This window comes from Hypanus sabinus, chromosome 4 (genome assembly GCF_030144855.1).
Source record: "Hypanus sabinus isolate sHypSab1 chromosome 4, sHypSab1.hap1, whole genome shotgun sequence".
NCBI lineage: Eukaryota > Metazoa > Chordata > Chondrichthyes > Myliobatiformes > Dasyatidae > Hypanus > Hypanus sabinus.
Window position 1 is genome coordinate 145,748,825 of NC_082709.1, and position 144,179 is coordinate 145,893,003.

Genomic DNA, 144,179 nt, shown 5'->3' on the forward strand with positions numbered 1-144,179 from the left:
TTAAATTTTTAACATTAAATTTCTGTTTATGACTTTCAAATAATGATCTATTGAGGAAAGATCTGATACAGACACACACAATGTCAGGTTACGATTTTTTCAGATCAGACCAGAAACTCCAGTGACCTATTTGGAATAAGGCATCATAAAAAGAGAAAAGGAAAATAGTTATCATCTGATAACTTTTTCTAGTATTTTCCTTGTACATCAGCTAATATTACCCTTTAAAATTGGTATCAAAGTATGGGTAGAATCTAGTAGTAACTATTAAGCAAATAGGGTATGATAATGAGGCACTTCAGTCTGTCACTCCCATATTCCAAGGGTATTCCACATTGCTTTTAAAGTTTTTTTTGAACTATACAATTCAAATGGAATGTTCAGATTGTGACAATGAATTTAAAAATGCCAAACAGGCTGCATCGCTGTGAAAAAAAGAGGTCAACTTGCAGGTAACCGTTTCAGTGTATTCCTATGCCCAGAGTAGCTACTACTAAACCCACACTCAAAACTAAAATGACAGTGCAAAACTTTTCTTTTTCAGTATGGAAACAAATCAGAAAGATCAAGATTTGGATTACTTGATTTAAAAATTGCTTTTGAATATATTCGGCTCCTTACACCTGATAGAGTTTACAGACTATCATAAATGGACCTTCTGAAACAGTTATGAACACAAATCCCACCTGATTTTTTCTCTGAAGAATTTTTTGCACGACGATGTTCCGATACAAGCATCACACTTATCCAAACCCAGAAACTTCCTGCCGAAGTTGTAGACTGGTTTCAGCTTTGTTACGTTAGTAATGTCTTCAGCTCTTGTGTTTAAACTTATTTCCCAGGGTGCCAGAAACAATAAGGGCCAAATGGTACAAGTCCACATATTTACCAAGTCCTCCACACAGCTCTTTTAACTGTAACTGATTTATAAGTATTCATCAACTGTGAAGCAACGTATCTCCAGAAAGTCAAATGTAAATTGCTAATGGAATATTTTTTGCACGTAGTTATGAGAACTGAATTGGACTACGGTGTGAGTCCAGCTACTTCCATTTCTGTGTAGATTGTTCTGAGAGGAAATATGGAGCATGCTGATAATCTGGTTGCTATGGTCATACTTCCTCCACACTCTCCAGTCCAGGAATCTGATAGGATACAATATCTGTTTGCTTCCTATCTGTGTAGCATAATAACATTATTGTGCTCACATACTATGTAATACAAACCCCATTTCCAGAAAAGTTGGGGTATTTTCCAAAATGCAATAAAAACAAAAATCTGTGATATGTTAACTCACGTGAACCTTTATTTAGCTGACAAAAGTACAAAGAAAAGATTTTCAATAGTTTTACTGACCAACTTAATTGTATTTTGTAAATATACACAAATTTAGAATTTGATGGCTGCAACACACTCAACAAAAGTTGGGACAGAGGCATGTTTACCATTGTGTTACATCACCTTTCCTTTTAATAACACTTTTTAATCGCTTTGGTACTGAGGACGCTAATTGTAGTAGATTTGCAATTGGAAATTTTGTCCATTCTTGCTTGATATAAGACTTCAGCTGCTCAACAGTCTGTGGTCTCCGTTGTCTGATTCTCCTCTTCATGATGCGCCATACATTTTCAATAGGACATAGATCTGGACTGGCAGCAGGCCAGTCAAGCACACGCACTGTGTGTGTACAAAGCCATGCTGTTGTAGCCCTTGCAGAATGTGGTCTGTCATTGTCCTGCTGAAATAAGCATGGACGTCCCGGGAAGAGACGTCGCCTTGATGACAACATATGTCTCTCTAAAATCCTAATATACGCCTCAGAGTCAATGGTACCTTCACATACATGCAACTCACCCATGCCATGGGCACTGATGCACCCCCATACCATCACAGATGCTGGCTTTTGCACCTTTCGCTGATAACAATCAGGATGGTCGTTTTCATCTTTGGCACGGAGAACTCAATGCCCGTTTTTTCCGAAAACTAGCTGAAATGTGGACTCATCTGACCACAGCACACGGTTCCACAGTCTTTCGGTCCATCTGAGATGAGCTCGGGCCCAGAGAACTCGCCGGAGTTTCTGCATAGAGTTGATGTATGGCTTCCTCCTTGCGTAATACAGTTTCAAGTTGCATTTCTGGATGGAGCAACGGACTGTGTTAAGTGACAATGGTTTTCCGAAGTACTCCCGAGCCCAGGTGGCTATAATTGTCACAGTAGCATGACGGTTTCTTAGGCAGTGCCGCTTGAGGGCTCGAAGATCACGCGCATTCAACAGTGGTTTCCGACCTTGCCCTTTATGCACTGAGATGTCTCTGAATTCTCTGAATCTTTTCACAATATTATGTACTGTAGATGTTGAAAGACCTAAATTCTCTGCAATCTTGCATTGGGAAATGTTCCTTTTGAACTGACTAATAATTCTCTGACGAATTTTGGCACAAAGAGGTGAGCCACGACCCATCCTTGCTTGCAAAGACTGAGCCTTTGATGGATGCTACTTTTATACCCAGTCATGAGACCTCACCTGCTACCAATTAGCCTGCTTAATGTGGAGTCTTCCAAACCGGTGTTACTTGAATATTCTGTGCACTTTTCAACCTTATTTTAATTCCGTCCCAACTTTTGTTGAGTGTGTTTGATGCACCATCAAATTCTAAATTTGTGTATATTTACAAAATACAATTAAGTTGGTCAGTAAAACTATTGAAAATCTTTTCTTTGTATTTTTGTCAGTTAAATAAGGGTTCACGTGAATTAACATATAACAGATTTTTGTTTTTATTGCATTTTGGAAAATATCCCAACTTTTCTGGAAATGGGGTTTGTAGATAATGGTTGGATAACCTGTACTTTTTTAATCCACAAGTTATTTGAAGCTTTGTCAGAATCAGGTTTGATATCACTGGCATATGTTGTGAAATTTGTTGTTGTACAGCAGCAGTATGTTGCAATACATAAAAGCTCTGAATTACAGTAAATATATATATTTAATAAGTGCAAAAAACAGTGAGGTAGTGTTCTTTGGTTCAATGCCCTCGGAAATCAGATGGCAGAGGGGAAGAAGCTTTTCCTGAATTGTTGAGTATCTGCCTTCAGATGCCTGTAGCCCCTCTCTGATGGTAGCAGTGAGAAAAGGGTCATCCTAGGTGATGAGAGTCCTTAATGATGGATGTCGCCATTTTGAGGCCTAGGTCTTGAAGATGTCCTAGATGCTACGGAGGCTAGTGTCCATATTGGAGCTGATGGAGTTCACAACTTACTGTAGCCTCTTTTGACCCTGTGTGGTAGCTCCTCCATACCAGTTAGAATGCTCTCCACAGTACATCTGTAGAAATTTGTGAATGTTTTTGGTGACATACAAAATCTCCTCAAATGTACAAATGAAGTATAGCCACTGTTATGCCTCTTTGTAACTGCATCTATATGTTGGGCCCAGGTTTGACATCCAGTAACTTGAAATTGCTCACTCTTTCCTTTTCTCATCCCTCTGAGTACTGGGGTGTGTTCCCTCAACTTACCCTTGATGAGCCACAATCAATTCTTTGGTCTTACTGATGGGAGTGTAAGGTTGTTTCTGCAGCACTGAGAATGTGAAAAGGGTAAATGTAGCAAAATATGTAGACAGGACAAGAGAGAGGTACGTCATTGGGGAAGTAAGGAGAGGTAACTAAAATATGATGCTAGGCCAGACATGGAGACCACAAGGAAAAGGGAACCTGTGACCACAAGACAATGTGTTTGGCAAAGTATTTTGAGGATACCTATTTCAAGTGGTTTGAAGTACGTCAGTATTAATTCTAGGTATTACACTTTAACCTTTGCTAATTCTGAGTAATTTGCATGCTTAGCTATGCAATAGCCAATCAATTGATGAATTCGAATCGGTAACCATATTTGCGAATGTAGTACCCTGCTTTTGGGTATAAGAATAACCTTTGTAAACCGACAAATTGGGAGTTGGCTACCGTATGCCTGAAGTGCGTAAGGGCTGCAAACTCTTCTCTGAATAAAAGCTGCTTCAGAGGTAATTTTGTGTCCCTGGTGTTTTTCCTCAACTGAGCAGGTAACAGTTACAGGATGACAGCACCACTCAACTAGCTGGTATATTTCACTTCTATATGCCTTCTCGTCACCATCTAAAATTCTGCCAACAATAGCTCTGCTGTCAGCAAATTTATAGATGGCATTCGAGCTATGCTTAGCCACAAAGTCATGGGTGTAGAGAGAGTAGAGCAGTGGACTAAGCATACATCCTTGAGGTGATTCACTGTTGATTGTCAGTGAGGAGGAGACGTTATTTTTGATCTGCACAGATTGTGGTCTTTCGGTGAGGAAGTTATGGATCCAGTTGCAGAGGGAGGTATAGAGGCCCAGGATTTAGAGCTTTTTGATCAGACCTGCAGGAATAATTGTGTTAAACGCTGAGCTGTAGTCAATAAATAGCAGTTCGCCATCAGTATTAGTATTGCAGAGTGAGCCAAGGCCGCCTGAAAAGCCAATGAGATTGGCATCCCCTGTAGACCATCCCTCTGTGGTGATAGGCAAATTGCAGTGGGTCCAGGTCCTTCCTGAGAGAGGACTTTATTTTAGTCCAACCTCTCAAAGCATTTCATTGCTGCAGATGTTAGTTCTACTGGACGATAGTAGTTAAGGCAGCTCAACCTGCTCTTCTTGGGCACTGATATGATTGTTGTCCTTTTTGAAACAGGTGGGAACTTCTGGCTGTAGCAATGAGAGAATGAAAATGTCTTTAAACACACCCACCAGTTGGGCTGGCACAGGTTTTCAGAGCCCTACTAGGTTCTCTTTCACAGCCTGTCACCTTGTGAGATTTCACCCTCCTGAAAGACCAGAGTTTGCCTCCAAGACAGAGATGACAGGGCCACTGGCGCTGCCGGGATCCTCATAGCGGTAGTTTTATTCTCCCTTTCAAAGTGAGCACAAAAGGTGTTGAGCTCATCTGGGAGTGAAGCATCACTGCCATTCATGATGTTCTGTTTCGCTTTGGAGGAAATAATGGCCTGCAAACCCTGCCAGAGCTGACGTGCATCTGATTCCATCTCCAACCTTGTTTGGAATTCTACCTGTGCTCTTGAGATAGCCCACTTGGATAGTCGGACAGTGTATCCATCTTTTGTAAACTCTTCAGTAGCTGCATAGATACCTGAAGAGTAGACTATCTGTTGGATGGAAGTGACCAACAACTCAGATAGAGGCAGATGCCAAGTTGTTAAGCTCATCAGTGGAAGGTGGTGCTTTAGCACTGCTGGCCCATCACCTCGAGGGAGTCTTGATCATAAGCGGGCGGAAACTCCTGAGGACAGGTGGCAGATCAACTGATGATAGCACAGGACAGTTAACATCTTAGTCCGCGGGTATTTTCAATTCTGAATCCATCAGACTTGATAGATAGTGCTATCAAAGAGTCAAAGAGCCAATGGCATAACTATTTCAAGGGCCAATTTGTTTTCTCATTTAATCTGGTTAGAGCTTTAGTATTTTGTTTGTAAAATTGTTACTAGAGATATCATTTGTGCTTTCTGTTGCTGTGGATTTGAATGAGACCAAATTTATTTATTCAGTTCTGAAGGGTCTCAGCCTGAAACGTCGACTACTCCACTCATTTCCATTGATGCTTTCTGTCTTGCTGAGTTCCTCCAGCAGTTTGTGTGTGTTGCTAGGTATATTAGTGTTACCGACTATGTGCCCATAAAAAGTATTCACCCCCCTTTAGAAATTTTCATGTTTTATTGTTTTACAACGTTGAATCACAATGGATTTATTTTGGCTTTTTTGATACTGACAACAGAAAATACTTTATCATGTCAGTGTAAACAAATTTCTACAAAGTGGTCTAAATTTATTACAATTATGAAACAAAAATATTGAATGCATAGTTATTCACCCCCTTCAAGTCAGTATTTAGTAGATGCACCTTTGGCGGCAATTACAGCCTTGAGTCTGTGTGGAGAGGTTCTACCAGCTTTGCACATCTGGACACTGCAAGTTTTCCCCATTCTTCTTTACAAAACTGCTCAAGCTCTGTCAGATTGCATGGGGATTGTGGGTGAACAGCTGTTTTCAAATCCAGCCACAAATTCTCAATTGATTTGAGGTCTGGATTCTGACTTGGCCACTCCAGAACATTAACTTTGTTTTTAAGCCATTCCCGTGTAGCTTTGGCTTTATGCTCATGGGCATTGTCTTGCTGGAAAACAAATCTTCGTAGTTTAGGGAGCCATTCATGAGGAGGGAGGAAAGAAGAGAAATGTAATTGGGGATAGTAGAGTAAGGGTATAAACAGAGTTCTCTGCCGTGAGGATAGAGGGTCCCGAAGGCTGTGTTGCCTCCCTAGTGCCCAGGTTCGGGACATCTTATCTGACCTGCAGAGAAATTTGCAATGGGAGGGGAAAGATCCAGTTGTCATGGTCCATATGGGACCAACGACATAGGTAGAATGAGGAAATTTGAGCAGTTTAGGACTAAATTAAAGAGCAGAACTAAAAAAGGTAGTAATGTCTGAATTATTACCTAAGCCACATATAAATTCACCTCGGGTCAAGAAGATTAAAGAGTTAAATATGTGGTTCAAGGATTGGTGTGGAAGAAGTGGGTTTGAATTCATGGGAAATTGGCTCCAGTATTGGGGAAGGAGGGAACTGTACCAATGGGACACATTCCACCTGAACCATGATGGGACCTGGATTCTTGTGAATCACATAACTAGGGCTGTGGTTAGGGCTTTAAACTAATTAGTGCAAAGGAGTAAAAGATTGTATTATTTTAAAAGCACAATGAGCATATGGGCGTTTTATTTGAATGCCCGTAGTATTCAAAACAATGTCAGTGAACTTGTGGCTCAAATCGGTGCAAAGAAATATGATTTATGGGTCATTACAGAGACGTGGTTGCAGGGTGGAGAGGATTGGGACTTAAATATCCAAGGATATCGGGTAACACAATGTTGGAAAGTGTTGGAAATAAATGGACAGAGTATTATATTAGATGGGGAGAGAATTCAAAATGCAGAGATGCAAAAGGACTTGGGAGTCCTTGTGCAAGATACCCTAAAGGTTAACCTCCAGGTTGAATCAGTGGTGCAGAAGGTGAATGCAATGTTGGCATTCATTTCTAGAGGTATAGAATATAAGAGCAGGGATGTGACGCTGAGACTCTATAAGGCACTCATGAGACCACACTTGGAGTATTGTGTGCAATTTTGGGCTCCTTATTTTAGAAAGGATATACTGACATTGGAGACGGTTCAGAGGAGATTCACGAAAATGATTTCTGGAATGAAAGGGTTACTATATGAGGAATGTCTGGCAGCTCCTGGGCTGTATTCCCTGTAGTCCAGGAGAATGAGGGGATCTCATAGAAACATTCTGAATGTTAAAAGACCTTAACAGATTCGGTATGGTAAAGTTATTCCCCATGGTAGTGGAGTCTAAGGCAAGAGAGGCATGACTTCTAAATGGACATCCTTCACTCCAGAACAGAAATGCAGAGAAATTACTTTAGTCAGAAGTTGATATCTGTAGAATTTGTGCCACAAGTGGCTGTGGAGGCCAAGTCACTGGGTGTATTTAAAGCAGAGGTGGATAGGTTCTTGATTAGCCAGAGCATCAAAGGGTATGGGAAGAAGTCAGGGATGTGGGGATGACTGGAAGAATTAGATTAGCTCATGATTGAATGGTGGAGCAGACTCAATGGGCTGAATGGCCTACTTCTGCTCCTATATCTTATGGTCTTATGATCTTCATACGGAAGCATAGGTGGGAAGGTAAGGGCAGTGGGGTACCATTCTTAATTAAAGATGAGATCAAGGCAATAGTGAGAGACAGTATAAGATCTAAAGAGCAGAATGTTGAAGCCGTCTGGGTAAAGATGAGGAATAGGAAAGGGAAAAAAATTACTGATGGGAGTTGTCTATCAGCCACTGAATAATAACATTACTGTATAATGACACAGGCAAAAAACAAATATCTGAGGTATGTAAGAATGAAACAGCAGTTGTTATGGGGACCTTGCACAGAGATTGGGTGAATCAAGTTGGTTGAACAGTCTTGAGGAGGACTCTATAGAATGCATCCGTGATGACTTTCTTGAACAGCATGTTACTGAACTACAAGGGAATGTGTTATCTTAGATCTGGTCCTGTGCAATGAGACAGGTAAAATTAGTGATCTTCTAGTTAGGGATCCTCTTGGAAAGAGTGATCACAGTATGATTGAATTTCTCATACAAATTGAGGCTGCAGTAGTTCAATCAAAACCAGTGTATCATGCCTAAACAATGGAGACTACAATGGGATGAGGGAGGATTTGGCTAGCATAGACTGGGAACACTGGCTATATGGTGGGACAGTTTAGAAACAGTGGCAGACTTTCAAAGAGATTTTTCATGGTGCTCAACAAAAGTATAGTCCAGTTAAAAGCAAGGCCAGTAAGGTGGGGAGAGCCGGCCATGGATAACTAAGGAAATAAAACAAGGCATCAAACTAAAAGCTCATGCATACAAAGTCTCCAAGAGTAATGGGAAACTGGAAGATTGGGAAAACTTTAAAAAGCAACAAAGTACCACTAAATAAGCAACAAAAAAAGGGAAGCTACATAATGAAAATAAACTAGCACAAAATATAAAAATGGGTAGTAAAAGTTTTTGTAAGTATATGAAGCGGCAAAGTGTGGCTAAAGTGAATGTAGATCCCTTGGAGGATGAAAAGTGGGAATTGATATTGGGTAATAAGGAAATGACCGAGGCTTTGAATGACTATTTTGTGTCAGTCTTCATGGTGGAGGGCGCATCTAACATGCTAAAGAGGGATGTTATGGATGTAATGTGAGGTGAGGACCTCGACAGAGTGACTACCACTAATGAGGTAGTGCTGAGAAAACTTGTGGACCTGAAGATAGACAAGTCCTCTGGTCCTGATGGAATGTGTCCCAGGGCAATTCTGGTCTCCTTTCTTAAAGGATTTACTGGCTCTGGAGGCGGTGCAGAAGAGGTCCACCGGGTTGATTACAGAGATGAGGGAGTTAGACTATGAGGAGAGATTGAGTTGCGCTAGACTGTACTTGCTGGAATTCAGAAGGATGAGAGGAGATCTTATCGAAACATAAAATTATGAAAGGAAAGATAGGATAGAGTCAGAAAAGTTGCTTCCGCTGGTAGGTGAGACTAGAACTGGGGGACATAGCCTCAAGATTTGGGGGAGTAAATACAGGATGTATATGTGGGGGAACTGCTTGTCCCAGAGAGTGGTAAATCTGTGGAATTCTCTGCCCAATAAAGCAGTGGAGGCTACCTCAGTAAATATGTTTAAGGCAAAGTTGGATAGATTTTTGATATTGGGGGAATTAAGGGTTATGGGGAATAGGCAGGTAGGTGGAGACGAGTCCATGGCCAGATAGGCCATGATCATATTGAATGGTGGAGCAGGCTCAATGGGCCAGATGGTAAGGATAGTGTGTTTTTGATGATGTGCTGTGTTTGGCTTACTCCAATCATAGTGTTTGGCCTGATGGCCAAAAAGCTCAATTTTGGTTTCATCAGACCATAGAACCTTCTTCCAGCTGACTTCAGAGTCTCCCACATGCCTTCTGGCAAACTCTAGTCAAGGTTTCATGTGAGTTTTTTCCAACAATGGCTTTCCCTTTGCCACTTTCCCATAAAGCTGCAGCTAGTGAAGCACCCAGGCATCAGTTGTTGTATGTGCAGTCTCTCCCATCTCAGCTACTGAAGCTTGTAACTCCTCCAGAGTTGTTATGGGTCTCTTGGTGGCCTCTCTCAATAGCCCCTTTCTTGCACAGTCACTCAGTTTTTGAGGACAGCCTGCTCTAGGAAGATATACAGCTGTGCCATATTCTTTCCATTTCTTGATGACTGACACAGCTGTACTCCAAGGGATATTCAGTGACTTGGAAATTTCTTGTATCCATCTCCAGACTTGTGCTTTTTGAATAATTTTTTCATGGAGTTGCTTGGAGTGTTTTCTTTTATCTTCATGGTGTAGTTTTTGCCAGGATACTGACTCACCAACAGTTGGACCTTCCAAACGCAGGTGTATTTTTACTACAGTCAGTTGAGACACCTTGACTGCGCACAGGTAATCTCCATTTACAGTAACTAATTATGTGACTTTTGAAACCAGTTGTCTGCACCAGTGATGACTTGGTGTGTCTTATTAAGTGGGGAGGGGGATACTTATGTAAACAATTTTTGTGCTTTATATTTGTAATTAAATTAGATGACTTTGTAGAGATCTGTTTTTACTTGCATGTAGAGTCTCTTCCTGTTGATCAGAGTGATAGAGCCAAATTAAATCCACTGTGATTCAATGTCTTAAAACAATAAAACATGAAAACTTCAAGGTGTGGGGGGGGGGGGGTGAATACTGGTTGTAAGTTGCTATAGATCCCAATTGAATTTGATGACTTATTGGTACAATGCACCCCCATTTACAGAGCACTAGTTTTTAAAGGGCACTCTCCAATGTGCCTCAGGACTTGTTCATTTATTGTATCCTGATGAATTTTCTTGCAAAATGGGCAGAGAGAGGGCCAATGGAAAGAAAGGAAAATTTTCCCCATTTCTCAGCCTAGAGCCTTAATTCTGAATGCTGGTCGGGCTTATAATGAAGAATATAATTCAGCTGGCTACTTAAGGAGCTACTCACCCAGAAAACAAAGAATTCCACAGGACACTGAGCTTGCACATACGAGTCATTCAGCTCAGAAATAGGCCCTTTGACCCGCTGAGTCACTGCCAACATAAAGCACTCGTCTACCTTAATCACATTTATTTATTGCCACATTCCCATTAACTCTCCCCACATTCTAACACCTACCAACACACTGTGGGCAATTTCCGGTCTCCAATTAAACTACCGCCTGACTTTTTTCACTTGGAACTGCACCTCCCACGCTGCCTTCAGCTGTGTCACTCAAAAGCGACTTGGAAGGTTCACTGACAGCCAGTCTTACATCAGTTGCTGGAGTTTGTATCTGCTCGCCTGTAGCCAAAGGCAGGCATCATTGAAACTCTTTGTGTCTGTGAGCTCTCTACTTAGAACCCTGCTTCCTCTGATCAGGAACAGATTGCCATTCTCAGAAACACAAAGATGTCACCTGCTCATGGTTAGGCTCAGATTGCTGGATGGTCGGGGGGGGAGAAAAGGAGCTTACAACTTGGAAATTACTGAGGAGTCAGCTGCACTGTGAGATTTAGTGCAGGACTAAATGCTGTTTGTTTGCATTCTGGGTCACAATCCATTGTTTGCATTTCCTTGGATATTCCACTGCCACTGAGCAACGTGGAAGTGCTGTCATCCTTTCAGTGTTTTTCCTTCTGTCATTGACACCCTGATATTATACCTGTCTGTGCTCCACATCCAGTTACCCAAGACTGTAGCCTCTGTAGCCAGCAATAGACCTTGGTGTGGTTGACTATCATTGACTCTGTCAAGTAGCAGCCTTCCACTATTATGGAAACAAGAATCCTGGAATGAGAAGGATAGCAGTTCTGTAAGAGCAGTCTGTTCTGCTTTCAACCTGTTTGGCTTATTGTTGAAGATAAGGGATGCTGAGGAATGTGTGTCATCCAATTAGGATGGTGGAACTGGGAGAAGGTTCGAGAGAGCACTGCGGGGAGAGGTTTTGTGAGGGACACTAAGGTTAGTCTTAGTTTTTTTTTGTTTGGCAGGAGATGAAGAGAGAGAACACTGGAGAGAACCAATCGTAGGATTCGGTCTGATGGGGGTCAGTGATTCAGTGGAGCCCGGTGCCAAGATCGACTGAGGATGGGTGAATATGAATACAAGTTGAGCTCTAACTTGTGCACATTTGACTGTTTAATTATAATGGGCCCTTATTGTTTTTTTTTTCTTTACTAACCCTTAAGTTGAGATTCATAAATACATTTCCTTCAATTGTATGTAGTGTGCTGTCTGTTGTTTCTTGGCACTGAGTTGTAACAGGGTTGCAAACTACACAGCTGTCTCAATCTCACCGGTTTGGCGGGAGCGGACGATGTATTCTCTAGACTTGCACAGTCAAGGAAGCAAGTGGGATTTCATACATGATGTACATGAAGGATTCACAGTAAAAGTGGCCAGTTTGATTTCCTGTCTACCGTAATTGTCACTGAGAAGTCACAGTATTTGGCTGCAATGCCAAAAAAACTTTTCCCATGGGCTTATAATTGAAAAAGTAGTACTGCACACAATTGCTGCCCTTTTAGCACAAAGCTGATGAGGTGTTTGCCAGTTGACAGTATCATGTTAGAGAAAGGCTTGTATTTCTGGAGTTCTGTTTCTCTCAGTAGAAGAGTCTGAAGGTCCTCACATTCTTTGTGGGCAGTTTAAAGCACTCAAGGAGCTTCAGTGCCCTGCAGTGGTGGACATATGGCGCTGCATCTGATGCGAAGTTTATGCTATGCAGTGCGGTAATTAGTCCATAATATGACCCAGATACTTACAGATGTTTTCAGTATTTTGAGTAACTTCATCTGATACTTTTGCAGCTGAATATAACTGTTTGGTTTGCAAATTACTGTAATAATTCCTTTTTAAAAGTAATTTTTTGGTAGATGTTCTGAGTCTTGGAAGAAAAACTGTTACCTGTTCACACTTCAAAATGCTGGTGGAACACCGCAGGCCAGGCAGCATCTATAGGGAGAAATGCTGACGAAGGGTCTCAGCCCGAAACGTCGACAGCACTTCTCCCTAGAGATGCTGCCTGACCCGCTGTGTTCCACCAGCAATTTGTGTGTGTTGCTTGAATTTCCAGCATCTGCAGATTTCCTCGTGTTTACCTGTCCACACTTCTGGTGTTTGCACTGCCTCATCAATATTGATGCATTCTATGATGACTGTTACACAGCTTGTAACAATTGGCAAGGAACAAGTGCAGGAAAAACTCAACATATTTTGTAAAGACAAAGAAGCAACATCATTCCTTATATCAATTTTTATTAGAGTTAATTTCAACCTATAGAATTTTAATGCAGAATGTGTTGAGAATTCCAATTTATAAGTGTAGTTGCCTTTGCAACATCCTGATATTACCCTGAGCCTGTTGCTCAGCAGCATCAGTCAGCTGTGAGCAAGTGCTTCATTCTTTCAAAGTATAGAGAAATAAATCAAACAAATAACAAAACTGCAGTTCCAATAAGAATACGAACGTGTTCTGAACCGTGCGCATTCTGCAACGCACACAAAGATAGAGGAACTCAGCAGGTCAGGCAGCATCCATGGGGAAAAAAGTACTGTTGACGCTCTGGGTCGAAACCCCTTTGGTGGGACTGGAGGAAGAAAAGGGAGTGGGAAATGCCACCCTTACTGTGATACCGCACATGCATCCTGGCAAAGCTTCCAGTGGATTTTGTGCATGAGAAAGCAGGATGCAGCTTGTATGTTGTAAGAAAATCTGTGTACCAGATTGTCTTAATTATGTTTAATATCATGCATGAAGAATTTTTTGTTGTTGTTTAAGGCTTGTTCATTACTAACTTGCTTCAGCTGTTTGTGTTAAATCACAGATACTCACACAAGAACATATAGAACCAGCAGTTCACCCATTCTATCCAACACAATTGTGATACTTAATGTATCACTCCACCCAAAACATAATCTTCCTGGAGCAGCTAGACTGACATGGGAAATGAATGAAAAACACGCTGTTGAAGGAACTCAGCAAGCCAGGCTGTATCAATGGAGGCAAAGGGATGGTCAACATTTTGTGTTGCAGCCCTGCTCCAGGACTGAGAGTGTAGAAGGGAGATGATCAATATAATGAGGTGAGGGTAGCGCTAGGTGACAGGTTGGTGGGCTGATGAAGCCTGGTAGGGGAGAGGGTGGATGGAGATGCCCAGAGAGGCAGGGAGGTGGAAACAAAAATGGGCTGCAGATTCTGTAAGGAAGATGATTGAGCTCAACAAGATAAGGAAGGGAATGGTGAGCAGGCTGGACCCTGGAGGGAGAGAGGAAAATTTAAAATTTTATTTTTAATTTTAAGTCTCAAAAAATATTTTTATCTAATTTGCTGAACTAAAAGATATAACAAGGCCACTGTTTCTAACTGACTTGGTTCCAATTGGATGTCGTGCAATTGAATAGTTCTTGGTATCCTTCAGGCAGTTTTTAAAGATTTGAATAAATTAATTTCAACTCCTACATATCACAGTTCTTTCATTTTCATTTAAATTACATTGATGTTTCTGTATGTAAATCAATCTTTCTCCTAAAAAAAAATCATCTGGTTACTGAAGAAGGGTCTCAGCCCGAAACATCAGCTGCATACTCTTTTCCATAGTTGCTGGCTGGCCTGCTGAGTTCCTCCAGCAATTTGTATGTGTTGCTTTAGTGGTGTCAGCAACCTTTCAGATTGGAACATGGTCAGAAATGTCTTGTTTTTTTACTGACTGCCAATAACATATCTTCACCTGTCTTTGTTAGGGGTTTGGTGTTTTCCTGGAAGGTGTATTGCTCTTGACTAAGGAGTTTCAAAATATTTTCTGTCATACACAGCAAATGAAAGCAGTTCAGGCACGGTGCATATGGTCTGTGGAGGGAGCTTAACTGGCTTATGAGCTTGAAAGTTGCAGATCCTGGTCCTATTTTTGAAATCTGATAGCCAAACATAGGCAGATAAGTCAGTGAATTGAGGACTTCATGAAAGATGGATACAGGTTTTAGATGAGATGTTGAACTTGGACTCAAGCTGTCTTGTCAAGTGAATGTTAAAAAAATGTCATGGCAGTCTCTAATGCATAGGGCAGTTCCTTCTTTTTACTTCAAAAACCACAATTAAAAAAGAAGCCTCATTATCCAGTCCACCTAATTATCTACTTAGTTTCTGTTTGTGTGATCTTATTTAGTAACTTGCCACATACTTTTGAGTATAGAGGTAGAAAGATCAGGCAGATGTATATATGGCTATCATTGGATTACTGGGATCTCTTCTGGGTTAAGGTACAAGAAGGGTGAATTGTGCTTGAACTGGAGTGGGACCAATGTGCTTTGAGGGAGGTTTGTTAGTGTTACTTGGGAGGTTTTAAGTAGTGAAGGGGTGTTGCACTGCTGATCAGGGATCTTTACAACAGTACTCAGAGAGGACAACCTGAAGGGACAGCCAGTGAGACTGTGTGGGTAGAACTTAGAAATCAGAAAGGGATAATATCTTTGGGGGGCAGCCAATAATTATTGGAAATTAGAAGAACAGATATTTAGACAGATTACAGAAAGATGTAAATACAATAGAGTGATGGGAGGTTGGGATCATGAAGCTGGGATTGCTTCAATGCAGAGGAATTTGATAGGGAAGAATAGGTCAAATGTATTTGAGGTTTGTAACAAGCCCCAGCAAGGAAGGAGCTGGACTTAACATTTTGGAACATGATGGGCAAGTGATTGAAGTGTCTGTGGAAGAACCCTTGGAGCTTCAAGGTAGGCTTGGAGAAATGTAAAGCAGGCCCTCAAGCCAGTGTCCTAGATGAGGATGAGTCTTGCATATTTACAGATTTTGATACACGACCTGATCTGTGAAAGATAGATTAGGAATAGTGTCTTGATGGGTGGGGGATCAACATCTGATAACCGCAATGTATTTGAAAGTGCGATAGTGAGAGTCCAGAGTTCAGTATTTCCTGTTAGGGTAAGAGGCAAAGATGGGAACCTTGGTTAACAAAGGATATTGAAAACTTGATCAGGGAGACATCAGGTATAGGGAATTAGTTTGAAGTGAATGGGTATATGGGAGAAAATTTGAGAAAGAAATTGGGTGGGAGGGGAACCATGAAATGCCTTGACAATTAAGGAGAATCCTAAAACCTTTAAGTACATCAGAAACAAGAATATAGGTAAGAATGTCTCCCTAGGGACCAGAGAGGTAGGGGGTTATAGCGGATGGAAGTCTGTTAAAAAGTGATATACTGCAGTGATTGGTACTGGGGCCATTGTTATTTGTCATATGAAACTTTGAAAATGTACACTGTTAGTAAGTTTGCAAATGGCACTTAAATTTATACTTAATGTAGTGAACAAGATTGTCTCAGGATACAATGGGACATAGATCAGTTGGAAAGTTAGGCAGAAAAGTAGCAGATAGAATTTAATTCAGTCAAGTGTGCGATAGTGGTAGGATCTAGTGTAAAAAGAAATAAGGTTGTCAGGGGCATTGACGTATAGAGAAGCGTTGGAGTGCAAGTCCATCACTCCTTGAAAGTGATGACAGGTGTGGTGGTGAAAAAGGCCAAGGTGGTTATTGTAAGATTTTGAATGCATTTGTACAAACCATTTGTTACATCACACTTGGAGCATTGTATACAGTTCTGTTTGCCACACTTTAGCAAAGTTGTGTTAATAATGATGATGGTAGAGAAGAAATTCATCAGGATATTGCCTGGAATGGAAGATTGTAGATATAAGCACAGACTAGATAGACAATGTTTATTCTTACTGGGTTGAAGGAGGCTGAGAGGTAACCTTATAGAGGGATGTACTTCAGATTGTCATAATCTATATCCCAAGGCAGGGGAGAATATACAGTAACTGGAGAAAACAAGGCCAAAAGAGCCTATTTCTGTGCTGTACATTTTTATGTCTCTATAATTCACAAATTAGCTTTTGTATTTTCTACATCTGCAACAGTAAATTTCAAAAGTGTTCTATAGTGCTTTGGGATATCCTGATGAAAGATGAGGGTTTACTCCAGATAGTCATAATCTGTATTCCAAGGTAGGGAGTATATAACTAGAGGGAACAGATTAAAGGTGAGGGGGGAGAAATTGGGAAGAAATCTTAGGGACAGGTTTTTCCACATGGAGGCTAATGAGTATCTGCAAAGAGCTATGAGGGAAGATGGTGGAGGAAGATTCAATTGCAATATTTAAAAGGTATTTTGATAGGAAAGGCACATTGCTAGTGCAATTAAAATGCGCATTCAAGGTGTTTCAATTGATTGTAGTAAAAATACACCTGTATCTGGAAGGTCCAACTGCTGGTGAGTCAGTATCCTGGCAAAAACTACACCATGAAGATAAAAGAACATTCCAAGCAACTTGGCGAAAAGGTTATTGAAAAGCACAAGTCAGGAGAAGAATACAAGAATATTTCCAAGTCACTGAATATCCCTTGGAGTACAGTTAAGTCAATCATCAGAAAATGGAAAGAATATGGCGCAGCTGTAAACCTGCCTAGAGCAGGCTGTCCTCAAAAACTGAGTGACTGTGCAAGAAGGGGACTAGTGAGAGAGGCCGCCAAGAGACCCATAACAACTCTGGAGGAGTGATAAGCTTCAGTGGCTGAGATGGGAGAAACTGCATATGCAACAACTGTTGTCCGGGTGCTTTCCCAGCCACTGCTTTATGGAAGTGTGGCAAAGAGGGGGAAAAAAACTCTCATGAAATCTCAGCTAGAGTTTGCCAGAAGGCATGTGGGATACTCTGACGTCAGCTGGAAGAAGATTCTATGGTTTCATGAAACCAAAATTAAGCTTTTAGACCATCAGACTAAATGCTATGTTTGGCGTAAATCAGACACGGCACATCATCCCTACCGTGAAGTGTGGTGGTTGCGTCATGCTGTGGGGATGCTTCACTGCTGCAGGCCCTGGAAGGCTTGTGAAGGTAGAGGGTAAAATGAATGCAGCAAAATACAGGGAAATCCTGGAGGAAAACCTGATGCAGTCTGCAAAAGAAGTGTGACTTGGGAGAAGATTTGTTTTCCAGCAGGACAATGACTCCAAGCATAAAGCCAAAGCTACACAGGAATGCTTAAAAGAACAAAGTTAATGTCCTGGAAAAGCCCAGTCAGAGTCCAGACCTCAATCCAATTGAGAATTTGTGGCTGGACCTGAAAAGAACTGTTCATTCACGATCCCTATGCAACCTGACAGAGCTTGAGCAGTTTTGTAAAGAAGATTGGAGGAAAAATTGCACTGTCCAGATGTGCAAAGCTGATAGAGACCTATCCACACAGACTCAAGGCTGCAATTGCTGCCAAAGGAGCAACCAGTAAATACTGACTTGAAGGGGATGAGTAATTATGCAATCAATTATTTTGTGTTTAATAATGGTAACAAATTTAGACCAATTTGTAGAAATTTGTTTTCACTTTGACACGAGTCTTTTCTGTTGACCAGTGTTTAAAAAAAAGGCCAAATTAAACCCATTGTTATTCCAACGTTATAATTTTTCCAAAGAAGGTGAACACTTTCTATAGACACTGTAAGTAATGTTAGTATGGGCAAAAAAAAATTGTTAGCAATGTTTTGATTATTTACAAATGACATAGGATCACGGTCCAGTATACTGTATAACTTACAAACATGTGAATGACATGAAATAAAAGAAGTACATCCAGTGAAGCCCCTATAATTGTGATGCCTCTTTCATTATAATTTAAACATTCTGCACACCATGCAAAACCAGATTTAGGTTTATTATTGACTTATTATATGATGTGAGAATTGTTGTTTTGCAGCAGCAGTACATACAAAGGTGTAAAATAGTGCAAGAGGAAGGAACAATAAGGTAATGTTCATGGATTGTTGAGAAATCTCTTGTCTGTGGGGAAAGATGCTGTTCCTGAATTGTTGAGTGTTGTTCTTCCAGGCTCCTGTACCTCTTCTCCGATGGTGGTAATGAGACATGTCCTGAATGGTGAAGGCCTTTAATGAAAGATGCCACCTTCTTGAGGCAAAGCATCTTGGTATCCTCAGTTGTGGGGAGTATTGAGCCCATATTGTAGTTGACCGAGTCTATAATTTTCTGCACACTCTTGTGACCCTGTGTGTTGGGGTTTCCATACCACACGGTTTGCAACCAGTCAGTATGCTCTGTACTGTACAGCTATAGAAATTTGCAAGTTTTTGGTGATGTACCTGAGAAGCAGAAAAGCTCAGAGTCGTGTTTTTAAAAAATTCAAGGAAATACTTACTAGCGTTACGTATCACATAACTGGATAACTTACCAGCAAAGATAGAGAGGTCCATTGAAGTCTGATGTCACTATTTTCAAATGTTTTTATTTATAAAGGGGCACAAAAGTAAGGTTAATACAAACATTCAGATAATGCACATCGTCAATACTCAATCTAAAGCGCGGGTATAGTATTAATCATCATTAAGAAGTGAGCTCTACTGTTGTCTAGGGGTTAATAGATTGTCCGTTGGAAATATAAAAGTCACTCAGAAGTCTGCAGGCTTCAGCCTTTTGGGAATCGCTGGGTTTCACGTGGAGCGACCGAGAGAGAGAGATTGGGGAGAAGAGAAAAAACTTGCCGGGTCTTTATAAAACTTCCGTGAAATCGGGGGAGCATTGGTTCCCTTTCCCCGATGTTAGTTAAAAGTGGTTCTCTGTGATTTCAGCCACAAATTCCAATCCCGGAATCTAACGCACGTGGCTTCCTTCAGAATGGCTTCCCGCTGCTGTGGGGTCACTCTCTCGTGTCTTCTTGGTGCGCCTGAGGGGCTGTCCCACTGAGACTCTCCTTTATACTTCCTCACGGGGTCGCAGGTGTCAATCAGGTTGGGGTGATGCAATCTCTCTCTCAACCAGCCCACCTTGCCCGAGGGCTTTTCACGTGGTCTCCATGAGACAATAGTCACTGTCGCCTTATTTTGCACCCCGGGTGGAACGTGCTCTTTGGCACATTTCTCTCTCTCCCACTTCCTGAGTCTATTCAGCACGTCTCCCTCTCTCTCTCTTCCTGGGTCTACTGACCCCCTCCTCAACGGGTGCTCTTGCGATTCTCACAAAGGAGGGGGCTGGGATCATAACACTAGTCCTCGCAATTCAATGCTTTTCAAGGAGCACTCTCTGGTCTTGAATATTTTCTAGCATACAGATTTTGAATAAAATGATCTCTGCCCCAAGCAAATTTTGAGATTAAAAAAATACATATTCTCAGTTCTGTACTGTTGGAACTGATAGTGCTACAGGAAAAATACGATTCTAGATGCTTATTAAGGCAAAGGTTTGTCTGTGTAGTGCTCTTCATTTTGAAGAGGTAGGATATGCTTTTAGGTGGCCCTCATTACAAAGTTGTGAAGTAACAGCTAATTTTTTTAGTCACTTTTTGATCATGATCTGTAAAAGAAGTGGGTGTCATTAATCATGGAATTGCCAAACTGATGCAATGAGTTTTTTTTTGAAAGTATAACTTAGCCAAATGATGAGACAGAATATAGGAGTTATTGGCTCCATCTGACTGGTGCTCTCTGTAACATAGTCCTTCCTTTGTTTACTCATTTAAAGAAACAATGGACATGTACAAACAATGGGTCAATGGGGACTGGCAGCTCCAACAGATTATTTGTCTGCCTGTGGTAGTGCTCTGAAAATAGTCCTTACTCAGCACGTCTCAAGAACAATGAACGTTATTGAGTGAATGAAGTCACCCAGGAAAAGTACAAAGCAGCTTCTTTATTTGACAAAACAAGATACAGCAGGCATCATATTGAGGCCTTTTTGGGCAAAAGATCTGGCTGGCCCAATGTGGAGCTCAATATTTAATGTGCTAAACATAAAAGGACAATTCTATATTTACAATATATCCCCAATGTCTTCTTTGAAACTACAGACAAACTTTACACTTGATTTGCACCCACACCACAGACATCTAAATGAATTTTAATCAGGATTGTCTGGTCCGTGATTCCAAGCTTTTAGGAACCTATTGTTCAGAGATGCATTTTAAATTGAATCTACAATGTATATTCAGATTTGAGATTGGTGGCTGAAGTCATTCACTAAATGTAAATGTCCTAAACCACAAAATCACTCTAACAATGAGGAAAGGTGAAAAAATATGGAGGAAGGAAATGTGGGTTTTCAAAAAGTGAATATCTATGACAATTAATGCTGACATCAGAATAATAACAGCTTGCTCAGGCATCCATTTGGCCTGAATTCTTCCACTGAATCTTTGAAACCACAGTATCCTTGATTCCACATCCTTGCTGTTGGTCCATTTTCTCTGCTAGCTACTTTATAAAACTATTAAAGAAATTGACTTCAATCCTCTGCAGCTTTTTTTCTGGTAGAGCATCTCCTATCCCAACAAACCTGAGTGAAAAATGTATTTTCATCTGTCTAGTGTCTAGACCTATGGGCAATGATTTGAAATCTATGTCCTCTGATTCCCCAGAAAATAAAGGGCTATCTAACATCTCATAGAAAAGATGAGAACATTTAGAGTCATAGAGAAGTACAGCACCGAAACAGGCCCTTTGGCCCATCTAGTCCATGCCAAAACCACTTAAGTTGCCTTATCTCAACAACCTGCACCTGCTCTCCATATTCCTACTATTTATGTACCTATCCAAACTTCTCTTATCCGTTGAAATCAATCTCACATAGACCACTTGTGCTGGCAGCTCATTCCATATTCTTACAACCCTCTGAGTGAAGAAGTTTCCCCTTAAACTTTTCACCTTTCACCCTTAACCTCTGTTGTAGTCCCACCCAACTCAGTGGAAAAAGCCTGCTTGCATTCACCCTATCTATACCCCTCAATTTTGTATACCTCTATCAAATAGCCTTTCAATCTTCTATGTTCTAAAGAATGCAGTCCTAATTTATTCAATCCTTCCTTATAACTCAGGTCCTCCAGACCTGGCAACTTCCTTGTAAATTTTCTTTGTACCCGTTCAACCATGTTCATATCTTTCCTGTGGCCAAAACTACACACAATACACCAAATTAGCCCTCTAGAGCATCCTAAGCAACTTCAACATAACATTTCATTTTCTGTACTCAGTACATTGATATATGACACATTATAGTTGCTACAAATTCAGGGTAGAATGACCTAGCCTTGAATCCAAAGTGCACAGGCACTTGATGTGGGAACCTGTTGTGAAATAAGGTGCAGAAAAATGGTCATGCTGTAAGGAGAACAGGCTCTGAGATCAGTTGGTTTGTAGAGTACCATACAAGTGCCAGTAATTACTTCACATTTGTAGCACAGGTTGTTAATCAAAGTACTTGATGTTTTTAGGAAGGGGAAATTCAGCTAGAAGAGAAGGATATATATACAAATATGTGAATTGCATGCGTCATCATGCTACCACGTGATATGTCCACGCCTCGCTTCAGGTAATCTCAAAGTCAGACCTGCATTTCAGACTCCTGTGACTTGTGAATTAATTTATTGATTTGGTTACAAAACATAACATTGCCGACAAGGTATTTTTAAAACGAACCTGAGACAGCTGCCAACTCATTCAAGCGCAGCAAGATATTCAAATTTGTTTTCAAAAGCGCAACAAGGAATGTCAAGTTAAAAAAAAAACACCTTTTTGTTCTTTAGATAATTCACTACGGGTTATATGTACAAATATGTAAACTGCATGTGACATCACACTAGCCCTTGATACACATGCAAACTCGAACTTAGACCTGCATTACAGATTCCCATGTCTTCCTTTGAATTAGTTTAATGATCCAAAGTTACAGAACATAGTTAATATACTATATATTTTCATTTTTACATTGCAATATTTGATTTGGGACTTCCTCACTTAGTTGAAATGTAACATCTACACAGTAAATTCATCTTCAGATTTCATAGAACTTGCAGAACCAGCCATTAAGCAAGAAATTCAGTGAGTTGACAACACTGGAGATTGTCTTTGGTGTATGACTGAAAGGTTAATTGAGGGTTAAAAGAAAACTGCTCAATGTGTGATTTTATTATATGAACTGAACTCCTATGAAACATGATGTAATAATTATTGTAATTAACTTTGAAGTGCAATTAGGATTCACTTCAGATGCTGAAATAGCATGAGGAAAAGCAGCTATTAATGCCAAAAATTAGGACATTGGAGGGAAGGAGAAGGTAAGTCTATTGACAGGTGCTGGGGGTTGTAAGATTTCAGAATTCAAGCAAAATGGTAGTTTACAGGAACTTTGTGTCAAGCTGCTTTAGTTTTCAGTTAATAATCAGAAGACGGGCATGGAGATCAGTAGAATTGTTAGTCCTACTGACTCCATTAGTACAACATACTGCTTACAGACGATCTCACAGATCACCAATTAAAACCATAGAGCTAACAGTTAAAATTTAATGAAACTTGTGTGTTCACTGACTTTGATAGAAACAAAATTTGATTTGACGCATCATGGTCCAATATCACTGACTTGACATCATGTCCCAAACAAGTTTAGCATCATAGAAGCAGGTTCTTCAGCCCATCGAGTCCATACTGATCATCCCACACCAGTTCCATTTTATTCTCATCTTCCCATTAACCCATTCAGATGCTATTACTTCATACTAGGGCAAGCTACAGTGCCTAGTTAACCTAACAATCTTAGATGGGGGAGTGAACTGTGACACAGACGGCAGCAGTGCCTGGATTGAACATGGTTAGCTGGGGCTATGAGATAGCAGTTTTACTAGCACACTGCTACACCATTGAAACATTTAAGGAAGGTTTTGTCTGCAGACCCCTTAAGGAAATAATGCAAAATTCCAGCAGTCAAATTATTATTTGAGAGCTCTGGAGCCAGCGCCTTCAATAATTGTATGTCTTGATAGCAAGTCTCTTTAAACAGTTGCTACAAATGCAGTATACCATTGACTCCAAATTTCCAAGCTGCATAGGGTACGCATGATACTAATATGGGTGGCAATTAATGAATTTTGATTTCTTTGTAGTAAGATTGGAGGAAGATGAGGAGGTCTTCACAATAGTGACAATGAAGAACTAGAAGTAAATCATGAGACAGGTGAGATGAACGTTGAAACTTTCTCAATTTTCTCATAACTTGACACCAATATTAAAGTCTGAAGTGATCTGCGAACATTTGCAATGTCATACCAGAAAGTTTTTTGTCTTCTAATCTTACCTATGGGTTTTAAAGCAATGTAGGAGGTGGATGCTGTTCCTGATCTCTGAAACAAGGGTTAAGGCACAGAGGAAGGAGAGGGAAGTGGAGTGAAATGTGTTACCTTATAGAAGGGGAGCTGTAAGTCATTAGGCTGCAGTGATTAATGTGTTAGCAGAGAGCAAATGAGACAAGGTTCTTATTGAGGTAACTATATTGAGGCAACTCTGTTGAGGCGATTGAGCGCTTTGCAGTCACATCAGGGGGGATAAGTTCCTTCCATTTAACTCATTAAGGAACAACTTTTTCTCCTGTAGGGTTGCCTGTCTCGCCAGTGCCATACTGAGCCATAGCACTTGTCTCCTTTAACATGTGCTGGCTGCATTTAAGATGCCAAATTTCAACACACACCACAAATGACCAAGTAATCGTTTCGAAGCACAGATCATGCTGACTGCTTTCGCCATCATTTTATTGAAATTCCAACATCAGTTTCCAGGTGTCCCTGTAGCCAAATTATTTCAGTATATGGTACCTGTCACCAACAGCCCTTGTGATTATTTTTAACAATTAAATTATTAAATTACAGTTTCTAGTGGCTGGGCAGAATACAAAATATACTACAGGACACCATGAGCAAAGTCTTGCATCCCACCTGGGTGCACTTCAGGTGACTATACTCTGCTGGATGTGAAAATATCTTCTATTGTAGTGATGTGTCTCAGATTATTCACCCCAAGTTATCGGGCAAATGAAACTGACAATGAAAATCGTCTTGGCTGCATCCAAAGTAATCTGAACAATGAAATATTTCGTTCAGCACACCTATGATTTCCTTGGTTGCTCTTAACTAGCATTTTTTCTGTTTTTGTTGCATTATAGGACATAAATAGTCTAAGAGTTTGGGATTGTTGGTGCTCTCTGGATAATGTACAAAACCCCATTTCTACGGGCATAAATCATTTAATCAGTTTTACCCTTGTTAATGGTAAAAGCTCACCTGCAAACTGCTGTGCCATTGGTAACTATGGACAAGTAAAAATTCTGTGGCCTCTCACGTGTCTCCTTTATCTGCAAATGAGATATATATTTCCTCTAGAAAATATGGTGTTTATTTACTTCATACGGTTACAAACTGCTGTCTCATCTAACTAATTCCCTTGCCCTAGAAATACCACATGATGCAGCTTAATGGTATTATGTCTTGCATAGCCATGAGAAGAGCTACCCCATTTTAAGCTCTTACAGCTATTATACCAAATAAATGGCCATAATTGTTGCAGCAATGCAGAGAAACAGAAAGCATGGACTCTCTAAAATATTGCCGAAGGAATAGAACAAGTGTAAATTTCCAACTATCCTTTCTCAGTCCAATCATATTGCAGACTTTGGACAACAATAAGAGCAATCATCAGTTTCGTAATTTGTTTACATTCCAATACATGCAGCACTGGGATTGTCAGAATGAACTGCCATTTTTTTTGGTTGGTTACAACTTGAAATGCTCAAGCAGTCTCCTAGGTGGCAGGAGAGTGCTTAGAACTGAAGTCTTTTACAGAATTTCATAAATGGAAATGGGACAGAAGTGTAGGCTATACTTAAGTGAAGCAGATGCATACCGAGCAAAATAAACTTGCCTCTTATTTGAAATGCAGCTGTGCATCCATTCAGTATTTTGGAGCTCCCTGGGTTCGCAATAGTCAGCCTATCATCTCACTTCGGTAACTTGCGTAACTCAGCAAGGGGCTGACTATTCTGCTTTCTCCCCACTCACTCCATTTAACAGGGTACAAGCAGTTTGGCCCCAAAATGTAGAATTACCGAAGACAGGTGAGTCACATCACTGTATATTACATTGGCCTTTGTTCATCTCCCTAGCTTCAACCTGATTTGCAAACATTCATAAATGATTATGTAACTGGACTTCAATCGGCAAATCACTTTCTATATTTACTTGATAGTTCACTGAGACTTGAAGATGTAAATAATCTCCAGTTATTAACCCCTGCCCCATATAATGTTCATATAATTGGAATGTGAAATACTGAACATGACCAGCACTTAGTGTGTAGGAGCCATTGAAATGAAGTAACTGGTAAAAGTCCATCACTTTGACATAGGGGCAGAATTAGACCATTTGGCCTGTCGTGTCTACTTCGCCATTTCCTCGTGGCTGATTTATTATTTCTGTAAACCCCATTCTGCTACTTCATGTAATTTTTGATGTACTGAATAATCAAGAACCTATCATCCTTTGCTTTAAATATATTCAATGACCGAGCCTCCACAGAAATCTCTCCTCATCTCTTCTAAATGGATATCCCTCTATTCTGAGGTCATCCTCTCAGGTCTAGACTCACCCGCTACAGGAAACAACCTCTCCATATCCATTCTATTTTTCAATATTCGATAACTTTCAATTAGCTCTTAACCACCCCAACCCCCCAAAACCCATTCTTCTAAACTCTAGTGAGTGCAGGCCCAGAGCCATCAAATGGAACTCGCATGTTAACCCTTTCATTCAGGCAGATGTTCCCAACCTTTTCTATGCCTTAGACCAATACCATTAAGCAAGGAGTTTGTGGACCTCGGGTTGGGAACTGCTGATTCCCGGAAACATTCTCGTAAACCTACAATGGATCCTTTCTAATGTCAGCACATTCTTTCTTAGATAAGGGGCCCTAAGCTGCTCACTATAGTCCAACTGCAGTCTGACTAATGCCTTATAAAGCCTCAGCATTATATCCTTGCTCTTTTATTCTACTGCTCTCGAAATAAATGGTAACATTGGATATCCTTTCCTTACCACTGACTCAACCTGCAAGGAATCCTGCATGAGGACTCCCAAGTCCCTTTGTACCTCTGATTTTTTTAATCTCCCCATTTAGAATATAGTCTATATTATTCCTTCTACCAAAGAGCATGACCATACACTTCCCTACACCAATTCCATCTGTCACTTCTTAGCCCATTCTCCCAATCTGTCTAAGTCCTTCTGCAGACTCCCAGCTTCCTCAACATTAACTGTCCCTCCACCTATTTTTGTATCATCTGCAGAATTGGCCACAAAGCCATCAATTTCATCATCCAAATCATTGACGTATAATGTGAGGAGAAACTGTCCCAATACTGACCCTTGCGGAACACCACTGGTCACCAGCAGCCAACCAAAATAGGGCTCTCTGTTCCTACTGTTAGCCTACTGTCAGTCAGAATCTTCTAGTAATACCCTGTAGTACCATGGGCAAGCTGCTTAGTCTCAAGTAACTTGGATCATAGACAACTTTGGTGGCACTGAGGTAGCCTCTTTTAACCAGAGTCTGCTAGTCTCTGGATTTCCAGGGCTTCCTCAGTCCACCAAGAATTTTTAAGTTCCTCACCGTGTGCTGGACATTTGCCTTGGCTCTGGAGTAAGCTTCTCTTTAGCCCTTGTTGCCAATGTTATTCTGTCAGGCTATAAAGGGCTTTCCTTTTTTTTTGTGATAAGTTGTTTTATCTCCACATCGTTAACATCAAACCAATCCTGATGACTTTTGGACTTGTACCCAATGATGTTTTTGCAGATATCAAAGACGATGGATTTAAGCAGACCCCAGTGTTCTTCAATATCTTCCAGATATTCCTGCTGGAGGTTTTTCCCAGAAGAGGTCTGTAGGTGCTGTTGGGTGGTGGCATCAAGCAGGCTCTCGTAGACCTTGGCCTGGTCTGCTGCTCATGAACCTTTACCTTCTTCGTGAGTCTGATGGACAGATTGGTTCGTGAGCAGATTGGTCAATGTTCTATGCCAATCGTGGCCCTTGTGGTATTCACAACAAAGTTGCTCTAGGTTGGATAATGATGTAGTTAATGCGATTCCACTGTTTAGATTGGGGGTGTTGCCAAGATGCCTTGAATTTGTTTTTCTGGCAGAAGAAGGTGCTTCTGATGATTAGATTAGGCTCAGCACATATGGTGAGAAGTAATACTCCACTTGAGATGATGTAGCAAATGCCTTTCTTTTTTATGGTACTTTTCCAAAGATTGAAGTCCTGACTGACCCTGGCATTGTAGTCTCCCAAGAGAATTAGAAGACTTGTCCTTCAATCTTATCCTCCTTGGGGATGGAAAGAACCTGCTGAAGGATATCAGTGACAGATGGAGCGGTCATTTTCAGGAACCCGATAAGATGGCGACTTGTTTCATCAGGGTCAATCAAAGGTGTGTTTTTTCTAATGTGTTTTTTTTTAAATCATCACAAGACCCTGCTGGACATTAGGAACTTAAAGTACTGTAGGCCTGCCCCATCAGCAAGTTGCTTGTTGGCAGAGAAACTGAAGGAGCTGAACTAGGTGTAGATCATCCTGTGGCCTGTGTCAGAGAGGTGCCGGAAGAGTCAGTATGCAAAGGTGGTGTGTAGTCTATCAGCGAATGGCTGCTTTTCTTGTGATTCCAAGACCCTGTTGGACATTGTTAAGGTGGAATGCTGCAAGTCTAATTCATGGATGGTGGGGGTGCTACATAGTGAGGACTAAGCCATATCAGAGTATCGCATGTTTACAGCTGCCCAGGAGAGAGGCATTGGAGTCGGTGTGCTCTACTGGAAGCAGCGCAGCGTGGCATCCAAGCTGGAGTCAGTGCTACCCTCCTTCCCCAAGTCTTTTTTTGTCTGTAACTGATATCTTATCTGTGCCTTTAATTGTGTATGACTGTTGGTACTGTGTTTTGCACCTTGGTCCCGGAGTGACCCTGTTACGTTTGGCTGTATTCTTGGGTATTCATGTATGTTTGAATGGCAATTAAACTTGAACTTGAACCTCTAACCACAACCATGTTGCTGAACCAGACGTTACTAACCAAATCCCCTCGAGCAGGGGTTCCCAACCTTTTATTATGCCATGGACCAATACCATTAAGCTAGGGGTCTGTGGTCTTCGTTGGGAACCCTGCTCCAGATACTTGTTAAAGAAGACATCGGGGAGTCTCCCAGAATGGAAGAGATCCATGAAGGCATCAAGAGCCTGAGAAGCAACAAATCCACTAGTCCTGACAGGATCTCACTGGAGATCCTCAAGAAAGGTGGACCGGCACTCCTGCACCACATACACGCCCTGCTTCTGGGAGAAAGAACTGCCCTCAGAGCTCAGGGCTGCTCTTATAGTGACCATTTTCAAGAAGGGAGTCAAGGCAAATTGTGGTAATTACCTCCTGTCATCAATAGGCAAAGTGATTGCACATATCCTTGTCAACTGACTCCTTCTGCTACCTGAAGAATTACTTCCTGAATCACTGTGTGGTTTCCAGCCATAAAGAGATACCACAGACATGATCTTCACAGCATGTCAATTACAGGAAAAATGCCATGAAGAAAGGCTATCCTTGTACTTGGCTTTCATAGATTTGACAAATGCATTTTATGGTGCCATCAAACAACTTTTCCCTAAGCAACATCTTCCAGATAGCAAATCACTCCAATTATTTCACTTTTTCTATGCTATGCCTTCTGCTTGTTCTTTTTGTCTTGTATGTGTTACAAAAACTGGTGGAGCCTGTGATGTGAACATGAACGACTCCATCTTGAAGCAGCAAGGAAGATTGAAGCACTGAGGTGAATGTGGAGAGGGCCAGCGATGACACAGATCGGCAGTGTTTGGACCCAGGTTGACGGTCAGCATTGAGGTGAATTTGGAGAGGGCCAGCAATGACACAGATCGGCAGTGTTTGGACCCAGGTTGACGGTCAGTAATGAAGTGAATATGGCGGGGGCCAGTGATGACTCAGATCAGTGGTGTTTGAACCCAGGTCAGTGGTCAGCATTGAGGTGAATGTGGAGGGGGTCAGCGATAGCAGGGCTCGCAGTGGAGATGCTCAGCAGCCGAAATGGCGCATCCAGCCCTGGATCGGTGATGTTTGGAGTCAGACCCAGGTTGGTGGTCTCTCTTTACAGCAGGACTGAAGTCATATGGCCGCTTTCCTTGTGTAAAAAAAAAGTTTCTGATATTCTGAGATTTATGTGATCTTTGTATTGGTTTCCTTCAGTTTTTCAGCAGTTTCTTTCTTGTGGGGGTTGGTGGCTTTGATGCTACAGTGGCTGTTCAATTCTGCAAGTAAGGGGGTTGGGATTGTTATCGTCGCTGTTCTCTTCAGTGTGTGTGTGTGGTCAGGAATTGTTATTGTTACTGTCACTTTTTCTCTGCACGGGAAGGGGATGTTTTGATGCTACTGTGTCTGTATTTTTCAGTGGGGGATGGATTTTGGGGTCTGAGTTTTGTTTCTTTTTCATTCTGGGGGGGTTGGAGTTGATGTCTTCTTTCATCAGCTCCATTGTCTCTCTGTTTCATGGCTACCTGGAGAAGACAGATAGCGGAGTTGTATTGTACAGGCATACTTTGACAATAAAATGAACCTTTGATACAGTAGACTGCCAAGCTCTGGTGTATCTTATCAAGGAATGGCTGCTCATACGAGTACTTACAACTACTGAGGCTTCTGCGTGATGGTACAGTATGTTCACCACTGTGCTCAGCAAAGTATCACTGAATCAGAACTCTTCACTGTGAAGGCAGGAGTCAAACAGGACTGTAGCATTATTCCCACCTTGAATGCCAACTTTATTGCTGCCATTCTTCACCTCATTGGCCAAGACCTGCCACAGGGAATCCCAATCATTTGCAGAACAGACAACAGGCTTTTCAGCCTCAATCAGTTCAAGGCTGAGAACAAGTTCAGCAGCACTACTATCACGGCACTTCAGTAGATGACAACACATTTGTAGCACTCTCTATATGTCTTTGTCAAGGCATATAGAGCCCTAGGTTTTATTTTGAATATTAAAAAGACACAGGTCCTATGTCAGCCACTGCCTAACCAGCCATCTATCCAGACCTCCATAAAATTTGATGATATTTCCCTTGAAAATGTCAACCACTTTTCCTACTTTGGCAGCATTCTCTCTTCAAAAGCAGGCATAGACTTAGGGATCAACCATTGGCTGAGTAGTGCTAGTAGAACCCTTCAAGATTAAGGGAAAAGATTCTTTGAAACCAAACAAAGCTTTTGGTTTATAGAGCAGTTGTCCTTCCAACATTATTGTATGGAGCTGAATCAAGAACCATCTACAGTAGGTACCTGACAGCTCTGGAGCAATAACACTGAAGAATCCTACAAAAGATTTTGAGGATCAGCTGAAAGGACAGACACACTCACACCAGTGTACTGGAGGAAGCCAACACAAACAGCAGCTCCGCCACGATAAAGCAACACCAAATCCGAAGGACAGATCATGTCATTCAGATTCCTAGCTTGCGTCTTCCCAACCAGATCTTTTTCTCCCAGTTGAAGGGAAGGTCAGCAAGCCCCTGGTGGGCAAAGGAAACATCAAACTCAGCCTGAGGAAGTTCAACATCGCATCTAAAATGGGGAAGACATTGCGCTCAGTAGATAGACCTGGAGGGGAGGGGGGGGTAGCACTGCAGGAGAATGGCCTTCCCCAGGCCACAGAAAACAAGTGGCAGCTGTGAAAGGAGAGAATAACAACCAAAAGAAACTACTAACTACAACTACCACTTACTTGTGTCTACACTGTACCAGAATATATGGACCAGAGGAGAGGTCCCAGATCAGCCTTGAGGACCCACCAATAGACAGCCTCTTGGGAGAACATCTTACTCAACTCACATGATTGCACTACCTATTACTAATACGGCAGGCTGTCTCATTGTTAAGCTGCCTCATGTACAGCACCTTGTCATAGGCTTTCTGAAAATCCAAGTAAACAACATCCACTGACTCTCCTTTGTCTATCCGGCCTATTATTTCCTCAAAGATTTCCAACAGATTTGTCAGGCAAGCTTACCCCTGAAGGAAACCATGCTGACTTTGGCCTACTTTATCTTCTGTCTCCAAGTACCCCAAAACCTCATCCTTAATAATGGACTCCAACAAGTCCTTCTGGCCCCAGGATGTACCTTCAGACCTTTCAGTTTCCCAACCATCTTCTCCTTAGTAATAGCATCTCCACTCACTTCTGCTCCCTGACACGCTCAAATTTTTAGTGCCTTTCACAGTGAAGATGGATACAATTACTTGTACTTAATAATTTTATCTGCTATTTCTTTGTCCCCCATATTACTACCTCTCCAGCATCATTTTCCAGCAGCCCAATATCCACTCTCCTTTACTCTTTATATATCTGAAAATATCTTGGAATCCTCTTTTATATTACTGGCTCCTTTACCTTTATATTTCATCTTTTTCTCCCTTATGGCCTTTTTAGTTGCCTTCTGTTGGTTTTTAACAGCTTCCCAAACCTCTAACTTTCACTAATTTTTGCTATATTATGTACCCTCTCTTTTGCTTTTATGCTGTCTTGACATCCCTTGTCAGCTACGGTTGCCTCATCTTCCCTTTAGACTTCTGCTTCATCTTTGGGATGCATCTATCCTGCACCTCTTGATTTGCCCCAGAAACTCCAGCCATTGCTGTTCTGCTGTCATCCCTGATAGGGTTCCCTTCTAATCAGCTTTGGTCAGCTCCTCTCTCATACCTCTGTAAGTCCCTTTACTCCACTTTAATACTGATACATCTAAATATTTCTTTATCTGATGCAGTTTGGGATTCAATTCTTAAGTCAGTTAACTCAACCTCGTTCTGTGCTCGCCACTGTCTTTTGCAGTTTAAGGTTGTACATGGGGCTCATATGTCTAAAACTAAATTATCATAGTTTTATCCTGACATTAGTCCCATTTGTGACAAGTGTAAAGGGAGCGAGGCTTCTCTTATTTTTATGTACTGGGCTTGTTTTTTTAAGTTTTTTTAACTTTATCTCATATTCTTAATTGCCACTTAGAACCTAACCCCGTGATTGCTCTTTTTGGCACCTTGGGGCGAAGTAGACATGTATTTGAGTCTGACTAAACATCGAACATTATCTTCTGCCTCTCTTTTGGCTAGACGGTTAGTTCTTAGGTCAGGGGTCGGCAACCCGCGGCTCTTTCATCTCTATGCTGCGGCTCCCCGTGGTTTGTTAGTTTTTGAAATGTAATTCGAAATTTGAAGATTATGGTGATCTTGTACAATCTAAAAACGTTGTGGAGACCCCATTTCCTGGCATATCCGAACCGGCTCACAATTAGCCACTGTTCCAGCTAAGGGAGATAGCCTACGGGGGTTTGTGAGTATGTGTCTTTTGGAGCATCCGCGCCCACGGGGACGGGTTGAGGGAGGCTTTAAAGCAAGGCTGTTTAGTTCGAATAAAGTTACCTTTGACTGCAGAGTCTTTATTTTAGCGCTGCGTGTAGCACACCGCTACAACGTGTTTTTTATCGCTATTAATATGCATCACCACTGCCAATGCCTGACACCTGCCAGTGCGCGCTTTCTTTTAATTCTTCGATCCAAGGTAGGCTAACCATTGAGTAACCTTCAACCCAACGTCTTTTTTTCGGAGTTCAAAATGTTTTTGTTGCATGCAGAAATGTAATTTCGTTTTCTCTGCAGGAGTTCATTAAGTTCATAAATGCAACACATTATAGTTTGTTTATACATAGCATAAAGGCAAAAAAAAACCATTGTATGCAGTGTTATTTCATTTTAAATGTCAAATGGGTTTTGTGGCTCCCAGTGTTTTCTTTTCTGTGGGAAATGGGTCCATACTGGCTCTTTCAGTGGTAAATGTTGCCGACCCCTGTCTTAGGTGGAGAGAAGTTGCCCCACCCACTCACGCTCAATGGCTTAGTGATATTATGTCCTACTTAGACTTTGAAAAAATTCATTATTCACTTCTCAATTTGGACATAAAGGTTCATAAGGTGTGGGGACTTTTTCTTGAATACTTTCATAACTCCTCTTTAGATTAAATTTAAATTTCTTTGTACTATAATCCCTTACTTTCAGCTTTTTTCTGTAAGTTTTATGTTTTTTTATGTGAATTACATTATAGTTTTGGTAGTAGGCATTATATTTTCTTTATATATAAATAAATATATATTTACAGATCTGTGGGGTTGAATGCTCCGATTAATTTTTCTTTTACACATTGAAATGGTTGGCCTGGAGTTTTGTAGTGGGAGGGTGGGGAGGACCCTAACTTTATATCGTTCTATTTTGAGTGCTTTTCCCTTATTGTTGTGAATTATATGTTTGACAAGTTTGTTTTGCACTGTATAAATCTCCATTTTGTTGATGAGTTTTATTTTGTTGTAGAAACTCATAAAAAATAATTTAAAAAACTGATACATCTGACTTCATCTCTCTCTCAAACTGTAATATTTCTTTTACCTTAAGCTCCCTCATTAAATCTAGTTCATTGCACAACACCCAATGCAGAATTGCCTTTCCCTAGTGGGTTCAACCATAAACTGCTCTAAAAAGTCATCTTGTAGGCATTAAAAAAAGTATGCAAAATAATAAATATGTAAATAAGCTGTCTCTTCTCAATCATTGTTTTCGCTCCTGTATTTCCATAATGACCTATTCATAAAATAAAAATGTCAACTGAGAATCCTTTATATTGTCATTCTCTCAAGTTGATAGTTATCCATAGAGACGTAGCTTGCTGCAGTAATAAAAGCACAGATATCCTGTGTTTCTTCCTCCTTGCCTTTTGAATTAGCAGAAAAGGCACAAACATCAGTGGACCTGAATTTATCAGTTATGCCATTGATGTACCTATTAATACTTTCCAGCATTTGTAGAGTGGGAGGAGACCAAATTTGCCTGTGACTAATAGGAGTGTCTCGATGCCTCACTGACTAGCACAATCAGGAAATATGGCAACTTTAAGTGAATGCTTTCCTATTCATACTTTAACTTCCACATTGTGGATGAGACTTGTGCATATTTGCATGTTTCCTTTCAAGATGAGTCATTACAATGTTTATCTTCAATGAATATGACAAAATTGAATTATCCTGTCATTTTATTTATTACTATTTGTGGAGAGACACTGGAGAAAAATTGGCTGCTGTTCTTCCCATATTGTTCCAGTGATTACTCTTTTAAAGTTCTTCACTAACCTGAGCCTGCGAAATGCTAAATAGTTCTTGCTAGATTTCTACAAGAAAAACAATTTTATTAGGTATATGATGAACTGTCTTTAGATTGAAAGCATACATGAAAATGTAATGCGTCTTCTGCAGGGAGCACAGTTTAGACCTCATGAGGTGGGTAGTATCAATTTTGGGTACAAATCTTTGGGAAGAAAATATTTGCATATGGAATATGTGAATCAAACAAGTCTTAAACCATGAATGGTTGTGTAAACATCAAGTGTATTCACTATATTCTAGATGAGGAATCTGATCGAAAATAAGAGAAAATCTGCAGATGCTGGAAATCTGAGCAACACACACAAAATTCTGGAGGAACTCAGCAGGCCAGGCAGCATCTATAGAAAAGAATACAATCAATGTTTTGGATCGAAACCCTTCAGGAGAACTGGAGAAAAAAAGCTGAGGAGTAGATTTTAAAAGGTGGGGAGGGGGAGGGGAGAGAGAAACACAAGGTGATAGGTGAAATCCATGGGGGAGGGGGGAGATGAAGTAAAGAGTTGGGATGTTGATTGGCGAAAGAGACAGAAGGCAATGGAAGAAAGAAAAACTGGGGGGGGGAGCACCAGAGGAAGGTGATAAGGTGAGAGAGGGAAACGGTGAAGGGGGTGGGGGCATTGCCAGAAGTTTGAGAAATCAGTGTTCATTCCATCAGGTTTATAGGCATCTGTTAGTCTCGTGAAGGTTTTTTCCAGTGCGCAGGCCTGGGCAGAGTTGTATAGGAGACTGGCAGTTAGTTGCCCAAGCTGCAAGCCGTCCCCTGTCCACGCCACCGATGTTGTCCAAGGGAAGGGCACTAGGACCCAAGCAGCTTGGCACTGGTATCATCACAGAGCAATGTGTTGTTAAGTACCTTGCTCAAGGACACAAACATGCTGCCTCAGCTGAGACCTGAACCAGTGACCTTCAGGTTACTAGTTCGATGCCTTATCCACGAGGCCACACACCAACACTGGCCATGTGCTATCATGGTTAGAGGCTTCCCAAATAGAATATTAGGGGTTGTTCCTCCAACCTATCTAATTGGAGGAGTGATGCAAAGAAAACCATTTTCCTGGTGGGAGAATGAGGTATAATATTAAAGTACTTAAGAGAAATTTTAAAACATTTATTATTGTTAGGAAATGAGGAACTCTTTTCCCCAAATAGCTGTACATAATTCAAATTTTCAAGACTATAATTTAGTAAGATCATATTATGAGCAGTAAATACTAATAACACATATTAAAAAGGCATGTAATCAATACAGACCATTGCTCAGTAATATCCCAAACTATCTTTGACCCATTAAAATAACTGAAGTCTTGCCATTTTTCTACTTGGTGAACTATTACTATTAGCTAACCATTGGGGTTGTCTCCATGAAACTAAATAGCAATCATGTTGTAAATTCTCAATATGTGATGAGAATCTGACACCAAGAATCTTCAAAGCAATTATAGTGAGGTATTTGAATGCACTTTATCAATTTATTCCCATTTCAAAATGACTATTTCAAGACAGCTTGTGTTATGATGTGTTGCTGTTTCGATCTGATAGTACAGTTCTGCCCTTCGATTTACTCTAATTGAATAATGAAGATTTATAGTAACTCGAGGCATCTATGGCAAATAGTATTTAGAAATTAAGTTGCATAATGCTGCATTTTCATTGTCATTGTGATTGAAAATATTTTCCGCAAGTAATTTACATTACTACTACTCCAATTTAACCACAAGTTTCTACTTTTGTTGTCCAAGGGGAAGATTGCATTTCCCAGACGGTGCTCTTATTGGAGCATTCTGGGTAAATTGCAAAGTATTTTTCCAGGAGCAGCTGTCATTCAGCATTCTCAGAAGTCATAGAATTAATTCTGCAGCACAGAAACGGACCATTTTGATTCGCTTTGTCCATGCTGAGCATGATGTGTATCCATGATAACCTGATTTGTCTGCATTAGGTCTGTATCTCTGTATGCCTTTCCTGCATAAGCCTCTATCAAAATTCCCTTTAAACTTTCTAATGGTGTTTATCTCTACCACCACCTCTGGCAATGCCCATGCAGGAAAATTGAAAAGTCCCTCACCTTTGTTATTTGTGTCCTTCCTTTCTTCCCACCTCTACCCTCGCTCACCCCAACTATCTCATCACCGCTTCTGACTCTCCGAATGCAGCAAGATCCATGGCCCAAAGCTGTGTGCCTCCAATTCTCCTTTTGCTCTGACCACCCCCCCCCCCCACCCACACTGGCTTTTCTAATCCTGCCAAGACAACTCTGATTTTCCACCACTTCCGATGAAACTCCTCCAATCCTCTGAATCCCTCAAGACCCTTTGATTTGATTTCCTTACCTTCCAGTAAAGTCTTCATCACTTTCCCTTTGTTATTGTGACCTCTCACACACCAAGCCTTACTATTCTACCATCCCAAATACAGACCCTGATCATACCAGCGAATCACTTCCCCACACCCCCTGAGGCACAGCTGAAACTTACAAAGTTCTCCGTAGAATTTGGTTGCACAAGAATTTTGGGCAGATGGGGCTCATCATGGCTGACAGCTCATCTACAAGGAGGAAAACTTGAATGTCACTTGCGGTTCTAGCCACTCACAAGGAAGTCTTCAGGAGCAAACCCTGCGGAATTATCTAGAGCTAGATTCCCTAAGGCATTTCTGCATCAAATTCAATGCTGACTGGCAACTCCTGCAATACCTCTAATACCAAATTGTATCGGTCTCAGCTGTTCCTTTTGATTCTTCAGCCGCGTGGAGAGGGGAGCCTGCTACTTGTGCGCCAACTTTCTCTGTGTATCGTACTACCCTGGCTTGCCTAATATATAGACAGCTAGGGCGCAATGTCCATGGTCAACCTCAACCAATGGAGGGTCTCAAAAATTTCAGGTTGAATTTTCCTTTGAGTGAAAATCTGACAGTTATCAGGGACTGATGCTCAAAGTTGTTCTCTGTTTGGATCCAGGATCTGACCTATGGTAGTTGATACTCACATTTTGGTTTCTAATGTGATTTTATGATGACTTTGGCACAGGATCCAGAAAGAATGATTTTACTGTGTAACACCGTGGAGAAGGTTTCGCTGCTAGCAGAATGGCCTTTCTGTAGAAACAGTGTTTGGGTGATGGTTAGAGATAACGGGTGCTTTGGAATGTGAGTCATCCAATCAGGGGAGCGGGTTTTTTTTTTGCTGTGTGCCTGACACCAGTGTGAGCTTGGAGTCTTTGTTCAGTGGAAGATGAAGAGCGAGGACGCTGGTGAGAAACGGTCATGAGCTTTGACCTGGTGGGAGACCGTGATTCGATGGAGCAAGGTGCAGAGGTCTACTGAGGGTTAGTGAATATGACTTTTGGAAGAGTTGAGCTCCAACTAGTGTACATTTGTCTGTTTAATTATAATGGGCCCTTTAATTCCTCTAATCGTATGTAGTGTGCTGTCTGTTATTTGTTGGCACTGAGTTGTAACAGGGCAGCAACTTACACAGCATCCACACAAACTGGGCTTTGGGGTGGGAGAGTCATCTCAATCTCACGGATTTGGCCAGACCAGAGTGTTTATTCCCTAGACTTATACAGCCCAAGGAAACTGGGGGTTTCAAGTGTAATGCAAAGGCATGTCCTGTTGCAGAGACACGAGTGATGTGTCAGATTGTGGTTAAAGAGAATTTTTACCAGATGAAAGCAGCACTCATTTTTCTGAAATGTTTTGCTGTTGATTGTTTAAAGTTGGCATTCCTCTTGAATGAATAGGAATGAATCACGTAGAAATTGGGGGAAAGGTCAGCAATAAAGTGAAACATATAATCTGGCTTTTTCGTTATTTCCATCTTCATAAAGCTATGTAAAATACTGAAAATTATGGTGGAAATATAGCTGTTCAAGTAGTTCAAAAAAAGCCATTAGGTCAATATATTAGTTCATTATCTGAGCCACATATAATACACCTGTATGTGCACATCCTCAGAACTACTGGATTCACAGGTGAAAAGGTTGGTGAAAGCTTGCAGTCAAACCTAAAGTGTACTGGAATTGATCTATAATGACAGCTAAGAATTTTGGGTTCCTGAACTTGATAACTCTAGAACAGACAGATTCTTACAGTTCCCTAGATAGATTGATGCCTTTTTCAGAGCTTGTATAATTTTATCACTGGCCACTGAAACTAGGATGACAAAGTCTCAGTAGATGTTTGGGCTGGAAGGAGACTGGACTTTATCTTTTAAAAAGTCTCAGGAGGCCAAGGAAATGGTTCCATAACAAATGAACTCTTCAGGGGGTCTTATTTTTTTCTACTTTTATTGTGAGATTTTAGTACTAGCTTTAGTTGTTAATCCTTGTTTGATATTCAGTGTATATTTTGCATGTTTTTTTAATATAATGTTTTTTCTTACATTTTATTTTAATTTTAGAGATACAGCATAGAGGTACAGCCCTTCTGGCTCAACAAGTCTGTGCTGCCCATTTACACCCCTGTGACCAATGAACCTACTGACCCATGATCTTTGGAATGTGGGGGGAAACTGGGGCACCCTGTGGAAACCCATGCTGTCACGGGGAGAACGAACGAACTCCTTACAGCGGCAGAACTTGAACCTTGGTCACTGGTGCTGTAAAGCATTGTGCTAACTACTACAGTACTATGCAGCATAATGTTACTGCAGAACTTAATTTAGTTATTAGTTCATCAGAAAGCTGAATTTACTTAAATAGCTTCTAAGACTAGATACAAATTAATACATTCCATTTACAATTTACAGTAACTGCTGCGGTCTTTACTGCTCCTAGCAAGCATGTTAATGCTATTTGCCTGCTGTGGTGGGTGGTAACCTGCATCCTGTAAATTAATAATAAAAGGGTCAATTACCAATTCTCCTTCTGCCTTCTTTCTTCTTCTTTCTATGTCTGCCCTAACCTCCAAATTGTTTTCCTATGTTGGAGTTTTTTCTAAATGCACAGGACCATATGACATTAATCTTCCCACCAGTTAGAGGCAGGAAATTCCAAGCTTAGTACAAACTGGTGATTGACCTAAGACAGAAAGGGGACAATTCTGAAATCTTCAATAGTTAATTCTGAAGCTACAGGGGTGGAGAGAGACCACTCTCACTTGTCACAGGTGCCACTATTTTCTGAAGTTTATCGCCCCCAGAGAAAGGACATACGGTATTGTGCAAAAGTCTTAAGCACATATATAGCTAGGGTACCCAAGACTTTTGTATAGTATTGCATGTCAAGAGACCCATCAGACCCTTGGGTTGGGACTATTTCATTTATGTATACTGAGGAAGAAAAGATGGGCAGTGAGGGCGATAGGCAATGGTTAGTCTATCATCTTTATTCAAGGTTTCCTGCTGCAATCTGAATTAATTCAGTGGAGTATCAATGAGAATTTCTCCAGCTGCCTTCAATAGTTCCTCGTGACTACATGAAGCCCAAATCATTCAAAACTCTAATCTGGAGGGGCACAGATTGAGGATGAGGGGAAAGATTTTAAAAGAACCGGGGGGAGGTGGGGGTGTAACTTTGTCATTCTGATGATGGTGATTTTATGGAACGAGCTGCCAGGGGAAGTTGTTGAGGCTAATATAATCGCGTCATTTTGGAAGCAATTGGATAGGTTCATGGAGAGGTAGGGCTTAGAAGGATGTGGGCTGCACGCAGGAAATTGGGACTAACTGGGTGTTGAGGCACCATGATCAGAATGGTCATTGGGCTGAAGGGCCTGTGTCTGTGCTGCATTTCTCTCTGATTCTGCTAATGATCTTGCTTCTCTATTTCCTTTGTCCCACCAGTTTCTAATTACTCCCAACTCTTAATGAATAGATATTTAAATTCCATCTTTTGCCTACAAATCTCCTCAACCTCTTTGTTGTTCTTAGTTCTGTGACTTGTACTCACAAGTACAAGCCCTGGGTCAGCATGTAAGTGCCATTGCAAAGAAAGCTCTGCAGTGCCTCTACTTTCTTAGAAGTTTGCAAAAACTTTGACAAACTTCTATTGAGTTGTGAAAGAGTGTATTAACTGGTTGCATAATGGCCTAGTATGGGAACACCAATTCCCTTGAGTGAAAAAGCCTGTGAAAAGTAGTGGATATGACCCAGTCTATCATGGGTAAAAGTCTTCTCACCATTGAGCACATCTACACGGAAGAAAATGAATCTTAGGTGTGTATATGATGTCATATATGTACTTTGATAAGAAATTTACTTTTAAATAAACCAATGTCCTAAGGCTTCCTAACTCATCTTCTTTGTATACCTCTAACTTCAGCTCCTACTTTGGGAATGAAGCATTCTGCAACCTCTGCATCGTTCAAGGTTCAAAGTAAATCTATTAACCAAGTAGCTATAGATCATCATGTACCACCTTGAGATTCATTTTTTGTGCAGGCATCTACAACATGCAAAAGAAGACAAATTGTGCAAATACTTAAAAAATAATTAATACTGAGAACACGAGTTATAGAGATCTTGAAAATGAATCTGCAGCTTTCCAAACTGCTTGATTTTGAAGACCCTTTCCACCTCTCCAAAAGCTTGCTGTTTTACAGCTTCCAACCCCAGTTCTTCCCTTGGTACTTTAGAAAACCTGTGATTGTACCTTTGTAGATGCAATGGAAGGAACTGTTTAAATACTAGCTGATATAATATTCTATAACATCCTTCACTCTATTCAAAACTTCTCATAACTCCTTGATTAATCTTGAGCTTTAAAGTTCAAGAATACAAGTTTTACTGCACTGTGTGGAGACTGGAACATGGTTTTAAATATTGAACATTAACTGCTCATCCATCGTTTAGCTGGGTGAATGCAAAGAAACAAACTAACACTTCAGGTGATGGTGATTTATGGAAATAAAACCAAGCAGTGAGCAGATTTCAAGGGTGTGAACTGTGTTGACTGTGAGCAGTGGCTCATTTACTGAAAACTTTTTTTATCTGAATCTAACCAGTTTAAATATGGCATATAATTTTATTCATTCAGATCTACTTCTCAATAAGTTATAATTACATAAATATATATAATCTTTTTTACGGCCTTTAGGTGAAGTCCATAGTTGTTGCATTCTGAACAAATCTGTGGAGTATTAGATTCTGTATGAATTTATTCGTTTGTTCTGTTTCTAGGTTTTGGCAGACAAAATAGACATAGAAACCCCACAAGATAGGTGTACAAGTGGTGAGTGAAAGAAATGTTGGGATTAATCATAAACCCCAGTATTAAGTGTGAAAGGACAAACTATCAGCAGGGCTGGGATACCATGATGCTCACACCACAAAGGGCTTCCTTCATCCAGTTGTTTATATCTTGCTGGAAATGAGCAAGGGTTTGATTACTCAGTAAAATTTAGGTTTTCATATCCACAAGTTGAAAAAGAATCTTAGTGATTTTAGGTAGATCTTTGCTGCTTGAAAAAAGATCCATTTATTCATGGTCAGATCCTTAATGACTCCTTCAAACATTTTTTACATTAATCATTATGGACTAAATATTAGTCTTTGGTATTCATAAAAGTAAACTAACAGTTAATATTGCTTCCTAGAAAGTTAAAATCTGCTGTCCATTCCAGTGGCTTTTTTATTCTATTTAAGTAGACCAAGCAAAATAAAGGAAGTCTCACTTCCTGGAACATTAAAATCTGATGATGTGACTCTGACTCACTATTCCTTTAATAAGATTTATTTTTTCCCATAAAAAGGGCATAACAAAAACAGTAGCATTTTGACTGTATTTTACTTTTCTTTGTTATCTCAATGATGTGCTAGAAGATTATACAGCCGTTCAGTTAACAGATAAATGTCTCCCCTGTCCTCCCCCTCCCCCCAGTTAAGCCCTTCAGCTGAAGAAGGTTCTGGATTTGATTCCCAGCTCTCGGCTGGGGTACTCTTTAAAATCCTACATTGCTCAAGACCTCTGGTTCTGGAAGAGGCAAAGCTGGACAGAGTTCCTTTCTGTTCCTGGCAAACCTGTCCTGTCCGTTTATGAGGCAGCTTAAAAAAAATGCTTTTTTTCCAGGTTCGCAGGATGTCCACCTATATAGAAACATAGAAAATAGATGCAGGAGTAGACCATTCGGGCCTACTCAGCCCTTCATCCAGCCCTTTGAGCCTGCACTTTCTAAAATGTAATCACTATTATAATGATGAAAATATAGCAGTCAATTTGCTGAATTGAAATTCCACAAACAATAAATAGTTAATCAGTATCCTGGTGAGGAATAGGGGAAGTGTGAGAGTGGTTTAGATTTTGATTAAGGACTAATGTCGGGTAGATTACCTCCCAAGCTGTTCTTCAAGTAATCTTTTGCATTAGAGTGGAACACTACTGCACAGTACAGGCCCTTTGGTCCACGATGTTATACCAACCTTTTAACCTTCTCTAAGGTTAATCTAACCCTTCCCTTTCATGTAGACCACCATTTTTCTATTATCCATGTGCCTATCAAAGAATTTTTTTAATGTCCCTAATGTATCTGCCTCTATCGCCACCCAAGGTGTTCCACACAACCAGCACTCTGTGTAATAAAATCAAAGAACCTGCCTCTGAAATCTTCCCTATACTGTAAGCCCCCTCGTATTAGCTATTTCTGCCCTGGGGAAAAGTCTCTGGATATCTCCTTGATCTATGTCCTTTATTAGCTTGTACACCTCTGTCAGTCACTTCTCACCCTCCTTTGCTCAACAGAGGAAAGCCCCAGCTTGTTCAACCTATCCTCATGAGACATGCTCTCTAATCCAGGCAGCGTCCTGGTGAATCTCCTCTGCACCCTCACTGGAGCTTCCACACCCTTTCTATAAAGAGGTGATCAGAACTGAACACGGTACTTCCCTCTCTCATCTTTTCTCCTTACCTGTCCATCACCTCCCTCCTTTCCTTTCTTCCACAGTCGTTTACCCTCTTCTATCAGATTCCCCCTTCTCCAGCCCTGTATCTCTTTCACCTATCAACTTCCCAGCTCTTTACTTCACCCCTCCCCCTCTCCCAGCTTCACCTACCACCTTGTACTTCTGCCTCCCCTCCCCCAACTTCTAACTCTGAATTCATAACCTCTCTTTCCAGTCCTGCTGAAGGGTCTCGGCCCGAAGCACTGACTCTTTACTCTTTTCCACAGATGCTGCCTGGCCTGCCGAGTTCCTCCAGCATTTTGTGTGTGTTGCTCAGATTCCAGCATCAGCAGATTTTCGCATATTTGTGACAATAATCGAAGTGTCATCTAACCAGGGCTTTATAGGAGTACTCCTCTGTGAAAGGGCAGATGGGGCTAAGTTTAACACATCATCTGAAAGGCACCACCTCTGAGAGAAAACATTCTCTCAGCCGTTCAATGGACTGAGAGCTTGGATTTCATGTACCATTCTGACTTGGGCAGAGTGATAACTCTGAGACACGGCTGACATTGATAATGCATTGTTTCTTCATGTTTGAGGGACTGAATGAATAAAGCCCATCAGTAGTACAATAAACACCCCCAGTTGGGTATGGTGCAGGGGAAGCAAGTGAATTGGGGTGATGCAAAACATGGATTTGAAGTACAAGAACTAAATGAGATTTCTTTTGGCTTAAAGTGGCAATTTTTTTCTTTTAGCCTGTGTCAAGCAATGCACAAGTTGTTCCAAATGATAACTTCACACCATAAAACTGAAGATAGTCCTGGTGCCTCACAACATGGACACAGACCCTCCAACCTACCATGTTGGTTGCCCTTCCATCCATCTACACTAATTTGAATTAGCTCTCTACTTCACCCTGCCATATTTGTACCCACATCACATAGCCAATCATGCCACTCCCTCTGCATCACACCACAGCTGATTTGCTGTATGTTTGTAAAATTCTTCCAGTGTTTTACTCTTTATCTAAAAGAACTGCTCTCAAAGTTTTGACCAAGATAGATTGAAAGAAGTTGCTTCCAATAATTAAGTGATCTGAAACACAACATCAAAGGTCCAATCTAATGTCAGAGTAATGGATACAATATGCATCCTGAAATGGTTTTTCTCCGTAAATATCCACAAAAACAGAGAAGGGCCCCAAAGAATGAGCGACGGTGAAATGTGAGAACCCCAAAGTCCTCCTGCGTGTAAGTGGCAGCAAGCAACAATCCCCCTTCCACCCCCCCCCCCCCCAGAGCACAAGCGTGAGTTCAGGGATAGCAAAGACACAGACTTGCAGTTACCCCAAAGACTATCGCATTTCATTCAGCATTCGACAAACCACTGGTTCTCTCTCTCCCTAATAAGGGAGAGGGAGCTGCCTCCCATTTGCACAGCGAGTGGGAGATATAACAACAACCTGCTGTTTAAAAAGTCTGTTTCATCGCTTTTTACCAGCTCTATGCCTGATGATTGCAAAGGTCTGGGGTCTTCGGGCCCATAGTGAAAGATTTTCGATTAAATGCAAGACTTTATTGGGGGGCAAGAAGGGGAAAGCCTTTTCATACAGAAGATTGTGGAATGCCATTGGAAGCCTAATAATTCAAGCAGAGGTTGTTGTCATATATAACCATATAACAATTACAGCATGGAAACAGGCCATTACGCCACTTCTAATCCGTGCCGACGCTTACACTCACCTAGTCCCACTGTCCCGCACTCAGCCCATAACCCTCCATTCCTTTCCTGTCCATATACCTATCCAATTTTACTTCATATGACAATACCGAACCTGCCTCTACCACTTCTACTGGAAGCTCATTCCACACAGCTACCACTCTCTGAGTAAAGAAATTCCCCCTCATGTTACCCCTAAACTTTTGCCCCCTAACTCTCAACTCATGTCCTCTTGTTTGAATCTCCCCTACTCTCAATGGAAAAAGCCTATCCATGTTAACTCGATCTATCCCCCTAATTATTTTAAATACCTCTATCAAGTCCCCCCTCAACCTTCTACGCTCCAAAGAATAAAGACCTAACTTGTTCAGCCTTTCCCTGTAACTTAGGTGCTGAAACCCAGTTAACATTCTAGTAAATCTTCTCTGTAGTCTCTCTATTTTATTGATATCTTTCCTATAATTCCGTGACCAGAACTGTACACAATACTCCAAATTCAGCCTTACCAATGCCTTGTACAATTTTAACATTACATCCCAACTCCTATACTCAATGCTCTGATTTATAAAGACCTGCATACCAAAAGCTTTCTTCACCATCCTATCCACATGAGATTCCACCTTCAGGGAACTATGCACCATTATTCCTAGATCACTCTGTTCTACTGCATTTTTCAATGCCCTACCATTTACCATGTATGTCCTATTTGGATTATTCCAACCAAAATGTAGCACCTCACACTTTTCAGCATTAAACTCCATCTGCCATCGTTCAGCCCACTCTTCTAACTGGCCTAAATCTCTCTGCAAGCTTTGAAAACCTACTTTATTATCCACAATGCCACCTACCTTAGTATCATCTGCATACTTACTAATCCAATTTACCACCCCATCATCCAGATTATTAATGTATATGACAAACAACACTGGACCCAATACAGATCCCTGAGGCACACCACTAGTCACTGGCCTCCAACCTGACAAATAGTTATACACCACTACTGTCTGGCATCTCTCATCCAGCCACTGTAGAATCCATTTTACTACTTCAATATTAATATCTAATGATTGAACCTTCCTAACTAACCTTCTGTGCGGAACCTTGTCAAAGGCCTTAATGAAGTCCATATAGACAACATCCACCGCTTTACCCTCATCAACTTTCCTCGTAACCTCTTCAAAAAATTCAATAAGATTTGTCAAACATGACCTTCCATGCACAAATCCATGTTGACTGTTCCTAATCAGACCCTGTCTATCCAGATATTTATATATACCATCTCTAAGAATACCTTCCATTAATTTACCCACCACTGACGTCAAACTGACAGGCCTATAATTGCTAGGTTTACTCTTAGAACCCTTTTTAAACAATGGAACCACATGAACAATACGCCAATCCTCCGGCACCATCCCCGTTTTTAATGACATTTGAAATATTTCTGTCTGAGCCCCTGCTATTTCTACAGTAACTTCCCTCAAGATCCTAGGGAAAATCCTGTCAGGATCCGGAGATTTATCCACTTTTATATTCCTTAAAAGTGCCAGTACTTCCTCCTCTTTCATTGTCATATTTTCCATAACTTCCTGCTTTAACTGGAGGTGGATGGCCACCTGATCATTAACAGTCAGAGATGGTCCCAAGAGATTTTAACGTGGGTCAAGTGAGAGGGAAAGCTTTAGCCATGGAAGCCTTAAGAGTTGCTTATGAGGATTGGAGAAGTTATCCTGTTTTCTTTATAACAAAGTAAGTAAACAGGAAAAGTTTACCTTTGCAGGCATCACTAGCGACAGCAGTTCCATGAGCTTATGACCACTACTCACTTGCAAACATATTCTCAGTTTGGGCATGAGCAATTTGTTCCAATATTATTCTATCTTCAGGTATCATGTTTGAGTTTGAACATGACCTCTAGTTTCCTGTTTCTACATTTGTATCTTTATCATGCTGATGCACAATGATACATAGTGTGCATTCCCTCAAGGGTTTATTTAACACATTTAAGGAGGCTGGAATGGTGAAGAAAATGGCAAAAAAAGGATGCAACTAGTGAGAAATGGAAACGATATTTTAGGTGAAATATAAAATAAAAGAAAGATTCATTAACCCTGGCAAGAGTATATTGTAAGACATGAGACATAGCAGCAGAACTAGGCCATTGGGCCCTTTGAGTGTGTGCCACTATCGAGGATGGCTGATTTATTATCCTTCTCAATCAATTTTTCCTAACTGCTCCCTGTTACCGTTGATGCTCCTGACTAATCAGGAACCTATCAACCTTTACTTTAAATTTACACAATGACTTGGCCTCCACAACCATCAGTGGCAATGAATTCCACAGATTCACCACCCTCTGGCTGAAGAAGTCCTTCCTCATCTGTGTTCTAAATGGATGTCCCTGTATTCTGAGGCTGTGCCCTCTGGTCCTAGACTCACCCACTATGGGAAACTTCCCTCTGCATCTACTCTATCTAGGCCTTGTTGGTTTTTATCTACACAATGTGAAGCTGGTCCTGCATACTCTGTAAAAGCTTGATCATCTTATTCTTGAAATAGTTATTATAGAAAACCAAATTATGGAGGAGAATCGTTGGAAGGAATGTGCAGGAAAATCAATGGGCAAGTAGAAGCTATAGGATGGTCAAAAGAGACTTATCTTAAATTAAACCAGCAGGAAGAAGCAGGAAAGATGATCAGGTTTTTACAGAATATACAAAACCGGCTTCACACTGTGTAGGTAAAAACCAACAAGAGCAAAGCATTGGGAATAGGATTAGGTCATCTGCTCCACTGATCAGCGGAGCAGAATGGAAAACTAAGAGATCTTAGGAGAGGTCACGGCATTGTGAGGTTCATGATTGAGATGGGAAGTCAAGCAAGTGGGAAGGAATATAAAGTAATGATTTGGGAAAAGAATGTGCAAAGAAGGAAAACTGGGTGACAACTTGAAAAGCAAGAGACAGAAAACTTTGAATTATTTATTCATTTTAGAGAGATATATTTCACTAGAACTAAAAAGAGGGCAGCCAATAATGGAGTAACATGGATGAGCCAAGCTAAAAATAAAATGTAAGGAAAAGGATATAATGCTTGGGGCTGAGAGTGTGTCAGATTTTAGATTTTTGAATAGCTTGAGATTGCCATCGTTCCCAACTCTGAATTTATGTGTACCAGTAAGCAGTTGTTTTCTTACACTTGTTCATCACACATCTGTACTTAACAGTAGAAGTTACTACATATCATTAATAGAATGTGTGCGGGGTAACAAAAGCAGGACAGCAGCATCGGGAGAATCAGCTGTGAACAACAGCAGGCTTTCCATCTCCTACGATGCCATGTTTTAATTAAAAGGTTACAGTAAACTGTTTCTATTTTACTTTACTTAGGTTTATGTAATGTATAAAAACAAACAGCATTTCAGATTTGTTCTGGTGGTAGATTTTCATCAGTGACAATCTTGGCAAACTCATGAATGAATTTCTTTGTTGCTTCGTGATCCGCAAATGCTTAAAAAATTTAATGCCATGACTTTTCTTAAATGTCTGCAACCAGCCTACTGATTATTTATAATTACCTTCAATTTTCAGTTCGTGTTAGATCTTTGCTCATTTCATGATCTGCATACTATTAAGTGGCATATGTTCACTCTGATGCTGATTCTCTTTCAATACATGATCGAGATATTCGTTTTCACTATGCAGTGTTTCTTTATTTTTCAACAACTTCTGATCACTATGTATGGGAGATGACTTCTTAGAACTGTGTGATGCACAGAGACCTGTACATCGTCTGGGAACCTTTCCAGCGCCTTGTGGAACTTTCCATTTATGATTTTGGCTGTTTTTGGATTTTCAGACAAAGGGTACTCAACCTGTACTAAGATGATAGAGGACGGGGACAAAAAGAAATTAAGAAAACAATTTCAGTAAAATCATTGGGAAGATGAATGGAAAATTATCAACTAATCCAAAAAGGAATGATATGTTTTGAAGCAAAGTGAGTACAGGAATAGCATTTCTAAAGATTGAGTACAATGCACTCATCTGATGACAGAAATGACACAAGTAATGAACAAGTGTTTTGTCTTTATACATAATATTTTTATAACAAAATAAATTAATAAAATAGGCTAGATTCCAAAAGGCTGAGCAACACACAAAATGCTGGTGGAACACAGCAGGCCAGACAGCGTCTATAGGGAGAAGCACTGTCGGCGTTTTGGGCCAAGTCCTGATGAAGGGTCTCGGCCCAAAACGTCAACAGTGCTTCTCCCTATAGATGCTGTCTGGCCTGCTGCGTTCCACCAGCATTTTGTGTGTGTTGCTTGATTTTTCAGCATCTGCAGATTTCCTCATGTTTGCATTTTTTAATTCACTATGGTGAAGCTTCTTCCAGTGATGCCTACATTGAAGAAGTTTAAATCTTCTCTTCGACGAGAGTTTAGTGAAACCCTCTCTCACTGCTCCGCATCTGTAATTTCTTCAGCCCTTCAACTTTTTGACCACACGATCACCCAGACCCGCTATTACAGCCATATACTCTTCCTTGGAACGTGTCTCTGCCACCAACTTACTCCAGTTAGTTTCAGGGATTCGTTTTTGAGCCTCTCAATTTGGAAGGGTCTCAGCTCAAAACGTTGACTGTATTTCTTCCTATATATGCTTCTTGGCCTGCTGTGTCCCACCAGCATTTTGTGTGTGTTGCTTGAATTTCCAACATCTGCAGATTTCCTCGTGTTTGCTCCAAAAGGCTGAGATGTGTTATGTAACTTCATAGTATTTTTTTTGAAATTAGGGAGAAAGGTATACAAGGGTAAAGCCAGTAGTTGCTGGTTGGATGTTGAATTAATAAAACATTGAGTGGATGAGGGAGAAAAGAATTTTCACTGAGATTGGAAGTGAATGAACTAGCATTTCTGAAGGATCAGTACTGTCATTTATGGCTTCCATTGATGAACTGGACCCAAGAACAAGTAACTCCATGAAAGTTGGCGATTAAGTCAAAATAGGTGCAATGACTAATACTGAAGAGGAATACTGCTTAAGCCACTGCTACAAAAAGGCAGCATAAGACCTGCTATCTAAGGAGATGGAGACAAATTAATTTGTCTTTAGTTCATGTGAAGTGTTACATTTTGGTAGGAAAAAGTCAAAGCACCAACCACGCATTGAACAGTGAGAAAATACATTTTGGAGGAAAGTAAAAAGATCCAGCGATAAGGAAGGCAAGTTATTGAAAGTATTATAATAGGCCATCAACTGAATTAAATTGGAAACAAATCATTGTGATTGAGTTCAAAGCTAGTGTGCTTATGTGAAAGTTATTCAGGGCCCAGGTCAGACTGCAATTAGGAATGCCCCTTGCTGTTCTGTCCTCTGTACAAAACAGAGGACCTACAAGCAGTTGAGAGTAAGAAAAACTGATTTACAAGAATGTTCCAGAACTGACAGGCAACAGCTAATGGTGGCAATTGAAAAGGTTGAATCTTATATTTATTGGCCTAACCTTTAATGGAGGTCTTTAAAATTCTGAATGCATTGGAGAGGGTGCATGTAGAGAAAATTCTTATAATCCAGGACTGGGCTACTAATTTCAGATTCTCTCCAAAAAAACTATATGGAAGTAGACATTATATTTATTCTTTGTATTGTTCTTTCAACAATACAAAGAATAAATGAAGGAGTCACTAGTTTGGTTCACTACATCAGAGGTGAGAAAGGTAAATTAATTTAGAAAAATAAATTTAGAATATGAAAGCAAAAATCACTTTCAGGCACCAAGAAATGATTGCGTGATGTAATACCCATCAGACTCAGACATCAGTCCATTAGAGAAGAAAGTCTGCTCTCCTCTTTCTGGCTGCCTCCAGACCCACAGCAATGTGGCTGATGATGCCCATGTCCAATGTATGTGGATTATAATGTTACCCATACATAGCTCCTTTAAACTATTCAGTTGCTGCTTGTTATGAGAAGGAGCCACTTTAGTTATTGCTCCTGGAACAACCATGCTGTTTTGAGACCATTTGATCTACAGTTGGACCATCATGAACAATGACCAGCCCAGCACTGAAGATCTAATCCAGCTAAATTCTCCAGTCCTGGTAACATTTTTGTGAATCCTATAGTTCAGGATATTAGTACTGCGATCTTTGAAATTTATGAATATTAGATTCCGTTATATCAAGGATCTCCACAGGGTAATTGGAGTGATGAGTTACCACATCTTATTGCAATCATCAAAGTACTGCCTTTTGGGCTTTAGTCTTATCATTACTAAGGCAAATGGTTTACTGAATGCAGGATCTGGAGCAACAATATATCAAAAGTCATATGCTCAGTTCTTTAGGAGTATTTTATGCTCCCATAACCTACACAACCTTACAAAATTACCTCAATAATATTGTGTCTGCTCTTTCAGTATAATTGTAAGTGTACCTTTATGAACTGAATACATCATGTCATGTGCCTGTTAATATACTGTGGCACCAGACACTGCCAATAGTTGAGAGTTTGCTGCATCAATATGCATGTTCTATTATTTGCTTTGGTAAGCAGGGATACCAGAGAGCCATCAGACATTGGCAACAAGGAAACGGTTTGGTCTTTGAGAGAAAGATGGGTGGTTAGTGTGAAATACAAAGAAGACAGTTCTCATGGTAGACCATTTAGAAGTGGAAATGGCAGACGTCAGTGCACTTGGCTTTTTGTCCTTACAATGGAACAAGTGGAATTGTTCTTTGGAAAAAGCTATATTGAAAAGCTAACTGAAAAGTGCAACATAGCTATGTGTAATCAGAATCAAGTTTATTCTCACTGACACAAGCCATGAAATTTGTTGTCCTGCGGCAGTAGTACAGTGTAACACATAAAATTGCTGTCAATATATTGTGTTGTGCAAAGAGAAGTAAAATAGTGAGGTAGTATTCATGAGTTGTGGACCTGAAAGACCCTTACAAAGAGAAGGGGGATGTGAATGCCAGCTACAGACTGGAGAAGGATGAGGAATTAATGCAACCCAGCTATGGAGTCCTTTTCAAGGACGTTCTATTCTGGCACAATCAGAGATTTTAAGAGCACGTGCAACCAAGGACCAGTGGAATTGGTTGCTGAGGCTGAAGATGGCAAAATAGGTGCAATTTCTAGATCCTTTCAGATGAAGGATATCATGGGTGTTTGGTGTGTGGATTGACAAATGAAACAATTATGGCAGAATCTTATGGACTGGACTTATGAAAACTAGCTGCTTCGTATGGTGAAACTTGTCTAAAGCCACAGGGCAGATTCTTCTGGGGCACAATTTTAAGGTGTAACCAGGGAACAGGATGAGAGAATGTTAGCGACACTATGGTTGTCTAGTGACTGAGTCATGTAGCATGCTACAAGAGGAACCCAGTAGGTTACCTCAGTGCAAAAGGTAGTCTGTTATGGGAGCCACCTGTCCTTGGAATTTCTGTTCAAGATGGCACCATACTCAGGGTTTAGTATATCGCTTGGGCTACAAGTCTCCGAAGAAAGTAACTGACTGTTAAAATTGTAGTCTCTATTTTCTCAGGATGTAAAGGGGCATAGAGTCATCCTGCTGGATACCATATGTACTGATGGGATCAGGTAGAGAAGCTGGGAATGCTGAGTGGTACCTACTGCACACCCAACACTGCATTTGTATTGTAGCCAGTTGTTCTGTTGTAGATCAGTTTGGGCATTTAAGGTTGATCACTTTTCCACTTTGACTAGCTTTCATTCATTTAGAGTAAAACAAAGTTTGAGCGTGTAGATATTAAGGAAGAGAATGTGCTGGAGCTTTTGGAAAGCATCAAGTTGGATAAGTCTCCGAGACCGGATGCAATGTACCCCAGGCTACTGTGGGAAGTGCTGAGCCTCTGGCAAAGATCTTTGCATCACCAATGAGGATGGGAGAGGTTCCAGAGGATTGGAGGGTTGTGGACGTGGTTCCCTTATTCAAGAAAGGGAGTAGGGTTAGCCCAGGAAATTATAGACCAGTGAGTCTTACTTCAGTGGTTGGCAAGTTGATGGAGAAAATACTGAGAGGCAGGATTTATGAACATTTGGAGAGGCATAATATGATTAAGAATAGTCAGCATGGCTTTGTCAAAGGCAGGTCGTGCCTTATGAGCCTGATTGAATTTTTTGAGGATGTGACTAAACACATCGATGAAGGTAGAGCCGTAGATGTTGTGTATATGGATTTTAGCAAGGCATTTGATAAGATACCCCATGCAAAGCTTACTGAGAAAGTAAGGAGGCAGGGGATCCAAGGGGACATTGCTTTGTGGATCCAGAACTAGCTTCCACACAGAAGGCAAAGAGTGGTTGTAGACGGGTCATATTCTGCATGGAGGCCAGTGACCAGTGGTGTGGCTCAGGGATCTGTTCTGGGACCCTTACTCTTCCTGATTTTTATTAATGGCCTGGATGAGGAAGTGGAGGGATGGGTTAGTAAATTTGCTGGTGGCACAAAAGTTGGCGGTTTTGTGGATAGTGTGGAGGGCTGTCAGGGGTTACAGTGGGACATAGGATGCAAAACTGGGCTGAGAAGTGGCAGATGGAGTTCAATCCAGATAAGTGTGAAGTGGTTAATTTTGGTAGGTCAAATATGATGGCAGAATATAGCATTAATGGCAAGACTGTTGGCAGTGTGGAGGATCAGAGGGATCTTGTGTTCTGAGTCCATAGAACACTCAAAGTTGCTACACAGGTTGACTCTGTGGTTAAGAAGGCATACTGAGCATTGGTCTTCATCAATCATCGGATTGAGTTTAAGAGCTTTAAGAGGTAATGTTGCAGCTTTATAGGACCCTGGTCAGACCCCACTTGGAGTACGGTGCTCAATTTTGGTCACCTCACTACAGGAAGGATGTGGAAGCCATAGAAAGGGTGCAGGGGAGATTTACAAGGATGTTGCCTGGATTGGAAACCATGCCTTATGAGTGAATTCGGCCTTTTCTCCTCGGAGCAACGGAGGATGAGAGGTGACCTGATGGAGGTGTACAAGATGATGAGAGGCATTGATCGTGTAGATAGTCAGAGGCTTCTTCCCAGGGCTGAAATGGCTAGCACAAGAGGGCATAGTTTTAAGGTGCTTGGAAGTAGGTACAGAGGAGATGTTGGGGTAAGTTTTTTACTCAGAGTGGTGAGTGTGTGGAATGGGCTGCCAGCGGCGGTGGTGGAGGCGGATACGATAGGGTCTTTTAAGAGACTCCTGGATGGATATGTGGAGCTTAGAAAAATAGAGAGCTATGGGTAAAGCCTTGGTAGTTCTAAAGTAAGGACATGTTTGGCACACCTTTGTGGGCTGAAGGACCTGTATTGTGCTGTAGGTTTTCTATGTTTCTACATCAAGGAAGAAGAGGAGATCTTGTGGAAGCGAAACTCTGGGCAGCCAATGGAGACAGGTGTATCTATTGTGTTTCATAGGTATGGGTCATCGATGTGCATGAACAATTGTGGGCATGCACTAGATTTTGTTCCTTTGACTAATGAAGTGCAAATCATAACATCAGGTACTGAAAAATCTGGGGCCAGTCATGTATTGGTGTACACTGGCCTGACTGAAACTGACAGTGAACAGATGGGTGTGATAGGTAAGTACCTAGAGGACTCCACTCACAAATACTAACAGACCAGGTATAGTGAGTGAAATGCTAATTCAACAACTGTTAGGTCTCTAGAGAGGGCAGTGAGGGAAAGTATAACGCAAGGTGCAATTAACAGAGGAATTCAGAAAAGCTGCAGGTGCAGGAAATCTAAAATAATAAAAAAGAGCAAAAACTGCTGGAAGCTCTAGTTTCTCTTTCTCATTTCTGATGAAGGGTCTTGGATCTGAAACTTTAACTGTTTTATTCTCTGCAGATGTTGTTTGACCAGTTAAGTTTTTATCAGCACTCTCAGTTTCTTGTTTAATGTAGGCAGCTCCTTTGGTGATGAGGATAGAAGCAACAATGTACCAGCATCTTTGCAAACAGAGTTTATCGATAGTTCATTAGAGAGTGAAATCCGTACTAAGAAGGAGAGAGAACTGGTTAAAAGTAAGTCCTTTCTGGGGGACTGCAAGTGATGAAACTGTTAAAGCATATGAACGTTTATGCACTGAAGAGACTATGAAATTAGAGAGTTGAGGACTATGCTGAAGCTGATGACAGTGAATGGGAACTTATCTCCAGACTGGGTTTGCAATGAGTGGGGAATCTCAAAACAAAACATACTTTTCATGACCGAAAGAGAAATTGAGTTCATTTTTCAAAAGACATGATTTTCAGTGCTGGTGCCAGTAATATAGAGTGTTTGCCTCTGATACACTGTCAGTCAACAAGTGAATCACAATGGGAACAATAGTCTGGGGCAGCAGGTATTAATGCAAATGCATCTGCAAAGCCCACAGTGAACCTGAGGAACAGAACTTTCAAACCAAAGTACTATGAAAGGCAGAGAATTAGATTGAGATAAGCTGTCTTGGAGTGAAAAATATTTTGACTGTAGGATGGGCAAAGGACTGTGCAATGTGTGTGACCCAAATCAAAACTTTCACAGAGGCTGTGAAACTATAAGACTATTCAGCGTCCAGAGGAAGAGGCCATAAGCTACTCGACAGAGCTACACACAGGTGTTTCAAGACAAGAGCTGAGCCATTAAGTGAGTGTACAAAAAAGGTCAGAAGCAAAATGGTGGTGTACCAAGGTAAAAGCAACTGAATTTATTACAGATTATTACTACCTGCTCTGTACTGACTGGGACACTGCTGGTGCTCTGCAGACACTGTTGCGCCATTCCTTGTCTGTATTAGGCAGCGCAAACAGTTCCATCCATCATTCATTGCTGGGACTACTGTTGCACGACTCACTGGGGCTTTTACTGTCAGGGTATACTTGTCTACAAGAGTGGGAATGGGTAGTGGGTGGCCTTTAGATGAAGGGTTGTTGTTGTGTGCAATATAATGATGGCTCCAGGAAGCAGGGCACAGGCATATATGATTCACCTAGGGTGATGACTCATTAATGGAGTGAAAGTCTTCTGTTTCTAAAGGCAACTGGCTCATTGGGAGGTGCCTCACTGGCTACATGTCAGTTAAAGCATAAACTTGTTGGAAGTATATTGTGGTAGCAAACCTCTAGCTCTTCCCGCTGCCTGCAACAATTGGGCTTATTCTGGTGGAAAAGTTGTAGGTAGTTGGTTTCGCCTATCTGGCTGTCGGTATCGCCAATGCCTGCTGCAGTTGGCTTGGAGAACAAGAGATCAAAAGGGCTGTTGGTGATTGGGTGCACAGATGCTGGAAATTGTAGGCTGGTTCTCAAAGTGAGAGTCTGCATTTGTCAAAGTGATGACATTTATTCCCTCCGAACTGGGTGAGTTCAGGCAGGGTCAGTGGTTATAACTCCAATAATCTTCACCTTTACCATCCAATAGTGGGTTTGAGCAGTAATCAGCCAAACTGCTCTCAGGCTGGCAATTTAAATATTTTAATGGGTTTTGCTTTATTGATTTGAGGTTTAATACTGTTGGGGCAGATGCCTGGATTTCAGACCATTGGCAGCAAGAGAGGCAAAGTTTGGAAGTGCCGAACAAGAGAAAATCTGCAATGCTGGAAATCCTCCAGCATTTTGTGTGTGTTGCTCGGAACTCAGCAGCACAGGCAGCATCTATGGAAAAGAGTACAGTCGACATGTCAGGCCAAAACAGGAAGAATTTTGGGCAGGGTCAGGAGCATTTCTGCAACCTCCCCAATACACAATACAAAAATTCTAAGATCAGGTACTCCCCCGCACACCCAGCAACCCCCATTAGTTCCAAATTTGAACCCTTTCCTTTGACATGGAATGACTTTCACCTCCCAATTATGCCATCCTCTCCTGAAGTCTCAGATCAAGCTTACCAGGCACTGCAGAATGTTCCCATCTGAAATTACACTCTCATCATTAGTGCATTCCACCCTTGTACACGACCACACTCCCAGACTGTGCCACGCTTTGGAAACTGGAGGTCAGTGACTAGAGTTGCTTTGGAGCACCTGCATTCAGTCAGCAGGAGCAACCCTGGATTTCCTGCCACCTTAATTTCCATCCTATGCCTAACAAAAACACTCTCCTTACTCCTGCAATGCATTCTTGAGGAACCACATTGCGTCTTCCAGCTGGGCATGTGACGGCCTGCAGAGGTGAACCTCAGCCTCTCCAATTTCCAGTGGCTTGCTTTTTTTTCGTCTGTATTAGAACCAGGTAGCATTGCAAGAAGTCGTTCATGGTGAAGCACCTCTCGGATCTTTTTTGGCAGGCTGCGATCGTAACAATCTCATAGACACCCGGCAGGGGGCAATAAAAAGAAGCTAGGAGTAAGCAGAGTGGCCAATGTTGGGGTGGGCCAGGGCTAGTTTTAGAGTGGCCCGGCTTTGGCTCACCAGGTTTGGGTGAGAACAGGTGCAGTCTAGAACTTAAACTTGAAAGTAGGAAGTATAACAACTATAGGTAGTATGATAGTTAAAGCACCTCAGCTCCTGACCGACAAGGTAAAGGAACTGCCTATACTGTTGCACCATTGAGCCCACTAGGGAAGGCAATTATTAGGGAGCTTGGGAGGCAGTGATCATAATTTGATAGAATTCACCCTGCAGTTTGGCAGTTTGATTGGGAGAAGATAAAGTCTGATGTGCCAGTATTACAGTGGGGAATTACAGAGGGAAATTACAAAGGGAATTACAGAGGAATGAGAGAGGAGCTGGCCAAAGTTGATTGGAAGGTGGACCTCTCGGATGACAGCAGAACAGCAATTTGGAAGGGGTAGGATAGATGAAGAAGTATTCTAAAGGGAGGCCGAGGCCACCGTGGCTGACAAGGGAAGTCAAAGACAGCATAAAAGCAACAGAGAGGGCATATTATATAGCAAAAATGGGTGGGAAGTTAGAGAACTGGAGACTTCTAGAAACTAACAGCAGCCAGATGGAAAAGCCATCAGGAGAGGAAGGTGAAGTATGAAGGTGTTAGCCAATAATATAAAAGAGGATACCATAAGTATTTTCAGATTTATAAAGATCAAAAAGAGGTGAGTGTGGATATCAGACCTCTGAAAAATGACTCAAGAGGTAGTAATGGGGAATGAAGAAATGGCAGACAAATTTAAGTATTTTTACATCAGTTCACTATGGAAGACACTAGCGGTATGCCAGAAATTCGTGAGTGTCAAAGGGCAGAAGTGAATGTAGGTGCTCGGTAAGCTGAAAGTCTGAAGGAGGGTAAGTCACCTAGACCAGTTGGACTATACCCCAATATTCTGAAAGAAGTTGCTGAAGAGATTATGGATTATTAGTAATGATCTTTCAGGAGTCACTAGATTCTGGAATGGTTCTGAAGGACTGGAGCATTGCAAATGTCGGTCCACTCTTTCAGAAGGGAGAGAGGCAGAAGAAAGGAAATTGCAGACCAGCCAGCCAGTCTTGAGTGGTTGGGAAGACGCTTGAGCCCATTATTGAGTTCAAGTTCAGTTGTCGTTCAACTATACATAACATTCATTCATACAGACAGACCAAACAGTGTTACTCCAGGGCCAAGGTGCAAAAAATCAGTCATACATAGCACAAGACACATATAAAATAGCAGCAAAATGCAGTCGCGCAAAAAGTCTATCATCCACATCCCGGAGTCCATGAGGGTTTGGGCAGTCTGCAGTTGAACACAATACAGCTTGCCTCCTGCTGAGCAAGCACTTTGGGCGGCAACAGCTCCAGCACGAACACACCACGCTGCCTCTGGTACTCCAGTGGAAATCCCCACTCCGACGCCGCCCCCCAGGTAACTGAAAACAAACAACACTGAGGCTTAAAGCCTAGTCCTTACTACAACCGAGGCCATGCAGCTCGCCTGCCATTCACCAATAAACCAATGAACTGATCTGGCGGCATTCCACACCAGTCATGTCCAACATGGTCATGTGATCACAAGAAAAATGGCTTGCACGATCTCGCTGTTAGATCAAGCACATAGAAACATAGAAAATAGGTGCAGGAGTAGGCCCTTCAGCCCTTCGAGCCTGCACCATTATTCAGTATGATCATGGCTGATCATCCAACTCAGAATCCTGTACCTGCCTTCTCTCCATACCCCCTGATCCCTTTAGCCACAAGGGCCATATCTAACTTCCTCTTAAATATAGCCAATGAACCGGCCTCAACTGTTTCCTGTGGCAGAAATTTCCACAGATTCACCACTCTCTGTGTGAAGAAGTTTTTCCTCATCTCGGTCCTAAAAGGCTTCCCCTTTATCCTTAAACTGTGACCCCTCGTTCTGGACTTCCCCAACATCAGAAACAATCTTCCTGCATCTAGCCTGTCCAATCCCTTTAGAATTTTATACATTTCAGTAAGATCCCCCCTCAATCTTCTAAATTCCAGTGAGTATAAGGTTAGTCGATCCAGTCTTTCTTCATATGAAAGTCCTGCCATCCCAGGAATCAATCTGGTGAACCTTCTCTGTACTCCCTCTATGGCAAGAATGTCTTTCCTCAGATTAGGGGACCAAAACTGCACACAATACTCTAGGTGCGGTCTCACCAAGGCCTTGTACGACTGCAGTAGAACCTCCCTGCTCCTGTACTCAAATCCTTTTGCTATGAATGCCAACATACCATTTGCCTTTTTCACTGCCTGCTGTACCTGCATGCCCACCTTCAATGACTGCTTCATGCACTGATGCCTGTCTGTCGCAGGCAATATCACATTGTGCAAAGATTTAGATAGAGCTCTTAAAGATAGTGGAGTCAAGGGATATGGGGAGAAGGCAGGAACGGGGTACTGATTGTGGATAATCAGCCATGATCACAAATGGTGGTGCGGGCTCGAAGGGCTGAATGGTCTACTCCTGCACCTATTGTCTGTCGTCTATTGCATCAAGATTGACTGACTGGCAGGAAGCAAAGAGTGGGAATAAAGGAGCCTTTTCTTGTTGGCTGCTGATGACTAGTGGTGTTTCACTGGAGTTGGTATTGGAACTAATTCTTTTCATGTTATATGTCAATGGTTTGGATGATGGAATTAATGGCTTTGTGGCCAGGTTTTGCAGATGATACAAAGAAAGATTGGTTCCTTAAGGTTGCTATAGCCGGGTGTGGTAATGGGGACAAGTGTCCACTACCTATTAAACGCTCCTATTGGCATGCGCCTCAAATAGCCTCTGACAACCAAATCCAGCTCTTGGCCTTCATGTGTGGCTAAGTTACTAAGCCCGGCAGAACCGTTTCTACTGACAGGAGAAGGGACAAAGGAGGATCACTGGCACCTTCAAACCAGTTGTTTCAGGCAGATGGGGCTCATCAGCTGTGGTTGGCAGCTCATCTAAGAGAAGGAAAACTCTGGTCTCAAACATTTGCATACCCACTAATGGAGAGGGCTTTGGGAGTAAACACTGGAGCTGGAGTCCCCAGGGCAGTCCTACATTGAGTTCAATGTTGGCTGGCAACTCCTGCAGTGCTGCTGGTACCAAAATGTATCAGTCTCTGCCGTTCCTTTGTTTTCATCACATGCATGGAGAGTGGGAGCTTGCTGAATGGGCAACAGCTTGCTCTCCATATTGTACTGCCCAGGCTTGCGTATCTAGACAATATCCATGGCCAACTCTGACTGACAGAGGGCCTCATCTCACAAAGATAGGTGTAGGGGTACATACGTAATGTTGAGGAAGCCGGGAGTCTGCAGATAAACAAATTAGGAGAATGGACAAACAAGTGGCAGATGGAATATAGTGTAGGGTAGTGTATAGTCATGCATTTTGGTAGAAGGTGTAGACCATTTTATAAACAGGGAGAAACTTCTAAAAATCTGAGGTGTAAAGGAACTTGGAAGTCCTCTGTGGTGAACTGTGCCTGTCTGGACACGCCCCCTGCTGACTGCTCCTGTGGCTCCTCCCACAGGCCCCTGTATAAAGGCGATCTGAGGCCTGATGCTCGGCCTCAGTCTCCAGGACATAGTATGATGGACACTCACTCCTGGTTCCTTCTTCCAGTCAATAAAAGCCGATATCTCGCCTTTCGTCTCAGTGTGAGTTATTGATGGTGCATCATCCTCATGTAATTTTCCTTAAAAGTTAACTTGCAGGTTGAGTCGGTGGTATGGAAAGGATATGCAATGTTTGCATTCATTTCGAGAGGACGAGAATATAAGATAAAGGATGTGATGCTGAGGCTTTATAAGGCATTGATCAGACTGCATTTGGAATACAGTATTGTGGGCAGTTTTGGGCCTCTTATCTAAGAAAAGATGTTCTGGCATTGGAAGGATGAAAGGGTTAATGTATGAGGTATGTTTGATGGCTGTGGGTCTGTATTTGATGGAGTTTAGAAGAATGAGTGGGGATCTCATTGAAACCTATCAAATGCTGAAAGTCCTAGATAGGATATGGAGAGGATGTTTCCTACAGTGGGTGGGTCAAGGTCTAGAGAACATAGCCTCAAAGTAGAGGAATATCTATTTGGAACAGAAATGAGGGATTTCTTTAGCCAGTGGGTGGTAAATCTATGAATTCATTTCCATGGATGGCTGTGGAGGTCTAGTCATGGAGTATATTTAAAGTGGAGGTCGATAGGTTCTTGTTTAGTCAGGGCGTTAAAGATTACAGGGTGAAAGTAAGAGGGAAATGGATCAGCCATGATCAAGTGTGCTATGAGTCATCCATCTGTGATACTGGGCCAGTTTTCTCCTTCTCCGCTGGCATGCTCTAACTTGCTTTTCTGAAACGCAGTTCAAAGTAAATTTATTATCAAAGTACGTGTATGTTACCATATTTTGTCTTCAGATTTATTTTCTTACAGGCATTTACAAAAAAAGAAGAGATGCCATAGAGTTTAATGAAAAATTATACATAAAAGAGACAATAACTAACAAGCATTGATGTACAAAAGAAGACAAACTGCAGATAAGTATAACACTGGGAACAAGAGTTGTAAAGAATCCTGCAAAGGGAGTCTGTAGATAGCAGAATCAGTTCAGAATAGTGGTGAATGAAATGATTCATGCCTGTTTAAGAACCTGATGTTGTAGGGTGATAACTGTTCCTGAACCTGGTGGCATAGGACGTAAGGCTTCTGTACAGCCATCTTTGTAACTCCCTAATTCCCCCTTTAACAATAACTGCACAGTAATCCTGGCTCCATCTTTCAAGATATTCTTTTTATCCTGTCCATTCCTTCTCCGCACCACCTCTGCACCTTCGATTTTTTTCCCTCACTCTCCCAATTCTGATGAAGGGACTTCAACATAATACATCAACCCTTTGTTTCTCCAAAATGCAGTGTGTTTCCACCATTTTCTGATTTTGTTTCAGATTTCCAGCATCGGCAGCTGGTTTGATTTCACTTTGAGTTCATGAAGCCGGATCCAGGGTGAAGATTCAATGCTGGCAGACCTATCTTGTGGTTTTAAGTTGCTGAATTTTATCAACTTGTTGTTGCTCATCTAATGATCCCTTCGAGAGCAGTACTCCTTTGTCATTTATTTTTTAAAAATTCCATTTCAAACCACATGATTGTAGATTCATGCTATGCTTTTACTGTTTTAGAAAGAAATGACATGAGGTAGCTTTTAAAATCATGGAATCCTGAATTACTACTTTAGTGAGTTTTCTGTCTGGGAACTGGGAACTTGTTTGTCTACCGAGACAATGAAATGAGCAGAATGGTTATGGGGTATGGGAACTACAAGATAATTACAACACTATGAAGACAATTAAAAAAGGCTCGACTAGGATTCAGTCAGTTCAATACCAGTGAATTAAGCTGTAACACTTGCCTGGTAACTGCTAAAATTTTGTTCAGACTGCCCCTTGTCTAAATTGGTTTACAGAATAAAAACATTCTGAATTAGAATTAGAATCTTCGCTATTTGCAGAGGAAGTAGTCTGTGAATTTTTTTTAAAAAACTGATATAAAATCATAAAATATTACCTTGCATAGAGCAGTTAAATATTGAATAAGATGTTTATACTGATTCAGAAAAGGAGTTCTTTAGCACATTGATGACTATAATCACTTACAAATAATCAAATTCTAGGTGCTGGTGATGTACTCCCAGGAGTTGGTGGGGGGGGGAGGGGACCATGTACTCCCAGGTGTCGGCAGGGGGAGGGGGCCACGTACTCCCAGGTGTCGGGGGGGGGGGAGGGTCGATGTGATAATACTGTTCAAGAGGCATTTAGACAGGGAACAGAAGGTTATGGATCATGTTCAGGCAAATGGGATTAGCTTAATTTGACATCATGGTTAGCACAGATAAGATGGGCTGAAGGGCTTGTTCCTGTGCTGTATATTTCTTTGTACAAAATATTAAATATTGAAATATTTTAAGTTGCATTGTACAAGGTACAATAGTATAGGCTGTCAGCTTTTACCTCCTGGATATCCTGTTATGTGATCTGTTCTTCAACCAATGGGCACTATTTAGTTTAATTAAATATTGTTAACTCCAGTGTTTTCCTGACCAGAATGGACACCATTAAAGGAAAGAGAGAATAATATATACTTGCACGGAAGCTGCAGGAATCTAGTCGTATTGTCTGGTATAATCATTCTTCACAAAGCAAATAGCACATTAAAATAGCAAGGGAACATTTTGAAATGATTTGCCTTCAATATTTCCATCCCTCTGTACTGGTGAGGGGCCTGTCCCTTTCTCTATTGGCATGTGGTGAGGGTGTATTCCATCGATGGTAATGAAACATTAGCAACAGAAGGAGTGCTACTTCCAAGTAATTGTGAACATTTTGGTGTGATTAGAGGGCAGGTTGTGTTGTTTTTTTCACCCTTCCTTAACTTCTCTTCTGATCCACTCTTCTTGGGTAATTGCCCCCACTGGAATATGGTGGCAGCACAGCTAAGTCAGCACCTGCCCTAGCAGAAAGTGTTCCCCTTATGGCGACTACCCCACAATCCTGAAATTCTCTGACAGGAATGTAGGATGGTGAACAGAAGGGAAACAGTTCTGCTGATTTTCCTCTCGCGGCCATAAATAGAAAAGGTTAAGTACTTCTGTGATCACAATCACTGAGATTGGAAAACAAAACTGAAATAAAAATTCTGAAAGGTCAATGGATGGAAACAATAACTCTGTTTCTCTCCTCACAAATGAAGTGTGACCTGTTGAGTGTTTCCAACATTCTCAAGCTGGAGTTGGCCTGGATCCCTGGTTCTGCCTGCTCAGCTCACTACCACACCACACAGCATGTTTACTCACAAACTACATTTAGCCAATGCCAAAAGAATCGATTCATCCAGACCCTCTTAGGACAGATTCACACCTCAAGTGGTATCTGGAGGAATGATACATGATGACTAGTGAACTTGGTACATTCCAACAAAGCCTTCAGTGGATGTGTGAGCCCTTTTCCTCATTTAAATTTGAAACAATATTTCACTGTTCATTATTTGTCTAATTAATACGTACTGTATGCACTTGTATTGAACCTGTTACATAAAGTAGCAGACCCTTTTGTAGAAAATTTCTGTCCTGCCTATTATCCTGTTTTTCTATGCTTTAGACTTTCCAATGTGACCGGCTTCTTGTTACACATGAAACAACTTATTAAACCATTGCCTGGCCTTTCTACTTGGCTAAATGTTGTGGCCAAAATTTAACTAATTGTTGATAATGCCCAAGATTAATTGTAACATATGGCACTTTAATGCTCATCAGCAATGTCCATTTTGATATTAAACATACTGATTTTAATTTTAACCAAACACATTGGTGTAGAGGGGGCAGATGAATAGTAAACAGATGACTTCCTGTCTTGTTTCTTTAACGTTGATGGGAAGAGCCTGAGGCCTTATGGCATAAAGGTTGATGTCCATCCTGACCTGTTGCTAGTTGCAAAATGGATCTCTACTGCAGCAGGCAGCCATGTCCTTACCTTGAGGCACAAATCCATGCCAGTCAGCCCACCAGCTCCATGCTGCCTTCCAGCAGAGCAACCTCTTCAGGCACAGTTTCCTACATCCTACTCTCTTTCTTGTTCCTTTTTTCTTGTTGCTTCATTTTTCCTACTGGCCTCATGATGGGTAAATGACGGGCCGCACATTGGAATGTGGGAGCAGCCAGATCAGCTGGCAGCAGTCCATGCTGTTTTGGAGAGAGCAAGCAAACTCCATGATGAAAGCAGCAGGGTCTGGATTGAACTTGGGTCTCAAGGCACCAGCAGTACCGTGTCACTTGCTGGCAGGGAGGCCATCAGCATCTACAGAAAACACAGCCGGTTTAAAAACTTCTCTGCAATCACTTCAAGTTGCTGTCTCAGCTTCTAGCCCACCCTACTGATTTCTCCTGGACTGTACTTACCAGAAATTCCCTTCTGTTCCAAAATTAAGTAGCACAGAGTCAACATCATTGATATGAGAAAGCTTGTTTGATCAGTATGGAGGAGCATTAAGGACCATCTGTTGTAACATCAATGATTTTCTTGAAAAAGCCTGATGACATTTTAAGCATTTTGTAGGTGCTTATCATTGGTCACAGAAATCTAAAATATGGGTAACAGGTACTGATGCAGTGGGTTTTCAGCTCTCAAACAGACCCTCCAGTCGCCTATCTTCAAACAGCAAACAGTGTAGGTACGGTAAAGTTATGGTGACATATACATACTTCGATAAATTTTTAAAAAGGTAGTCTCAATGCCTCAAATTTCTTTGACCACAGTGGCCTTTTCAACATGTAGTTCCAATGTTTAGTAAACACAAAGTACACTGCAGATGCTGTGGTCAAAGCAACACGCACAACATGCCCTGACGAAGGGTCTCAGCCTGAAATGTTGACTACTTGTTTCTATGGATACTTTCTAATGTTTATCATTGTTTCACATTAAAGAATGTTTATTTCACATTATATGTACAGTATATTGCATTTTTCAGAAGGATGGTGCAATAGTGTAGCTAGTAGAGTCCTGCTCATAGCATTCCTCCCCTGAGAGGAAGGAATTTTGTGTCCAGAATAATGATGCTATTTGATTTAAAAGAATTTACATTTAAATGAAAGTGATTTAGTTCAATTTGAGACTAGAAGCTCAAGTCTGAACAAGGAAAACTATGGAGGCATGCATTGACAATGATAGTTTGGGGGAGCAACATTTAAAAATATGAGTGTAATCAAGTAAAGGCTATCATTTAAAGAATTAAAACATTGTTCACAAGTAATATAGAGCCATAGATTTAGACAGTAGGGAAATAAGCCCTTCCAAACAAGATGCCAATCCCTTTTGTCTGCGTTTTGTCCCTTTAAACCTTTGCCATCTGTATGCCCATTCAATAGTATATGTCCTTGTCCAATCTATACAGTACATTTCACATTAAGACAAAGGTGCAGGAAAAATGACTATTGAGTTAGAGCTATTAATAGACTAAAATGTTTGTACTGAAGCCATAACAAAAGAGGATTGTGCAAATTCAGCAAAAGAAGACAAAGATGTAAATAAGGAAAGGAAAAGTAGAATAAGAGAGTAGCCTGGATGAGTATAATTATATATAATGGAAAAAAATTTTCAGAAGTTAATGAGCTACTGAAACTACATAGAAACTACATTGCAAAAAAAAAGAACTGGCGGACTCCTCAGCTGAGCCATTCCTAGGTTGTCCCTTGTGATCGTGCTTGGATTTCCTCAAACCAAATCTCAAAAAGAGTATACAGGGCAAGCAGCTGAGACAAATTGAGGGATCCTCAAACAAGGAGGTTCGATATTTCACTCCTGGACGAACAGTCCTGGCCAGAGACAGCGGAAGTAGGTACCTGTACTTGAAAAGATTAAGAACAGAGCTGGATCATTCTCCTGCACAGCGGAGATTGCACCTGATGTCATCTGGACAGCAGAGTTAACTGTTAGAGAAGAAAGGTATCTAGAGCTGTCAAAACTGTTTCCTTCGGTGTCAGAGTCAACTCATACAACCATCAAGGAGGAGGCCCCAGAGCTTGAAATTGTTTGCACAGCCACGTCTCACCTGTCGTGCAGAGTGGCCCCCACCCCCGCCCCCACTCCTTGTCGAGAAAGACATTATCCCACAAGTGTAGGAAATCCTCCACAGCTATTAAATCTTTATGCCTGTGGATGTCTATGCAGTAGTTGTGTTATATAGTATACTGTGGCGACCCATTTCCTAGAGTATCCGAACCGACTCACAATTAGATAGCCTACGGGGGTTTGTGAGCACAGAGCTTTGGAGCCTCTGCGCCACGGGGGGGCCGGTTGACAGAGGCTTAAAAGTGAGGCTGAAGTTTTCGAATAAAGTTTTTTCCTTCGACTGCAGTTACCGACTCCGTGTCGTAATTTTAGCGCTGCGTGTAGCACACCGCTACAATACTATGTATATAGTTGAGGTGCATTCTATATTAAGTTGGACTTTATAGCTATGTAACATATGAGTAATATTGCAAATATATTGTTTAATTGAGCATTCTTTATTGTTTGCATAACTCATTATGGGTTTTATGTTGTGAATGGCAATAATACACAGGCCAGCCTGGAAATAACACAATTTCTTCAATCCAGATTTCTCATCGTATGTCAAATACAGACGTGTCACATTGCTTTTCAACAACTATGATGTACTTCAACCCAAGTCCAAGAGAACAGCAGGTAAGCAAGAGATTAGGTGCTTTCCTTTCCATCAACTCAGACCAAATCAGAGGTTCCCAAATGAGGCGATATCAATTATGAGGCACTGAGGATCAAATGCTTATAATTCATTTCTTAATTCCTCAGCTGCCCCCTTGTAGCTGAGCACCCCCCCTCACCACCACCTTATCTTTATTATCCCCCTTAGAAACTCCCATCGCCCCAAAGCGGGTAACTTCCTACTTTGGGACCTACTGGGTTAGACTGATGTTGATAGAGGGAAAAATATTGGATTCCAGAGTGAAAAGGAACTTGTATTTATCAAAATTATTTATTGTTGTTCTGCCAGTTGATTTCTGGATTGAAAGTTTGCGACTGGTGAATTGTGCTCCAGCTGTTCACAATCTGTCGATGATGAGGATGAAGAAACATTTGTAATGTAGCCAAACTTGCTGAAGATACAAAGTGGGTGGTAGTGTGGTTTGTGAAGAGGATGCGGAAAAGCTTCATGGGATATAAACAGAGCACATGAATGTGAAAAGACATGCAAATATAATGCAAAAAAAAGTGAGACTATTATTTGCTTGGGAAAATAAAAAGGCATTGTTTGTTTTTGAAGGCTGAAAAATGAAAAGTGGAGATGTTTAGTGTAACCCGGATGCCTTTATATGCAAAGCACATTTAGTGAGACTGGATTTGAAGTGTTATGTGCTGGACTGATCTTCTTAACTAAGGAAGGCTATACAAATGATAGGGAGAGTGAATTTGCCACTGAAGTGAGGAAGTGATAAAGCTCTCTTGAGTTTAGAAGAATGAGAGGTGATTTTCACTAAAAAAATATAAAACTTGCATGGAGCAGGAAAGATAAAGGGATGATGTTTAAAACCAGAGGTCACAGACCCGTCGTAGCTGAGTTGATGCAAAGGGCAGTGAATCTACAGAATTCTCTACTGAAGAGTGTTGTAGCACCTCAGTGGCTGAGTGTATTCAAGTTTGAATTTGAGAGTATTTTCTATATTTAGGGAGACATGGGAGGATATGGGGTTGGTGCAGCAAAAAGACAGTGAGGTAGCAATCCAACCATAATCTTATTGAATCGAAAAGCAGATGAAGGGGCCTCTCCTCTGCCTATTTCTAATGTTTAAAGGTTTGTAGCAGTGTTGACTTCTGTAGAGCAGATGATATCTGAATCGAATTGACTGGAGTTAAACTAATCAGCCTCGTGTGAGCTGCAATCAGCAACTCTAGCTCTTTACATAATTTCTGACATATTCACAGGTAGATTTGATGGAACTTTGTATAGTCTGGTATATACTAAGTTCCAAGTGTCCTTGTATTTTATTGTGCTTTTTTTCAAGTTCTTAAAATTTCATTCTTTAGCCTGAAATTTAATGGTGCTGACTATTCTCAAGGATAAAGGTATCCAGGCTGCCTGTATTAATCATACAGTTTGGAAGTAACTTGAATTACAAGAGGTTGCTACCATTAATTCTTGTTAGGTATGTTACAAGGCACTTAACTGACTTCCTCAAGATCTCTGATTCAAAAGCAAAAAATGTAATGGCCCCTGAATCATGTTTCCGTTTGAAAGCAACTTGCTTCCTCCCCAAAATGATTCGATTCACTAAAGTTTGAAACTATCAGAATGAATTGTAATTACATGCTAAATATTTTCCACTGCAGTTCTCAAATATTGACAACAGAGGCAACGAGTGTTAATGAGTCAAAGGGCAGTGAATGGAAACTGGAAGCAGAGCAGCAGGATCCCTTTCCTACTGCTGGCTCATTCATATCGAGTTGATCTGGAAAGGCAGATTGTGATTCCTCTTGTTGCCACTGTGAGCCTGAATTGTTAGAACATCCCAGGAGAAATATCTTGAATTTTGAAATAGGTATGAGAACTCATAGACCAGAAACAGCAATTTTGCTAATAAATTTGAATTCCACTAAAAAAAAGAACAAATTATTGGTAATGGAATTTATCTTAATAACTTTAACTTGAACATAGAAAATAAGTTGCTTCTCAGCAGCATCACAAGATAATACATAAAGGAACATTAGGACTAAATGGCTTGGTCATAGTGCTGGTGTTTGAGGAGGAGAGAGGGGTTTAAAAGGTAATTCAACAAAACGGTGAAGAAAGGAAAGGTCTTTTAGGCAAAAGGCAGGAGAAGGAATGCAAGAGGCGGAGCTGGGTGAATGGGCTGTCTGGTAGACAGAGATGTTATAAAGTCAATTTAAATATGAAATCAGGAGGCTTACAATGGATGACATTCCTAATTGATTGATTTACTTATTTATTTTTACATTTTTTTTTGTATTATGTATTGCATTGAACTGCTGCTGCTAAGTTAACAGATTTCACGACACATGCCGGTGATAATAAACCTGATTCTTTTGCTGATAATCCACTTGGTTTTATTAGTCATTGAGGTTTACAGCACAGAAAAGGCCCTTTGGCTCATCTAGTCCAAGCCAAACTATTTAAATTGCCTATTCTCATCAGCCTTCACTGGGACCATATCCCTCCATTTCCTTAATATACATGTACCCATCCAAACTTCTCTTAAACATTGAAATCGAGCTTGCATGCATCACTTGTGCTGGCAGCTTGTTCCACACTCTCACGACCCTCTGAATCTCCCCTCATATTCATCTTTCACCCTTAACCCATAACTTCTAGTTGTAGTTCCACTGTACCTCAGTGGAAAAAGCTTGCTTGCATTTACCCTGTCTATTCCCTATCTATACCTCTCATTAGGATATTTACCCTATCTATACCCCTCATTATTTTGTATACTTCTATCAAATCTCTCCTCAGTTTTCAACATTCCCAGCACCATCCTTGTCAATTTTCTCTGTGCTCTTTCAGCCTTATTTATATCTTTCCTGTACGTAGGTGACCAAAACTGCACACAATACTCCAAATTAGCCCTCCGAAGAACATAACATCCTATCTCCTATACCAAATACTTTGATTTATGAAGATCAATGTACCAAAAGCTTTCTTTATGACCATATCAACCTGTGAAGCCACTTTCAATGAATTAGTGACCTATGTTCCCAGTAAGCTTTGCCTACAGCACTCCTCAGTTTATGAGGGACTGAATTGCAATACTTTGCACTTCGCTGCAGTAAATTCTGTCTGCAATTTTTTAGCCCATTTTTCCAGCCAGTCCAGATCCCGCTGCAAGCCCCGATGGTTTTCTTTGCTGTCTACTATACCCCCAATTTTGGTATCATCTGCAATTTACTGATCCAGTTTACCACATTATCATCCTGATCTTTGATATAGGTGACAAACAACAACAGGCCCAGCACTGATCTCTATGGCACTCCACTAGTCACAGGCCTCTAGTCAAAGAGGCAACCATCTACCACCACTCTCTGGCTTTTCCCACAAAGCCAATGTCTAATCCAATTTACTGCCTCATCTTGAATGCCGAGAGACTGAATGTTCCTGAACAACATTCTGTGTGGAACCTTGTCAAAGGCCTTGCTAAAGTCAATGTAGACAAGATCCAATGCCTTGCCTTCATCCACTTTCCTGGTAACTTCCTCAAAAAGCACTATAAGATTGTTTAGGCACGACCTACCATGCACAAAACCATGCTAACGATCTCTAATCAGCCCATGTCAAACCAGATACTCATGTATCCAGTCTCTTAGAATTCCTTCCAGTAATTTTCCCACTACTGATGTCAGGCTCACCTGCCTATAATTTCCTGGTTTATTTTTAGAGCCTTTCCTGAACAGTGTAATGCCATTAGTTATCCTCAGGACCTCACCTGTCATTAAGGATGATTTAATTACCTTTGCTGGGGCCCCTGCAATTTCTGCAGTTGCCTCCCACAGGGTCCGAGGGACCACCTTGTTCTGCCAAAGGGTTTCAGTCCATCGACTGTACTTTTTTCCGTAGATGCTGCCTGGCTTGCTGAGTTCCTCCAGCATTTTGTGTGTGTTGCTCAGATTTCCAACACCTGCAGATTTTCTCTTGTTCCTGACCTTGTCAGACCCTGCGGATTTATCCACCCTAATCTGCCGAAGAAAGCAAACTACTCCTTGCTTCTGCCATCAGGAAGAAGGTACAGGAGCCTCAGGGCTCACATCACCAGTTTCAAGAAGATATTACCCCTCAGCTATCAGGCTCTTGAACGAAAGGAGATAACTTCACTCAACTTCACTTGTCCCATCATTGAAATCTTCCCACTACCTATGGGCTCACTTTCAAGGACTTTTCATCTCATGTTCTCGATATATATTGCTTATTTATTTATTATTATTATTTCTTGCTATATTGGCACAGTTTTTTGCACACTGGTTGAACACCCAAGTTGGTGCCGTCTTTCATTGATTCTGTTTTGGTTATTATTCTATTATGGACTTACTGAGTATGCCCACATGGAAATGAATCTCAGGGTTGTATATGGTGACACGTATACACTTTGATAATAAACTTACTTTGAACTTCATGCAAAATTTTCTTTCCTTTGGCTCAGGATATTGAGGGTGTGTTGGTTATTAATTAAATCTTCCCAGAAAGAAGGTAAAATATTTTGGGTTTTGTTTCAAAGCCTGATTAGTTGCATTTAACATCTAAATCCATTAGATGCTTCTTAAAGTGATATATTGTAGGTTGCATTTCTGGAGTTATTGGGGATTGGTGCTGCATTTGTTATTTTTTGTCATCTATATCAGTGATCTGGCTGATAGCATGGTAAACTGCTTTGCGGATGACACCAAGACTGGGGTCACGCTGGTCTGTGGAGAAGACTATGAAAACCTGCAGCGTGATCTGGACAACTAGAAAAGTGGGTTGAAAAATGGCCGTATGGTGTTGCACTTGGGGAGGACAAACCTGGGTAGGACGGTGAGCAGTAGAGCACTGAGGGTTGTGGTAGAACAGTGGGATCTGGAAGTACAGATCCATAATTCCTTGAAAGTTCTATCATAAGTGGATGGGATTGTAAATAGAGCTTTTGGCACAATGACCTTATAAAGCAAAGAATTGAGTACAGGAGTTGGGATGTTATGTTGAAGCTGCGTAGGAAGTTGATGCAACTCAATTTGGAGTATAGAACATACAATACAGCACAGTATGGGCCATTCAACCCACAATGTTGTGCTGACCCTTAAACCATATAACCCCCCACCTTAAATTCCTCCATATGCCTGTCTTAGTAGTTTCTTAAATTTCACTAGTGTATCTGCCTCCACCACTGACTCAGGCAGTGCATTCCACGCACCAACCGCTCTCTGAGTGAAAAACCTTCCTCTAATATCCCCCTTGAACTTTCCTCCCCTTACCTTAAAGCCATGTCCTCTTGTACTGAGCAGTGGAGCCCTGGGGAAGAGGCGCTGGCTGTCCACTCTGTATATTCCTCTTAATATCTTGTACACCTCTATCATGTCTCCTTTCATCCTCCTCCTCTCCAGAGAGTAAAGCCCTAGCTCCCTTAATCTCTGATCATAATGCATACTCTCTAAACCAGGCAGCATCCTGGTAAATCTCCTCTGTACCCTTTCCAATGCTTCCACATCCTTCCTATAGTGAGGCGACCAGAACTGGACACAGTACTCCAAGTGTGGCCTAACCAGAGTTTTATAGAGCTGCATTACTACCTCGTGACTCTTAAACTCTATCCCTCGATTTTTGAAAGCTAACACTCCATAAGCTTTCTTAACTACCCTATCTACCTGTGAGGCAACTTTCAGGGATCAGTGGACATGTACCCCCAGATCCCTCTGCTCCTCCACACTACCAAGTATCCTACCATTTACTTTGTACTCTGCCTTGGAGTTTGTACCACCTCACACTTCTCTGCATTGAACTCCATCTGCCACATCTCAGCCACTTCTGCATCCTATCAATGTCTCTCTGCAATCTTCGACAATCCTCTACGCTATCCACAACACCATCAATCTTTGTGTTGTCTGCAAACTTGCCAACCCCCATTTCCACCCCCACATCCAGGTCGTTAATAAAAATCATGACAAGTAGAGGTCCCAGAACCGATCCTTGTGGGACACCACTAGTCACAACCCTCCAATCTGAATGTACTCCCTCTATCAAAACCCTCTGCTTTCTGCAGGCAAGCCAATTCTGAATCCACCTGGCTAAACTTCCCTGGATCCCATGCCTTCTGACTTTCCAAATAAGCCTACCATGTGGTATTTGTGCAGTTCTTGTCAGCTACCTACAGGAAATGTATCAATAAGATTGAAAGAGTGCAGAGATAATTTACAAGGACATTGCCAGGACTTGAGGACCTGAATTATAGGGAAAGGCTGAATAGGTTAGGACTTTATGCGCTAGAGTGTAGGGGAATTAGGGGAGATTTGATAGAGGTATACAAAACTGAGGGGCGTAGATAGATAAGGTAACTACAAGCAGGCTTCTTTTCTACTGAAGTTGGGTGAGATTAGAACTAGAGGTCATGGGTTAAGGGTGAAAGGTGCGAAATTTAAGGGGAACACGAGGGGGTAACACCACTGAAAGTGTTGAGAGTGTGGAATGAGTTGTCAGGGAGTGGTGGATGCATGCTGGATTTTTACATTTTAGAGAAATTTGGTTAGGTACATGAATGGTAGGGGTTTTGAGGGATTTGGTCAGGCTGCAGGTAGATTGATAAATCGGTATGGACTCGATGTGCTGTAGTGTTCTATGACCTTTTAGAACCTGTGATTAGATTGGCTCCTTTTTAGAATGTACAACAGTACAGCACTACGCAGGCCATTCAGCCCACAATACTGTGCTTAACTTTTCCAATTTATACTAAATGTCCTCTGTGTTTCTGTGTACATCAGTATCTCTCCTTTCACTTTGTATTCATGTATCTATCTGAAAGCCTATTTAACTCCAAATTGCCTGCTTCTATGACTACCCCTAGTAACTCATTCCAGGCACCTACCGCTGTGTGTGTAAACCATGCACCCCCCCTCCCCCCCACAAACATTTAAACATGTCCTCTGCTGTTTGATATTCTTTCGATGTAAAGATTTTGAATGTCTTCTCGATGTCTCTTGTAATTTAAAACCTCCATCAGGTCTCCTCCCAGTCACCTCTGCTTTAGGGAGAACAATCCAAATTTCTCCAACCTTTCTCTATAGCTCATAGCCTCTATTTTGGGCAGCATCTTCTGCACCCTCTGCACATCCTTATAATAAGTCAACCAGAACTGCATACAATATTCCAAGTGTGGTCTGAGTACATCTGTGTAACTACTATGCGCCTTCCTTGCTCTTAGACATACCTGAAACCCCTACCGATGAAGGCCAGCATGCTGTACACCACTTTTTAAAAACTAAACACCTTATTCACTTGTGTGGCCACCTAAACAATAAACTATGGAATATGTCCCCAAGATCTCTCCGTACCTACATGCTATTAAGGGGCTACCATTGACTCTTTACAGTTTCCCTTCAGTTGACTTCCTGAAGTGCAATACCTCTTACTTGCCAGGATTACATTTCATCTGTCACTTTTCAGCCCATATCTGATCTTTATTCCATTTCATACTTTGATAGTCTTTACACCATTCACGTCACCACTCCTGGCATCACCCACAAACCTGCTAACGTACACATCTACATTTTCAAAAGAATCAATAGGGTCACTTTATTAGGTGCACTTTCTTGTTGAGGCAACTATCTAATCAACCAATCATGTGGCAGTAACTCAATGCATAAAAGCATACAGACATGATTAAGAGGTTGTCATTATTTTAGACCAAATATCAGCATCGGGAAGAAATTTATTTTGACTGTGGAATGATCGTTGGAGGTGCACTGGGTAGTTTCAGTATTTCAGAAACTGCTGATCGTCTTGGACTTTCGCACACAACACTCACTGGAGTTTAAAAAGACTGGTGTGAAAAACAAAAAGAAAATCAACTGAGTGGCAGTTCTGTGGGCGAAAAAGCCTTGATAATGAGACAGGTTGTTTTTGAATAGCCAGACTGGTGCAAGCTGACAGGGAGGCCACAATAATTCAAACAACCACGTTACAACAGTGGCATGTAGAAGAACATCTCTGACCGTAGATCACGTTGAATCTTGAAGTGGATGGGCCACAGCAGCAGAGCAGAGGATCACAAACCTACACTCAGTGGCCACTTCATTAGGTACCTGCTGAGTCCCAGCGTTAATGCTTGCTCAACACCTCTGGCCATGGTCCTCCAACAAGAACAGCCTTCCACCCCAACTCTTTCGATGGAAAACCAGTTCCGAAGGAAAACTTACAATTCATCCTGGACCCCATACATCTTTTACCTACTGAATCAACCTGCCATGAGACCTTACTGAATGCCTTACTAATGTCACAGCCTTACCATTATTGTACTTTTGCCCAGTCCAAAAAAAACAACCGTTTGTAAGGCTTGATCTATCCTGCACAAAACCATTTGTCTCGGGTGTCATACTCTGAGAGATTAGGGAGGATGCTGTTAACATAAAATAGACAAACTCTGGCCACATTGCGCTGGATGGGAATCTATCACCTGGGGTTGGTTTATTGGCAGTTGTCAGTTTTTTTTGACTTATTTATAAGATACAGGAATCACTGGTAGGATCAATATTGATCCCCACCCCCAATTACCCACGAGAAATTGGTAGCCAGCAGCATTCTATCTGGGGAATGTATTCCCAGTGTACTGTTGTTTCTGAGTTTAGTCTATAGTTTCAGTGGTATTACCAAGGACTTTATGTGGCCTGGAGAGATCCACCTGCTTGGTGGTAGAGGTCACAGGTCTTGAAGATGCTCTTGGAATAGACTGGGTAAGGAAGAGAAGGGCTTTTTGTAACTGTATACCCAAAACTGGAGTGGATGGAGTGAATTTTTAGCATAAACCATGATCACATTTACTCTTCAGAGCTTTCAGGTGATTTCATCATGGCTGAACCATTACCTGCCCCAATGTCATGCCTTCTCTCTTCATGCCCAGACTATTCTAGAATATACCCAATGACCTGCCACAAATTCACCACTCTCTGGCTAAAGAAATTCATCTCTGCTCTAAATGGATGTGCCTCTATTCATTGGTCTTGGACTTCCCACCACAGGAACATCCTCTCCTCATACAACTTTCAACATTCAGTAGGCTTCAATGAGAACCCCCCAGCCATCCTTTTAGGTTCCAGTGAGTACAGACGCAGAGCCGTTGAACTCTCATATGATGAGCCTTTCAATGCCGGACTCATTTTTGTGGAACTCCTTTGAGCCCTCTCCACTGTCAGCAAGTCCTTTCTGAGAAATCTAAAATCATATTTTATATATACTGTATATTTTTTAAATCTATACATGGATTAGGCCCTTCCAGCCACACTATCATCCCCATTAACCTAGTCATGGGACAATTTACAGTCATCAATTAACTAACCTCGTGCATCTTTGTACTGTGGGAGCAAACCAGGGCTCCTGGTGAAAACCCACTCATTCCACAGGGAAGACGTACAGAGACTCTTTACAGACGGTGCCGGAATTGAACTCTGAACTCTGCTAGCCTGAGCTGTAACAGCATCGCATTAACCACTACAGTATTTCTAGCTGTACACCAGCTGTCTCCATAGATCAGCTCAGGAGTTTATCTGCTGATCAGTCTGAGTGCCACTCTCCTGTCCGATCCCCACAACCATCAATCCCCCTGATCTCATTATTGGAAATTAACGAAACAGGAGGCCGTTTTCTTGGTTACCTCGAACTCTAACCACCCCACTATATTACTTCCACCACTATCCTCTTATGCAGTAATCTTGTTTGACAGCCTATTAAACACACATTATTCTAAGACAAATAGAAAGCACAAAATTAATGTTCATTTATGCTTTTATTATATATTTTTAATAGACATACAATGCATGTGATACAAGAGTACAACATTCCAGGCAACTTCCATATCCTCAGACCATTGATTAGCAACCTCCTTCACTGGTAAAAGCCTGAGCTGTTTAGCTCACCTAAGCTTGGTGGATAACATGTTTGGTACTTGGCAAGGAACGTCAGCTAAACGGTGTCAATGTTGAGAATAGTCTGTAATCAATTTAAAATCTGCATTTTTAAAACTGACTTTTTGGTGCTATGATATTAAAATAGGTTTAAAATCTAGAGATTTTGTTTTTCAAACTAAAAAACAAATTCAGTGGTGACATAAAGAAATTATATAATTTGGAATGGGGAGGAAAAGGCTACAGAGTTAATGGGATTAATAAGATAGCTTATCCACACGGGCTGGCACACATACATTGGGGCGAATCCTTTCCTCTGCTATTGATTTTATAATATTTTCAATATTCATCGAACCTGCAAACATTAACACAACTTTCACCCACCCAACAGAGTCATATTTCTAACCCAAGTAACATTGACAATTGTGAAGCAGGAACAGGATTTGCTTCCATGGCCTTAGTACCCCAACTTCTAGATTACTTAAAGGTAGAATCACTTTTCTTCTTGTGCAGCATTTCTGTACAATGCGTCTCCAAAAGAAGACGATCTTATGCAGGAGTTATCAGATTGGTGTGATTTGGCCATTCCCCAATATAAATCCTAGCTGTAAGTAATTTCTTTAAGATTAATTTGTCCATATTTTGCGACAGATCTTTAAAATACAAAAAAGCCTTACCTGACAATGATTTGTTCCAATTAACCATGTTGCAATGTCTTTGATTATCTCGTTTCATGTTATTCTAGGTAGCCTGAAACCCAGCAGACAATGTAGCTGTTGATATACGAACACAGAATTCTACATTGTATGCTAGGTTCAAGCCTGAACCTCGGGACAGATATCACATTGTTTTCAAGCAAAAAGATTTTTTGAGCTTGTGTTAGGTAGCTTCATTTCCACACTGGATAATGCTCAAAAAACAGCATCTTGTACTGAAAGTTTCTAGATGCACCCTTGATGGCAATGAGAAAAGTGCATTGGGGATTTGCAATCTGTAAACATGGACAAATCTCTCGCGGTGATGTACAATCACTTTGAAGTCTCATAACTTGAAAATTGGAGTGAAATACAAATGTAATGGCAGCTTATTTCAGAAATCATGAACCCTCACCCCCTTTCAATTCCTTCCTCATTGGGGAAAAACAATGCTGTGTCCAAATTAGGAATGTAGGTCTTTTAAAAAAAAATGCTGATGTATAATAGACAAGCAAGAATTAAATCAGATGAGTAAGATTAAAACAAAACCTACTGCATTTCACATCACTATACAACAGGTATCTGCTCCTGCTTCACTTGGGGCTCAATAACAGTATGGTTATTTTTCCTTGCAGTCTGACTGTCTTTATATTCCCAAAGCATAGAAGGAAGGAAGTCTGAGAATCAGAACAGGAGTGCGGCAGGAGCCATTTTGAGTTTTTCTTCTCATCGGAGTTAAGATAGGCGGGACTGCGCAGGCGTGTGACGTCAGGCAGTGAAGCGTGGAAGATTTAAAAGGAACACAGCCTTATACAGTGGGCAGCGATATTTTGCAGGCAGCGGAGTGAGCTGGGAGCAGACTGAAGGCTTAAGGGTTCTGGCTCAACTGGTTTAGGCAGAAATGGGTGAGGCAAGGTAGGTTTAGGTTTCAGTTTTTCCTGTTATTTGAGGACAGGGGAAATTATGAGTGTGACGGCAGCTTGTTGTTCTCGGTGTTGGGTGTGGGAGGTCCTAAAGTCTCCTAGACTCCCGAAAGTCCGCATCTGTGCCAGGTGCACCGAGATGCAGCTCCTAAGGGATTGTTAGGGAACTGGAGCTGCAGCTCGATGACCTTCGTCTGGTCAGGGAGAGTGAGGAGGTGATAGAGAGGAGTTACAGGCAGGTGGTCACTCTGGGGCCACGGGGGACAGAGAAAAGGGTCACAGTCAGGAGAGGGAAGGGAAAGAGTCAGGTACCAGAGAGTACCCCCCAGTGACTGTACTGCTTGACAATAAGTACTCCTGTTTGAGTACTGTTGGGGGGGGGGGGGGGGGGGACAGCCTACCTGGGGGAAGCAACAGTGGCCATGCCTCTGGCACAGAGTCCAGCCCTGTAGCTCAGAAGGGTAGGGAAAGGAAGAGGAAGGCAGTAGTAATAGGGGACTCGATAGTTAACGGGTCAGATAGGCAATTCTGTGGACATAGTCAGGAGACCCAGATGGTAGTTTGCCTCCCTGGTGCCAGGGTCCGGGATGTCTCTGATTGCGTCCAAGATATCCTGAAGTGGGAGGGTGAGGAGCCAGAGGTCGTGGTACATATAGGTACCAATGACATAGGTAGGAAAAGGGAAGAGGTCCTGAAAAGAGAATATAGGGAGTTAGAAAGACAGTTGAGAAGAAGGACCGCAAAAGGTAGTAATCTCAGGATTACTGCCTGTGCCACGCGAAAGTGAGAGTAGGAATGGAATGAGGTGGAGGATAAATGCATGCCTGAGGGATTGGAGCAGGGGGCAGGGATTCAAGTTTCTGGATCATTGGAACCTCTTTTGGGGCAGGTGTGACCTGTACAAAAAGGACAGGTTACACTTGAATCCTAGGGGGACCAATATCCTGGCGGGGAGATTTGCTAAGGCTACTGAGGAGACTTTAAACTAGAATGGGGGTGGGGTGGGAATCAAATTGAAGAGACGTTAGTTCACAAATAGAGAAAGCTAGTAGACAGTGTGTGAGGGAGGCTAGGCAGGTGATAGAGAAGGGGAGCGCTCAGACCAAAGATATAGGGGGGAGAAGAAAGAAAAAGATAATAAAGTTGTTTACACCGTTAGGGATAATCAGAGAGTAAGAGGTGGAAAGTTTCTTAAATGCAAGAAAGGTGGACGAGCTTAGAGCATGGATTGATACCTGGAAATATGATGCAGTAGGTATTAGCAAAACATGGCTGCAGGAGGGGTGTGATTGGCAACTAAATATTCCTGGGTTTTGTTGCTTCTGGTGTGATAAGAATTGGAGGGGCAAGAGGGGGAGGTGTTGCATTGCTTGTCAGAGAAAATATTACAGCAGTTCTCTGGCAGGATAGATTAGAGGGCTCATCTAGGGAGGCTATTTGGATGGAATTGAGGAATGGGAAAAGTGTAGTAACACTTTGAGGTGTATTATAGATCACCTAGTGGGGAGCGAGAATTGGAGGAGCAAATTTGTAAGGAGATAGCAGATATTTGTGGTAAGCACAAGGTTATGATTGTGGGAGATTTTAATTTTCCACACATAGACTGGGAAGCTCAATCTGTAAAAGGGCTGGATGGTTTGGAGTTTGTAAAATGTGTGCAGGATAGGCTTTTGCAGCAATACATAGAGTACGAACCAGAGAAGGGGCAGTGTTGGATCTCCTGTTAGGGAATGAGATAGGTCAGGTGACGGAGGGATGTGTTGGGGAACACTTCAGGTCCAGTGATCACAATGCCATTAGTTTCAATATAATTATGGAGAAGGAGAGGACTGGACATAGGTTTGAGAGTTTTGATTGGAGAAAGGCTAAATTTGAGGAGATGCAAAAGGATTTAGGAGTGGATTGGGATAATTTGTTTTATGGGAAGGATGTAATAGAGAAATGGCGGTCATTTAAAGGTGAAATTGAGGGTACAGAATCTTTATGTTCCTGTTAGATTGAAAGGAAAGATAAAAAGTTTGAGAGAGCCATGGTTTTCAAGGGATATTAGAAACTTGGTTTGGAAAAAGAGAGAGATCTATAATAAATATAGGCAGCATGGAGTAAATGAGGTGCTCGAGGAATATACAGAATGTAAAAAGAATCTTAAGAAAGAAATTGGAAAAGCTAAAAGATGATGAGGTTGCTTTGGCAAGTCAGGTGAAAATAAATCCAAAGGGTTTTATATTAATATTAATTATATTAATAGCAGTTATATTAATAGCAAAAGGATAGTGAAAGATAAAATTGGTCCCTTAGAGAATCAGAGTGGACAGCTATGTGTGGAGCCAAAAGAAATGGGGGAGATTTTGAACAATTTATTTTCTTCGATATTCACTAAGGAGAAGGATATTGAATTGTCTAAGGTAGGGGAAACAAGTAGAGTAGTTATGAAAACTATGATGATTAAAGAAGAGGAAGTACTGACGCTTTTAAAGAATATAAAAGTGGATAAGTCTCTGGGTCCTGACAGGATATTCCCTAGGACCTTGAGGGAAGTTAGGTAGAAATAGCAGGGGCTCTGACAGAAATATTTCAAATGTCATTAGAAATGGGGATGGTGCCGGAGGATTGGCATATTGTTCATGTGGTTCCATTGTTTAAAAAGGGTTCTAAGAGTAAACCTAGCAATTATAGGCCTGTCAGTTTGACATCAGTGGTGGGTAAATTAATGGAAAGTATTCTTAGAGATGGTATATATAATTATCTGGATAGACAGGGTCTGATTAGGAACAGTCAACATGGATTTATGCGTGGAAGGTCATGTTTGACAAATCTTATTGAATTTTTTGAAGAGGTTACTAGGAAAGTTGACAAGGGTAAAGCAGTGGATGTTGTCTATATGGACTTCAGTAAGGCCTTTGACAAAGTTCCACACGGAAGGTTAGTTAGGAAGGTTCAATCGTTAGGTATTAATATTGAAGTAGTAAAATGGATTCAACAGCGGCTGGATGGGAGATGCCAGAGAGTAGTGGTGGATAACTGTTTGTCAGGTTGGAGGCCGGTGACTAGTGGTGTGTCTCAGGGATCTGACTGGGTCCAATGTTGTTTATCATATACATTAATGATCTGGATGATGGGGTGGTAAATTGGATTAGTAAGTATGCAGATGATACGAAGATAGGTGGCGTTGTGGATAATGAAGTAGGTTTTCAAAGCTTGCAGAGATTTAGGCCACTTAGAAGAGTGGGCTGAAAGATGGCAGATGGAGTTTAATGCTGATAAGTGTGAAGTGCTACATCTTGGTAGGATGAATCAAAACAGGACATACATGGTAAATAGTAGGGCACTGAAGAATACAGTAGAACAGAGTGATCTAGGAATAATGGTGCATAGTTCCCTGAAGGTGGAATCTCATGTGGATAGGGTGGTGAAGAAAGCTTTTGGTATGCTGGCCTTTATAAATCAAAGCACTGAATATAGGAGTTCGGATGTAATGTTAAAATTGTACAAAGTATTGGTGAGGCCAAATTTGGAGTATTGTGTACAGTTCTGGTCACTGAATTATAGGAAAGATGTCAACAAAATAGAGAGAGTACCGAAGAGATTTACTAGAATGTTACCTGGGTTTCAGCACCTAAGTTACAGAGAAAAGTTGAACAAGTTAGGTCTTTTTTCTTTGGAGCATAGAAGGTTGAGGGTGGACTTGATAGAGGTATTTAAAATAATGAGGGGGATAGATAGAGTTGACATGGATAGGTTTTTTCCTTTGAGAGTAGGGGAGATTCAAACAAGAGGACATGAGTTAAGGGGCAAAAGTTTAGGGATTACTCGAGGGGGAACTTCTTTACTCGGAGTGGTAGCTGTGTGGAACAAGCTTCCAATAGAAGTGGTAGAGGCAGGTTCAGTACTGTCATTTAAAGTAAAATTGGATAGGTATTTGGACAGGAAAGGAATGGAGGATTATGGACTGAGTGCAGGTTGGTGGGACTAGGTGAGAGTAAGCGTTCGGCATGGACTAGAAGGGCTGAGATGGCCTGTTTCCGTGCTGTAATTGTTGTATGGTTATAAGTAGAAATTTCAGATTTATTTATTTAAAACATAATGTAGTTCCATTGACTGTCTGATAAAGAATGAACATTGTTTGATGGTATAAATTTCTCTGCAGTGAAATCCAGATAGTCATGCAATTTGTTGTATTTGCCAGTAGGGGCTGCCATTGATCTTTTTAAAAAACAACTTTAGTGGTCTCCGGTAGCAAGACTCTTAATATCTCAATTTAAAACATCCTGTCATCTCATTTGTTTTCAAAACTTTTGCACATTAATTAGCAACCTTTGCAACATAAATGACGATTTTGAGCAGAATTATTAAAGAGTTACAACGTGGCAATTAAGTATTCTAGAAGAAATATGGGAAGCAGCAAGGAACCCTGCTGTAGAGTTGTGAGGAAAAAATCATCCCCTGTGCCATCTTCAACCAAGAATACAGCTTCAAGGGAATTGACTTGAAACATTTCTTTTACTTAGGCAATATAAGAGCAAGACAAGTCATAACAATACTCATCTCTGATAATTAGAGTAAGATTTGAAATGTTTCAAAGATTTGGAAAGAAAAACAAGGGCTTTGCCGTGGCTTAGGGAGACATTGTGATCCAACAAAGTTCAGCAACTTTCTAACATTTAACAAATTAGTAACACAACTTGAAAAATAGACTAGTTTCAAGGGTCAGGAAGATATGTGATCCAAAACTGTCTAGCAACTTTCTAACATTTAACCAAATGACAAAGTCAACACTGTAGACTATCAATGAAGATGAACCCATGGCAGGTCATATTCAGACAGAATGACTGAGGAACAACATATTGTACTGGACACAGCAAGAGACTATTTAGAACAAGAGGACCTGAAGAAAAGTACAAATGTGATTTTCAATTATGCAGCCAAATAGATCAAAAATTATAAAGTTGCCAATAACATGCAATTGATGATTGAATCTGAATATTTCTATTGCTCATCCCAGAAGTTTGGTATTTATAGGTTAAACCTGTCAAATATCTGAATGTTAGCTAAAGCCTTCATCTTCTGGTTAATTTAAGCCACATAAAAAATAAGGCTCTGAAATGCAATGTGATGCCATCAGAGACCCAGTAGCCAGATGTAGCTGCTGGATGTAGACAGAATCTACACTGACTACTGAGCAAATGATAAACACCAAAATAAGTCATCATGCCAGCTGTCAATGTGTCATCATATGGAAAAAAAAACTGCTGGAGGGATAGTAAAGGTCACTTTGCCTCCACACATGACGTCTGTCCTACTGACTTCTCCCAGCAGTTTGTTTTATTGTTCCATTTTCCAGGATCTGCAGTCTCATGACTCCTGTAATCACATGAATTCTGTCAAAATAAGAAGTTAAAGTGCATTAACCTTTTTGAACATTTAAAAAACAAAGTAAAAGATTTAGCTTATTTCAACAGTGGTTGAAATGTATGGTTGAATAGTACAAACACACACACTCTTGACAATTTCCTTAATGAGTCAGACAGCAATGATTCATGCTAGTTAAGTAAGGCCCCCAACTGCAAGTCTGTTATGTGTAATGAGATCTTGACCAAGAGTTATTATAATTGACTTACGGGCTTTTAAACTGGGAGTAGTATGAGAGGCCATTACAATGCTCAACTGAGAACAAATAGCACAGGTAGAGTTATAGTCCAATGGTGTGAAGTCATAAGATAGATTCATACATAGAATTTATGATTCACTTAAGAACCAACTTCAGCTCTCCTTTTAAGATGTAAATGTGAAAATTCAGTTCAAGAATGTCAGACATAACTTATCTCTATTCCTTGAGGATGGGTAACATGGGACATGTTTGAGTGCAATCCCCCAATGAAATAATAAAAAAAACTGATTTGTCTTGTTCCTTCTGAATTAGGTATTGCAGGTTACAAGAACTATCTCAGCCAGACAGTCGATTGTCATTTTTCCTGTCTGCTTATGGAAGCAAATGCTAATATTGTCTTGTGTAGGTGCTGCTTATAATGCATGATTTCTATTAAAATATTCTCTCCTTTGTATGCCTAGAGTTCAATCTTTTTCAGTATTACATTCAATTCCACTTTTCTCATATGATTAAATACGAAAAGATTTGATTAAAGGGTGATTATAGTTGAAAAAATAAAGAGCGCCTAAAAGGCAGATGTTTACGTCGCCATCTTGAAACTCCACCCCCCCCCCCCCCCCACTTTTCTCAGGAGATTAAAAACTCCTTTGCAATTGATTTCAATATTTGCCAGAAGTGTACAATTATAAAAAATAGTTATTTCTTTAAATATTTTTTATGATTACCTTGAGTATATAAAGGTAATCTCTCCATTTTTTTAATATACAGTTATGTTAAAAATATAGGTGATTGTTACATACCTCTAATCAAAATTTTGATCTACATATCTAGTTAACTTTATTGTACTACTACAATTTTAAAAAACATTAATGTAAAGAAATACGAATACAATAAACTAACAGATGTTCATGTGTACTATTTGTAGGTGTGGATAATCTACAAAAGTCAAAACTGAATATGTGCGCAATTGTGCTAGGTTTCTACATTTTTAAATTTAGTGCTGATCTTGCATGCAGGTAAAAAAAATACATAGCACAAAAACACATTTACACTACTGATAAGAGACCTTATCCTGAAAGATATAGTACTATGCAAAAGTTTTAGGCATCCTCCCTTTTGCACCTTGTGTCCAAGACTTTTTAACACAGTACTGTAGTAATTCTGTGTATTGTACTGTACTGCTGCCACAGAAAACACATTTCATGACATGTGAGTGATAAACCCAATTCTGATATGGGTCCCTAGTGTGGGCTGAGAGTGGGAAGGGGAAAATCAAGGTTGGGAAAGGTGGCAGGGAGCAGAAGCACCAGAGAGTGGTGTCTCAGGGCTGGGTTTGTCTGCAATCACTCTGCCCCTGGCGCTATTTCTGTCACCTGTCCCACACCCCTCCAACCTTGCCATTCCCAGCACCCTTTGCTCCCGCCAGATTTACAAACTCATTCTCCACTCCGTGTGGACACTGTGCAAAAGCCTAGGCATCCTAGCAACATACCTGTGCCCAAGACTTTTGCACAGTACTGCAAGAGCTGTCAATGGCAATTAACTGCTATCTTAATGACATAAAATATTCTCAGAGGAAAGTAATGGTACTTTGTCCTGACTATTTTACACATAGAAGGAAATAACTTTAGGAAATAAAATTAGTTGAAGCAACTATAAAAACACATTCTAAAAGTAGTACAGTTTCAAAATTTGTAGCCTGGGAAGCACAGTTTACAAAGAGGATTGTGATAAAATGCAAGGCATAATTTCCCCAAAATAGCTGTCCAGATCTATCTATGTAACTGCCAAGAAGTTTGAGACTCATGTACAGCTGATCGTCGCCATCATTCCAAATCTGCTCCAATGTTGGACTTCTCATGGACTTGCTGTAGTTTCCCAGCAATTTTACTGGGAAATCTGCCTGCTGAACCTCAGCCAGCTTAGGCTAGGCACAGGTTCAATAGCTCCAACCAAGTCAGTGAAAAGAAACGGTGAGGCAAACAGGCGAGTTGTTAATTTGTCTAGTGTTTTCAAATTTAGAAATTAAAATTTTTAGTAGTTTGAATGTTTTTTTTTAGAATGTTTGTCTGATATTTACCAAGATTTAAGCTTTATGACAGCTGGGTTAGCTTGACATCAGGAAACAGGTCTTAACCGGCTGCCAAAGCAGTACTGAAGGATTTACAAAGTCAACCAGGTTGGAATCAGGTCTGTTGGGAGTTGTTCCCATTGGAATTCACATTAAAAATCGAGAGAACATTCGATCAGCAGCTTGTTGCTCGAAAGAAATTCCAGTAAGTTTCTAGAATGTAAGTTTTTATATTGTTGAAGCCTGATACCTGGGAGAATAAGGGGGCCAAGCACTCCAATGCAAATTTGTTTCCACTGGAAAGGGGGATTGTTTTGATGGTATAACACTGGGAATAATCAAATCATTCAGATATTAATGCACATTAGTAATGGTTATTAGAAAATTAAAATGTGAATTTGTGCTAAACTTAATAGAATGGGGTTTGACAACATTAACTGTTGCCTCCAAGCAGAAAAAATTAAAACTGGGACATTGGGGATGACTCAAAAATCATACCAGAATCATTTATCTTTAAACAAAACACCCAGAGACTGAACAGCTTTGGACCTGTTCCTTTAATAATCAGTGCTGACTTTATGTAGGTTCAGTGAAGGTCATCATGTGGCGTGGACGATCATGGTCTCATGACCATGATTGTTTGTGGTAAATTTTTCCCCACAGAAGGAGTTTGCCATTGCCTCCTTCTGCTGATGTCTTACAAGACAGGTGAGCCCAGCTGTTATTAATATTCAGATTGCCTGGTGTCAGTGGTTGAGGTGGACTTGCGATATGCACCAGCTGCTCATGTGGCTTCACGTGACCCTGATCGGGGGAGGCTAAGCAGGCGCTACGCCCAAGGGTGACCTGCAGGCTAGCGGAGGGATGGAGCACCTTATACCTCTGATAGAGATGCACCTCCACCCTGCCACCCATTGATTAAACATGATGCTTAACAGATGAAATGCATCTTACTTTCATAACACAGTGCAGATATCAAAGCATAAAGTAGATTTAAGGGAGACTAGACAAAGGAGAATAAAGTGTTGAAGAGGTGAGACTGCATTGAGAATAAATAGAGGCATGGATCCTTTGGACCAAATGGTCACTTGTGCTGTAGACACCATTTCAACTGGTGTCATTACATCTCGGGTGTACCTTTATTGAATTTACAATACTACAACTGCTACTACATGGCTAATAGAGGTTCCAGAAAAATTGGATCCAAAATTATGGCTTAGAATTTGATTTTTTGGTGTACAACTTAATTAAGATGCCATATTTGTCATAATCAAACATCAGTGGCAGCTAATGGTCACTTGGCTTTCACATCCCAGCCTCTTCTATCAGGCCAACATTCTCAGCACACGCTCAGTTGGACACTTTGGGCAGGGAATGCCATTCTCATCCTCAATGGTGGGCTCTTGAAATGGACACTCAGTTTTGACTGGGGACCAACTTACCTTCAGGAATGAGGGATAAGAAAAAGGATGCACCCAAAGCAATGCAACATCCCCAGTGACTTCTTGGAATCCCTAACCCATGACCATTCAGAATATAGAAGGAGCTGTTGGGATGGTATTGAGAAGGAAGAGTAACCTGCAACAGGAGTACCTGCATCCCTACTAGGTAGCAAAAGGAGAGCACCATCTCACAAGCTTAGTCTGTGGTTCCATCAGAACGATCAGAAGCAAAGTCACCCTTGATCCGAAGAGGAGGCATAGTATTCAGTCTGACATCAGGCACCCAACATTTTCATCAGGATACCTAGCAAAGTAAAGGATCGCCACTGAATAATTTACACTTCAGAAGGACCAATCAGTTGTTAGTCATGGGAAAAATGAGATTCTCAAGCAAAAGTATCAGTATATTGTGAGGTCAGAAGGCAGGACACTACAGTAGTTTGTGTTGTTCTGGAGTTCGATTCCAGTGACGTCTGCAAGGAGTTTGTATGATCTATCCGTGAAAACATGGGTTCCCTCCCACAGTCCAAAGATGTACTGGTTACTAGGTTAATTGCCATTGTAGATTGTCCTGTGATTAGGCTAGGGTCAACTATGTGGGTTGTTGGATAGTCCGGTTTATTGGACCAGAAGGGCCCATTCCACTTTGTATCTCTAAACAAATAAATAAAGTCATATTGTGAATGTTCAATGGAAATAGGACCTTGGTGGTAGCCCAGGAGGAATCTGGTTCCTTGCCCGAGAACCATTAAAAGAGATGGAATGAAAGAAATGGTTAAATTTAAGTACTTGAACTACTGGTTCTCACTTTGTACCTTATAACATAACCTTTTCATCTTGTAACAATAGTGAGATTACTCACAAGCAGTTATTTACTTGGTATTGAGACAGCCTGCCAGTGTTATAGCAGAATAAGGAAATCTTGCTTGTTTGCACTTACTTGCAAACACTGGGTCCTCAGTGCCATTGTAGCTGAAATTTCCAGTGGCCGGTTTCTGTTGTGACATCTGCAGTAGGAAACCAAGCAAGAAGATTTAATAGTCTGCTCAGAGCAACAAAGATACAGCTCACCCACCAGCAGGGAGAGTAATTTAAAAGCATTTAAAATATCCCTTTATTTTGCACAATTTCCTTTTGATGTTGTGCTTTTGTATAAACTGTCTATGGACCAAATTAATACTAGTTCAGTTGTACTTTAACAATGAAATGTACAAGAACCTATGAAGCAGTTTCCCTTCTTTAAAAAAACGCTTCTGATTACAGATTATTCCTGAGGGAATGTTGTCACCTCCATATGTGGTTCCATCTTTCACTGGCTGGAATTCCCACCTTTCAGAAAAATACCTTTGTTGTAATTCTAGCCAGGTAGTCCTATGCTCTCCAAAAATAATAAATAAAATCAATTAAATCATGAGCACCGTCCATCCATGACCACATCCTGCCTGCATCTACAGTACACTTTGTCATTTGTGTTCATTAAAGTAATAACTACTCGAAACCCAAAAAGAATAAAGGACTGAAATATGTGTTACTGATCCAAGCAGTAACAAAGGCCTATATACCAGGAATAGAAGCAACTGTTGCAATCAAGATAGCAATGAGAACATTCTGCCAGTATCACAAAGACTAGAGGAATTATGGTTCTTAAGATGTAGCACTGAAATGTTATTTCAAAATGAGTAATTTCTAAATTAGTCACTAAAGAGGACTACACTAAATCTCCAAGTTTATCTAGTGTACTGAATTCCTAATAGAATGTAAAAAGCAGTTACACAAATATAATCATTTCTAAAATAAAGGTACTAAATAACAGATGTGCTATTTGCCAGGGTGATGAGAAGGGAATGTTCACATATGAACAAAGGCCACCGAGCCCCTCAGTCAGACATGCTCCAACCTAGAGAGCATAGCTGGGTCTAATTCTAACCTCAACTCCATTTGCCACTATCCTCTCACCTCTTTGCTAATCAAGAATCTAGTCATCTCTACCTTAAATATTCAGACCCCCCCCCCCATACTGAGGAAGGAAATTCCAACACCCATGATGCTCACCAAAAAAAAAACAGATCTCAAATCTTCTTTGTCTAAAAAAAAAATGACCTAACCTTCAAGTTCTCTCTCAATCCAAACTCCAACAGATACAGGTTTCATATAAAAAAAAACAAAGTACTGGAAACACACAGCACCTATGAAGAAGAGTTAACATTTCAGTTCAGAGACTCTCTGTAAAGCCACATCTGTCAAACCCTTCCAGCACATTCATCTGGCAAAACTTTCCTAAATGGCTTTCAATGAATTCACACCTTTCCTCAAATATTCACTAATACTGGCTTATATATAAAGATATAAGAAATACAACCTCCTTACTTTTGCATTAGACACTAGCATCCTCATCCACCAACTCAGTGGATAATCACAAACACGAAAGTCTACAGATGCTGAAGTAACACAGACAAAACACTGGAGGAATTGAGCAGGTCAGGCAGCATCTATGGAAAAAAAGTAAACAGATGACAGTTTGGACAGAGACCCACTTAAGGAGATGATTATGAACATTTAAGTTCCTGATGGTCAGTTTCCAATTCCTGCTCAGTGTCCTAGAAATTTCCTATAAGCACTGTTGGTTGCAGGCCACAGCCTCAGTTCAGTGCAGAGATGAGTAAACCTTGCAAGGCGCAAGCTGAACACTGGCCCATCCCTCACCTCTGGACTCGACACCCTAACCTTTTAAGCCTAGCCTGGCGTTTAAATCAGCCAAACCTCTGGACGCCGCTCACTCTTGGACCCAAGGCCTGTTACCTTGACTTTGCCTCACCTGGTCAAAGCATCAAATCAGCTCCAAATGTCCAAACATTCATTGAAAGTACAAATTCACTATGTGGGAAAATGCAGGCACAAGGCTGTTATGGATGCAATCACCATAGCACCCCTGAATTTCCAGATGAAGTATAGTAACCTTGATTGCAAATGGTGGACAAATCTTGAAACAAATCAAAATTAATTGTTCTCATTAAGCAACTCTGTAGCTATACTTGAGTCAGAATTCAAAGTTCACTATTACAGTTGATGTGGGTTTCCTCTGAAATACCTCGAAGATGACCAGGCTCACCACATCCACATTCAAATTTTTTTTTCAGTTCTCCTAACCAAATTGTTGTCAGCAGGATTAAGCCAACAGGAACTGAATCATTCATAATTCTCAGATACTGAATATTCACTCAACTTGTTAGAACTACTGCAGAGGCCAAGATGCCCAAAAGTCCCTAAATTATTAGTGCTGATTCATTCTCCCCTATTAAATATATTAAAGACTTCTGCCACAGTTCTATTAAAAAGGGAACACTGAGTTGCCAGCAGGAAACATCTTTTCAGTGGTGTGACTGAATGGCCATCTGGCTGCAGCTGCTCAGAAAGACCAGCACAGCCAACTACACTGAATAATTAGTTGAGATTTGCCCTAAATGTTAGTATCCCTTCATACAGATAAGAAATATTTAATTCCTAGGAGAGATGGTCCCCTCCAAATGGATCTGGTTCAATTATGATTCAAATACAAACTGATTCATTCTGATTAATTTTTGGAATGGGAACTGAGATGTAATGATTCGTTGTGGGAATAGCAAACATCCTAAATAAGTCTGTGTTTGGGATGTCAGCAAGCAAAACAAAAAATGTTAGTGATCCTTTCCTCAGTCTGTAGCAATAGAATCAGATGGGAAAACAATCTTAAAGTTAGGAAGATTACGTTGGATGATACATGTGAAAGTTATTTCAAAGCAAATTGAATTTGCAAAAGTGTTTAACAGAAGTGCCAGACACCTTTCAAATACCATGCAAAATTCTGCAGATAGTGGAAATGTGGAAAAAAAATGGCTATACATAGCAGCACGCTGTTTTGATTTTTAATTTTCTAAGCCAATGTGACTAGGTTTTAAGTTTGTGATATTTTGACCAAATGTGCACAGATGAGAAACTCCCATGAAAAATGTACAAGAATATCCCCCTACTATTCTCAATACCCAATAATTTAGTCAGATAAAAAATCATCATGCAACATTTCAACAACCCTGATTGGCCACTTCTCTCTTTATATTTTTAGAGTCTAGACCCCAGCCTATTCCCTTAACCAACAAGATCCTAAGCCACAGTAAAGTTACCATCATATCTTGCACCCAAATTTCATAAATGTTTATTTTAGAATCCAAGTATAGAGATTAGACTTATGCAAAGGGTATGGTTTGACTTGCTTGGTTTATAACCTGGAGAATTAATGGGCCTCTACACTTCCAAGATATTATTAGATGGCACAAAGTTCCAAGAACTGACTGACAATTCAAATTAATAGATTTGAATTGCTTAGACCAGCAGGGTTCGCTGTTTTGAAGCTGGTCTGAAGGTAGTTAGTTAATTCCAATCTCTGGATGTACTATTATCTATTTCTATTTGTCCCAGCTCACAGAGTGAGCAAAGTGATGATGCAGCAACTTTTCAAAGTTTCAGTTTTGGCTGACATTTCCCAAACCAGACTACAAAATGAATGAATCTCACATCCTGATCTCTTACAATCATCCCTACTTCAAATCTTGATCATCTCAATTTTCTATTCAATCCTCCCCAAGATATAGCACAGGTCTATCTCAAACTCCGTCTGATACTTTAAATGTCTCACCTTTCTCGGCTCACTAAGTGTTTCACTACAAGACCACCCAGTTGTTACAAAAAGCCCCAATCATTTTGTTCTTTCAGGGAATAATCTGGACTTAAAGCCTGAGCAAATGAAGACATCAGGGACAGACAATGAATGAGCTAAGAATTAAAATTCCCTCCTGGACTCTTACAAACTTAGGCAAGACTTGACTATCATTACATACTTCAGAACCTACAAACTCCCAGTTTGCAATCTATTAACTATCCTCCGAAAACACATTTCCCATGCCACTCACAAACTGGCTTTTAAAGTCCCTTCTGGAACTCTATCCAGTGCTACTGGCATTGTTTCAATGGTGTATTATTCCAAATGTTATATCAGTTCTCCCCCCACAAATATCTCATTAATCTCTTCACCAACAGAAACTCAGACTTCTTGGTTACGAGAAATAGTGACACCTGATCAACAGCTTCTTCCCCCACCTCCCCCCTCCAAGTCATCCACCCTGTTCCAACCCTTTCATGACCACAGCCCCTTATATTCCATTACCAGTAAATTACTGACCACATTTTCTCTTCCTGTTACTTTGCAATCTTACAATTGCACATTGTTTCTTCTCAGGAGATTCCTTTGAAATCAGTCAATTGCCTGCTTCGTAAAGGACACACCGTTTAAACTCACACCTTCGTTCGACAGGGCCCGGTAGTTTTGGTCCCCAGTACAACAGAAAATAAGCAGAACCCTCTCACCACAGTTCACCGAACAACCCCACTCTTCAGCTGTTTGGTCAAGTACAACATCCACTTTCACCACTTCGTCTGCAGTTTTATCCAGTGGGATAGTTACTGCTTCAATTCACCCCAATTATATTTCACATCTCCAGAAATCTTTCCACCCCACATATTTACTTCTCAGGCACCAATGTTAACACTCTGGGCCCACAATTGCCTACCCTATTTGAAAGCTGTTTCTGTTATATCCATAGAATCACCCTTGTTACATTACAAACTGATCGCCTTCTGTGAACTGGTCCAGTGCCTATCAGACAACCCCAACCCAAGCTGAAGCAGTTTACTTGTGAATCTTATCTGATTCTTTGCAACTGTGGCAACTAATTCTACAATAAAGGCTATCTACCTCCATTTCCAATAGCACCTGACACCTGCACCACTGTCACAGCTGGTCTTCTGTCTTGGCCTCTTGTGCTTACTTCATCACTTTCAGGTTTAAAAAAAAGCTTGGGTTGTCCCAGCCCATCTATCTTTCTTTATGAACTCCAGGCCATCAATCTCTGCTGTTGTCCCAACTGGCACAGCCATTACTTTAAACTGGTACTCGGTACGAATTATTTCAAGCTTACCTTCACCTCATCCACCCCACAATCTTGATTAAGCTCTCCTTACACCTGTCACTCTGCCTTCACAATCACTTTTCCAGCCCGCCAACGGCTGTGCCTAGGTCCCAGGAGCATTTCACTCCTTCAGTCCTTCCGCCTTGCTACCTACAAGAATTTCAGAAAAACTTGTTATGCCCCTGAATCATCTTGCAATGTTTCAATACTTTAAAGGTATTGAAAGCAAGTGAAGCAGCCTCAGATGACATGTCCCATGGGAAAACATTCTGATAATTTTACATCATTCAGTCAGTCTCCATGAAGAGGACTAAATCTGCTACTATAAACTGTAACCATTCTGTGAAATATAATGTTTGTTCAAGATTCCAAGCTAGAGAAGTTCAAGAACAAACATATCTTCAAAAACATGTCTTCAAAAATTCACAGGAGTGGGCACGGTGGAAAAAAAAGAGCTGTGGAGGGAGATTGACATATCCAACTATAAACTTTAACATTATGATTCTGCAAACTGCAGATTCATTTATACAAGATTGTGGCAGGTGAGCTCACTGGATCAACAGCTGTGTGCATGGTAGTGTAGCAGTTAGCACAATCGCCTTACAGCGCCAGCGATCACTGATTGGGGTCCGATTCCTGCTGCAGTCAGTAAGGAATTTGTATGTTCTCCCATGACCACACATTCCCTCAAGGTGCTCCAGTTTCTCCCACATTCCAAAGACGTAGGGCTAGGGTCGATTTAGTGAGTTAATGTGCATGCTAAGTTGGCATGGCGACACTAGGCAGCTACCATCAACACAATCCTTGGGCTGTGTTGGTCATTAACTCAAAAATGAGCATTTCACTGCAAGTTTCAATAGCCTTGTGACAAATAAAGCTAATCTTTAAAAGCAGCACCTGTCAGGGTTGTGCTCAAGTCAATGTAAAAAGTACTACATTTTGCTCAAATATGTACAGAGACAGTTTATACAGAAATGTGGTAAGCCATTAAGATTCAAAATATTTAATTCATGGCGAGTCAGTAACTGCCCGAATACCAAACTACTCAGCTATCAATGGCACCCAAAGCATCTCTGGATGTGGCTTGTGGTACTGTGTTAGGGACTTTCTGACATCTTAAGTTCCTCGGCATTTTTTAACCAATATTTATTTTTAAACAGATTTTTTGGTTCTGCCTGCTCAATACTGCACATTCTGCTCCCAACAGAGTGGGATTTACAGTCCACAGACAGACATTTCTCACCAGTCAATCTGAATTTGGCATTTCATCAATATTTTCTTCAAGAGTGAAGGTTGCAGTAAAAGCAATTGGATTAAAAAAAAACAACAGGACAAAGATTTAATAAAAAAATATTATGAAGGGCTTACTTTATGCAGACTTAACCAGTTATCAAACCCGCTTAAGAATATTAATGCAGCCAAGTTTCTCACTCTTAGCAGATCTCAGTGATTGATGAAAATCATCACAGGCAATGTCTGTTGAGATGGAAGGGCCAAAAACAACACTCACCCAGGGAATCAGATTAGATTTGTATTCATTACTCTGAATTTTAAAACTGCTCCATGTTACAAATGATAAATATCAAGTTCTGATCGTCAGTGTTTGCTGTTAAGTTTGCACATTCTCTATGTGACCACATGGGTGTTCCCCAGGTACTCCAATCTCCTTCCACATCCCAGAGACATGCTAGTTGTTAGATCATATGGCTTCTGTAATTTAACTGCAGTAGGGGAACAAATATGCAGTTGATAAGCCTGGTAAACTGGAAATAATATTGATGGCAATTCTTGTGAGCTAAAGTGCTCAACTGGCCACAGGACCTCCTTCCATGAAATTTAATGTGAAAACAAGCCAGTAGTTTGGCAAAATAGTGTTATTGCCTAATCTGACAGCAGCAGGATCTGCAAGAACTGCAGGTAAACATTTTCACCCACTCCAATGTGGCAACACAGGTGGATCAGGGTGGTGAGAAAGGCATTCACATGCTTGTCAAAGGCCAATACTTTTGAGTGCAAGTGTTGGAATGTCACACTGAGCTGTGCAAAGCATTGGTTAGGACTACGTACCTATGTACAGGTCTGGTTACCACACTACAGGAAGGATGTGGTAGCAATAGAGAGAGTGTGGAAGAGATTAATGAGGATCTTTTGCTTGGAATGGAGGGCTTTAGTTATAGGTAGAGATTGAATAGGCTGGTTTTGTTCTCATGGAATGCAACATTTTATAGATGTTTATAAAATCATGAGGGTCATAAGTAGGGGAGAGAGTCTTCCTCAGAGTGGAGGAGTCCAAAACTAAATGGCACAGGCTATATGCAACAGCTGCTCAAGGAAATAGAGGCCAATAGAATTATACATTTTAAATAAGTCATTTGGACAGATACTTAGATAGAAAAGGTTTAGATAATACAAGTTTAATGCAGGGAAAGAAGGAATTTGTTTAGATAGGCATAATCATGGTCAGCATAGACAAGTTGGGCCAAATGGCCCACTTCTGTGCTGTGACACTATTTAAACATATTCCTGAAACAATTGGGTGTCACCGTAGGGTCGCTGCCTCACAGTGCCCGAGATCCATGTTCACTCCTGTCTGTCTGGAATTTTCATGTTCTCCCATTTATAGTACGGGTTTCCCCAGTTTCCTCTCGCATCCCAAAGATGTGAGGTTTGCTAGGTTATTGCACTGCTGTAATTTGCCCCTAGTATGAAGGAGCTGATGAGGAGATAGGATTAACATAGATTCTGTTTAAATGGGTAGGAGGTGGACTTGAAGGGCCTATTCCTGTGCTGTATCTGTGACTCTGAATTTCAGCTTGCAAAAGTCTGGTAACATGAATTGATGAAAGAACATTTAACAGCACCATGTTCTCTTATGGTGCTGCCAGGTGTCCTTCAATAAAGGCATGTAGACATCTGGTGGGGATGGTCAGGTCTACAAACACAAGGTTTCTACAGATTATTTCTAAGAGATTTAGCACTAGATAGTAGTATTAATTACCAATTTTGTTAGGTCATGTTAAAAGTAAAAATACACTTTGGTTACAACAAATGTGATAAAGAAAGCAGTTGGTAGCAAAACAAAATTTAACATAGTCAGAAGTATTGTGTACTGTACTTGTGGGATTCAATACAGATGCATCATGTACAAGTACCAGTCTGTACGAACCATTGCAGGGCTAAAAAAAAAATATGAAAGGAACTGCTTCTTACCAAGGAGTTGAGCAAACAATAAAGGGGACATTACACACAAGATTTCACTGAGTAACCAGCTACAGTATGAATTAGCATTACCCAAGGGAAAAACTGGCTGATTCACCAGTCTGTACTAAACTTCACAATGCACATCAAATGCCATGTACCCATTTCAGCTCCACTGCCAGGGAAAGAGAATGCAAGTGGCACTCTGAAAAGTGTGCAGAGTAACTTTTTCTTTACTATTACAACACCTTCTGACCACTGAGCAATAAAATGACCAAAAAGGGAATTGAATATCTTAACTAAATCAATCCTGTTGGTATCTCCTGCAATTGCTGATGGGAGTCCTATATGTGCCATGATTTACATTAATTATGAGGAAGCCAGTGGGGGGAAGAAAGAAAGAGAAAGAGGGAGGTATATGCTGACATATTATAGCACACCTTCATGATGTATTTACAGACAACTGGAATTGAGGAGCCCACAATCATTACCAGCTCAAAGCAATCTTCACCTTTATTTGACCTGGATACACCCGAAATATAAAAGGACACTGTGCTAACTATTTGGGTTCTCTGGTTTTCATAAGCAATAGATGAGATAGTTAAAGAAACCAGAATATTGTTAAAATTAAAATAAGAACACCACAAAATCTTGGACACACTAGTTTGTGTGCAGGTTCTCCGATGAAATTGCATTTCCCTCAATGGAATAAGTTGACCAATTTTGCCATCACCAATTGATGACTGAGGTTAGGATTATCCAGATCGGAGATTTTGGGAATAAATAAACAACTGATCACTCAATGGCTTCAGACAAAACAGCTACTAAAAAGAATCCATCCAGTTATTTCAAGTTCAATGCTGACTCTGGTTCTAATCCCTTACCTTTTATATCTCCACTATTAAGGAATGTGCTAGATCCCCATAAAACCATGCTAAAATTAAATCCAAGTGCTATGATGTTGGTATACCAATGTTAAATTATTGTTTAGTAGCTAATAATTTTGAATGTGAAAGCCACCATCAAGAATTGATACCACTGCTCCACAACACTAATTTACAGAATGAAAACTAGGAAATTTCAGGGTGATACCCAATTTGACCTTTCAGAATAAAAGTCATTTGAACTGTTAGTTAGCAATGATCTCATAGATCAAAATTATATTTAAAAAAGGGTCAAACAGGGCAAAAATCGCATCACATGCTTTACCTCATGGAGTTAACTCAGTATCACAAGAATGATTAAGTCATTATTATTTAGCTGAAGTTTCTCTAATCCTCCTTAATATCACTGACTGACCTGGCTGTGCACCTCAAGTGTGGGAAGAACTAATACTTCCACCCATTAAGTTCATCCCCGATCCTCCCACCACCACCAGATAGTTGGTGGAGCATTATTGCTTGTGTAGGAAGCCCTTCCTCCACAACTTCATGATCAGCAAAAATTAATGGAGAAAATTCAGTTCATGTGACACCCCTCCAAAAGGTAGACTATAGATAAGAAAAGGCAAAGAAAATAAATTAAGGATAAATGCTAATCAATATCTGTTTAGATCTTAAAAAGAGATTATAAACTTGATTAAGTTTACTGATCCATGCTATGTCATCAAGCCCAGATGATTACTATGCCAGCATAACAATGACATTTAGTTGGATTCCCGACCACATTATCTTTTTAAGTCATGACTTGAGCAGCTCCCACCTTTAGACTTTGTTACACGTGGAAAAAGCTTCTTAAAACTAATTAACTCAATGAATAATGTGGACAATACCTATGGCAAATTAAGAATTCTAGCCCTTGTATAACACCAGTCACTAGCCAGCATAGTATTAACACCTGGGTAAAAGATAAAGTCTTACTTTCAATACTAAAGTACTTCTATGTACACAATTTTAAAGTTACAAAATAAAAACAAATCCTGACACCTATACCAGCACCAATCATGCAAGAGTTTATAGGATTACAGAGCAGGACACCTCATCTACACAAGGAACCCCTGCACCATTATAGATATACATCAGGTAATGTCAACATTCTTGGGAACCCATGGACATAGTTGGCTCAGCTTTGCTGTGCACTCAGAGACCTGTGGACCACTTCCTGTGTGCAATTGATACCTGAAGCTGCCAGAGGAGAAATCTCTGACAATTGAAACCTTGGGAATTAAACAGCCTCAGTCACTTACAGTATTCACAAAACTAATATGTTCATCTATGGCCCCTTTAAAAAGTTTTATTTGCCTAATACTGTTTCCACGTGCACCACCATAAATTCATGCCTGCTTACCAGACTGCAAATCAAAGCAGGAATGCAAACTATCCTAACAATGGCAGATAATGCCAGACCCTTGTGATCTATCTGCAATGCTTATCAGCTCATGTGCAAGACTGCGGGCATTAACATTCTCTCTCTTTAATGTATGCAATTTTCAAGGTTACATAATATTACTCTGCTGAATTTCATCTTCAAGATGAAGGGAGTAGATTTCTGTACTCTAGATTATATGCCCAACTCTGACTAAATCTGACCCATACGACACTTATCGACAGAACTTGAGACATAATCATACTCTTATCATGCTTTTGTATCATGGGGTCATTTATGTAGAAATAGAGTACAGGTTTTGCTCTTCAGCTATCAATTCAAGCTTGGTGCCTCCACAAAGTGGGGCCCAATGTTAAACTTGTCCAACTCATTGGCTGTACTAACTTTGGTTGCTGTGCTGAACTTTGGGAGGTCTGCATTGGGAAAACATCAAGCATCAAGGTACAACAAATCTACTTCTGGCACCAGGGCTGAAGTTCAAGAAAGCTTTTTGTTACAACACTAAGAAAACTTTTTAAAGTCTTACTTAACTTACAAAAACTAAATTCAACTAAACACAAAAGTAGGTAATGGAAACAAATAGAAAGTTGTTTGGATAAGAACCACTCAATGAAAAACAGTGAATGCAAAATTCTTTTACATCAAAAGGGAAACAGGAGGTGAAAAATAAAGAAAGACTGAATAGATGGTTCTTCCCAAAGTTTCTAAAGAGCCAGCACAAGCATTATGGGATTCAATACCTTAAAATTTATTGAGCTCAATGTAATCAATACATTAATAGTAATAACTATACCAACAGACTTATCCCATCTGATGGTTAATATTCAGTAACTTATAGTGTCTGACATTCTTCATGCTCACATATCTTTCAGCCATGTGTAAAAATACAGAATGCTGCCAAGTCCAGGATCTTGCAGTTTCATGCTTATGCAATTGTGTGGATGTCAGATTGTGTGAGAGCAAGGAAATAGGTAATTTCAACATGCTTATTAGGGCCCAACATCCATTTTGTTAGTCCTAATAAACAGGAGTTATTTTGAGCTTCAATAAAATAAAGTAAATCTGCTGGCAATAGCAAATACAAATCAAATTTAAATAAAGGTTCAGTAGCTATGGCCCTGCAGATTATTTTTAAAAAGATACGGGTTTCTCACAATGAATGGCTGCTTAATTTATCCTACATGACTTTAGAAATGGCCATGGCTATATTTATGGATCTAGATTTTGCCAAAGGCTGTTTGTGCACTGCTAGAGGATTCCCTATTGAGTTCAATTCTGCACCAAGAACTTCTTCACTGTTTATATGGTGGAACTCTATTCTTCACATTCCACTAAGTTAGAGTTAGTGCAGGTATCCACAGACCTATTCATTTGAATGGGGATTGTAGGGGAGTACAAAGGATAAATAAATGCATTTGTCAGTGATTATTTTAAGTGATTTAAGAATTTTTATTTTAATAAGTTTTTGCACCAGTACAAACATAAGAAATTCTCAAACATTTAAAAATGTTGACACCTTTGGCATGTGGCAGAGCTTGCCATTCATCAAAGGTTTTTGGAGGCAGGATTTGTTCTGACATACCCCTTGCCCAAGTATCTCATGTACATGTCTCACCATTTCACCTCAGAATCATCAATGCCAGGGAGGCTGGGCATTTCAGATCTGGAGAAGGGAAATTCGTGGGATTGGCCACGTGGGTGTTGATAGTCGGAAGTATTTAGTACTAAGGTCATTGCATCTTAGATTCTTCAGGCTGGCTCTGGAATGTTACCTGTTTGCTGTGGACTGGCCAGCACTCCTTTTCCTGGCAATAACTGGCAGTCTGCAAGGGGGTAGCAAATAGAACTTCACACAAATTGAAAGCCAGACCCATTAAAGGATGCATTGGGCCACACCTTTAATGAGTGTAGGAGGAGATTTGGTGCCAGAGTCTCAACACTTTCTGTAATAGTTGTTAGGAACCCCACCCTTAATCATCAGTCTTATCTTAAACCAACTTTTTATTGCTGCTCTATTATTATTTTCCTGCTCAACATATCAAATCAAAATGTAGCAATTAGGCTACATGCAATTTCTGTTTGATTTGGATCTCGTTCCGTTTTCTACTCACCCTTTCTGTCCACCACCAAATATCATTCAATTATAAATTGAATGCTTTCCAGATGCCTTGCATTATTAGCCTTTCAAGAACTGTCCTCCACAAATATGAAGCAGTTACAATTTCCCCTACCTAATGCTGTAATACTCCTTTAAAGTTCTGACTTTATTAACATTCAGCATTACAAACTCATATAGAAATCAAAAATCAGAAGGTTTTAAACATACCTAATCTGAAGAGTAATACCCAAATAATTTGTAAAAGGCAATCCACGTTAGACAGAGGAGTGCAAGTTAACGCCAATATTGGCTGGCAGTTTAAACAGGAACAATCTACATCCCGCCCCCTTTTAATATTCCCATTCAAACTTAAGTTATCCATAAACAGTATGATCTAACATTTCCAAATGATTCATTGAAGAAAAATGATTCAGATGACTTGTTTTAAACTCACCGGTCAGATTAGGTCATCTCCATGATGAGTATTCTTTCATCAGTATTTCCTCACGACACCACGCTGCTGCTGTTCGCTGGAAGTCCCCTCCATTACACTACTGCTTTTTCTTTTGAAAAAATCTTTGTAAGCAAATCTTGTTACAAGATGCCACTTCTGTCAACCGCTGACACTTGAACGCTTTAGAGAAAAATCGCTATTTCATCCCTATTCAACAAAAAGAAACAGAAAGTACATGAGCAGAACAAAAAAAAACTCAGACCACACATGTCGTTGCTGGTGTTTCTCTTCTTTAACTGGGGAACACAATTTAACGTGCCGTTTAAAACGCGTTACACTCCGTAATCCAGGTCCGGACGCTTGCTATTGTTGCGACCAGCCGCACTCATCAGACTGTCTCAGTCAGTTTGTAGGTGCTTGCGGAAGATTGAAATAAAGCAGTCGCTAGCGGTAGAGGAAGGCTTCAAACAGCTCGGAACAGACTCGGCTGTTCTTATAGAGAAGCGCCAAACCCTGCCGGCCAATGGCTGAATCTCAGCCTACAGAGAGTCTGAATCGGGGGGGTCAGGAAAAGGGCATTCATTCAAAAAAAACAGGGAGAAAACGCCCGGGCTGTGTCTATAGACGCTCCCAGCAGGAAACTCCCCTGACTTATACACAAGAGGACCGGCCTTCATCCAAATAAGGGAAATGTCTAGTGCTCTTTAAACGACCCCCCCCCCCCCACACACACACACACTGGGAGTGTATCCTGAAGTGGGCCTACAACTTCCAGCAGAGCCGTTCTCTCTCTCCCTTCCCCCACTCCACATGAAAGACAACCTGACAGAATTATTTAACGTTATTGTGACAAAGACTTAGAGTGTAAGCTGACACTGAAGAGCATACACGTGAAATAGCAAAATTGACAAATGATCAAACAAATGCCCGTTATTTGTGTTTTGAGAAATTCATAGCAGAACCCCCCTGTCATTGTTTCCTGATTGATTGAGACCACAAATAAAAATGTAACCATTAAGCCCATAATAAAATATTTAGTCAAATCTGGAAATCTGCAGTCACTGACAATCTTAACCAATTGTGTTAACAGAATCCATGATGCTTATATTGACAATAGATAATTACAACCTAATTATGAATTTAAAAAATGGCTGATTGACCCATGCCATCATTAGGTCGCTAATCAACAAGTCAGCAGGTATTTGAATGCTTTAGTGCAACATTACAAACCTTTCCACTCCTAAACACTAGAACACTAAGACAGCACATCATTTCAAGCATGATATTAATATTCAGGTCTCATTAGCCTTAAATTATATGCACTGGTGAGTAGTTAATAAACCTACTGTTCTCCTATAAACATACTAAATCCTTGGTTATTTAGCAGCTATATTAAATCTTTTATGGATATTGTGCAAAAACAGAACTCAGCATAGTAAACATACCTGCATAGTAAATTTGATAATATTTCTTCGAAGTAAGTACCTACGAAGTATAAACAACAGGCAAAATGCCTGGATATTATTATGTTAAACACAGAGCCCATTGCAGATGTGTTTATTTCCTACTTGCTGTCCTGCTTTTGCTTTACTCTATTTGAATCTTTATTGTCTGTGTGAGGGCAGGAAGACAAGTACTAGTGATGAGTCACTGTCCTGCCTGATTTCCAAAGGTTTCTTTTGAATGTAGAGTTTGGGACGGGTGAGATTTGAAATAAAAAAGGTTATTTCAAAAATCAAGTTCTATTATAACAAAACAAGCACAGTTTACCAAAAGTAGTCATCAAAGCCACTTGTTATTTTAATCCCAATGATTCATAAGTGATGATCCATTTAAATATTTAATTTATTTCATTAACTCTATTTTTCTTTGTTAATATGGTATGCATATAAAAACTTGTTTGTCAACCTCTCTTTTTAAAGTAGTACAACCAGAGAAAATATCCCATTCTTGATATGCAAGTTTACAAATCTGGCTGATACTGAAGACAAGAAACTAAATCTTTGAACACAGTTGCTTATTAGTGTTAGTTCAAACAAAAGACAAACAGCATTTCCAGAATCAATGCTGTTGCCCAAGCAGTTTAAACTGAGCTTCCCTCATATCTGCCTTCCCCACTACCCTCCCACATCCGAGCTCTGATGATCCGCTGAAGGCATCACAATGCTACTGCATACTTCAGAGGGAGTTAAAAAGGTTTACTACCAGAACAGGCACAAACAAGAGGGGGCTGCTTCTGGGGGAGGGAGTAGGCAGAGACTGAATCATGTGTGATGTGTCACTGAATTTGTGAGGCAGATGGAGTGCATTTCATGCAGTACAGCTTGTTTTGCTGTAGGCCAAATTAAGTAAAGATGTCAGAATAGCATGAATCAGTCTAATTACTCCATCCAGGGTCGTGCAGTATATTATATGTAGTTACCAAATAACTTGCTAACCAGACACCAGAATAGAACAATAATGACATGCTCAACTACAACTTGAAAATGCATGATCTGTATAGAAAATCAACAGCACCAGAAAGGCCAGGAATCAATCACCTTAGCCACTTTGGTCAATATAGATTGATTTTAAATTAGTTTTAACATCATAATACATGTTTGCTTATAAACAATCTGTTAAATGCTTCCCCTTAAATGGTAAAGTAATAAGTAAATTATTCTGGGAAAAAAGTTAAAGCAATGAGAAAGTTATTTTCAACACAGTAGGAAGCTGTCAGAACTATTGCTTTACAGACAATGTTTAACCCTGTCCTCAGTGTGGACTTTACACATTCTCCCTTGCAACCATACAGGTTTCCAACGTGTGCTCTGGATTTCTCCTATGTCTCGGAGATATACGGGTTTCCAGGTTAAATTGCCATTGCAAGTTGACCCTAGTGTGTAGGTGAATGGTAGAATCTGCCATGAGCTGGTAAGGATGCAGGTAGAATAAAATTAAGATTAATGTAGGAAAATGAGAGGCTAATGGTTAAGAGAACCTGTTTTCAACCTTTGTCTCTCTGTAACTCTACGTCAACTTGAGCTTACCCTGCTCTTGATTACAGGTGGATGGTTGGGATCAAAGTTGTCTTTAGAGATGCTGAGCATCAATAAGTCATAAGGTGAAAAGGAGTCAATCTTGGTCTCTTAATTTTTCCACATCTCCAGGCAGCTACGATCACTATCTCACTACTTTTTTTTAAAAGTTCTATTTTTTCACTACTTACCTTATTTTAACTATTTAAAATACACATATTATGTATGCACACATACATTTACTGTAATGGATTTATTTATTTATTTTTTATATTATCAGGTATATCACTGAACTGCAGCCACAAAGTTAACACATTTCATGACATTGCTGGTGATATTGAATGTGATTCTGATTCTGATCAACACCTCCATCCTTTCAACCACCCCTTCCCCACCACTACTTTATCATTTTCTGTCAGAATCACATTATGTAGAGATACTCATCTACCTAGTGTCACTTTACGGACATATAGTAAATCAGTCTAACTATATACAATGCTATTAAAAAGTATTCACCCCCCCGAAAGTTTTCATGTTTTATTGAAGCATAGTGGATTTAATTTGGCTTTTTTGATACTGATCAACAGAAAAAGACTCTTTTGTGTCAAAGTGAAAACAGATCTCTACAAATTGATCTAAATTACTTACAAATATAATGTACAGATAATTGATTGAATAAGTATTCACTCCCTTTAAGACACACCAAATCATCACCGGCACATCCAATTGGTTTTAGAAGTCACGTAATTAGTTACTGTAAATGGAGATCACCTGTGTGCAGTCAAGGTGTTTCAATTAATTGTAGTAAAAATACACCTGTATCTGGAAGGTCCAACTGCTGGTGAGTCAGTATCCTGGCAAAAACCACACCATGAAGACAAAAGAACACTCCAAGTAACTCCATGAAAAGGTTATTGAAAAGCACAAGTCAGGAGATGGATACAAGAAATTTCCAAGTCACTGAATATCCCTTGGAGAACAGTTAAGTCAGTCATCAAGAAATGGAAAGAATGTGGCACAGCTGTAAATCCGCCAAGAGCAGCCCAACCTCAAAAACTGAGTGACCGTGCAAGGGGACTAGTGAGAGAGGCCACCAAAAGATGTATGACGGCTCTGTAGCTTCAGTGGCTGAGATGGGACAGATTGCGCACACAGCAAATATTGTCCAGATGTTTCAGCAGCTTTATGGGAGAGTGGCAAAGAGAAAGCCACTGTTCAAAAAACTCACATGAAATTTCAGCTAGAGTTTGTGGGAGACTCTGAAGTCAGCTGGAAGAAGGTTCAATGGTCTGGTGAAACCAAAATTAAGCATTTTGGCCATCAGACTATAAACGATGTTTGGAGTAAAACAAACACAGCACATCATCAAAAATGCACCATCCCTACCATCAAGCATGGTGGTGACTGCATCATGCTGTGGGGATGCTTCACTCTAGTAGGCCCTGGAAGGCTTGTGAAGGTAGAAGGTAAAATGAATACAGAAAATTACAGGGAAATCCTGGAGGAAAACCTGATGAAGTCTGCAAGAGAAGTGTGACTTGGGAGAAGATTTGTTTTCCAGCAGGACAATGACTTCAAATATAAAGCCAAAGCTATAGAGGAATGGCTTAAAAACAACAAAGTTATTGTCTTGGAGTGGTCAGGTCAGAGTCCAGACCTCAATCCAATTCAGAATTTGTGGCTGGACTTGAAAAGGGCTGTTCATTCATGATCCCCATGCAATCTGACAGAGTTTGAGCTTTTTTGTAAAGAAGAATGGGGAAAAGTTGCAGTGTTTAGATGTGCAAAGCTGATAGAGACCTATCCACACAGACTCAAGGCTGTAATTGCTGCCAATGTAGCAGCTACCAAATATTGACTTGGGGTAAATAACTATGCAATCAATTATTTTATGTTTAATAACTGTAATAAATTTAGATTAATTTCTAGTAAGCTGTTTTCACTTTGACATGAAAGTGTCTTTACTGTTGATCAGTGTCTTAAAAGCCAAATTAAATTCACTATGATTCAATGTTGTAAAACAATAAAACATGAAAAACATGGGGGGGGGGTGAATACTTTTTATAGGCACTATAAGCTGATCTTATATATTTAAATATATTGTGTTCTTTATGCTTATTGTGCATTTTTAATGCTGCATTGTATCCAGGGTAACAATCATTTTGTTCTCTTGTGCACTGAAGAATGACAATAAGCAATCTTGAATTTTGAATATCTAATTTTACAGAGAAGGCTGGATAGCAAATAGAATGGGAGTCCCAGGAAATGATTACAGTATTTTCTTAACCAGTATGACCTGCAGGAGTTAATATTTAAGCTCTAATTAAAATCAGTTGACTTGTTATAGGTTGGGGATTGAACCTGGAAATTTAGATAGCCTAGCAAACATTTAACCAGCAACAAAATCTAACATGTTAAAAATCACCAGTAGCCTATACCCAAAGAACCTTTATAGAGGGGGGAGGGGGAAGTGCAAACTGATAAATTATGAAATGAAAAACCATTCATTGCAATTTATTTTAGGCAATTTCTCAAACTTCCAGAAAGATTTATCTGTTCAGCAAAGACGGCCTGAAAATTTCAATAAGCTATTTTGGTAGGATTCAAAAAAGTTTCTTTTTTACTTGAAAAAAAAGAATTGGCAGGCACTGCATGTGAAATTAAAACAGGAAAGAATCTTCTTTGGCAAAATATCTGTCAATCTGCATATTTGATATAATCTTAACCTCAAAAATATTCTCCATCAATGATGAATGTGGGCTCCTGCAACAGCTGTCTAACAAGCCAGGTTAATGTGATTTAATTACATACTGTATATGGTTGAATATTTGCCACACAATCATGAGTTTAAAAAAAAATTTGGGTATTATCTTAGAATGGTTCTAGTATAAGATCTCCTACCTGTGGCCACTGCAGAATACACCAACATCCCTAATGACTCTTGCAAATTTGTACTAATATGTGGTGGAGCACATTCTGACTGGTTGCATCACAACCTGCGATGGAGCCTCCACTGCAGAGGGTCATGGACTCTGCCACTTGCATTGCAGCCGTACTCTCACTGCCAGTTGACATGTTGAAGAGGCCGAGCCTCGAGAAGGCAGCATCCAGAATGGCCCTCACTAGCTGTGACATACCCTCTTCTCATTACTACTGTTAGGGAGGAGGTACAGGAGGCTCAAGACCCACACTCAGTGTTTTAGGAATAGCTTCTTCTGCCCTACTATCAGATTCTGAATGGTCCACGAACACTATATGTTATTAGTCTTTTATGCTGTTTATTTATAATTATAACAGCATAATGGTTATATCTTGAACTGTACTGCTGCTGCAAAATAACACTGCATATCAGTGATAATAAACCTAAATTCTGATTCTTCCAATTTAGCTGCTTATAAAATTTTATCAACAGCTATAAGTGGGCAAGATGGGTAACTTATCATAATGAGAAACCTGACAGATCATGTTGATTGTCAATTGGGCTGTGAAATATCCCAAAAATACTTAACAGTACTGTAGTATATCATTAAAAGTGATTGTTTGTGATTGATACTAAACTTTTTTCACATGTGGATGAAAAGTGGGACTGGGTTCACATTCGAGGGGGAGAGTCAGTTCAGCAACAAGAATGCTGAAGCTAATTTTATCCTGATCATGTATACACACCAGCTGTGGTCAGAGTGGGACTTCAGAATGCTCTTCCAAATTAGCGCAGAGACTTGTGTCAATATCTAAGCGAAATCAGCACGCGTAACCCAACTTTCTAATGAAACTTACAACCTTTCAGATCGGAATGGCTCTGCACCGTGTCAAGGAGCGCTGAATTACACATTGAGCTAATTCAACTCTGCTGATGGCAATTTCATTAACTACAAGGTGCACGTGTGAAAATAAAACACCCTTAGGAATTCAGTGTTGCTGACCACCTAGGTACCAGAATATCTAAACTCATCCCATAGGCAGCAATATCTAGGACGAAACCTGACAGCTGATTGGCCTGAGATGATAGGCATCATTTTAAGAATGGCATGATTAAGCCCAGTGAATGAGAAGCTCTTTTAGAGAATGCAGGTGCTTCACATTTTACATGATATTCATATTTTATCACACAAGAGCATCTGGATGAATTTGAATGGATATCCAGATCCATAGGCAAACCAGTATGAGTGGGGTAAGGACAGAAATAATGTACTTGTCCAAACTAGCCAGCTGAATTTGACTTTTTACTTGGTTATCACAAAGTAACATTGAAGGCACTGTGAGTTCCAGGGTTGCAGGCAGCTATGATGGAAAATCTTTGAACTATATCTCTGTTTCCCTCTTTGCAGATGCTAACTGAGTATTTACAGCATTTTCTTTCTTATTATGGACATGATCTATCTTGCTGCTGGACTGGACAGATAACATAAACAACATAACATTACATCTCAATGTCGTCAGCAAGAATCCTCCAAAGAAAAGCAGGGAAAAAGATACATTGATCCAATAGTCAAGTGAAAAGCTAATATGCTGACAAGTTACCTAAATATTTGGCCTAATTTATAAATGAACAAAAAAAGGCAGAATAAAAACTGACCTGAAGTATCAAGTGATACTAAACTATATTTATTAAGATTATATCATAACATCATTCTGTTAATTTTGACACTGGAAATATTATGCAAGTCTTTAAAAGCTCTTTGAAACATAAAGCAACTGGAAGCATTGAAAAAGATAAGACAGTGTTAGAAAAAGCTTATACAGCAGAATATATGGCTCAAACTGTTAAAATTATTTAGTCATTATATTGTATTCCTAAAGAATTAAAACTTTGCATTTGGTACAATCAAAAATGAAATTATAAAATTTCTTTATTCACTATTTTGTGGTCTTATCTTGTGTGTGTATAACTTCCTTTTCAGCTAAATCTGATCCAACACATGATTAATCAGTAGTCTAAATTAATCTGAAAGCTTCATGAAATGGATGTAGTCCACTTGAAAATGAACTGAAGTTCTGACCATATCTCACTGAACTGCTGATGAAGTGCTTGAAGTTTATCAAGTGACTTCCTTCAGAAAAAGAGTTCACTAAAAGTCTAAAATAGAATCCTTATGACAACTCCTGACCTAGCATAATTGAGGGATATCCTGTCAGAGCCTAGCATGAAATCTGACATAAAGTCCAGTGGTCACCTGATGACATCACTTAGTACAAGCACTTGTGTGTGGGTTTTAAATGAAAATATCACAATAACAAAGAAGTTGCAGAAGTAACAAATTCTCACATCTTTACTGCTAGTTTTTGTTTACTCAATACCATATATTTTGGGCAATTTCCAGGCCCAGGTAACAGTATCTTCTTAAGGCTAAATAAGGTCAAACACATGGAGTGGGAAATGTGGAGGAGGGATGGAAGTATGTTACACTTTTACTAAGGCCCACGTGGGTCCAATACTAGAGCTACTTAATAATTATTGTTCTTAAGACTTGAAAATTGGAAGCTAAACAGGTAAGATGAAATATCTTTACAGATGATATATTTTCAGCAAAACACATTGCTGCAACTTAAATATATTTTTAAACAACAGAAATGAATGTGCTCCGATTAAGAGTGGTTATTTTTAGAGATACCAAAAATAGCAGAAATAGTCACCATTCAAAATATTTATGATGTGAAAATACCATTTTGTTTTACAGGACTTGAATGACCCTCAAATAAGTGATGGTAGTATGGTGGAAAACAGCCTTTGGTTGTACAGAAAATTTAAGTTGAAATATTATTCTGTCAATCAAATTTGCCTTCAGGAATACAGGCAAGTGGTATCTCAAGTCCACTTTAATGCACAGCCAGTCATGGAAAACCTGACTGACGCCATATTCAGACATTACTCAAGACTTTTGGATGTTTTAAGCTTCTGTGTTTAATACATTACTAACATTCTCTTCCGTTTTAGACAGCAAAATACAACCTTACTTGTTTTTGGTTGTTGGGGGGGGGGGGGGAATTTCTAAAAAAAATTCCCTTGAGGCTAGGTTACCAATTTATTCAGACCAGTTTCAATTTCAATTAACATAGTTTTGTCACATTGTGTGCATTTTTACACCAAGACAGTGATAGTACAATGCTAGAAATGCTGTCTTAAACAAATGCTCACTGACTTTGGAAACAACTTTGCCAGACATTTTAACAGATGGTTGTTTCTTTTCCTCCATAATTGTTCAAAAGGGGACAGGGAACGTATCTCAACCCTTACAAAATTAAGAAAAAGCAACTTTGAAAGTTTGGCTGAAGCCTTTCGTTTTCTGATAATAGATCAAATCCAAAAATCCAACATTTCTTTTTCATTGCAGATCAACATACTGCAGATGATGTTATGATTTCGCCTTATGCAGAGTTTCACCTGTAGCTACAGTAACAATAGCCCTTGTGTATCTTTTACGCATTTTTAATTGCAGATATTTCAGATGATTTCAATGGGGACTGATCACCTTCTGGCATTCTGTCTTTTTTCTCTGGTTATTTCTCCCCAATATTAAAGAAAGCTTTAACTCAACATCTCTGCACTTATTTTGTAGAGTGGGGGAGGTGCATTCTCCCTGTGTAACCTCTGCAACTAATTGCTGACATGTTTCCTGCCAAAATGCAGATCTGAGCAGCTGAAGACAGAAGCATGAAAACCTATATTACAGAAAAAAGGCTACCAAGAGACTACAGCAAGTCCCACTCCTCAGCATTTTCCGTTGTACCCTGTGCTGGTTCTCTGCAAGGACATGCTTACTGGCCTGTTAAAACTTCCAATGGAATCCAATTTCACACTCTCAGTTCTTCTATTTACTAGCAGCACCGCCAATCACATATCTCAAGTTAGGACATTCAGTTAGCATAAGATGGTGACTGCCAGCCATTGCATACCTAGTGACAAAATGCCTCAATTTTATTTCATGTTTAAAGTACATTAACAAATAAAACAGGTGGGAAGTGAATATGTAAGCAAATAGTCCATAGAGATGAACTGCTGTTGGTAGGAGGTAAGGTGCTGATTCCTGATAGACGTAGCTTATGTAATTTCCAAGTCATTTTATTTTGAAATACAACATTTGGGATTGACAGGCCATTCGTGGATTTTGTAGGCCCTAACCAACTTCATTTCTGCAGAAAGAATCACAGCGTTAAGTTGCTCTGAGATTTTCAAGTTAAATGAAAATATTATTGCCCACAAAGAATTGGGCAAAGACACAGAGCTTAAACAGCAGACTTCCAACTTACAAAGCATGTTGTGTGCTGTGACTTTGAAAGGTGTCATAGGAAAGGCAGCTGCTAAAGTACAATCTCCACCCACTGTCACTCACCACACCAGCCCACACAATACAGCACGCCCAGCATCCTGCAGGACACAACCCCTCTATTAGGCATTCGAAACGCAGGATACAAGACCACACTACACCCTGAGAATTCCCTGGCTAGCTGAACACGCAACTATTCATTGACCCCTACCCAGTTAGTCTCACTTCCCACTGCATATCCTGTGAGTGGGCTGGCAATGTTTCTCAATGCTTTCCATACTACCACCAGAATCCACCAACCACCCTTATCCTGGAAATTACACGTCTGATCTTTTAAACATTCCATTCTACTCCAATACCGACAGAGCTTCCTGCTAACACACTCCCTTTTATGACAGGCCTTTCATTGGCAGCTACCAATTTCAGCTGTTAAACAACTCCGAATAGGTCAAAGTGATCACAGCTTTAACTCTTGAGATCCCAATTACAATTAGAAGGCCTGAAAAATTCTGATGGCAACGCATTAGCTTTTTCAGGATTAACACAGTTTAGTTCTTTTTTCCCTCCTGTTGTTATTAACCAAACTAGGAAAAGGATTGTCTGAAAAAAGGAAAGCAGCAGACAATTCCACTCTGAGTGAGAGAGGAGAATGTGTGCCAGTGCAACAGGGCACGTGAGGGACAGAAGGACATAGTTGACAGAAGAGATCTAGCTCCATTGCTCAGTTTTGTAGTAACACAATCACCAAGTTATCTGCCATGAAATATTTTCGATTATTTCTTGGCTAGAAAGTGGCTAGTTCAGAGCTTTAACCAGTCAGATAGTTCTCATAGCACTTCTAAAATATGAGATGTGCAGGGAGACTATGGGCAGTGTATAAAGTATAACTGCAGCCAGTTCAATAGGTTGAAAAGTGTCTATTTTAATGCAAGAAGCATCGGGAACAAGGCTGGTGATCTTAGAGCACACATCAGTACGTGAGAGGGTGGCATTGATAATCAGGAACAGTATTACAGCTGCAGAAAGGCAGGATGTCATGGAGGAATGGTGTATTAAGTCAGTGTGGGTGCAAGAAACAGGAATGGGGCCGTCACTATTGGGAGTATTTTACAAACCTTCCAATAGCAGCAGAGACACAGAAGAACCAACTGAGAGGCAGATTTTGGAAAGGTGCAAAAATAACAGGGTTGTTGTTATGGGTGACTTCAACTTCTTTAATGTTGATTGGCACCTCATTTGTGAGAAAAATGTAAATGTATAAATGGGGTGGAACTCCTCAAGTGCATCCAGGAAAGATTCCTGCACAATATGTAGACAGGCTGAAAAGAGTAGAGTCTATACTGGATCAAGTATTTGGCAATGAACCTGATCAAGTGACAGACCTCTTGGTGGGTGAGCACTTTGAAGACAGCAACCACAACTCCCTGGCCTTTACCATAGCCTTGGACAGGGGTAGGATTGGAGAATTTGGGGAGTGCAAATTATGATGCTGTTAGGCAGGAAGTTAGGAGCGTAAATTGGGAAAAGATGTAGTCAACGAAATGCCCAATGGAAATGTGGAGGTTGTTGAGGGAGCATTCGCATGGGTTTCTGGATAGGTTTGTCTCATTGATGCAGGGAAAAGATGGCAGAGTAATGGAACCATGGTTGACACATGGTGTGGAACATCTAGTCAAGAGGAAGAAAGAAACTTACTCAATGTTTAGGAAGCAAGGAGCAGACGGGCTCTAGAGATTTACAAAGGAGCTGAATAATGGACATAGGAGAGCTAGAAGGGATAATGAACATGCCTTGATAAGCAAGATTAAGGAAAACCTCAAGGCGTTTTCAACAGGTGTAGGATGACTAGAGTGAGGGTAAGATTGATCAGGGTTAGAAGTTGAAATGTGTCCTGGAGTTGGAGGAGGTAAGGGAAGCCCTTAACGAATCACTTGCTTCAGTATTCACTAGTGAGAGGGACTTCGATGAACGTAACAACAGTGTAAAACAGGCTGTTATGCTGGAACATGCTGACGTTAAGAAAGAGGATGTGCTGGTATTTTTGAAAAACATTAGGATAACTGTCCCCAGGATATACCCCAGATTACTATAGGAGGTGAGGAAAGAGATTGCTGTGCACTTGGCAATGCTCTTTGCATCCTCACTGGCGACAGTGGACTGGAAGAGTGCACGTTATTCCTTTATTCAAGAATGGTGGTAGGGCTATTCCCGGGAATTACAGAGCAGTAGTGGGCAAACTATTTGAGAGAATTCTTAAAGACAGGATTTACAAGCATTTGGGAAAGCATAGTCTGATTAGGGATAGACAACATGGCTTTGTGAGGGGCAGGTTGTGCCTCATCAACCTAATTAAATTCTTTGAGGAAGTGACAAAACAAATGTTTGAAGGTATATCAATAGATGTGGTACATGTGGATTTGAGAAGGTTCCCCATAGTAGGCTCATTCAGGGCGTCAGGAGGCATGGGATCCAGGAAAACCTGGGTGGATGAATTCAGAGTTAGCTTGTCCACAGAAGGCAAAGGGTGATAGTATTCTGTTTGGAGGTCAGTAACCAGTGGTGTTCCACAGGCATCTGTGCTGGGACCTCTGCTATTTCTAATTTTTATGAATGGGTTGTATTAGGACCATAAGACATAAGAGTAGATTCAGTCCATTCAGTCCATTGACTTTGCTCCACCATTTGATCATGCCTGATCCATTTCCCTCTCAAATCCCTTCGTCTGCCTTCTCCCCATAACCTCTCATGCTCTGACCAATCACGAACCTATCAATCTCCACCTTAAATGCACCCAATGAATGACTGTGGCACTGAATTCCACAGATTCAACAACTTATGGTTAAAGAAATTTCTCCTCATCTTTGTTCTAAATGGATGTCCCTCTATTCTGAGGTTGTGCTCTATGGTCCTAGACACCCCCACTATAGGAAACATCCTCTCCACATCCACTGTGTCTAGGCCTTTCAACATTCCATAGGCTTCAATGAGATCCCCTCCTCATATCTCTGAATTTGAACCTGAGCCATCAAGCACTGTTCATATGATAAGCCTTTCATTTCTGGAAAAATCTTTGTGAACCTCCTTTGAACCCTCTCCAATGTCAGCACACCCTTTCTTAGATATTGCTCACAATACTCCGTGAGGCCTTACCAGTGCCTTATACAGCCTCAGCATTGCATCCTTGTTTTTTATATTCTAGTCCTCTCTAAATGGCCTTCTTCACCACCGACTCAACCTTCAGGTTAGCCTTTAGGGAATCCTGCATGAGGACTCCCAAATCCCTTTGCACTTCAATTTTCTCCACGTTTAGAAAATAGTCTGTGTTTTTATTCCTTCTACCAAAGTGCACGACCATACACTTCACAACACTATATTCCATCCGCCATTTCTTTGCCCTTTCTCCTAATCTATCTGAGTCAAGATTTCCTAACCTAGGGTGCATGGACCTCTCAGTTAATTGTAGGGGTCCATGGCATAAAAAAGGTTGGGAACCCCTGGTCTAAGTCCTTCTGTAGCCTCCCTACTTGCTCAACACTACCTAGCCCTCTACCTATCTTTATATCATTTGCAAACCTGGCCACATACTTGGCCAATTCCGTCATCCAAATACAACATAAATAGAAGTGGTCCCAATATGGACCCCCATGGAACACGACTAGTCACTGGCAGCCAATCAGAAAAGGATTCCTTTACTTCCACACTTTGCCTCCTGCCAATCAGCCAATGGCTATCCATGCTAGTATCTTTCCTGTGATACCGTGGGCTCTTATCTTGCTAAGCAGTCTCATGTATAGCACCTTGTCAAAGGCCTTCTGAAAATCCAAGTACACAGCATCCACCAAATCTCCTTTGTCTATCCTGCTTGTTATTTCCTGTAGGTTACAATGGGACATTGATAGGATGCAGAGTTGTGCTGAGAAGTTCAACCCGGAGAAGTGTAAAGTGATACACATTGGACAGTCAAATGTCAAAACAGAATACAGGATTAATGGCAGTGGTATGAAACAGAGGGATCTCAAGGGTTCACGCCCATAGATTGCTCAAAGTTGCTATGCAAGTTGATTGTTAAAAAGGCTTATGGCGTGTTGGCCTTTGTCTGTCAAGGGATTGAGTTCAAGAGCTGTGAGGTAATGTTATGGCACTATAAAAACTCTGGTTAGATCACACTTGAAATATTATGTTCAGTTCTGGTCCCCTTGTTATAGGAAGGATGTGGAAGCTTTAGAGAGGGTACTGAGAAGATTTACCAGTTTGCTACCTGGATTAGAGAGCATGTCTTATGAATTTAGGTTGAACAAGCTGGGGCTTTTCTCTTTGGAGCGAAGGAGGATGAGAAGTGACTTGATGAAGGTGTATAAGATGATAAGAGGCATAGATAGTGGATAGTCAGAGAATTTTTCCAGATGGAAATAGCTAATATACAGGGGGGAGGATGATTTTAAGGCGATTGGGGGTGGCTATCAGAGATGAAATGCAATACAGGTGTGGTAGTAAATGCAGATACATAGGGACATTTAACAGACTCTTAGAAAGGCACATGGATGATAAAAAGATGGAGGGCTATGTGGAAGATTGATCTTACAGTAGATTAAAATATTGGCACAACATTGTGGGCCAAAGGGCCTGTACTATTCTGTGTTCTGGGAAGTACAATGAATTAATTACTGATCCAGGTCAATTCCATTAGCCAGTGGATTTGAGAATAGGAGAATGGAGGGTCTCCTCAGATTGCTTTGCTTGGTACAATGATGAACTGGCTATGGCATCACAAGTGTGTTTTGTACCCAATTCCTTCCTCTGCTATCTCCGTGGATATTTAAAGTACAGTTAGCATGTCCATGAAAGTAACAGAGTAGGCAGTATTGTGGACTGTAACATTAGCAGCAGTCATTTTGGCCCAACAGTGTGATTAATAGGAGTCATATTTCATTAATGCCAAAGGGATAATGATTTCTGTATGGTGGAGCATTCATTTGGATGGAAGTTCAGCTCAATCTGCCAGCTGGTTCCCAGTGTCTTTCCATGTGAAATGTCTCAGTCAGAAAACCATATGCATGTCTTTTGCTCTATAGAAAATAACATCAGGTAGTCCAAGTGTCCATCTACCCAAATACCAGTTTGAGCTGATGCTATGAAATAAGAATGTTGAAAAAAAACTCAAAAATCTGATTGGACAATAATAATGGCTGTCTCATTAGGTTGCATTTGGAGGAAGATCTGGACTGTCTCCTTTGACACCACTGGAACTGAAAAGGAAAGGAGCAGGTCTGAATAGAGATAATTCATTCTCTCTGCATTTAATACAGTAGGAGAATGCACGATACATTAAACGGAGTATTATAATCTGTGACTCTCCTTGAACTCTAAGGTCCTCTTCAAAATCTGTATTGTTCTTTTAACACTTTAATTTTACAGATGAATAAACTTGCAGTGTGAAATTGTACCTAAATTTATCCTAGCTACTTTTGATTCCACATGTCAAGACTATTTGGATCAATAATAGGATCTCAAAATCCTGAAGTTAAAGCACTTTATTTTTTTCAGCTCAGTGTTTTGAAAGTTGATCTCTTCTAGAATGGAAAAGAGCTTGAATCATATACTCCAGAAAGATGTCTGGGCACTTCGCTTTGAGGTTCACTTTTGCTCATCTGACATGATTTTCACATTGGGCATTGTTCAAATGACATCAATGTCCATGTAAGATTGCTTCTGGAACCTGCTGGTTATTTGCCATTGATTGGACATTCCTTGTTCATCTCATTTTCACAGTGCTATTTCAGTCTGAGCCCCAAATTTGAGAGGGTTCAATTGGTACCTCCTTCTTCAGGTTCCCCCATGAAGATTCAACTATTCCACCCACAGATTTTACCTCTCAACGCCTTCCCCCAATCTGTACACTTGAGCATCAGCTCTTTGATCTCTACCTCTGATCTCATGACCACTCCAGGACACTGCAATCAGCCCTGATCTACATCTGCCATCCCTGTATGGCACTATCATCCCAATTCCTGGATTCAGTCGGCTCCTTTTACCTGTCCATCTTGAGGTCAGAACCTCAAGTCTGGTCTCGGTGCCATATTTCCCTTTGTTCCTGCAACTAAGGCACTTCAAGTTTTCAGCAGCGGGCCTACAGTCAGATGAGTTGTTGGTGTCCTACAAAATCACCCTGCAGCCCAACCTTTAGTGCTCCTGACCAAGGATATGTAAAACAGTCTGTCAAAACTGTCTATAGATTACGTGGATTAAATAATTGGCTAACGGGGGAGCGAATGAATCCTGAATAGGTCACGACATGTAAGGGAATACTTTTAGGTTCAATCAACTATGTGCTCACGGACACACACACACACACACACACACACTTCAGAGTCTCATTAAAAATTACCAAATACATTCCACAAACCTGGTTAAACATTATAACGGGAAGAGGAGATTTAAAAGAGTGGAATTCCTAAAACTACAAATACAAGCTTTTAGCTAAATATCTAAAGAGTGTTGGGCTAAGGCGGGGGTCGGCAACCCGCGGCTCCGGAGCCGCATGTGGCTCTTTTACGTCTGTGCTGCGGCTCCCTGTTGCTTTGGGAAATAATTGGTTGTGGCGACCCTTTTCCTGGCACATCCGAACCGACTCACAATTAGATAGCCTACGGGGGTTTGCGAGCACAGAGCTTTGGAGCCTCTGCGCCATGGGGGGCAGGTTGAGGGAGGCTTAAAAGTGAGGCTGAAGATTTCGAATAAAGTTTTTTCCTTCGACTGCAGTTACCGACTCCGTGTCGTAATTTTAGCGCTGCGTGTAGCACACCGCTACATGGTCAGTATTTAATTAAAATGTATTTTATGTTAGTTTGTTAGTTTTTGAAATGTAAATCTAAATTTGAAGATTATGGTGATCTTGTACAATCTAAATAAGACTTTGTGGCGACCCATTTCCTGACACATCCGAACCGGCTCACAATTAGCCAGCGTTCAGGCTAAGGGAGATAGCCTACGGGGGTTTGTGAGTACGTGTCTTTTGCAGCATCCGCGCCCATGGGGGGGCGGGTTGAGGGAGGCTTAAAAGCAAGGCTGTTTAGTTCGAATAAAGCTATCTTTGACTGCAGTTTACTGACTGCGTGTAGCACACCGCTACAACGTGTTTTTATCGCTAGCTGTCCAGAGGGGAGGTGCTGAAACGCTTTGTCGCGTGTCTGGAAGAAGTGAAAACTTTCCTGGGCAGCAAAGGGCCCACCTTTCCTGAGCTGGAACAGCCAGAGTGGCTGGCAAAGCTACACGTCATGGTAGACATAACAGCGCACCTGAACACGCTGAACACAGCTCTTCAACGGGGTAAAGACGTACAGCCCTGCACATGTCGGAGGATGTTTTGGCATTCGAGCGCAAGTTGACGTTGCTTGCCAGAGATTTACAGAAAGGCACATTGTCTCACTTCCCCAATTTGAGAGAGTTCAGAAAAGGTCACGACATGATAAATTCGGTGTATTTACATTGGGCAATCATCGCAATGCAAACATCATTTGGGAAACGCTTCTGTGAGTTCAGAGAGGAAAAAAAACACATTATCCTTCCTGGTCACTCCCCTAAGCATCGATCCATCCCTACTGAATACGACTGCATTGTCAGGTGTGAGTCAACCTGAACAAGGATGATAAATATTTTAATTGCCTATTATTTTACGTATATTCATATGCTTTCATTGTTCAGTGAAATAGTCCTTTTATTTTTCAGGTTGACAGCTGGCTGACGTTATTTTTGGTTTGCTGCTGGCGGCAAATTTAAGTTTGGCGTTTTTCATAAATACAAGAAGGACTCAAATAGACGTTGAGTATTTTACTTAAAAGTAACCTTCAACCCAACGTCTTTTTTTCGGAGGTCAACATGTTTTTGTTGCATGCAGAAATGTAATTTCGTTTTCTCTGCAGGAGTTCATCAATTTCATAAATGCAACACATTATAGTTTGTTTATACATAGCATAAAGGCAAAACAAAACGTTGTATGCAGTGTTATTTCATTTTAAATGTCAAACGGGTTTTGCGGCTCCCAGTGTTTTCTTTTCTGTGGGAAACGGGTCCAAGTGGCTCTTTCAGTGGTAAAGGTTGCTGACCCCTGGGCTAAGGGAACCTTTAGTTACTGCTTGTGGCAAATCAACTGCTCTGCTGGTGTTTGTATTAGGGAGTCTTTTCCACACACAGCTATCAGTGGCAAAAAACTACAGGTCTCTTGACTACCCAGGAATAAGACCAATTCACTTTAGTGTCTAAGCACACCAGGTTTTTCAGTCAGGTTATCACTCTATTGTCTGCTGAGTAATCCAATGTACCCTAAGAGGCACACTGGCAGACCGATCACTCCTCCTGAGGCTCAAAATTCAAATCTGACTCACTCTCAGTGATCTAGAAATCAGATCAGTGACTGTTCAACCACCAGTTGGTAAAACACCTTATTCCTTTACAAGCATTTCTTGCTCTCTATGGTCCTTTAAGAACCATCCCGGCATTTTACATACTAATCCAGATAGGTTAACACCCTGGACGTCCGATAACACCGACTGGCCGACCCTGTATTTTGTTCAGCAGACTGTTTTTGCTGAACAGTCACCACGTTCACTACAAGAGCACAAATGATGCAAAAGGACAGAATTAGTCTGAGCTCTGCGTAAAAATATCAAGGGCTAAATTGGGTACCCCCCAAAAATAGGTCCGGAGATTGAAATGTGTGATTAACCCATGTCTGTTGATCACAAATCAGTCAGCAATCCAACCCTGTGTTTTCTACTCACTATGAGTACTGTGTGCATCCACTGAAAGCTTGCTTGCATTGCCTAAAGTCAGCCTGCACCTCTTAAGGGAAGGTAGCTTATAACCAAAAGCAGATGGAGGAAGTGACCCGGGAAACAGTGAAGAACAGATTAACGTTGGAAGAGCATGTAGCTGTTAGTGAGGCTGTGCTGAAGATTGTGGTAGTGGAGGTAGGAAGTTGCAAAGAAATCCTGTATTCTCAGGGGCAAGGAGGCACTTTAGACAGATATTAAAGAGGCATTAGAGCAGAAAGAAATTAAGTTATACCAGGCTGACTGCCCAGGGACTTGGATGTGCAGCTGCAGAAAGTTCAACAACCTTATCTGAGTCGTTAAGATCAAGCGCCTTCACTGGCTGCGCTTCCTGCTTCAGGCACGGCATCTATCAGTCAATAACTAATTAATTGTCTTGTCTCTCTTTACCATTACCTACTGCTTTAACCTTTACACCATCAGCCTTTCATACTGCTAACTACTCCACCAAAGGCAGCCATGAAACCCAAACACAGAAATACTAATGCATCTCCCTCGCTCTTGCACAAGCGGAGACGGCAGATGACTCCATCGTGTTTCTGGCGCATCAGTGTTACCGCCAGTCTTTGCTGGTAGCAACCCATTTGAAACTCCGTTAAAGAAACCCATACCAAGTGGCACTACGGCTACGCGGAGAGCTCACAGCTCACTTACCAGACCCACGAGAGCTTCGTAATATCAGTGGCACAAGCATGGATCTGAATACTTTGTGGCACCTCATGGCCAACGTCACTGTGGCAGGTGGCTGCCATCTGAGGGTTGCGTGCTGTGGTGAATGCCCAGCCTGCTGATGAGCAAGGTCCTCTCGCAGCTTCACAAGCCAAGCTCAGCGTGCCGGTATTGCTTCCAGCGAACTTCAGGTGGATCTGAGATGTCGGAGCTGCTGAGCAATTTGTCCCAAAGAAACTGCTGTTGACTGCAGTAATGACATGGTGGTTGAAGTTGTTGACCTTTCTCAGGGAAAAGAAAACACCTCAGACCCCTGTCACACAGTCTCACTTTTGGACTGGTTAGATTGCTTTGCACGCTGTTGGTCCCCATGGCTGAGCATCAGCAACTTCCTCCAGCATGGAGGAGGACAGTCACAGCAAAAGGCACACAAAACTTCAGGGGCAGCGGCTGACTTTCCTCTGCACCGGAAATCTTGTCAATGCTACAGCGGCTTTTAAATTGTGCACGGTGGTCAAGAAAGTGCTGTGCTGGTCAGATTTAGTGCATGGCCAAGGTACGAGATGGCTGGTCTTTGGGGAACTGAGTCACACATTTAGCTTGACTCTTTGTGGTCAGTTCTGCAAGGCAGAAGCTTTGGTTTGCCTTTCCTCTTCCTCTCTCGTTTTCACTCCATTGTCTCCTCCTCGTCGACTAAGCTACTGCAAGCCTTTCTCCTTGTGAGGGCAAGGTTATCATTATCACTCACTGTCAGCTGCTTCAAGGATCCAGAGGGGTGAATTCTAGAAGCACGTAGAAGAAATTAACCAGCCACCAGCCTGCATGTGCCTGACACTGCTTTTAGCTGTGCTGGAGGCTCGGGATAATCAGGAGTGAAGTGGCTTCCTCCACCCCACATCATGTGCACATACATGCAAAGTTGAGTGACGTCGTTGGCAGGGGTATCATATTGCATAATTGTACTCAAATCAGTATAGAATGCTGATTGACGTTACAACTTGCCTTCCTGCAACTGCTTCTGATGGAGATCAGATGGCATCTGGTGTGATTTGATGCAAGTGCATTATGCTTGCCCAGACACCACTTTGGTTCAGCCCCCCCCCCCCCCTCAGAATAATGCCTCTTCAGAACCTCCAGAAATTCGGCAAGCTGAAAATTGCCTTATAAAAATGGGCCTCATATCTGTATGTGGGCTGCCAGGTGGCTAAAATTCATCAGATTAAGAATGTATTTCTGTACAGATCAAGTAACACCATCAGCAGCATTACGTTAAGTCCCCTCACAGAATTTTACTGTCCTAAATAGGTTTTTGTAAATTGAATTTTTCCTTCGTCATTGGAATAATTAATTCATTTTAATATATTCTGAGGAGGTCAGTTCCAACATCTTGCACAGAAACTTTACTGTGCATTACCTTAAAGCTGAAGTAACTGCAACCCTGAATTTATCCATCAAACTCCACATAATGTTTTCCAAAATTGACAAATTACCACCTGCCACAGGCAGTGTGTGGGAGCAGGGGAGGGGGAGGATAATATATGCAGGTTTAATCACTATCTGCTAGCAGAACTTGGAAGACATTCGTTCTCTTGGTGCTAAAGAAGTGGGAAGCTCAAATCGATGCAAGCTGTACAATGCAAAAAAAGCTTGAATCTCCAAACCGTGCTCAGTTGGGGGATCATGTTTAAAATCTTGATGAGGCCCTGCCAGCTGAACTCAACATTCCTGGTGGAGATGAAGAAACAAGGGGTCAAGCAGGCTGTGTGCTTCACTTGGTTACACCATGGCATCTGCTGGTAATTTGCAATCTCTCACCCAAAGCAGATAACTTCAATCATATTTCCACGTCACATCACATCTCTCAATCATCTTGTCAATATTCTGACTCTTCCTTCCTGCTCATGGTCCTACCTGGCTTTGAATTGCCAACAACTTTGTTTTCTGTCTGATAACTAATTCTCAGTCCATGTCAGTGGGGTGCCCCCACCTCCATGCATTGTCACCTTGCTGGCTAGCCTCTTGTGAGGGACCATTTCAAAGGCCTTTAGAAAATTCAGATATGCCACGTATCTATTCTGCAATTCACATCTGCTAGATTAGTCAAATATTGTTTTCCTTTCATAATTTATAATTTTTAAGATCATAATTTGCAGCCAACATTACCTGCTGCAAGATTCTATTGTGCACGTGACAAAGGCTGACATGAGCAACAGAACAGGCTTCGTGTGTTTAGTGTTAGAACCACTTCCACAACTTGCTTTACCTTTGCAGAATAACGAGAAGGAGACAGATTGTGGCTCAGGTGATTCTGGCGTTAGCAGAGGACCAGGAAGGGATATATGTAGCAGGAGGTTGGGTAAAGATGGGACCGCAAAGGTTTGTCTAAGAAGTTGGGGGCGGGGATTGTGATTGGCTACAAGTGTGGCGGCTCCACTGTCAGGTGGGGATGGTGTTTGAGCTCAGGATGTGGTGGCGAGATTCAGATTTGGGTATGATACTTGGAAGCCCGATGGAGAGGCACAGTAAAGCTCTGAGCTGCCTCTCATCTCCTGGGGCAGGTCCCCTTTAACACAGCACATAGAATATGGGAGCAGGTTTTCTGCCAACCAGACACCAACGTAAACTAATCCCATCTGTTGGTACTTGGTCTACACGCCTCTAATCCCTGGCTGCTCATGTGTCTAAGTGCCTCTCAAACATCGTGTGTAAAAAATGTTGTAAGCACTTGAGAGCATTGGCTTAAGCCAAGAGAGGGAAAGTTTAAAGGAGATGGTTCCCGTTTGGAAAAAAACTTTGATTATCTACCATATCTATGCTTCTCATAACAAATGTACTTTGCTCAGGTTTTCTCTCAGCATTTGATTCTCTCAAGAAAGCATTCCTAAGTCTGTCCAGCATCTTCCTTTTGCTTATACATTCCAATCCAGAAAAGTTCTTCTGAAACCTTTCACATCGTTCTGATAGTGTGGTGACCCAAACTAAGCACAATTATTTCAAGTTTTAATTGTCGTTTAACGATATATGAATACAGCCAAACAGGACAGTATGGGGTCAAGTTGCAAAGATACATTTCCAACAGTCACACAAGATCACAACTGTGTACCACGAATCCCGAGGGGCACCTCTCCCCCTCAATGCCGCAGCTTTGGCCTAACCAAAATGTTTTATACAGCTACAACATGACTTCCAAACCGTTATGCCCAATTCAAAAAAAGAAACCTTCTGAATAGCATAGATAAGGGAGAGAGAAATTGTCACATTTCAGGTTAAGGCATTCTATACAGTGGGTTGTTTTATGCTGTAGATTCCAGAATCTCTAATCTCTTGTGCCTCCGTCTTCTCCTCAATGCCCAGACCAATGAAGGCAATCATGCTTATAAGTACAAGAAAGTCTGCAGATGCAGGAAATCCAGAGCACCACGCACAAAATGCTGGAGAAACTGGGCAAGTCAGAGAGCATCTACGGAAACAAATAAACAGTCAACTTTTCAGGCCGAGGTGCCTTTCCTTTCGCCATTTTTACCACTTCATCCACCCATATTGCCACCTCCAGGGGGTTATGGGCTTGCACTCCAAGATCCCTCTGTGCACCAATGCTTCAAAGCATCCCGTCATTTACTTCAGAAGAGCAGTGAAAAATACTAGCAAATTAACTCTTATGTTCTGCGGACAACAGGTTGAGCAAGAGACCAGTTTTAAGGTTTCCATCAGAGACAACAATTATGTTTACCTACAGAGGACCTTCCAGCTTGTATTCTTTTCAAGCTCTGGTTCAATTAGTTTGGCTGTAGACCAGTAGTTTCAGTCAGCCACTGGATGGTTTATGATCTTGCAGCATTTACTTTGAGAACCCTGTGTGTTTATCACTCACACACAGAATTGTTTTCATTTCGTAGCAACTGTGCTACTTTGGTTGGATAACCTGTGGGGACATGGGGTTTTACAAGTTGTCCCACTGAAAATGTCCTTCCATCCCAAATCTCTTCCTGCTGTACTTCGTGTACCCCCTAGGAGGCACTATTATGATGCTCAATTACCTGGAGTAACTTCATTAAAAATGAGCCTGTGCTAACACTTACAGTTCACTGTGCTTTCCTCCTGTCTCTGAAGTCCACAGTTTTTCCCAGGTAATCACACTGACATTAAAGTAGGCAGCTGAAATATTGCCTGTACGACAGATCCATTATCAGAAACCTAGACCGCTTTACAGTTTTCAACTTCTCTTAGCACAGCAGCACAGAGAATTGTTCTGATGTTTTGCTGGTCTAAGCTTCTTAACCCACTTAATTTGTATGAGACAGTTGCAGATAAACAAATCACTGAATGTGATTCAGAACCAAGAAATGGCATCAGCTCCAAACTGATCAGAAGCAAATCAGAAAGTATAAAAAGTAAGGTACTTTTTTCCTTAAGCAGTTGGTCAGCATTGTTTTATGAATTAGAGAAACACTTTCAGTAAACCTCTTAGCTAAATCCCAGCTCCTAAGGTGTTCCACACCAAAGAGAAACATGCCATGGTAATACTCTAAGCCACTGAATCCATACTGACATTAAACAACCATTTGGAGTAAGCTCTTATTCTAATTCCCTTTGCATTCCCAACAGTTGCCACCAGATTCCATCACCAGGGACAATTAAACAACTAAGGCGTTCAGTTGTCGAGCGGTACAATGCAGAGAGTCATACCGTGTTGGTCTGAGGAAACGGGTGAGTTTCTACACAAGTGCTTCAAGTCAGCAGACTCAGCAGATAGATGGGTATGTAATCACCATCACAGACTTTATCAGCAATTGTGCACCAAAGAACACAATCCAGGTGTTCCGAAACCAGTTACCTTGAATCAACTGGAAGATCCACTTCCTACTAATGTCTACTACTGTGGTGACCCTGACCGTTTCAATGAATTGAAATACAACCTCTGTAAAGCTGCCAGGGGTGGCAAGAGAAAATGCCAGTGCAAAAATCAAGGGCTGGACCTACGGTCAGGAATGTCAGGGCTTGCATGTTATAACAGGCTAGAAAGCAAATTCAGGCAACATTGATGACAACAGTGCTTCCCATCCCAAAGGACTTTTTGCATTCTGTGCCTGTTTTGAGCAGAAGGGCTGTGGAGTGCCACCATCCTTTCTGACAGCCTCCAATACACCTGAACTCACAGTCCAAGAGTAATTGTCATTCAGCTGTACACATGTATACAGCCAAAGAGAACTGCATTCCTCCAGGGCCAAGGTGCAACACGTAGTACCTACAGTCACACACGGCACAGAACACAAATAGTTAACACAGCACATCCAGTCACCAAACAGTATTAGCACAAGTCTGAGTGGCACGGTGCATGGGATGTCGTCCTGGAGCCAGGTCACCATTGCAGAGATAATAATCAGTCTTCCAGGGAGTGACCCTGCGGAAAGCATCTGGCCCGGATCACGCATCTAGCTGCATCCTTACCTCCTTCAGATATTTTTAACCTCTCCTTGCTTCAGTCTGAGGTTCCCAGATTTCTAATTGAAGAAAACCACTATCATGCCAGTACCCAAGAAAAACAAAGTAGTATGCCCTAATGACTATAGCACAGGGGCTCCAATATCCATCCCAATGAAGTGCTTTGAAAGGTTGGTCATAACATGCATTAGCTTCAGACTCCCAGACAACCTTGACCCACTGCAATTCACCTACCAAAGAGGTCCATGCACGCACCATCTCCCCAATCCTTCACTTACCTCTGGAACATCTGGGCAGAAAAGATACCTATGTTAGAAGGTTACTTTCACTACCGCGACTCCAAGCAAACTCATCTCCAAACTCTTAAATCTGGGACCGAACACTTCCCTTTGCATCCGGATCCTTGACTTCTTGACCAACAGATGGCAGTCAGTAAGGATAGGCAGCAACAGCTCCATCATGATTATCCTGAAAACTGGTGCCCCCAGCCCCTGTACACTCACAATTGTGAGGCCAAATTCGGATCTAACTCCATCTACGAGTTTACAGATGATATCACCGCATTAGGCTGTATCTTAAATAATGATGAGTTGGAGGATTTGAAAGGAGATAGCAGGCCTAGTGACATGGTGTCTCAATGACAAAGAAGCTGGCCGTTGAGGTGAAAGCAGGGTGGCACATGTGCTCCTGTTTACATCATGAGGGCTGGGAGTTTGAAGTTCCAACAGCCAACAGCTGTTGGCAACAGTGAATCAATCACGTTGATGCCATGTCCAAGAAAGCTCACCAAGTGCATCTACTTCATCAGGAAGCTAAAGAAATGTGGCATACCCCGTTGAGCCTCGCCAATTTTTATCAGTGCGCCATAGAAAGCATCCTGTGTGGATGCATTGCTGCTTGGTAGGGCAACAGCTCGGCCCGTGACCACAAGAAACTGCAGAGAGATGTTGACACAGCTCAGCAGCCTCCCATCCCTGGACTCCCTACACTTCTTGCCGCCTCAGTAAAGTATCCAAAATAATCAAAGACCATACCCACTTGGAGACAGTCTCTCCTCTCCCCCTGCCCTCTCCCATCAGGCAGAGAAGCCTAAAGCTTGTACCTCAAGGCTCAAGGACAGCTTCTACCCCATTGATTTAAGACAATTGAATCGTTCCCTGGTACTGTAAGATGTAATCTTGACCTCACCATCTACTTCTTTGTGACCCTGCACCTGCATTACACTTTCTCTGTAACTGTTATGCTTTATTCTGCACTCTATTACTGTTACTACCTCAGTGCACTGTGTATTGATACACAAGACAAGTTTTCCACAATAATAAACAATTTACCTTGAGATGTGGGAGGAAACTAAAGAGCTAGGGAAAGCTCACACAACCTCGGGGAGAATGTGCAGACTCCACAAGGTCGGGACTGAATCCATGCGGCCTACCAGCTGCTCTACTGTGCCATTATCATAATGCTGCATGTCCAACACTACATCAGCTGATCGTGCTAGGAGGTGGATTCCCATGCTATACAATCACACAAGTGGTGACCTTCGTCCAAGTGGCCATTCTTAAAGGATCCCCTGTTGGGAGCATACCTGAAGATTTTTGTTGCTGACCCTATCCAGTCCTCGCCTAGCTTCAGGCCGGAATACTGGCAAGGCCCAGGAGGCTCTCAATGCAAGCTGCGATGACAAAGGTGGTGCCAAGACTTTCATGTTTAAAATCACTTAGCACCTGTCAAAATCTTAATGTGAACACATTACAGCTATTTTAAAAGGTTACTCCCTTAAAACCTCTAAAGATCTTAATTATATCAAATAAAATTCTTGCTTTTCTCCCAGCAGCCAAACACTTTTATTGATTTCTTGCAGCAGAGATACAAGAGGTTCTGAAGATGCTGGAAATCTTGAGCAACACACTCAAAGTGCTGGAGGAACTCAGCAGGTCAGGCAGCATCTATGGAGGGAATAAATGGTCAACATTTCAGATGAAAGATTTCAATCCAAAATGTCCACTCTGTACACGCTGCCTGAACTGCTGAGTTCCTACAGCATTTTGTGTGCGTTGCTCAGTACTTGTGATAGGTTAGCTTGGTGCAACGCTCAACAGCTGAAAGCTAAGAAGTTTGCAGAGCCTTGGGAACTACCCAGCCATGGACATGTCTTCAAGCAGAGACATGGGATGATATGCACCATTACATTATTTCCTAATATCAGCTTTGACAAACAATGGTATTAGGGACTCAGTGGGTTCCAGGATCCCATTGTTGATCGACCAACACACAGCAATAGTATTGATAAGTAGAGTAGGCAGGTATCACCACTGGCTCATGGACAGAAAGTGATAGGTTCAAGCTCTACCCTATACACAAATTCTAGGACACATAGAAACATAGAAAACCTACAGCACAATACAGGCCCTTCAGCCCACAAAGTTGTGTCAAACATGTTCCTACCTTAGAAATTACTAGGCTTACCCTTAGCTGTCTAGTTTTCTAAACTCCATGTACCTATCCAAAAGTCTCTTAAAAGACCCTATCGTATCCACCTCCACTGCCGTTGTCGGCAGCCCATTCCATACACTCACCACTCTGAGTAAAAAACTGATCCCTGACATCTCCTCTGTACCTACTCCCCAGCACCTTAAACCTGTGTCCTCTTGTGGCAACTATTTCAGCCCTGGGAAAAGCCTCTGACTATCCACATCATCAATGCCTCTCATCATCTTATACACCTCTATCAGGTCACCTCTCATCCTCTGTGGCTCCAAGGAGAAAAGGTGGAGTTCACTCAACCTATTCTCATAAGGCATTCTTCCCAATCCAGGCAACATCCTTGTAAGTCTCCTCTGCCCCCTTTCTATGACTTCCACATCCTTCCTGTAGTGAGGCGACCAGAACTGAGCACAGTACTCCGAGTGGGGTCTGACCAGGGTCCTATATAGCTGCAACGATTGGTGAAGGCCAATACACCATATGCCTTCTTAACCACAGAGTCAACCTGTGCAGCTGCTTTGAGAGTCCTATGGACCCCAAGATCCCTCTGATCCTCCACACTGCCAAGAGTCTTACCATTAATACTATATTATGCCATCATATATGACCTACCAAAATGAACCACCTCGCACTTATCTGGATTGAACTCCATCTGCCACTTCTCAGCCCAGTTTTGCATCCAATCAATGTCCCGCTGTAAACTCTGACAGCCCTCCTCACTATCCACAACTCCTCCAACACTTCAGAGCATGTTGATTAGAAATGATATTGTTGGAGCTAATAATCTTCTTCGATTGGATTTAAAAGTCAAGATGCTGGATACAGATGGGTTCTCCCTGTTACCCTGTGCGATATTTAGCTTTTAGTAAAAAAAAACTGCATTAAGTGGTCATTATCATGTTGTTCATGGCACCTTGCTGTGCTCAAATAGGCTATAGAAATCCACAAATGATTACGTAATTAGCAATAAAGTGTTCCAGAATAATCTGTAGTCATGAACAATGTAATTTAAATATATAACCTTTGCAATTTTAAAACACAACTTGGAAGGACCCCTGTGAATATAATTCAGGATAATCATATTCTTCTCCTAAGCAGAATCACTGTTTTGAACTTATTCCAACGTTTTCCTGCTGGTGAACACTATTGCAATCATATCTAACACTTCTTGGAGGCATTCAGCATTAAATTCACCCCAAACACATTTTCAATATAAACGATTTGGCCACTAACACAAGCCTCACAATCTACACAAGTACTTTCACTAAGTCTACAATATAGATCATTAGTCTACAGGCACAAAAGCTTTCAGACTGATACCTGGGGGCAATATTAACAGATATCTGAAAATATTTCTTGTAAAAGGCTCACTTCAAATAATACCAGGTGAACGTATAAGAGAAGCACAGTTATGCAAGTGAACAACAAGTTGATCTTAAATTAAAAGAAATGATTCATTGGTCATCTCTTCACACCTACCTGCAAGTTCCAGTGTCTTCAGCTCAAGTCCTGCATATGATTAGTCAATATCATATGATCACCTGACTAATGCTCAAAAATCAGCTGACTTCCCTTGCGAGCTTGCTTCAGCTAAACAACTTGTTTCCATGGCACTCTGTCATGTGAGCTGTGACAGCACCAGCTGTCATTTCTGCTGAAGAAACTGGGCCCCACTCAGCCTCTTTCCCTTTTTTTCTCAGCCTCACTATGGATTAACATACTTCCCGGGGAAAGGAAGTCCAAAACGTACAAAAAGAAACCTCTTCGCACATTTTCAAACTGTTCCTACGAAAGCAAACTTAGCAGCATCTTCCTTTGTAGGTAATAACTCCGTGTGTATGAAAGAGCAAGTGTGCATGAGTGAAAAAAGAGAAGTGGGAGGGGGGTGTGCAGAGGGGAAGGAAAGCTCAACATTCCTTAACACTCAGTCAGTTTTGCTAGGCTCCAAGACTATTTCCAGTCACAGAACATAAACTGCATTAGTCAGAGCTAAAGACCACACACTTTGTACTCCTGACATACCCACTTGCAGCCCGTGCTAAATGACAGGAAGAACAGAATTACAATCAGTTCTGCTTTTTTTTAATATAAAGAAACACAAAGTGAGCCAAATAAAAGTTAAGTTTAAAATAAATTCAGAAAGAAAGCAGAACTTTCAACATAGAACACATGCAAGTTTGCTCAACAAACAGTCGGATTTGGGATTTTAACAACCTTTTGCAAGGATTGCCACTACCAAATGCTCCATTTTGAGGCCGAGACATTGCTTAAATCAGAGCTTCAGTATCCCTGGTGGTTTGTACTATAGGAAATAAGGGTTGTGAAAAAATAATGAAAGCGTGAGTCAAATTCTCCAAAACCACATACTCTCACTTCTAACCTGTGTTAGCCTTGTGGTTCTCTTTTCAATCCAGCGAGGAATGTCTCACAATAGTGCCATGGCACTCATGTTTCCAAAAATAATCCACAATAAAGCTGGTGAAAAAGAAAGAACTTTTCAATATAATCCTCACAGTCTAATTGAAAGTTCATCAGATCCGTGTGTCCTGTGCTTTTTTCTTCTGGCCAGAGGCGCTCACACACAAGAATTTCTGTACTGTTCAGGAGGAAATGCCACTTATCAGATTCTTCCGTTAAAAAGGAGCAGATGTTGCTGCCCATTCACATCAGTATCACACACTACTCCCTCTAACACTATCCATGAAACCCCCCTCTCAGCAGGGACTGTCCCTTGTGGAGCTGCCGTGCAGACAGAGATAACAGCAGAAACCAAATGGTGTGCCACTTTGCACTGGAATTTCAGCTAGGAAAGTCCTCGCTGTAAATCTGAAAGCCTGATATTAATCAGTACCAGGAAGATCTGGTCTCAGTTTCATTCAGCCTGGTTTTACTAGTCAGACCTCAAGAACCATGCAAACGCAAGTGCTTGCACTAATCTGAAGGTCAAAATCATGACCACACTCATTGTCAGAAAACTTGCCTCAGGATCCTTGCAGGTTGGCTCCCTGAAAAATGCCACACTCAGAACTCTGTGCTGCATTGACAACGTCGAGAATAGATCAACCAGAATGTGGAGACTTCCTAGTTTTGATAAGTGTAATTTTTGCACTCAAATCCATCAGGGGCATAAAGTTGCAGTGTAGTATAGGGCTCACAAAAGTGTGAGCATTCATTGAGAATAGAATCTCCTTGGAAACATCCTGCCACAAGTACCATCCCTTTGGTCAGGTACCTTTCTTAGTTTTCTTTTGGCTTGTGCTTGTTGAATATGGAACCATTTTCTTTCAGCATGATTCCTTCTTGGATCTCTGGTCATAGAATTTTTAAGAGGAAACCTTTTGAAGCAACTTGGGATCCCGATTTGGGTGCTGTGAAAGAGAATTTCATCACACTCTACCTATGCCTGCAGGAGATATGCACCTGACCCTTTAAATGAAATTAATTTTGAGCCTTCAGCATTAAAGGAAATTTAGCCTTTATTCTGTAAGAGAACTGGACAGTTGCAACTCAGAAAATCTCAACAGAAATGTATTCTGGGAAGTTGGACAAACTGGATGCCGAAACCTCTCGCCCACTGATTCGTACTCCTTACCTTTGCTTCCACCTCCGCCCTTCTATTCTGACTTCTGCCCTCTTTCTTTCCAGTCCTGATTAAGGGTCTCAACCTGAAGAGTTGACTGTTTTTTCCCCTCCATAGATGCTGCCTGACCTGCTGAGTTCCTTCAGCATTTTGTGTGTGTTGCTCCAGATTTCCGGCATCTTCACAATCTCTTGCATTCGGATTCCTACTTCTCTCCTTATCTTCTTTGTAATATAACATATTTTTGCAAAATACCTTTCAAGATTTTAAAGAGTTACACTGTTCTGGAATAAAATTCTTTAGTGATTTTTAATGTATATTACCTTGTTGCACTATTGCATGGCTTTTAACCTACACTAAGTTCAATCTAACCCTTCCCTCCATTTGTCTATCATCCATGTATCTTCCCTAAGAGATTCTTAATGCCCCTAATGTAGCTGCTTCTATCAACATCCCTAGGAGGGTATTCCACACGACCCCCACTCGAAGTGCAGAGAACTTACCTCTGACATCCCCCTACACTTTCCTCTAAACCTTAAAATTATGCCCCCTTGTATTAGCCATTTCTGCCCTGGAAAACAGTCTCTGGCTATCCACTTGATCTATCGCCTCTTGTCACCTTGTATACCTCTACCAGGTCACCTTTTATATTTGAACATAAATTGCTTCTCAGAAGTACATAGAACAGAACAGCTCAGGAACGGCCCTCTGACCACAATATTGTGCCAGACTAATTAAGCTAGTAATCAAATACTCAACTAAACTAACTCACAAAATGCTGGAGGAACTCAACAGGCCAGGCAGCACCTATGGAAAAGAGTAAACTGTTGGCATTTCAGGCTAAACCAATTCCTTCTGCTTACACAATGTCCATACCCTTCCATTCTCTGCACAGAGCCCCCTTGAATGCCTCTAATGAATTTGCCTCTTCCATCATTCCAGGCAACTACCACTCTATGTTAAAAAAAAATTGCCCTGGACATCTTCTTTGAATTTACCCCCTCTCATCTTAAATGCATGCTTCTGGTACTAGACATTTTAATCCTGGGAAAAAGGTACTGTCTATCTACTCTATCTATGCTTCTCATAATCTTAAAAACTTCTTTTGGATCTTCGTACAGCCTCTGCCACTCCAGAGAAAACAGAGCTAGTTTTTTTAGCCTCATAGCAAATGTCCTCTTATCCAGGTATCCTGGTAAACCTCTTCTGCACCCTCTCCAAAGCCCCAGCAACCTTCCTATAAAAGGATAACCAGGCATGAATCCAGATGTAGCCTAACTAGAGCTTTATAAACTTGAAACTTAACTTCCTTACTCTTGAACTCAGTCTTCTGACTAACAAAGGCGAGCATGCCATATGCCTTCTTTAACCACTATCAAACTGTGTAGCTACATTCAGGGATGCCTCTGCTGCACATTGACATTGTTAAGGGTCTTGCCTCTTTACATTTGATCACCCAAAGTGCAATTCTTCACAATTGGCAGGGTTAAAATCCTGCTATTTCTCTGCCCATATCTGCAACTCATCTATATCACGCTTTTGATAGTCTTCTTCACTATCCCCAAAACCAGCAATCTTCATATCATCTGGAAACTTACTAACTCACCCACCTAGACTTTCATCCTGGCCATTTATTTATATCTCAACAGCAGAGTTCCCGCTACAGATCCCTGTAGAACACCACTAGTCACAGACTCCAATCCAAACAAGTTACGTGCTGTCTTCTACGGCTGAGTAAAATCTGAATCCAAATGGCCAATTCATTGTTGATCCATCTTAATCTTTTGGATAAGTCTCCTATGAGGGACCTGTTTAAACCCATGTAGACAACATCTACCTTCATCAGTTTGTCACATGCTCAGAAATCTCAATAACGTTAGTAAGACATGACTTGCCCCACACAAAATCATGGTGACAGTCCCTAAGTAGGCTATAGTTTTCCAAATTCTCAATAATCCTATCCCTAATAATTCTAAATCACCAGTCTACAGTTTCCAGGATTATCCCTAATTCACTTCCTGAATAATGGAACTATATTAGCTACTCTCCAGTCTTCCAGGATCTTGCCTCATCTAGAGAAGACATGAAGATATTGATCAAGGCTACAGTAACCTCACCCCTTGCCTTTCTCAATAACCTGGAGCATATCTCATAAGTCCCTGGGTACTTACCCACCTCAGTACTCTTTAAGAGACTTAACACTATCTTCTTTATTTTGAAAAGCCCTAGCAAATTGACTCATTGGGTCATGGAACACTACAGAACAGAAACGTCCCCTTTGGCCCATCTACCCCTTGCCAAATGATTATTCTGCTGAGTCCCATCAACCTGTATCTGGATCATAGCCCTCCATTCCCCTCCCATCCATGTACCTATCCGAATTTCTCTTAATTGTTAAAATCAAACCCACTTCCTCTGGTAGCTCGTTCTACACTCGTACACGGAATGACGAAGATCCCCCTTGTGTTCCTCTTTATCATTTCACCTTTCTCCCTCAAACTATGATCTTTAGTTTGAGTCTCACCAAACCTCAGAGGTAAAAGCCTGCTTGCATTTATTCTATCTATACGCCTCATAATTTTGTACACTCATCTTTCATGTCCTGCTCCTTGGTAAATACTAATGCAAAGTACTCATTTAGGACCTCACATACATCATCCATCTCCAAGCACATTCCCTCCTTTATCCTTGAGTGGTCATTTCTACCCCCTAGTTATTTTCTTGCTTGTGATATATGCTTAGAATGCCTTGGGATTCTCTTTAATCCTGCTTTTCAAGGTCTTTTCATTGGACCCTCTGACTTTCATAATTCCTTTCCTGATTTCTTTATAATCCTCATGAACTCTGTTTGATATTAGCTTCCTAAACGTTACACACTGTATGTTTCCTTTTTTGTGTGACTAAATTTACCACTTCTCTCAAATTTCAAGATTTCCTTACCTTGCCATCCTTCTTATTGGAATATAGCTGTCTTGTACTCTGTATAGTACATCCTTAAACACTCTCCACAAGTCAGGTATTGAATTGCTAAAGAATAACCCAATTAACTCTTCCAAGTTCCTGCCTATACCCTCTTGATTTGCCCTGCTCCAATTTATCACTCTCCTCCAAGGTTCTCTTGCTATTCTAAAATGTATTGTTTCAATTACTCATTAGGTACAATTTATTCAATAAACAGATCATTGCTAATAACATATTAAAAGACTCCATCAGACAAACAATGATAAAATCATAGTTGAATGATTGATGAGGTTTTAGTTCGTAATCTGGTACTGTTTCTAATATTAATGTCATGAAATATATTATTTATCATTTATTTATTATGATCTATTATTATCCAGAGAAAATTAAAATTAAATTATAACATTATGTGTGAAGAAAAAATATAATCTTTGGACTGCAATGACGGCAACTGTGAAGTAGAAGAAGTTCAGCTTTGCATGTCAAGCAGAATTAATCTGAAAAATAATTTAAGATCGAGCACCAAATAAAATAAAGCTAAAATTAAGTCAGGAAAAAAGTCAACTACAAGAACAAATAACAGTATAGGTTGAGTTGCGTTTCAAAGTTGCCTAAACCTGTAATGGCACAAAATATGTACAGACCTGATTTTACTTGAACCATCTCTAAAGGAATTCATTTTCATAGAACCAATGTATTGACAAAAATATAACCCAAGATTGTATTCTTTAAAATCTGAAAAGCTCCTTATCCTTATCCAAGTTTCTATATCTGACCTGGGTGCTTTCAGTCTGCATTGTTGAAAAGTTATTCAATTACGGACGATATATGCCTGAACGTTATTAGTATAATGACAATGAAACAGTTCAGAGCTATTACACTGAAATTATAACTCATTTAATATAGACATAATGAGGAATTACCTCTCTTAGAAAGTAATGAATCTTTAAAATTCTCTACTGAGCAAGCAGCAGATGTTGAATTATTAAATATATACAAAGGCTGAGTTGGGTGGATTTTTGGAATCAAGGGCTATGTGAATAATGTTGTGGCCAATGATCTGAGCATGCACAAATTTATAGGATGGCAGAATGGGACTGAAGGGCCGTGTGAGTTGATCATGCTTCCATGTTCTATGTTTTGACATGAAGCTAACAGCATGTTCAGGATCTCCCCTCTATGCTTTGCTTAGGTTGCCATCAGCAATTTGGTGTTCCTCCACAGGGTGCACAGTTTGCCAGTCTGTTTCATGAGAAACAAAGTAAATCACTGATTTACAAAAACCATTGGAAAATACTGTGAAAATATTACACACGTTTGCAGAAAGTAGGCTAATATCTCTTTCGTGGCCCTAGCATGGTGCACTAAAAACCCTTTTGGTTGTGGGTTCAACCATAAAAACATCACACATTTTTGTTAGCCCTTGCTCTTACTCGCTCAATTAATGACTTTTAATCTGAGCCAAGAGTATTAAAGTCAGGGAACCATGATGTTTGAATGAAAACCACCTAAAGTCTCAAAATGTGGTGACACAGGCAACGGAGTTGATAGTACACTCCCTAGTTATGCTCTTTCATTATTTATCAATGGACTGTAAATGACATAAATCTGTCCTATCTACATTGTAATTTGGCCCAAAATAATAAGAGAAAATGCTGGCTGGGAACACAAAATGTTAACTTTTTTTCTCACTACTCCAATGCGTCTGACTTGCTGAATTATTTTTTTTTCTCTTAGCTTTCCAACATTTACATTCTGCTTAACTCAGCTGTTGATTTGGGATAAGCAGAATTACAAAAACTAGAGGTGCACAAGCAGTGGAGAGAAATACAAGGAGAGAGACACTTCCCCCTTCAGGAGTTAGAAATGAATAAAGAGACAGTAGTTATCTAAATTAAGGGGAATATACTTTGGGAAGAGGGTGGTGGGGGCACAGTGGTAAACTTTCAGCCCAGTGATGAATCACTTCATCTTACGGTAGACGATGGTTTCAATTTCTTATCATGGTTTCAGTTGAGTCACCGCAGTTGAAAGAAGGGAAGGCCTGACACAAACCATCGGAACAAACGACAGGAAATTATTACCACTGGGAGTTCACCTCGCTGGCCACAACCTTTCACTAATTTGCAAATTCATAGCATCAAACTTTTCTGAAAATTGCTCTCGTTGCATTTAATGATGAGAAAACAAAAGATAATTTAACCTCCATACTCTCCTGCAAGAACTCTGCTCTACTATTTGCATAAATTTCCCAGGCGCAGTCTTAGAGCTACAATCTTTTCTTTTTCTCAACAATGTTTCTTGACAGTTGGTGTTTCCAGGGATTTATGGGGCCATTCCATCACAGGGGAATTCACTGAAATTTGTGAAGGGGAAATCTTTTCAACCCACTAGTCTTTTTCCCCAGAAAATACCAATTTTCCCTGAAGAGGAAAAGTTATAACAATTTAATGATTAAGAAGGTGGCTTGAAACTTATTTAATACATCATTAGATCATTATGACAAGATAGCAGCTCTCAATTTATCTTGAACAATGTGCTGGTAATAAAGAATAACAGAAGAATCTCTGGGAGCAGAAGAGTTGGTGTAATGAGTGTGGACCCACTCTGCTGGATGAATGGTCTGTATCTTTGGGGTCATACCCACTTACCTTCAGCCTTGTTCCTAGTCCATTACAACTACTTTTAATGTGCAGATTTTCCAAACTCATCCTTCAATACCCCACCCTACTTTCCTCACTTCTTCCTACCTTTTGTGGTAGTCATTTGTCTATCTTTTTGAAACAAATGTTGTTTCTTATCATCACGTCCTGGGTGGATCTTCATTTCCTGGTTGATTCCTCCCCACCAGCCAATCATAGATTTTTTTCTTTTGTGCTTGCCGCATGGCCTGCTTCTCACTAATTCTGTAAGTGCTCACAAGTTCTTCACATGATGTTCTCGTTTTGAAGAAAGGTCATTGACCTCAAGATAACTTTGCTTCCCTCTCTACAGATGCAGGTTTACTATTTTTCCTCATCGCTACAGGACATAGTCATTGTTGGCAAGATCAGTTTTTAGTGACTTTACTTCCTCTTGATCTTTGGTTTCTGGACCTTCAGAAAGCATTTCCCATTTGGCTTCAGTGTAGCCTTGTTAGAATATAGAACATAAAACATAGAAATCTACAGCACATTACAGGCCCTTCGGCCCACAATGTTGTGCCAACCATGTAACCTATTTCTAAATTGATAGGACAGGGCTCACTGGTTTTTAACTGCACTTCCTTGAGATTGCTGCATTGCCTCAAAGGGAAACTACAACCTGCTTCAGTCAGGTCGAAATATCATTTGTTCTCCTTGCACTAGTATCTTGGTGTAGATACATGTTAGTTACATTTTGTTTATAGAACTAACCTCATTTGGCATCAGCAGTATTGTGCTTTGTGGGTACTCTGAAGATAATGCTGTTCAGTTCATTGTTGGCCCTTGGAAACTTAAAGGAGAGCTTGCCAGATTTGGTAGCGTCAGATGAGGTGCTGATCACAACTCGCTGTAGACAACTTTGTGAGATTTTCTAGGTACTTGTAGTTTGATAAAGAATATTACCTCATTTGGCCTAGAGCAAAGGAAAGTGGCCAAGGAACTAGAAATAAGCTGAGGAGGAATTTCTTTAGCCAGATTGTGGTGTATCTATGGAATCTGTGGAATTCATTGCCACAGATAGCTGTGGAGGCCAACTTACTAGGTATATTTAAAGTGGAGGCTGATAGCTTCTTGATTAGTAAGGGTGTCAAAGGTTATGGGAAGAAGGCAGGAGAATAGCTAAAGGGGGTAATAAATCAATCATGATTGAATGGCAGAGAAGACTCAATGGGCCAAATGGCCTAATTCTGCTCTTATGTCTTATGGTCACTGAATCATCATAATCAAAATCCTATTTGAGCATTCTAGCCTACCACAAAACCCCAAACCAAAGGATGAAGATTACTTATGAATAGATCATCTGGAATTTAATTCCCAGTTACAGAAAGGCTACAAGCAGCAGAAAAACAGAAAGTGCAAAGACATGAGCAGAAGGTGGCATGCTCACTACTAAATATTTGCCTTCAGTACAGTTGGAGAGCCAGTGAAGAGGAGGCCCACATGAGACTGAACATGCCAGAAAGCAGTGTGACTCAACAAGCATCACAATGCAGAGGGGCCTTTATCTTTATCTGCATTTGGCATTCACTATTTTGCTTCAGTGAATTTTAATACAGTTGGAGCAGCAGAATCTTTTAAAGCACCGTTGAGATAGAAATTGATCTGTGTTTTGCACATGCGTTCAGCATTAATATCTGCACAAAGCTCAGAAATTTAGCACTGTAGTGTTTGACAATCAATCTCACAAGGATGATCCCTTGTGAGGAATGATTCAAGGATGGTACTAAATCTATTGTATGTTTGGGATATTACTGGATCCAGGGTAGTATTCTATCAGCATATGCAGACAAAACTCCACTTTATATTTTAAGGTCTTACATGCTGCCGGTTTTTTGAGAATGAAACATAGAGTGCCACAGCACAAAAACAGGCCCTTCAGTCCAACTTACCCATGCAGACCAAAATGGATATTTAAACTAGTCTCAGCTGGCTGTTTTCAGCTCATTTGAAGCTTAAATATCATTCTAAACTGTTCTTATCTGTGTACCTGTCCAAATGGCTTTTAAACATTGTAAACTTGTCTCTATCACTTCCTCTGGCTGCCCATTCCATACACACACCATCCTCTGTCTGACAGTCTTGCCCTTCAGATCTCTTTTAAATCTTTCCTTTTTCCTAAGTCCTCTTATATCCTAGAGAAAAAACAGACTATGATTATCTATCCTATCTATACCCCTCAGGTTTTAATAAATCTCTGTAAGTCACCTCTCGGCTTCCTTTATGCCAGGGAAAACAGTCCAGCATATCCAATCTCTCCTTTTCTGCATCCTCTTTCCCTTAACCACAGTCTTCCTGTAGCGTGGTGACAAGGACTGCATGTAATAATCCAGATGTGCCTAACCAATGTTTAGTACAACTGTAACACAATGTCCAAATCTTGTACTCAGTGCCACAGTTGACAAACGTAAGCTTGCCATTCGCCGCCTTCATCATCTTGTTAGCCTGTGTTGCCACTCTCAGAGGACAATGTCCTTCTGCCCCTGTCTATGTAAGAACTATAAATGTGGCAGACATTCAGGGGATATTTGTGTGGAGTTCTGTATAGGTACATTCCAATGAGAAATGTGGCAAATATTTAGGGGATATTTGTGTGGAGTTCTGTACAGGTACGTTCCAATGAGACAGGGAAGTTATGGTAGGAACCGTGGTGTACAAAGACTGTAATAAATCTAATCAAGAAGAAAAGAAAAGCTTACAAAAGGTTCAGATAGCTAGGCAATGTTAGAGATCTAGAAGATTATAAAGCTTATAGGAAGAAGCTTAAGAAGGAAATTAGGAGAGCCAGAAGGGACCATGAGAAGGCATGAGTAAGGAAAACCCCAAGGCATTCTACAAGTATGTGAAGAGCAAGAGGATAAGACATGAAAGAATAGGACCTATCAAGTGTGACAGTGGGAAAGTGTGTATGGAACCGGAGGAAATGGCAGAGGTATTTAATGAATACTTCTGAATACTTCACTTCAGTATTCACTGTGGAAAAAGATCTTGGTAATTGTTGTGATGACTTTCAGCGGACTGGAAAGCTTGAGCATGTAGATATTAAGAAAGAGGATGTGCTGGAGCTTTTGGAAAGCATCAAATTGGATAAGTCGCCGGGACTGGATGTACCCCAGGCTACTGTGGGATGCAAGGAAGGAAATTGCTGAGCCTCTGGCGATGATCTTCGCATCATCAATGGGGACGGGAGAGGTTCTGGAGCATTGGAGGGTTACGAATATTGTTCCTTTATTCAAGAAAGGGAGTAGAGATAGCCCAGGAAATTATAGACCAGTGAGCCTTACCTCAGTGGTTGGTAAGTTGATGGAGAAGATCCTGAGATGCAGGATTTATGAACACTTGGAGAGGTATAATATGATTAGGAGTAGTCAGCATGGCTTTGTCAAGGGAAGGTCGTGCCTTATGAGCCTGATTGAATTTTTTGAGGATGTGACTAAACACATTGATGAAGGAAGAGCAGAAGATGTAGTGTATATGGATTTCAGCAAGGCATTTGATAAGGTACCCCATGCAAGGCTTATTGAGAAAATAAGGAGGCATGGGATCCAAGGGGACATTGCTTTGTGGATCTAGAACTGGCTTGCCCACAGAAGGCAAAGAGTGGTTGTAGATGAGTTATATTCTGCATGGAGGTCAGTCACCAGTGGAGTGCCTCAGCGATTTGTTCTGGGACCCTTACTCTTCGTGATCTTTATAAATGACCTCAATGAGGAAGTGGAGGGATGGGTGAGTAAGTTTGCTGATGACGCAGAGGTTGGAGGTGTTCTGGATAGTGTGGAGGGCACAGAGATTACAACGGGACATTGATAGGATGTAAAACTGGGCTGAGAAGTGGCAGATGGAGTTCAACCCTGTTAAATGTGAAGTGGTTCATTTTGGTAGGTCAAATATGATGGCAGAATATAGTATTAATGGTAAGACTCTTGACAGTGTGGAGGATCAGAGGGATCTTGGGGTTTGAGTCCATAGGACGTTCAAAGCAGTGCAGGTTGACTCTGTGGTTAAGAAGGCGTATGGTGCGTTGGCCTTCATCAATCGTGGAATTGAACTTAGGAGCTGAGAGGTAATGTTGCAGCTATATAGGACCCTGGTCGGACCCCACTTGGAGTACTGTGCTCAGTTCTGGTTGCCTCACTACAGGAAGGATGTGGAAGCCATAGAAAGGGTGCAGAGGAAATTTACAAGGATGTTGCCCGACTTGGGGAGCATGCCTTATGAGAATAGGTTGAGTGAACTCGGCCTTATGCCCTTGGAGCAATGGAAGATGAGAGGTGACTTGATAGAGGTGTACAAGATGATGGGAGGCATTGATCATGTGGACAGTCAGAGACTTTTTACCAGGGCTGAAATGGTTGCCACAAAAGGACACAGGTTTAAGGTTTAAGGTGCTGGGGAGTAGGTACAGAGGAGATGTCAGGGGTAAGTTTCTTTTCTCAGAGAGTGGTGAGTGCGTGGAATGGGCTGCCGACAACAGTGGTTGAAGCGGATATGATAGGGTCTTTTAAGA

The 144,179-nt window shown here is 40.9% G+C and overlaps 1 protein-coding gene and 2 long non-coding RNA genes across 3 annotated transcripts in view; 1 reads left to right on the forward strand and 2 right to left on the reverse strand.

Moving 5' to 3' along the window:
* The window catches only part of dipk2b (divergent protein kinase domain 2B), an 18,550-nt gene extending 17,425 nt beyond the window's left edge, over window positions 1-1,125 (reverse strand). Inside the window, exon 1 of the mRNA XM_059966188.1 lies at window positions 687-1,125. Within this exon, the coding sequence (XP_059822171.1) occupies window positions 687-883 (197 nt within the window). The 5' untranslated portion in view covers window positions 884-1,125. The remainder of the gene's footprint in view (window positions 1-686) is intronic.
* Window positions 1,126-23,666: 22,541 nt separating this feature from the next.
* On the forward strand, window positions 23,667-111,557 carry LOC132393266 (uncharacterized). The gene is made up of 3 exons (XR_009511811.1): window positions 23,667-23,739; window positions 67,925-68,011; window positions 111,441-111,557. It is a non-coding gene; the product is annotated as an uncharacterized LOC132393266 (long non-coding RNA).
* LOC132393265 (uncharacterized) lies at window positions 81,049-103,171 on the reverse strand. Its single transcript, XR_009511810.1, has 4 exons — window positions 102,746-103,171; window positions 89,612-89,678; window positions 88,823-88,975; window positions 81,049-84,928 (listed from the first exon to the last, which is right to left on the reverse strand). It is a non-coding gene; the product is annotated as an uncharacterized LOC132393265 (long non-coding RNA).
* Window positions 111,558-144,179: the final 32,622 nt, after the last annotated feature.